This window comes from Trachurus trachurus (assembly GCF_905171665.1).
Source record: "Trachurus trachurus genome assembly, chromosome: 19".
NCBI lineage: Eukaryota > Metazoa > Chordata > Actinopteri > Carangiformes > Carangidae > Trachurus > Trachurus trachurus.
The window spans coordinates 13,443,576-13,581,847 of NC_139913.1; the positions used below are offsets into that span (position 1 = coordinate 13,443,576).

At 42.7% G+C, this 138,272-nt stretch overlaps 4 protein-coding genes across 5 annotated transcripts; 1 reads left to right on the plus strand and 3 right to left on the minus strand.

Annotated features, from left to right (window-relative positions):
• The first annotated feature begins 47,559 nt into the window (after nt 1-47,559).
• Nucleotides 47,560-79,089, plus strand: myocd (myocardin). Its single transcript, XM_083994471.1, has 13 exons — nt 47,560-47,747; nt 54,043-54,108; nt 60,855-61,010; nt 64,177-64,361; nt 66,441-66,545; nt 66,659-67,005; nt 68,592-68,748; nt 69,407-69,943; nt 70,830-71,327; nt 72,990-73,136; nt 73,522-73,650; nt 74,826-74,883; nt 75,064-79,089. Exons 1-13 carry the CDS (start codon nt 47,693-47,695, stop codon nt 75,681-75,683), a joined length of 3,060 nt encoding a protein of 1,019 aa, XP_083850597.1. The 5' UTR covers nt 47,560-47,692; the 3' UTR covers nt 75,684-79,089.
• A 1,980-nt stretch (nt 79,090-81,069) lies between these two features.
• map2k4b (mitogen-activated protein kinase kinase 4b) lies at nt 81,070-94,199 on the minus strand. Of its 2 annotated transcripts, XM_083994479.1 has the most exons (13): nt 94,006-94,199; nt 91,437-91,472; nt 89,809-89,841; nt 87,906-88,008; nt 86,416-86,590; nt 85,096-85,215; nt 84,783-84,902; nt 84,629-84,680; nt 84,344-84,471; nt 83,262-83,339; nt 83,022-83,170; nt 82,861-82,906; nt 81,070-81,537 (listed from the first exon to the last, which is right to left on the minus strand). In XM_083994479.1, exons 1-13 carry the CDS (start codon nt 94,118-94,120, stop codon nt 81,424-81,426), a joined length of 1,269 nt encoding a protein of 422 aa, XP_083850605.1. In that variant the 5' UTR covers nt 94,121-94,199; the 3' UTR covers nt 81,070-81,423. The 2 variants fall into 2 exon arrangements, with proteins under 2 accessions (XP_083850605.1, XP_083850606.1); XM_083994480.1 differs by lacking the exon at nt 89,809-89,841 and having other exon boundaries at nt 94,006-94,180.
• Nucleotides 94,200-94,950: 751 nt separating this feature from the next.
• adprm (ADP-ribose/CDP-alcohol diphosphatase, manganese-dependent) lies at nt 94,951-98,987 on the minus strand. The gene is made up of 3 exons (XM_083993841.1): nt 98,221-98,987; nt 96,963-97,085; nt 94,951-95,696 (listed from the first exon to the last, which is right to left on the minus strand). The coding sequence occupies exons 1-3, from the start codon at nt 98,792-98,794 to the stop codon at nt 95,404-95,406; spliced, it is 990 nt and encodes a 329-aa protein (XP_083849967.1). The 5' UTR covers nt 98,795-98,987; the 3' UTR covers nt 94,951-95,403.
• Nucleotides 98,988-107,850: 8,863 nt separating this feature from the next.
• Nucleotides 107,851-113,484, minus strand: LOC311003194 (radial spoke head 1 homolog; the record flags this gene model as incomplete). The annotated part of the gene is made up of 8 exons (XM_083994879.1): nt 107,851-108,218; nt 109,992-110,100; nt 111,095-111,166; nt 111,552-111,687; nt 112,448-112,538; nt 112,655-112,760; nt 113,175-113,288; nt 113,434-113,484. 8 exons carry the CDS (start codon nt 113,482-113,484, stop codon nt 107,851-107,853), a joined length of 1,047 nt encoding a protein of 348 aa, XP_083851005.1.
• Between the last annotated feature and the right edge of the window lie 24,788 nt (nt 113,485-138,272).

The following is a 138,272-nucleotide window of genomic DNA, read 5'->3' on the forward strand; positions in this document are numbered from 1 at the left end:
CAGACTTCTCTCAGGAAGTTTCTTAAGAAGCCATTTCAGAAGAAACTTTGAAGACATTGGTGAATGAGGTCCATTTTTCCTGCTGGCCTCCAGCTCAGCAGCTCATCGCTCTGCCGGTGTGGTCTATCCTCTGCTGCCTCACCTGACTGGTGGCTTGTTGAATCTGTTTCAGGTATCACACTGACTTTCATTCTTTCTTGGTTTTTAACTGGGCAACATGGATCAGATTTACCTGTCAGATCTACTGTTTTATTGTTAAATCTCAGACTGTGGATCTGATTGGCTGCGAGGGCCAGACTTTCTTGGCCTAATGTTGTGTTGTTCCTCTCAAAATCTATCTATTGAGTCCGTTCTGCTTATCTGTACAGGGTCACAGGGGGGCTGGAGCTAATCCCAGCTGTCCTCGCGTGAGGGTGGGGTTCACTCTGGACAGGGCACCAGTCTATCACAGGCCCACATATAGAGCTCTTTGGATGTGTATGTGTTTGGACCGTGGAAGGAAGCTGGAGAACTTGCAGGAACCCACACAGGCACTGGGAGAACATGCAAACTCCACCCATTTGGCCCCAGGAATTGAACCAATAACAACAGGTTACATCTCGTCTCATCATAAAATAACAATAATACACAGCAGTTTTGTTCCAACTCTTGTTGTTTTCAATTTGTACTGATTTCTACAGCTTGATTTAATTGTTTATTTATTGTACATCTGCTTTAAGACAGTGAGGAGGAAAACAGATGAGCTCTGTTATCAGCCTCTCACCTGAGGAATAAGAATTATCTCAGACTTTAGTGTTAATTTTATATTATTTACCTTCATTTCTAAGGTTTCTATGTGTTTGTATGCATGTGTGTGTGTGTGTTTGGCTCTGAGAGCTCAACACACTTTGACAGTGTGTGCTGCAAAACCTCACAACACAACAGAAGTGTTTCCAGGGGACGATAAAAAGTGATGAACCAGGTGGGGAGTTGTTTGAATGCCGCAGCAGACTTTTGAAGTTAAACATACTGAATAACGAGTGTCCCAGCAGGTTCATCACATTTTTAAAGTTATTTTTTGGTTTAATTGCCTTGAAATTCTTAACTCCATGGTAACCTGTGTAAATGTCCTGAACTTGCTCTCAGAGCCACCGTGCTTTCAAAATAAAACAGTTACGTTTGTGTATTAAAACAAACAAACAATCACCATCATTAATCATCGTCGTCAATGAAAACTGTTGCAGCCATGTGACGGACGTCAAACGGAGCCGTTTATCTGCTGATGTTCTTTCATGTCCCTCCTTCACCGCGTGCAACAGAAACAGTAACTGCAGCCTCTTCCTTGTTTATTTGAAACATTCGACCTTTCAACTTTCTCCAGTGCTCTGTCTGCCATAAGTTACGGCAGCTCTGTGTACGCATCAGCTGTCACCCACTGCTTTTAGGGGCCTTCCAGACTAAACCACATTGGTCATAAAACAGGTAAAAGTAACAAAAATGCTGGGCTTGTTTAATGCAGTTTCAAATGAATAAGCTTAATAATCCCACGTTCTATCATAAATCCAGGGCTGCGCTGAGGCCGGAGAGGTGCAGCCGCTCCATCTTCATGTCTTATTGTTTTGTTTACATTCTTGCGGATAAGCCGAGCAGCTTTTTGTTGTCTCTTTTTACTTTCTTTCCACCGGCTTCTTCTCTCTGCAGACCTTTCTGCTCATTCCTTGGGCCGCTGCCTGCCTGGAAGCGTACGTTAGCTCGGCTCTGTAACACTGTCATAGTTTATAAATCCCGTAAATGGGGAGGGAGGGAGGGGGGGAAAAAAAGGCCACTGGACTTTTCTGGATACTTCTTCAAAAGCTTGGCTCTGTGTTTACAGGTTGAAAAAGGGCTGGGCTCAGGGACGTGGAGCCTGCAGTCTTTTACAACGTTGTCTTGTCTGTCACTTGACAGTTGACTGCCGTGTGCAGCTATCCCCCCGCTCAGCAAACAGTCCTGTTATATTTTCCATTTGAAAAATCCCAGGGGTCACCAGTGTGTCTGACTGCTCGCTGAAGCCAGATGGGGGTTTTCCTATAAACAAGTGTACAGGCAGTATTTATACAGACTGTGGCACCTGACGCCATAACACTCATGACACTCTGTTTAGTGGCCAAAGTTGCCATAAGTCACTTTAGAGTATTAAGTAAATATTTTCATTATGGCCATGCCATTGTTTATTATAGAATGGCAAAAGTTCTAAATCTTGCCAAATCCTCTGTTAAAAAATCATTTAATAACAACTTGTCTGAAGTGAAGCGCCATGTACATAGAGCCGGTTCCTCTGCAGTTTTCTCCCGTTTATTTACTTTCAAACAAATCCAGAGACACCACCTGTTTGAGCCACGGTGTGAGTGAAGGCTCAGGTCGGACTGGACACGTAGCTGTTCACAGCGGGATAAAAGCATACCTCTGTCTTCTTCAAATACAGTATGTCACCCATCACAGATATGGGCTCACATTCCACCCTGCTAAGTATTATCATGCTGCTGGATTAAAGCAGCATGAGACGTGAGGATGCGCCGTACAGAATAGGATGCTGAAATTATTGGAGATTACGGTTTGGCCCGATAAACGGTGTGAGGAAGAGTTCAGCCTCGGAGGAGAGGGAAAAAAAAGCCTTTAAGATAAAAGCATTCCAGTAAAGAGTGTCGCTCAGTTGAGCTCATAAACAAGTGGTTCTGTATCATTAAAGGCACTTTAGTCAAGCTGAGGAGAGCCACGGTGCTCCCATCCAAATGTGCAAAACAAATGTTATTAAGATGGAATTATCATAATGAGCTCAGCTGGAGGACCCCCCCCCCCCCCCCCCCCCATACTGATTGTAGCATAAATTCACAATCATCGGTTGGAAATCCTGGACTAACCCCAACATAAATATTACAGGCCATGAAAGCCTCCTGTAAATTTGGCTCAGCTTCAGCTCGGCTGGTGGTCGCTCGCGAACCCCGGAGAGTGTGAGGGAAGCAGGAAAGAGACAAAAGAGAAGAAAACATACCAGATGTAACCACTCGAATGAATAACCCGGCGGTGAGAGACGATGAGGAGATCCAGTAAAGGCTCAATGTGTGAATCTCTGGCTCCAAATACAAAAAAATACAGAAATAGCAAGTATGTTATAATTCACCGTGAATCGCTCTAATCTGGAACCTTAGTCCAGGATAAATAAAACAAATGCTCAGTTACACTAAAGTTGCTCATGAATGCCATAAGAAATTGTCTAATGATACTGCGTAAGTATACTATATTAGGAAGCGGACGACTACCAGCGGCCCACCTTTGGTGTTCATATAATTTAAAAGCAGCTCCTGCATATTTCCCCTCAGTGTCGCACGACAGGGATGAGATGAGATAACCTTGGAGGTTTACGGCCCCGCTAAGACTTTTTGTCCTGTTTTATTCTACAGTAGAATTTAGGAACTGATACAGACGTCTGCACCTGGTTTCCAACTGTAGCATTGCTTAGGTTTCATTAGCAGTTTAAGGAGGACCCATGTACATACAAGAACATATTTGAGCATATATGTACAAATTTGAACCAATCCCATATATTGGCATCTATATCAAGCTCATACAGATTATTGATACTGTATTCGTTCTTTTTCTATAGTATATACTGTATATAAATATATATATATATATATATATATATGACATAATGAATTTCCCTTTGGGGATTAATAAAGTATTTTGTATTCATATTCATATTCATATTCACATTCATATTCGCATTCGTATGTAACATTAAGCTTTCCATTGACATTATCTAAAAATGAAGATGTTGATTATGTGTGTTTTAAATTAATAACATCATATAAACATGTAAAATCATTATATTTATGCAACTATCGTATATAAATTTAATATATGTTCTGCACATACAATGAAGTGGAATATGGTCTCAGACTTTCGGACCTCACTGTGTATGATCGCAATTACACTTAAAGATAGTCCTATGCATATTTTTGTATACACAATACATGGACGTATACATTTTATTATGGGTATTTCACAAGCAGCAACCTCAAAGTACCAAAAACTGCAGTTCTTCAAATGATCACTGGAGTCTTCCTGTCTGGTGTAAAAAAAAAAAATAACTGCTTTGGTCTCCGCAGATGATTCCCACCTCCAGGATTACTAAAAACTTGTTAATACTGAGCCACCACTAACTTTTTGTTCATGTAATATAGTTTTTCCTCATTCATGTTTTAAACTATCCCTAATATTGAATTCTGCTCATAACCCTATATTTTCTTTGTGCATCTGTTGCATTTGTCAGATGAAACATTGGATTTAAAGACAGTTCTGAAACATGGTAATGCTCCTCACTGCATCACAACCAAAGTGAGTAAAAGTAACAGTCATACCACGGGACGTGTTTAGCAGGGCTATACTGGATGATAGGCACTGATGGATGTCAATACACAGCTGTCTGTATATTGTTAGTCTCACCTGTTCTACCTGTCTCCTCCTGCTCCACCTTTTCATTAGCTCCGCCCCCTCCCTCAGCTGCCACATCAGATATGGCTGAAAGACTGTGAAACATGAGTTAGAGATGGACAGCACACAGGCTCAGCTGTCCCATGTGTGATTACTTAAAGGGTTAGTTAAGTTATCGTCCTGTCAAAACAGCACTTCCCTTTGATACTGTTTCACACTACACTTGACTTCTCCACCACTGAACTACGGTGGTGTTCCTGTGCACACCTACAGCGAGCGCTGTGTTAATCCACAGCAGCAGGTCGGCTGAGTGAATCAGGAAGAGTTAAACTCCACTTTGTTTTGATGGGAAGTTAAGGAGCTGAACATATTCTGGGTGAAGCAGACAAGTGTTTAAGTCAGGTTTTGTCTGCTGGCTGTGTGCACAGCAGCTCATCACTCTGGTCACACCGCTAATGTGCCAGTGTTTCCTCCTGCCTCTCCAAACTGGCAACATGTTGAATCTACCAAATTAACCCAGCTTTCACTTGAAGTATTTAGGGTCTCTGTTTTGCTGATACCTCTGACTAAACTAGATTTGTGCCTGCTCATAAAAAAAATTTGACATTAGTTGTATTGTAAGTCAATCGCTGTACTTGAAATCACAATATTTAATACATGACCTGTTGCACAGGTTTTTTTTTAGTAGAGCATTTTAGCTCTTTTACTTACTCTTTTATTCTAACTTCAGAATTCAATACTAAATACTATTCCTTTTACTGTTTTATTTATTATTATATTTGTGCATGATTAGCTATATTGTATTTTAATAACTGTACAGCACTCGGTCAACTGAGGTTGATTTTTAAACGTGCTTTATAAATAAACTATGACTTGACTTGACTTGATGTAGCCATCTGGGCCTTTGACTCCCCTGATGGTAGTCCTGGGTTTGAGATAAAAGCGTCATAAAAAGTGTTTTGTCATTGCAAAAACAAAACTAATCACCACATTTGCTACAATATCAACCCAGAGTGAAGAAATCTAAGATGCATCTTTAGGTTAAATTGACCTTTAGTGTCTTCCCAACATTTGAGAGCGTGCAACCAAGTTTTAATCTGTATTTTTATCTTTTTTTATAAGGTGATAGGACGTGAACAGCTCCGTTCTTCCAAAGCTTTATGTCCACAAGCTCCTACTTCATCATCATCATCATCATCATCATCATCATGTGGAAAATGAAATTCCCAGCGCAAAACACTGGCAGCCAGTACCAAATGGTCCCACTCTCTGCCACTTAAAAAGACACATGAACTGACAGTAGAGTCTTTGAAAAACAGGCAAAATGGAAAAAGTCACAACATCTCTCTACACATATTTTTATTTCACACCAACACATCCCTGACAACAACAAAAACAAACATTTACAGCACGGTGTCTTTGAATGTGACATCACACGAGCCAGTCCTGTGACCAATAACTTAAACATTGCCAGGTAATAAAGATTAGCATTCCAGGATACAGGAGATAAAATGGAGTGGGGGGTGAGGGGGGTCGTAAACATCCCGAGGCCGGCGACCGTCCACCTCTCCAGTCACTCCTTAATCTGTGAGTCATTAGAGAGGAGGGCAGATACCGCAGCCGGCGTTTGGGAATCGATAAGTGGGGCCGGCTATCGGCTGATCTGTATGGATCTGCCGCGTGTCTTGGCTCTCATTGTGTTGACACAGAGATTCAGGCCACCATTCACCCCACACTGCTCAGATAGCATCAGACTATAACCTGGCTCTTTTGAACGCAGCCTTGTTTTCCTTCTCTCATTTTTCATCCACACGTTCCCCTTCAAGCTGTTTAGTAAATGGGCTTTTTTTTCCTCCTTCCTCCTGCGTCGTAAAGAACAGATTGACTGATAACGTCTATCAGCGTGAGCTAATGTGAAACATCAAGTTGAACTTGGGCATCATTCTTGTCCACTCTTGTTTTTCTCTGTCGTTCTCCACCTCCTCCCAGTGGGGGTTGTCACTGTGGTATAAATTACCAGAGTGGGTCCTATCTGTCTCTGGGTGGGCTGTAAAGCCAGGCCCATCAGTTAAGGCTTCATTAAAGAGGTTCCTCCTGATGCTCCACGGAGGAGTCCCAGTCTCCGCTTGGCTTTTAACAGACCATGATTTACTGGAACTGTTGTCTTGTTTCGGCGGTAAATGCACCGGTTTGTTATTGTTTGCCCCGTCTGATGTTTATGTGTGGTATAGCATGCAAACCCTGTCTGTTCGCTCAACTACATTGCGTCTAATCTGTGTGTCAAGATATGGTCTGAGTGGACGCAGCATCTTAAGGCTCAGATCCCAGAGGACTGCCAGGACCAACTACATGAATTCATTCAAATTCATTCATGGGTAACTGAGGGCTCTCAGGTTGAACAAGTCATGCAGCCATGACGAGGAGGTTTAGAAACACTGGCTATAGATACAGTTTAAAGGAGACATATTATGTCCCTATTCCAAATATTAAAATAGTTCCCAGGTATCTTAAAGACATGTCTGTGAAATGCTTTGGTCAAAATACCCCAAGGATCAAACATCACAGCTCTTTTCATCCTCTCAAAACAGCCCTGTTCAGAACGGCTGGTTTCAGTGCCTGTCCCTTTAAATGCAAATGAACCACTGCTTGCCCCGCCCCTTCTACTGGTACCAGGTACAGCTTGTAAGACTACATGGATTTTAACTGAGGGAGCCTGCAAATTACAGATGTTTTTGTCAATTCTCACATTTTGGGGGGCGGAAGGCAAGACAAACCAAATATGTTAAAGAGTCTTCAAAAAGTGATATTTCCATAATATGTCTCCTTTAATAATCATAACGACGTGGTGAAACCTGGATTCTAGTTGTGGGTTCATCGTCAGCTTGGCAGTTGATGGATCCAAGAATTACAAAATGCGGGCAGATACCCAGGGAGCCTGCTGAGGCTGGTCCACCTCTGGCCCACATGTGGCTGCCAGATCTGGATTTTTGGTGGACTGAGAATCATCTTGAGTCAGCAACACTTAGGCTACTTATTGGCATGTGGAATCAGCTCAGTTTGGCAGATTATATCCTTCATGTTGAGTGTAGCAGTGGATGGTATGCTACATGCGGTCTAACTTGGGAGGAAGTGGAGTCAGTGTAAAGGAGAGACAAGGGGGCAATAAAGTATGGCTGAGGTTGACTGGTAGATTGACTTCATAGTAGATACAGTAATGACTCTTAAGCCACTTCCCTTCAGTTGTCACAGTTCACAGTCACCAGCTCCCATTCAGTACTTTTCCTCCGACTCCGTCGCTCCTTCACTCAGCCACGCCCACAGGTGTGAAAACACCTTAAGGATGTCATGTGAACACTAAAGTCAATGCGCTCTATCGGTTAGTTCACCATGTGATCAGGTTTGCAACAGCTGTCAGAAATTTCTATGCAGTATTCGCTCAACCATCACTGTCCAATCACTGTTGCTCAGATTTTGATCTCTCTCTCTCTCGCTCTCTCTCTCACACACACACAAACACATGTAGATAAATGTATTTATACACACACTGCCACTACTTGATGATAATAAAGACAGTCAACTTAATTCACTTGTTAAAATAAAGGTAAACTGGTCATCAGTGTGTAGCTAGAGTTAGTGTAACTCAACCCTTTGTAGTATTATCGTTGTAAAGATTCTGTATTAAAGTTTAACCCTAAACTACTGAGAGAGTCTCTTTTTCATTTTTAAAGAAACTTCTACACAATTATGAGGGTTTTATTATCCTGTGTGTATAAGCGCTTCTCCAAACAGAGCTTATTAAAGAAAACAGAAATGTATGTTTGCGGTGCCCTGCGGTGCACGCCTCAGGAGATGATGTAGTGTACGGAGCGTAGACGGCCTGCGAAGAAGAATTGGCTTCTCTGGGACCTGATTAAGAGGCTCATTTTTCACATCGGCACCTTGTGGGGGTTCTCCAAAGCTACTGAATCCACAGAGTGGACGTGTTTAATATTTGTTCAGGAGGCAGGAAGGCCTGCTCTTTGTAAATGGTGTAAATTGATAAGTTGGCAGCGGCGGAGGATAGCGGTGGCCCGATGTAGGGATGCATCAGCGAGGCTGAAAGTGGGCTTAAAGCTCTGTAAACAAACAGACACGCGCTGCGCCGTCTGCCCGAGCCGAGATGGAGCTCCGAAGAGAAACAATACAAAATCTTGGGACTCGTGTTGTATTCTGCAAACACTAACATGGGCCTCCCTCCAGCTCCCGGCACCACGCAGGTCTTTCCAAATGCAAACATTCAAATAGCTGTTTGCTGTGTCTTTCATGCTCGTTCAAACTCAATTAACTCCGGCTCTCAAACTGTTACAGCTGACCGAAGGCAGCAGTCGGAGTCAAGTGCTCCCTCTGTAATGTGCACACAGCCCGCTCTCTAATCATCCTTCTCTCCTCCAAAAGGGAAGTTGTGGTGACCCGAACAGACGATGTCGTCCAGCGGGGAGTGACACTTGAGCCATGAACGCGGTGAAATGCTCTGAGGCGTACAGCGGCGGCGGCGGCGGCCCAGTGGACAGGCAGCGTCCCGGACACCTGCAGAGGGCCTCGCAGGGTCACGGAGACGCCAAACGGCCGACGGAGACGGAGACGAGGAACCACCTGGTGAAGAAGCAGCCTCCATCGGCAGAGGGCAACAACGGTGAGCCCCTGATTATATTTATTTTCTTTTCATTTTACCACAGAGCTCTGTTCCTGAGACTTAGCTTAACTGATCCAAGCTAACATGGCGTTTGCCAGTTTAAATGATCCTGCTTATTCTCATCTTACTAACTTGGCCCGTCAGACGCTGTCAGGGGTTTGATTTGTTCGTCGACCTTCAAGTCAAAACAATGATGAGCTCTGATATGATTGGCTGAGCGCTGATCATATGATTGTAATCATGGTTTGCTGCCATGTGCTGTGGCTACAGACAGCTGCACAGTATCACTTAAAGGAGAGAGTGGGTGAGATTTGGTTGTTTCATTTGAGAGATATCTGTATTTAATTTGATTGTTTTTTTTAATTCTATTATTTTTGTGGGCGAGTCTCAGCTGGAAAAACATGATGTCACTGTCTTCTAGAAATCCCATTTACTGTATATACAGCTTATTTCACTGTAACATTAAAATCAGAGGCAACTTGCTTTAAGAATGAATGAATGAAGTACTATCTTTATATATTATGATAATACAATGATCATCTTTGGCATTTCACTTTCAGAACAAAATAAAAAGGTAATGATCAGATATTTTGGTTGGGTCAGTATGGCGCTAACAATGTCCAACAATTTTACCTTCTTAGAAAATGTTTTATTTATTTTAAGTATACACAAATATCTCAACTGACCCATTCGGCTCAAATTAAGAAAAATATGGGTAAAAGATTTTTAAAAGTTGATCAGTGGTTGATATTCAGGATGATCTTACTTACTGTACATTGCAGCTCACCAGATAACATGACAAATAAACATTCCCTGAAATATCTGAAACCTATAAATACTATAATTATGTCAAACACACCCACACAAGAACAAGTTAAAACACAAAATCCATCAAAAATAATGACATTGTTATATTATTGTACAGTATATAAGGATATTTGACTCTATTTGACTTTGATAATCCTCACTACTCAACAGAAGGGAAAAGTGAGTTTCCTGTGTGTTAGGGATGATGTGCTCCTCTGGTTTTCATGGTTTCTTTCTATTGGTGCCTCTGGGGAAAGTGTGGGAGAATGAGTTCATGTTTTCTGTTCACATTTAAAAAGTTTCGCAAGTCAGCTTTGAAAAATTTAGAAATCCACGTTTATGTCTGATCATTAACGATCAGATCAAGCTCTGTACGTATGAACAACTTCCATTACCAAGCATATAAACAAGTGCTTATCGCTCAGACTGAAAGCTAAACATTGACAGTGTGAGGGGCACTAATGGCAGCTCTCACATGACTGATGGAGTCACTTAAATCATTTTTTATTAAAAAAGCAGAGTAAAACACAAAGAAGCTTATCTCAGTTTTATATGAACACTATTGTTTTTTATAGTAAGTCTTTTTATCGATAGAAACTTCTGAAAATATTTATATTCTAAGACCAAATCATGTGTTTTCTGAGCCTGCGTACACACAGCACAGCAGGTAAACAGGTACTGCGTAAGTCACATGTCTTCTCCAATAAAGTCCCCCGGCCAGATAAAACAGGCTTGTTTGAACATTTTATTGAATCCATCTGATGATTAATCCACGCTCAGCCTCGCAGCCTAAATCAACCTGGCTTAAATGCCACCGGCATCACAGGGCTGAAGGTGAAAGTATGTGATTTAAATCGGTATTTTTAGACGGATGTATCCCTGTGGACTCTCAGAACAGTGAGAGCAGCGCAGCGTTTCCCCCCGCACTCCTGGACCTTCCAGAGTTTTCCATGATGTCATGTTCGAGGCGCAGGAGTGAGAGTAATTGAAGAGGCAGATGAACATAAACTGGAATCTCCTCAAATTCAGCAGTTGTTTTTATTCTCTTATTGTTGAGATCAGACGGTAGAGGTGAGGGTGGGGGGGTGAGGGACATAAAACAACTCCCGTTCCTGCCAAAGACCAGACGACAGACTCCAAACACATGAGATAAGACTGTTACTGACACAGTGGGACGTTCCTCATTTACTGCTTACAGATACAGTAACACAATGTCATGTTCAGACCTAAGCCAACACCTCTATTAAATTTAAATGATAAGCAACATGTGGTTTTAATGTAAACATGTTAAATAAATACACATCTCACATTCTTTGGGCCCTCCCCTTGACATCAAGTTCAACCCCTGAACCCACAAAATGACTTTTATTATTTTTCAACTAATTGCAATTTAGAAAAAATAGTCATATGAAATGTATGAAGTAAATGCATAATAATAAATGTAAACTGAAATAAAACTAACCACGCTAAAACAAGATTTATAGTGTCATTGAATAATTTAGTCTTGAAGCATAGAGACACTTACAATACACTATCCACCATACACTATAAAAAACACAAGAACAGTATTATAAAGATGAAAGCTCTTCCAGACCTTTGTTACTCTAAACAGGAATGATGTTCATTCCATGACATGTTGGGGGTGGGTTATGGATAATATGTAGACTGGGAGTCTACAGGTGGGGGCTGGGAGAATGACATGGTATGAACAGCAGCAGTAGCTGGATAGATTATGATACACTTGACGGAAATGTGTGTTTCTGCATTTTCTGCACACACACGAAAATGCAGAAACACACATTTCCGTCAAGTGTGGTCACATTTAGGACTAGGGCTAAGGATACAGACGGTTTGTCCAGCTGGGGACAGATGCTGTGTCCTCAGTTGGGAAAAGGCAGATTTTTTTTTTTTTTTTTTTGGGTCGTGGTTTGGAGTATGGTTAGGTCAAGCTTAGGATAAGGGTGTGTATTCGTGTGGGGGTGTGTGAGTGTGTGTGAGAGAGAGAGAGAGCGCGATGAGGACTTTGGGACAGGGACAGAAAGTGAGTTCACACTGAGCACAGAGGAGGTTCAGGTTTGGCCCGTTGCCAGGAGCGAATGTAGAGAGCTGGTGTCTCATCACGGTGATGTTTTCTCTCTGTGCTGCTTCAGGCAGACAGACGATCCTGATCCTGAGCGCTGCAGCTCCTCAGAGCCACACAGCTTCAGCCTCAGCTCCCTCTGGAAGTGGCGATCCAGGTCCACTCTATAAGATCCCTAACGCTTCCTCTTGAGAGAGTCCACATGATGGCATCATTAACACATGTGAGCCATAATAAATGTTTATAGTGCAGTGCTGCCCACTTACACTGAACACCCGCTGCTGTTGAAATGAATCATTTTTCATGTTGGTGTCCAGTTTCGGAGCCGTTCATCTTTATTAACGTGCTGCAGCACAGACACGTATTTACCCTTTAATCCTTGGTTTTAAAGGTCCAGTGTGTAAAATGGGAGGAAAACCGTGATTAGGGTTCAGATTCTAGATTACAGTGCTCACTCGCTTGCTCATGCTCACCCCTCCTGTCTGAGACCGAATAACGTTTTTTTCCCCCAATGTACGTCCAAATTAGGGCCAATGGCGGGAATTTTTGGAAAAATTTAGATGAGATTTAGATGTTTGCCCGATGAAGGTCAATTAGACCGAAACGTTGCAATAAATATTCTCGGAAGCAAGTTATTCAGTGTGCGGGACTCCATTTTCTTCTCTGGAAAAATTTAGAGAAATTTCTGTAAAAAAAAGTAATATTCCTGGAAAAAAGTAGTAAACTTCCGACCCCCTTGAACCCACTCAGGGACCTCTGGTGGTCCCTGGACCCCACTTTGAGAACCACTGCTCTAAAGCATGACCCTTGCTATATGTACTGTATATATAAAAGAATAATTATAAGGCCTCGAAAACCAAACAAGTTTTATTTTATAGCGATTATACACTTATATATTCATGGGTAGTATATTCAGATTTTACCAATAGACCTCGCCAATTATTACACACTGAACCTTTAAACCATTGATTGTTCACTTTTTCCCTGATTGATTAGACAAATGAACAAATGAACAAAGCACAGTAAACATGCAATCAGACTTCACTGGCCTCAGATCAGAGAGCCGATTGGGTAGCATTCCGGTTACTCGGCTGACGGTGGCTCCCCGGCACCGGTCTGACCTGACACAACTCCAGGCAACACTCCTCTGATGTAGTCAAAGCAGAGCGGAGCAGAGGTCCGGGTGGGTAAAGGGAGGTTGTTTGGCAGCTCAGGAGTCTCCAACACCTGTAGTAAAAACAGCGCTTATTGCTCCAGTCTGGCTTTTTCGTGCAGCACCTTTTCCCCCTGCGAGTGGAGTGGATTCCACACTGATTTGATGGTGGCTGGAGTCGGGGAGATTACTCTCATCTGGAGGAGATTAGTCAGTAATACTGATAGACATGATCAGCCCAACACTTCATCATTTCATGCAGTTTAACGTCGGCGTGCCTGTTTATGCAGCGCTGTGGCCCGCCGCTGACTGATTCGTTTTCATCAGAGGAAATTAACTTAGCTTTCTGATTATGGACAATCATACATTGTGCAACAACCTTAACTCTGCGCCTATGGTTATAATTTGAACTTTTAGTTCAGCGGAGAAAATATTTGAAGTGAATGTAATGAACACATATTACTTTGGACATGATAAGAACGGCCTGTTCTGTAAATAGCACTTAGCAATCCTCATTATCAAAAGTGTTCTGCAGATCTGCCAGAGGTTTTATCTGAACCACCATCAGTATAAAACAAAAAACAGCATTTCTTTTTTTTCCATTTTCTCTTTTTTCTTTATGTGTGTGTGTGTGCGTGCGTGTGTGTGTGTGAGAGAGAACAGGTGGAATGTGTGCCGATGCATTTTTTCCTCCTGTTGTTTTTAGCTCCTAATTCATGCGTGAAATTACTCACATGTTCATTCATCATTCAAGCCGAGAGCAACAGAGCCCGGGACGAGAATCAGTTGATGGATAGAACATTTCTGAGGGCAAATATGACCTCAGTCCACACACGGGCAGTAAACAGATTTATTATTTATCAAACCAGCCTGTGGGACGTGATGAAAAACCAAATGGGAGAACATGAAATAAATAAAGGGGATGGCTGAAAAAAATATAAAACCAGGGACTGTGTTTGTAGTGCCTGCCCAAGTTTGTAATTGGTTTCATATTTAGTTATACTACAGTAAAACTTATTGAAAGGTATACTGGGGTTCTGTGAGCTCAGACACATAAATAAGTCTTTGTTACCTTTGTTGCAAAAATGCTTCGTACGTCCTGATGCCAAGTGCTCTGTTGACTGGACATTGATCGCCGATTTCTTTTTTCTTTTTTTTTTGTAAGCTGTGAAATATTTATCTGCCTGGGCCAAGTCTTGTTCACCTATCTGGAATGTACAGTTAAAATTGCTCCGCAGCTAATATAAATACAAGCCACTGCTGTTGTAGTGCGCAGAGATGGCAGGCCCTTGTGTGGAGTGCAAGCAAGTCTTAGTCACGGGCACCTTCAGTGATGTAAAGACTGGTCATGTTGATATATCTGAGAGTGTGTGTGTTCTTGTTCCTGCTCTCGATCCCTGACAAGTAATTAAGGCGATGAGGTCACCACTGAGATCTGTGATGACAAACCCGGCTGCTCTCCACCTCCCAAAATGCGTTTCACTGAACATCATCTCTCTGGGTTGTTCTGGAGTCTAAGGGTTCAATAATTAGAACTCCACTTCTATTATAAAGGTAGATGTTTGTGTTAAAGCTCCATACAGTATAAAGGTAGATGTCCATGTGTAGTGTGATTATAAAGCAGCTCTAGGTTCTATATTAATACTGTGAAAGTATCAAAGCTTCAGTCCACAGAGAAATGCACACAGCCTGTATTCAGAAACTATAAAGCCTTAAAACAAGCTGCCAGGACTTCCTGTGACTTTGTGATGTCACAACAAAGCAATCACTGCTCTTAACCACTCCAGACTGGACCACCCCAGACTTAGAAAAATGTCACCCAATTAGAAGAGGACCATATATATATATACACTACATACCTTGACAATTAAGTCGTTTTATGGGCGACGTTCAAATAAAGCAAAAATAAAACAAGAGAAAAATATGGACATTTAAAAAAAAAAAAAAAGTATTTGTGAAATAAACTATCATTTTTATTTCATTACAGAAATTGTTATAAAACCAGTAACCAATCAGTAACCAACCAGTGACACTTTTTTTGTAGTTTCCTTTTCATAAATTAAATTCACAAAAGGAGACTCTTTATAATTTGGCGTTGTCACCAGTCGTTCCCCTCATTTTTCAGCCAGTCACATTGTAAACTTATAAAGTTGCTTTATCTTTGCAACTTTTTTATTCAGCCAAATCAACCTTGTCAGCATGTGATCATACAGTAAATCAGCTGTCCCTTTTTTAAGCAGACAAGCCTGACAACTGCCATTTAACGTATCCAGTTGTTAGATATTACAACAGAAAAGCCACAGTAGTTCTGAATCAACCAACTTAGTCGACCTTGAGTTTCGACCTCCAGCGCTGAAAAATGAAGCCAGCCGAGAAGTTCCAAAAAATGCAGTTCCTCTAATGGCCACTAGTCTGACTGTGTCATGAAGTTTTACTATATTGTGCTGTTGAACTTAAATGTATTTTATTTAGCTTCACAGTTTTACTTGTTGTGACTTAGCTTAGCTCAAGATTGAAACAAGAGTAAAACAACTTTTGATTGAGGGTGTGGCCTATTTGAGTGACAGAGCCCACACAGTTGGCAACAATGGAGCAGCCCATTCATTACTACAGCCTGTGTAAAGGGTCGGTCCGCCAAGAGAAGCTCCCAGTGAACGATCTCCTGTCACTTTGACATGTGTAGTAATAGTGTCTCCTCTGGTAGTAATCCTATCTTAGCTAATTAGCTACTATAGCATGTGTAGTCTTGTGAAAATACATAAAAGGTGAGGTTCTGTGTCTACTGTGGGGAGAAAAAACAACAACAACTTGAGTTTTAATCATTTATTTCAGAAACAACTGCATGATTTGTATATTTACACACAATTCATCAATGTGATTGTGTGTTTAATATCAAACACATGGATCCATATTTAGGCAGCCAGAGAAATGACATGGTACGATCTTGTCAGCTGACTCACATGTGGGGAAATAGATGTTATTATGATTTCATGGCTTCTATTATTATGAGAGGGATTTTCAGATTTGAAGCTACTGTCCACTGGAAACAAAAACTCAGCTGGGCAGCTATTAAACTTTCCGTGATTGTCGCTAATATGCGCTGTGGATATGAGCAAGGACAAATGTAATATAGAGGGAGTTAAAGGGCTTACCTCCGAGGCTTCTGTTCAGGGTTTTCATTATTTGTTAGAGTCAACACGAAGGCAAGCAATTAAAGGAGTGCCCTCTATCATCTGTCACCACAGATACCAGCCCTGTTTGTTGTAACAGCTTTAAAAGCTTCTCTGGAAATAGTCTATACAGTTTATCACATGGACTTTATATTCTCAGGGATGAGTAATCAGTGGCAGGGATCTAATCTGTGTTTCTCTGTAATTATTCATTCATCAGTTGTTATTCACAGAGATAAGGAGCAGCCTCGGATTATCTCTCTCTCCACTACTCCGGAAAAGATGAGCTCATTGCATCCACGGGGCTATTTTTAGAGCCCGTTAACGGTGGCATATTAAACAAAACGTTTAGAAATTCAATTAAGAAAGCACTCGTCCACAATGACCTGAAAATAACCCAGAGTTATTCTAAAACAAAGGCTCTGCTGAGCAGCCGCTGTGCCGCCTCACATGTGGTTTGGAAACAGGAGTGCTTAAAACCACAGATTCTTAAGGGCTGCGGAGATTAATGAAGAGTTTCTTTTTCCAGGTGTTGTATTGTGGATACAAGAGCTTTGGGCGGTGAATTTTTACCAAGGGGAGAAATCCTCACGGTAGAAATGAAAACAGTAACACAATATACAGCTCTGATCCGGCTCACGGCTCAGATGCAGGTGTGGTAGCACATTCCAGACCAGAGAGAAAGGAAGTGAGGGAAGACAGGTCAGGTCGCTCTCAGATATCGATCACATGTATGGCATTTATGTGAATGGATGCCGGAGAGGGTCAGTGCCATAGATTCCTGCTTGACTCTGCAGAAAAGAGACACTGTTTTTTTTACAACCCCCTTCAGGGCTTTTAATAACTTTGTCTGACATCTGCACATAAATATCAATAAAAGAGACATCTTAGTCCATCATGTAATTTTCTGCACACTGGTCTGTCATCATCAGCACTTCCCATGGCTGTTCGTCATCTCCCTGTGCTTTCATTGGCACCACTCGGAGCTGCCACATGCCGTTTTGATTTGAATGCAAAAGACTAAAACAAAGACAAAGTGGAGCTGCCGCAATGAAACGTCGTTCTAACTGACTTGACATATTGGCGCCAGTTTAATGAGACTAATTATCACAAGACTAATGTGCAAACTAAACAGATCAAATATCAAGCAAGATCTCTGTCTTTAATATAAAGCAGAGCTACTGAATTAAATTACTATTAAATTATCCATTGTATTATTATTATTAAAATGAAAAAAGACAGCGTTAAGACCTCTAGGACCACACAGGTCAAAGATCAGCTAGTTGTCAGTTGCACTTTCATTCATATACTGTATTTATTATGATGTTAGCAGATGTTTGATATATTTACTAAAACAGTAGGAATCAGGATCTTACATTTTTGATTAAGAATGACTTAACAAGACTGAAGTGTTTTTTGTCAGCTCAGACAGTGGCTCAGTACAGGCTGACTGCTCGGCCTGTGTCAAAATTAAAGTGTTTTGAGGTACGGAGACTTTCTGCAGCCGGTATAGCGGGGGAAAGAAAATCCACATGTGAATGCTTTGGTTCTGTGTTTAGAAATATTTGCCTAATGCGTTCAGATTTCTTGGTTTAGGCGTGAAAAGCAGAGTAAATGAACCCTGTCATATATAGACTGCACTTGTGGTGCAGTTCCACCTTTGTAATGCACCATAAGTGTAATGTCAGTTCCGTGTGCATACCCTAATCAAATGTCTTTTAATGTTTCTCATCAACAACTTTGCAGTTGACACTTTTGACACGTTTACAGGAAGGACTTCTGTACTTGAAACTAGAAATGACTGAAAAGTAGTCAGAGTGGACTTGGTGAACAGTGGCGGATACAAAGTTTATACCTGCAATGGGACTTGAATCAGGACTTTCCTGTTCTGACCTGATACCTGACAGAGGATTTAACAATCTTGACTCTGGACTAAACTGTCCTGTATTTGGACTTTATTTGGGACTTACCTGTTCTGACCTGGGACTTGACTCTGGATTTACGTATCCTGATGACTTAAAGCAGATATCAGCTTCACGGCCGTTTCGGCTAATGCTGCGTTCAAGGCAGGCTTTTGAAACCGTAAGTTACAGCTTCAAGTTACAACTACGACTTGGTAGCGTTCCAGGTAACCCGTAGCTCGTGTTTTTACCATCCTGTTGTCTGTGAAAGTTCCCTATAACGGCCACTCGTAACTTCCGACCCGTGAACTCGTACCAGATCGAACTGGTATGACTTCACAGGAAGGAAAAACACAAAGTACGAGTTTCTTTGAACGCACCATGAGTTAGCAGCCCCCGCCCTTGTCAGGCATCAATTGGTCCTCGTGCTACGTCACCACATTCACGCGCATCCCTTGGCTGCACACACAGCCCTTCATGCCGTTCTCTCTCCTCATTGGATAACACTTGTATCCCACAAGGAAAATTTTCTCCTCGGGTTACAGCAGAGCAGAGTGACGGAGAGACTCGTGTTTAGGCTGAAATACTTCATGTAAGTGATTGCTGACGGAAAATAGGACTATTTAGGACTTATATTAACAAAAACATTCCACTGATATCTGCTTTAACTGTCTTGACTTAGGTTTTGACTCGGGGCTTGCCTCTAAACTCTGGATTTACCTATCCTGACTTGGGATGTGATATGGAACTTAAGTCAGGACCAAGCCAAGACTAGAGCCTTTACTTATGACTTCATGAATGATGCTGTAACATCTTAACCTGGCTTGATTCATAAGAATATACTCTTGTTCTTTTATATTTCTGTCAAACTTTTCACCTCTTGGTGCCATTTGCAGCTGTTGTGCAAAACACAGACTGCAGTATTGTGGGGTTTTTTTTCTTTGTACACAGGAACTCATCTGTTTAACTGCAATCACAGATCATGAAAATATCACATTAACTCTTTTCTGCTCGTGTGTTGCTGCGCCCTGCAAATGCAACCGATAACTCAAATAATGAACAAATGAGAAAAAAATGGATCAGCCAAGTACAATAGGTCCGTCCTGCTTCGAATAATTGTGATCCCAGTCATGTATCAAGGTACACAATACCAGCAGAGGAGGGTTGCATGCAAGGTGAAATCATTCTCAGCTCTGTTCCACCTTGCTCTCCCAACCATCCTCATGTGTTGTGAATAATAAAAAAGAAGAATTCATTTTATGGTTTTACTAGTCAGCAACCCAGGTATGCATTTGTCAAAATAGGGGGAAAGTTAGAACCACATGTTAATTTGAATGGGAGGCACCTGGTTGTGATTAGGGCCATGCTGCAGATGATGGAAACACACAGTGGGTTGTACTCGGTGAGCGCACAATGGACGGGACAACACTGGCTCAGATCAGAGCAGAAACATTTATAAGACCTGAAGGACGGGCATACTCAGGACACATATGCTGTGTTTATGAGCAGATCAGAGCACTGATGGACAGCAAAGAATCTCCACACAAACAGCAAATTTTCCATAAATTATAATGTAATTTACTTTACTACTTCCCTCCCGGTATGTGGGCCTGTTTGAGTTCTTTTCTTCTCTGTTAGAGGCCTCAGAAGAGCTTGCAAAGAAGCGTTTTTGAGGTGTTATTCATTTCAAATTTCTGAATTCTGTGAGAGCCAAACCTTTAACAGGTGTGGGGAAATAAAAGATGAAGAAAACACAGTTTTAGGAAACATCCGTTTTTTGTTAGACCTTTTGTTTTGTGGATCCAGACCACGCAGAAATACAAAGTGCATCTGCTAAAAAGCAACATGAAAGAAGAAGTAAATTGATGTAGAGCAACCAGGTTAAAAGACTGGGCCGCATTTTAGGGAAAGCTCAATAAATGTCGACAGCAGAATCATCCACTTGTATTATTACTAATGATACGCCTATAATGCTTGTATCGCTGGCAACTGAACTGGGATAGGAAAAGAAGGAATGGGAGAACCAAGGGACCACCTACTGGTCATACAGGAAAATTAAGTTACATTAATAAGTCAAACATGTCTGTTCAGAGGTGGTTACCAGCTCTGTCAGGAGCAGCAGCTGAAGCCAGAGTGAAACCAATGTTTTACCCCAATATGTGTGGACAGTATGGAGGTCACTGACTTGAGTATGCTTCCTCTGTCAATCAATCAGACAGTTTATTTAAAGTGCAAAATCCCCATGGTACATGGTCTCAATACACTTTACAATAATAAAATCAAGTATAGAAAAAAGACCATAATATAATAATAATAGCAATGAAACAGGCAAGGCCAACTACGCAAAAGAAAACCACAAAAAGACAAGGGAAAAACTGACAAGGATAAAACAGTTACAAACTAGACTAAACCGAAACATTATTACATACAGTACATTGTTCAAAACATTGGTTTCAGAACGGAAATGTAAAACTTAAAGGAGAATATGCAAGTCTGGTCTCTTTTCTTCTGTGTCTCTAACCCTCCTCTCCTCCATGTTCATTTGTTTTTAATGAAGCCAGCGAGAAAGCAATCCATGGAGCGGCGGATAACGTTTTTTTAAATCATATTTTCGTTACAATGCATATTTGTGTAGTATTATCTGTCATAAACAAGAGATTACGGGTTACAGGGCACGTTTGTGTCGTAATGCTGCAGGTGACAGAACAACAACAGTCTCAGTACAGATCAGATGGTCATTGAGTTTGTATTGGTTGCGTAGTTCCTCATCACTAAGGACTTCTTCCAAATGTGACTGTCACAGTACTCATGCACACTCTGAGCTGTTTGAGCTGTTAAATACATCCCCAAAATGGCCTTTACCATCCCCCACTGCTTGCAGAACAATGGAGTGCCATCCACTGCAGTTGATGAGGCTTCCATCTATTGTACATTCTGTGGTAAAAAAAAAGAAAAGAAAAAGTGCCCATGGTAGTCCTCCAAACAATTAAATACAGTATTCCAGCCCTCAACTTAAACAGGACATGTTTTTATATAGTTATTTTATTCCATCATTAATATTGAAGTACTGATTAGTGCAGCTTCTTACTGTATTAGCACACGGTATCTGTATTCTGCTGTTGATGGAAACACATTTGTCCACAGGAGCAGAGACTCACTGTGGCGGTGTGCTTCATACACAGGCACAGTGAGGCTGAGCGTAAGCCTCACTATCTGCTGCTGTGATTCCAGCTTCAGCTTCTCGTAGATATGTTCTTCATTAAAGCACAGATCAGAGAATCCATCAACCGTTGCCTCCAAATGTCTCCTAAACGCTGCCTATTCCAAAGGCCAAGTACAACATGGCACAGAGGGTCATATTTTTAAAGGTTTCAGCTGACATACCAGAAGCTATGGGAATCAGCTTCAGCAAAAATAACAGAATACCAACTTTTATATCCAGATCGCGCTCAGGCTGGTTGCATGGAGAGATCCTATCAGGGTCAAGTATGTGTTCATTACAGATGTTCTTCAATTAATGCTCAGTGCAGCAATCTAGATCATTCTCTGTTTATGTACGCTGTGCTTCATTTTCACTACACCTTGGAAATTTCATTAAATTGAAGAAGAGCTAGAACAGGTATCTGCCTTTTGATCCACTGTTTGTTTTGGTTTGATGTGGACGGCGCTCGAATGATACTGAGCATCGTCCTAGTTGGCTTAACTGTGAAATCACGAACTGGAGAGAGTGTTCTAGAGGAGACTTTGAGTTTAATGAGAAGAGGAGAGTGGACTAAAATAAGTCATTTATGATATATTGCATTACTACATTAAAATAAATATGTGCTTATGTCAAACTAACATTAAAGCAGAAGTAAGTGATATATTTGTGTTAATATAAGTCTTAAATAGTTATATCTTCCGACAGCAATCACTTACATAGAGTGTTTGGTCTGAAACACGGGTCTCTCAGTCCCTCTGCTCTGCTCTGAGTCGAGGAGAAAACATTTATCGTATCCTACAGTTTTTATCCAATGAGGAGAGAGAACGGCATGCAGGGCTGTGTGTGCAGCCAAGGGACGCCGTGAATGTGGCGATGTAGGGACGAGGACTGTTATGGTGCGTTCAAGGAAACTCGTATTTTTCCGACCGTGAAGTCGTACCAGTTCGATCTGGTGCGAGTTCACGGGTCGGAAGTTACGAGTGGCCGTTATAGTGACTTTCACCGGTAAAACAGGTTCGGAAAAACACGAGTGGGTTGCCTGGAACCCTACAAAGTCGTAAGTTGTGACTTGAAGCTGTAATTTACGATTTCAAAAGCCTGCCTGGAACGCAGCATTAGCGAAAACGACCGGACCACTTACTTCTGCTTTAAGTAACATTAAGTTTTACAGGTTCCATATAAAGACATAACAGAGAGAATGTCTTGAACGTTACTTTATATGTATTTACATTATCATTAAAACAAATTGTCTTATTTTCACAGCTATTCACCAAGACTGTAAAAACGCAGCTGATAGGTCATCATACAGAAGCTTATTATGACCCATAGATACGTTGTGCTGCTAGTCAACATCTAGCAGTTGTGGTAATTGTGACAGGAGCAACTGAAGGCTAGTGATGTCCACATCACAGGGTTAACGGTGTTCAATCCCCATGTAGCAGCTTAGGTTGTCTCTGTTCTCTATGACCATACAACAACCTCAACCACGTCATTATCTATTTTCTAAACCTAACCAAACCAAAATGCTTCATTACTCTCAGTCTACTGTATGGGCCTGGTTTCTGTTCTTTTTCAAACAGTTTCTAGGAACCATGTGAAAGAGACAGACAATTAAGGTTGTGGTTTGGACTGTACCCACGTGGTACACTTTCATGATAACCCTCATTTAAAGGGGACATATTATGGAAATATCACTATTTGAAGGCTCCTTAACATAGCCTATATTTGGGTGTTTGTCTTGCCTTCCGGCCCCCAAAATGTGAGAATTGCCAAAAAAAACAAAAAACTGTAATTTGAAGGCTCCCTTAACATCCATGTGGTTTTAAGAGCTGTTCCCTCAGTTGGTGTAATACGATTTTGAATTTGGATAATCCCACCCCTACCTGGGTATATTTTGTCTTAAAGAAAAGGGACAGGTTGACACATGCACTGTACTGCACTGAAAGAGTTAAATCCACTGAGAATAGTCTGTGCATACTAACTTCCACACCAAGTGCTCAAGCTGTAAAGACAGACAGTTGCACCTTGAGGTGGACAAACAGTCCATGCCTTTACTTGAAAAGTTTACCACCTTCTCTGCGTAAACAGTGTCACAGCTCTTGTCAATCAGATTTATTTGTCTTTTTAATATTGTTTTTTAATAATATTGGGGCAAGCAGTGGCTCATTTGCATTTAAAGGGACAGGCACTGAAACCAGCAGGTCTGAACAGGGCTGTTTTGAGAGGATGAAAAGAGCTGTGATGTTTGATCCTTGGGGTATTTTGACCAAAGCATGTCACAGACATGTCTTTAAGACACCTGGGAACTACTTTAATTTGTGGAAAAGGGGCAGAATATGTCTCCTTTAAATACTGCTGTTTGCACCTATTTTCATTCATGCAATTTCTCTGAGAGGATCACCCACAAAATGTCACACCAACCAAATGCTCAACATATTACTATGCATGTGCAGTTTAATAGGCTTTATTTGGTTTAGTTAATTAGGCCCTATATTTTTATTATTATGACCATATGATGACAACAAAGATGCAGTGCACCTGCTGCTGTAGGGACACTGTGTAGTTTACCTGTCACCCAGTTGTTGTCATTTTACCCAGAGTCCTCCCCTCCAAATCCTAGCTCAGTTAAAACAGAAGGGAGGGGTCACAGAGGACATCTCACACTTACTCTAAATTCCATTGAGAGTAAACATACAAGATCCCCAACAACCACACACAGCAGCTACAGATTCAGACATTATGCTACAGTGAAAATGGAAACTGTTCATAACTGATGCAACTCTTAAAGTGTGAAGGAATGAGGAAAAACACAAAGAAAATGCAGCATAAGCTTTTTTTTTCTGTTTCTATGATCAACCTCCAACCTGATCCTGAATCCTGAATCCTGATCCTGAAGGCCTCACCACATTCCAATGTAAAACCATGTATAGATGGAGATAATGTAATCTGTGTTCCTTGATCCGTCTCAGCCATCTGTTAGTGGATATTCCTCCACCTGCAGCAGCCAGGTAGTCCTTCCAGGACCTTTACCTTCCTGTCCGGCGTCCTCTTGGTCCGTGGCCAGAGGCTGATGTGACCTCTGACCTGCAGAGAGTGAGCCAACAGCAGACCTCTCCAGAGAATTTCAGGCAGCCATCCCCACAGGCCGAGACTGTTCCCGTCTCTGACAGAGAGGAATGATAAGAGTCGCCAGGCAGCACGTTCCCAATCACCATGCAGCCAAATTCTACAACACAAGGTCACACTTGAACAAGGCTCCCTCTCCAGAAATTCACTTAATTTTTTCCCAGCAGAGTCTGTGACGCGTCTCCAGGTTAACTATGAAGCTTTGACAACACACGAGAATAAAGTTGTTCTCAATTAAAACAGATTAGCAAGTGAAAAGGTGAAAACGGTCACCCAGAGAAAGAAAGTGAGATTCCTGTCGTCTGTCCGCTAATAGTGTGATTAGTGAAAAGGTCACGCTGACAGAGATAACACGGCGGACCGTCTGCTGCGTTCACTTCCTCCAGTTTGCCGTCTCCCATGGCTCCTTGTCTGTGGAGCTGCTCGGCGTCTCCCGCTGAGGGTTGTTTTTCTGACAAATTGCGTCCTCAGACATGTCAGGAAGACCCGGCTCTACTGAGCTGTCCGTCAAGCTGACGGGCAGCTGAGGACGGGAGGACGGAGGGGGGCCAGTTCACAGGCCTGTGTGAAGTAGGCAGGGAGAGAAAGTCCTCTATGTCAACACTGCCCTGGGGTGCGTTATTGTTATTACGTTATTATTATCATTGCCATCATCATTATTATGAATTTTATTCATAAGCGTCTTTCAGGACACCTAGGGACTCTTTATACAGCAAAAACAAACATTAACAAAACTTACATGAAAATGGGCTACAAGCAAAAACATCATCCCCTCTCTCTAATATCTCACTAACTGACCTGTGATCAATAATTTTATCAATATTGTCTAGTTATGTTTGCTCTATCTGTTTAAAAAAAAAAAAAAATCTCCTTCAATATTAATATTTCCCTTGATGTTATCTCCAACCAGCCAATGGGACTGGAGATGGAAATTAACCTTATAGGCTAATATCTCAAACATGACATGAGAATGTTCGTCCCTTTTTAAAACATATGAACATGTCATAAAATGAAAATTACATTTTATAACTTACAAAATTTACATTTAGGTTGTCAGTCACGACCATTATTACTGTAGATCTTGTATGCTGCATGCTGATTGGCTCACTGGAAACTGATGAGGTTTCTTCATTTACTCCTCAGGTATTGAACAACAAGACATTTTTGATCCTCCTTAAAGTCAAACGAATGCAGTCGGCCCATAAAAGCCCAGAGGTTTGATCCCCAGCTCTGTGTGGTTCTGTTCTTCACAACAGCTGTTTTGATGAACTATTTAAATCAGGGAACATCAAACTTGATCGTATCACAGTTTCTGTTTGCCGTCTCAGTTTGATTAAACCGCTCGGCAGCGATGTAACCTACACAGCTCGCGGTTAATGGGCTGTAAATACGAAGTTGCCAGGACGGCTCTGTAGCTTCTCACTATCACATTTGATGGATGAGTGATAACAATTAGACACAGCTGAATAAGAACCACTGGCACTGGTTCTGATCCAGTGTCTCTAACCTTATATTTTGCCATTTATTGCCCCCCACCCCCCCACCCCTCCTCCTCCTCCTCGTCTCTCCCTCGTCCTCCTGGCCCCGCGTGGAGCCGTTCAGCCTGTGATCATGGCTCCGGTCCACAGCTCAGTGGACAGGCAGCCAATGACATCATGCTTCACTGTGGATGTGTATGTTTGAGGGGGAGACGGAAAGTGACACCCCTGGTCACCGTGACACACTATCTGTCTCAGCCACAGAGTTAATGCTGTGAGTCAGATCTGATGGAGGTTATGAGTGTGTGTTGTCCTCTGTTCCAGTGATCTGCAGCCTTTAACTAAAGGCCGATAATGTTTCATCACGTTGAAGTAAATCACAGCTTTATTGAATGTGAGCGTGGAGGAAATGGAACTGTTTGATGATTATTACTGTAATAATCTTTAGTAACATAATCTACACCTCCGCTTTTGATGTAAACCATATTTATATGTTTATGATTAATTCTCTTAAGAAGTTTATGACATTTAGAATAGAAGATGTATAAAAAGCACAGAGCCAAGCGTCTCATCTCTAATCTGTGTGACATTTAGAATAATTTGTAAGAGAACTACTGTCACTTCAGAGAGTAAATCCATAGATGGTGTTCTGGACAAACACTGTGGACACTGTGACCGTACACTGGGTGATCATCACAGGGTATGGAGGCATTTTGTACCTCTAAGCTGTCGGCGCCACAGTGAAATAAAGCTCAGCTGGTGGAGATGCTTCCTCTGGATCTCATAAAGACTGGAGCTGTTACTGATGATAAGAGGTTACAGTTTTTCTGGTCGCAGCAACGACGCAGGTTCACATTTGGTCATGTCTTAATATGCACAGTTTGGACCATCGGCCATGAGCCGCACTGCAAGAAAGGTTGATCATTCAGCACAATTAGAATCTTGATCTATTAACTTCAAAGTTTCAAACTTCTTTTTTGTGACAGTTGAAAAACAGTGTATTTGCATACTAACATAGATATTTGTGAAAAAGTATTTGCCTACTTCCTGAATTCTATTTTTTTTGCACATTTGTCACACTTTAATGTTTCAGATCATCAAACAAATTTGTATATAAGGGGTCGTGTCCACCAGACGTGCTTTTAGCGCTCTGAGCACCCAACCAACGGCCGTGTCCCCCAAACGCGCTTTTGGAGCGGTCGCTCTCTCTCTCAGAATGCTGCCGTAACCAGGTTACAAAACGAGCCGTCTCAAAACAGCCCTGTTCAGAACGGCTGGTTTCAGTTCCTGTCCCTTTAAATGCAAATGAACCACTGCTTGCCCCGCCCCACCCCTTCTACCGGTACCAGGTAGGGATGGTATTATTCAAATTCAAAAACGTATTACATCAACTGAGGGAACAGCTCGTAAAACCACATGGATTTCAACCTAGGGGGCCTTCAAATTACTTCAAATTAAGTTTTTTTATTTTGTCAATTCTCACATTTTGGGGGCTGGAAGACAAACACCCAAATATAGGCTATGTTAAAGAGCCTTCAAATAGCGACATTTCCATATATGTCTCCTTTAAGGAAAAAAAGCAATACAAACCAATGTAAAAAGGTAATTCCCCCTCCCCATGAAAATCATCAGCATCAAAGAGAGTTGTCATGAAAAAATATCTACAGCATCATATCAGTGAATCCAGTCACTGCACAGCTCATATATCAATAACAAAATAGTTTGAGAGCACAGCCTAATGACTGATCAACAAACATCCCACAGTGTTTGCTTGGATACAGCGGTAGTCTGTGGTGAAAATGCCTCTTTGGCCGCAAGGGATTTTTCACTGCAGTACCAATCGCTGCCACCGGGGGAAATGATGGCGCCTTATACAGATCCGACAACACATCTGATGACAGACGGGAAAGATTTGTGCGTCATGACTCACCCCAAGGAAACACTGTTTGTACTAAAAAGACCGTAACTTTGGAAAATATCAAAGTAATTTAGCTAAGTTGGAATGCTACGGCCTCAGATTAGCTTCGGCCGAACTTGTTGCCAATGTTTTGTTTTTCCTGGCAACAAACTGACATGGGCTGCCAGGAGATATCCCGCCTCCATGATTAAGCTCTGAAACACTGTCTGGGGAACAAGGACAATTCAGACTCAGAACATATGACATGTGAGTGCGTGCAAGTAGCTGCTCAAGAATGTAGCAGTGCTTTTCATGTATGTTTACATCCTCAATACTGTCTTTGTACAACAAAGAAATACATGCACCTCTAGATTATATATATTTCCAATTAGTTTGTTTGATGCATTAATTTCAATATTTAAATATCCAAGCATAGTCTCAGATAACAGTTTGTCTGTTAATTCAGTGTTTTGCTGTTATAGTTGTGAACATTGCAAGGCACCATCGTTGTTGAATCTGAAAGTGGAATGATTCAATTTGTAAATTATTATATGTTTTTTTCTCCGTAGTGCACTATAATCACAAAATACTGCACCATGCACCATATTTGCTGTGTTCTGGCCTCTGATGTGAGTCTGACTCTCATTTTAACTTAATATAATTAAGTAAGTCAATCAAATATGCTGTAACATAATAATAATAATAATAATAATAATAAATTTTATTTAGAAGCGCCTTTCATGCCACTCAAGGACACTTTACAGCAGTTAAAATCATCAAAAACACAGAATAAATCATCAATAAACAATACCAAAACAAAACACACAGCACGGAATAAACAACATTAAAAGCACAGAATAAACAACAATAAACACATCAGTAATAATGAAAAGAACAAATAAATAAAACTGTGCAGAATAAAAGGGAAGTGTTAGGGTGAGGGGTGGTGGGGTGGATAGGCAATTTGAAACAGGTGGGTTTTGATTTTTGTTTTGAAAAGAGGGAGAGAGTCAATGTTACGGATGTGAGATGGTAAAGAGTTCCAGAGTCGGGGAGCAGAGCGACTGAAAGCTCTGCTCCCCATGGTGCTGAGGAGAGCAGGGGGGACAGTGAGGTGGAGAGAGGAGGAAGATCTGAGGGATCGTGCTGGAGTGGCAATGTGGAGAAGATCAGACAAGTATGAAGGGGCGAGGTTGTGGATAGCTTTGAAAGTATACAGAAGGATTTTGAATTGGATTCGTAATGTGACCGGGAGCCAGTGAAGTTGCTGTAGGATGGGAGTGATATGGTGGGAAGAAGGGGTTTTGGTGATGATACGTGCAGCGGAGTTTTGAACCAGTTGAAGCTTATGGAGAGACTTGTGAGGGAGACCGAAGAGGAGAGAGTTGCAATAATCAAGACGGGAGGTGACGAGGCTGTGGACAAGGATGGAGGCGGTGTTGGGAGTGAGGGAGGGACGGAGTCGATTGATATTACGTAGATGAAAGTAGGCAGCCCGAGTGGTGTTATTGATGTGAGATTTGAATGATAGAGTGCTGTCAAGGATGACACCCAGACTCTTAACCTGAGGGGAGGGGGAAACTGAGGAACTGTCGATAAGAAGGGGGAAACGGTCAATTTTGGATAGTGTAGATTTGGTGCCAACAAGAAGGATTTCTGTTTTATCACTGTTTAATTTGAGGAAGTTGGAAGTGAACCAGGATTTGATTTCGGTTAAGCAGGTGATGAGGGAAGAGGGTGGGAGTGCGGAGTTTGGTTTACTGGAAAGGTAGAGCTGGGTGTCATCCGCGTAGCAGTGGTAATGGATGTTGTATTTACGGAAGATGGTGCCAAGGGGGAGGAGATAAGTGATGAAGAGAAGGGGCCCCAGGACAGAGCCCTGGGGCACACCTGTAGTGACTGGGGAGGGGTCAGACTTAAAGGATTTGAGCTGGATGAACTGAGTGCGGCCTGAGAGATAGGAGTGGAACCAGTGAAGGGGGGTGTGGGTGATGCCGATGGAGGAGAGTCTATGAAGGAGGATGGGGTGGGAAATGGTGTCAAAAGCTGCACTTAGGTCGAGGAGGATGAGGATGGAAAGTGAACCGGAATCAGCTGCAGTGAGAAGATCGTTGGTGATTTTTATGAGTGCAGTTTCGGTGCTGTGGCGGGGGCGGAAACCAGATTGAAAAGGGTCATAGAGGGAGTTTTGAGTTAAGTGGGTGTGTAATTGGGTGGCGACTATTTTTTCAAGGATTTTGGATATGAAAGGTAGGTTGGAGATGGGGCGGAGATTATTGTAGTTGTTGGGGTCTAAGCCAGGTTTTTTCAGAATAGGGGTGATAGCTGCAGTTTTGAGGGGTGAGGGAACAGTTCCAGTGGTGAGTGAAGAGTGAATGATGGCAGATATGAGGGGAAGCACAGAGGGGAGACAAGATTTGACAAGGGTGGTGGGAAGGGGGTCAAGCTGACAGGTAGAGGGTTTGGATTTACGGATGAGGTCATAGATTTGAAGGTCAGTGGGAGGTTGGAAACTAGAGAAGTGCTGACAGTGTGGCAGAGGTGCTGGTGGGAGGAGAGGAAGTGCAGGTGGGAGAGAGGGAAGTGAGTCTGAATCTAAGTGTTGGTGAATGATGGAGATTTTGTCATTGAAAAACTGCATTAGGGAGTTACAGGTGTCAGTTGAATACAGGTGGGGAGGTAAGGAGTCAGGTGGCTGGAGAGTTCTGTTGAGCAGTGTGAACAGTGATCTGGTGTTTCCTTCATTGGAGATTATCTGAGCGGAGTAGTGATTTGTTTTGGCTTGGATGATTGAGTCCTTGTAATGGCGTATGTGGGTTATGTACATTTCTTTGTGAATGGTGAGTCCAGTTTTCTTATAGAGTCGTTCCAGTTGGCGGCCTTTAGTTTTCATGGAGCGGAGATGAGGGGTATACCAGGGGGAAGTTGTGGAGAAGGAGACAGAGCGTGTTTTGAGTGGAGCGAGGGAGTTGAGGATGTTGTTTAGACTTGTGTTGTAGAGGGTTATCATTTCGTCAGAGGTGGTAGAACAGTCCGGGATCAGAATAGTGTCAATGTTGGAGCAGAGAGTGTCAGTGTTGATGTTCTTTAAGTTCCGGAATGAAATGAAGCGTGATGACTTGATTCTTGAGAGGCAGAGTGCAGTGCTAAAAGAGATGAGGAAATGGTCACTCACATGGAGATCGTCAGCTGTGCAGTTGGAGGGGGTGAGGCCAGAGCAGCAGATTAGGTCCAGAGTGTGTCCTTTTGTGTGTGTTGGGAAGTTGATGAATTGATGGAGTCCAAAACTGTCCAGGCATGATGAAAAGTCTCTGGTGAGGGGTGAATTAATGTTGTCCATGTGTATATTGAAGTCCCCTAGTAATATGATGTTTGGTGATAGAGTGGATAGATGGGTGAGTAAGACGGCAAAATCATTTAAGAAGTCACTGTGGGGCTTGGGAGGGCGGTAGAAAGTGGCAATGATGGTGGGAGTGGGTCCAGGGAGTGTAAGTGCAAGATGTTCAAATGAAGAGAAGACAGGCAGTGACTGAGGTAGGACTTTCCATTTCTTATGGTGAATGACTGCAATACCTCCCCCACGGCCGTGGCTACGGGGGTGGGAGAGGTAAGTAAAGTCCGGTGGGGTGGAGTCGTTTAGTGAGGAGAAGTCATTGGGTTGTTGCCAGGTTTCAGTCAAACAGAGGAAGTCGAGCTTGCGGTCAGTGAGGAGATCATGGATGAGGTGTCCTTTGTTTGTAAGTGAGCGGATGTTGAGAAGTCCGAAGCTGACAGATGAGTTATCATATTTGGTGTGAGTGGAAGCCAGCATAGATGGGCTGGCTAGTACAGAGTGATTAACAGTCCGGGTGGTGTTTCTGCCAGAGTGGTGTCTGTTTGTTTGTACATACACAGAGATTGTACTGAAACTGAAATATATTATAACAGGATCAAACGTGGTATTGAAAGATGTGTTTAACATATAAATGACGTAGTGTGTGGTGGATGGTGTGTCAGTCCAAGCCAAGTCTGTTATTTACAGTTGCTGATAGTGATGAAAAGACATTTAAACATAATAATAATAAAAAAAATAATAATAAACTGCAAATGTTCACTAGCTTTACCAATTAAATATTAGTGCATCTGTTAACAAGCCAGGACTATTGCGACTGTGAAGTTATATTACTTGGCTTATAGCAAAACATCTCCATAGACTCACAATAAACATGACATATGTTTGAAGAGTTTAAGTACACAACAGGCAGAGCTGTGTGCTTCAAAATATTTTTTCCCCCTGAAATAGTCTGTGCCTGCTACATAGAAACATGTTTTCACATCTGGACTAAGAAAGGAAGGTACATAGTGAATTAGGTGTTTATTCTTGGAGAAATGGGAAATGTTACAACTGAAGCATCCCTGGTCTCACCTAGAGATTTGACCTATTGTCCATCATATAATGAGCCAGTGAGACTGTGATTCTGGACTGGGCCTACAGCCTTGATTCAACCAGGAGAGTTTCATGTCTGTCGATAGAATGAATGGTTTTGACCTCCAGGCTGCAGAAACACTCTAGTTCCTCACACTCACACAGCTCTGGTTTAGTTGTGGTGTGTCTCTTCCATTTACTCCCTCAGTGCAGACGGTCCTCCCCAGACTGCCTCTTGGGCAAAGACAATTGCCATAACCAATGAAGTAAAGGCAACAGTTTTTCAAAGCTCACAATCCTGTTAGCTGAGTCAACAGCATCAGCTTTGCTTTATCCTATTACTCTCAATCATGACAGTTTCCAAACCCACCAAGGCTGGAAAGGTGTGCTAGGATTAACACACACACACACACACACACACACACACACACAGACGCGCACACACATAAAAGAAATGGACACATACACACTCGGCCTCTTTCAGAACCCTAGAACAACATTTGATCATGACCCACTGAGCGTCCCAGGGGTGTTAAAAGCAAGCAGGACCATGTAGCTGTTGGTGCCCCTTTGTTGTTTCAGCTTTCAGAATCGGGCAAAGAAGAAAAAAAAAAAACGGTTTGTCTGACTGAATCACCTACTGCAGGAAAAATAATAATAAGGGCAATGTAGCGAATCAATGGGCCGGCGTGGTGATAGCGTAATTTCTTACTGACAGGTCGCATACGTCAGGCCTCTCAACATCCCGCGGGGGGAAGATAGCACATGTGGCCGTGTGTTTGGTTTGAACACTGAACGGCAAAAAATGTCACCGCTGATGAATGCTCGCCGCCGCTGATAAGATGTGCTCCCCTCCGGGCGAGCACGCAAACAACATACGACACACGTGCACACATGGGCAGATAAACACACACACACACACACACACACACACACACACACACACACACACACACACACACACACACACACACACACACACACACACACACACACACACACACACACACACTCAGAGACTATAAATAAGTTTCTGGTCCTCAATGGTCAAGTGGAGTCCAGCCCAGCAGATAGCAGCTCTGTACCCAGGGATCAGTCTGTGGCCCGTGGCAACCCCAGTGTCTGCTCTCTGTCCGTCAGCCAGCTCCATCGCTGTTCCTGGGTCAGTTTAACACGTGAGCTCGGCCCCAGGGGAGGAAGGCAGATCTGACCTTGGATCAGTGTCTGGAGCAGCACGTTTGACTCAGACATCAGCGGGGGCGGGGGGGGGAGGGGTGGGTTATGGGGGTGCAGACTGGACAGGGTGGGGTCATACCACGGCTCTGGTCGGTCCCCATTGAGAGAAAGAATGTGCTGGCTGACAGGCTGTTTCAGCCAGGCCGTTTGGAAGTGCTGAACCCGCTCAGAGATCCAGATAACTAAATATTTAAGTACTGTTGGGTCTCGATGTAATGGGGCTGTGGTGCCGGTGGGCTGAAACTCTGTGACTCCTGGTCAAAGTCATGTCACTCAAATGCAGATCTACTTTGCTTGTTTTCACTCTGCTTGTTTAAAGGTCCATGGCTCTGACACTGTATGAGGTGTGTGTGTGTGTGTGTGTGTGTGTGTGTGTGTGTGTGTGTGTGTGTGTGTGTGTGTGTGTGTGTGTGTGTGTGTGTGTGTGTGTTTGTGGAGGGGGAGGGGGAGGGGGGGGGGGGTGGTGGCGTTGTACACACATCTTTATTCTCATTTTCTATGATTCAAATTTGATTCACATATCCCAGAAATTATTTTTTTATTAGCACTTTTTTTCCATCTGGTTCAGGTTGCTGTGCATCATTTAGCTGGTGACGTAATCACACAATATGACATATTTGACGCAATAGTAACTTTTCTGGTAATTTGTTACTTTTTTATTATTTATTTTTTTTATTAATGCTTTTATTTATTTGACAGGTAAAAGTACATACAATGAAAAATAAGGATTTTTTTCTTTTTTCAAAAACAACAACCACTTATTCCCTCCCTTCCCCAGCCCTCCCCAATCCTACAAAATTTTGTTACAGATCAGTAATAACACACATCCTTCCTTCTTACTGTAAACAGACATGCAAATATAAAGGTACACAGACAATTAAGAGAGAGTAATACAAATAAAATAAAATAAAAACACCACAAAACTGAGAAATAATATTTCCAATGGGTTGAAGCAAGGAGGAAAAGGAAATTCAAAAGTCAGTTGTCAGAAGTGAACATTTCATTTGTCCTGTAGTGTCTTTAATTTAGCTATGTAACTAATCATGCAGCCCCAAACCGAATCAAATTTTCCAGGTGTCCCCCTCAGATCGTACTTAATTTTCTCCAGATCTAAGTACGGTAATTTGTTACTTTTATAATTTAGTAACTTAGTTACAGTGGGGGAAAGTAACAAGTAACTATAACCAAATACTTTTTAAAACTAACTTTCCCAACACTGATCACACAGCTGAAGATCACATTGGTTCTGCAGCAGCCAGGAGACAACAAGCACTGTCATTCATATCTGCTGCATTTATGAATCTATGAATTAACTCAATCAATATTGAAAAAACGATATAATTGTTTGTTTGTTTGTTTGTTTTTTTTTTTTTTTTAAAGACAACCAAAAAAAACAAAAAACAGAATCATCTTCATCAAACAAACCATAGCCTATATTTTTGTTTAATGCAATGTTGCACATGGTTTTAGCCAGTACAGCAGTGGTCGGCAAATCTGACCCACCAGCAGTTATATTTTTCTGTCCAGCGGCAATAATCTGATTCTATTTTCCTTTTCCTTTTTTTCTGTCACATTACATCACACTGTGATACAGTGTTGGGTTTAGTTTTATGTCCTGATGTCAGAACAGAGCTGTGTGGGTCTCGTCCATCAGAGGCTCAAACAGCCACCGTAGCAGACTGACCTACTTTGTCTTTTTTCTGAACTTTGTGTTTATTTTTTTCTTTTACTCAACAGAACAAAGCAGTGTCTGACACAGGACCTCATACCTTTAAGAAAATAAGTAAACGGTCATAACAGCAAAATAATAAATCAATAACACAAATCAAATAATGATAATAAGAAATAACATCATTTCAGACGGCTCCAGAGGGCCAACTTTGTAGACCAGGGCCTCTGAAGGATGGGGCCCTTGAAATGAGACACGGCTTAGAATCTCTGTCATGGCAGCAACTCTGCAATCACTTCCTCCTCTGCAGTTGTTCTCCACAAAAGAAAAGTGTGGGGAAATAAGAGGATTTTTGCAGCACTGTAAAAAGTTCCAGCTGAAGTTCAGACAGTTCTGACCCTTTGTTGGCTGACCAGTGAAAGCCAACATGGGATGCATGGTAAAAAATAACAGTAAATCAGTCAATCTGACTGAACAGTAACCAAGTTAAGTCCAGTTATTTCTTTATCAAATCAATTCCTTAAAGGGATAGTTCACCCAACATTCAAATTTCACTCATTATCTACTCACCCTCATGTCGACTAAGGGCTGGGAGAATTTTCAGAGTCCTCCGTGCCTTCTCTGAGTTACAGAGGGGGTCCGCGCAGCAGTATTTGTCCATATAATGGTTGTGAATGGTGCTCACTTTTCTTCGTCCAAAAAGACACACCAAAAAACATCCAAATACCTCCACACAGCTCGTCTGTAATGTCCCTCTTGTATTGAAGCCCCGACATGAGAAATTGTTCCGCCGGTCAGTGAAAATCACGCAAGATTTGCACTGACACAGGAAGAGCAGTGAACTGAGACAGTAGCTTCCGCTACAAACAAGCTTAAAATATAGACTCATTTAATTTTTTTCGGAACAATTTCTCACGTCGGGGCTTCAATACAAGAGGGACATTACAGACGAGCAGTATGGAAGTATTTGGATGTTTTCATCAACAATCCCTGAAGAACTCTTTCTTCCAAAAAAGGGTTCTCTGGATCTGAATGGATCTTACTGGAACCCTTAGTGTTACCAAGAACCCTTGAAAAACCCTTTCTTGGTTCCGGGTAGAACCACAGCATTTCTAGAAGAACCCTTTTAGAACTATTTCTAAGAGTGTACAACATATTTGCAACATGGCAGTGAGCTAGTAGAATGGCGAAAATTGAAAAAAACATTTACTCCAAACTTGCTTCAGTCTTAATATTTACAATGCATATAAGCAATTTACTGATCACTAGTGCCTGTCAAATGCACACACTTGTTACTGCGTTCCTTTTCATTCCCATTCATCCCGTTCAGTCCGCATACCAACAGACTCGCACTGCAGCATCATTACAAAAATACATATTTTGTTTCACAAAACTAAATGACAACAATACAGAACTACTACAGTATATTTGCATTAGTTTCAGGTCTAGTTTAGGAATGTGAGTTTTGAGCCAGAGCTCATTCATTCTGAGCTACACATCTGCAGAGTCTGTAATTGTAATATCTCTGGGAGATCCACACAGTGCCACCTACAGACATGAAGGTGTAATGACCTCTTGAACTGCACATGAAAATATAAGCAAGGTTCACAATTATTAAAGGTCCAGTGTATAAAATGGAGGGAAAACCGTGATATCAACGTTCAGATTCTGGATGGCAGCGCTCACTCGCACTCACCCCTCCCGTCAGCAAAGGGACGACTGGGACGACTGGGAGTATTTCAGGAGCATGGAGCGATGAGGTGAAGATCTAAACCATTTTACCATATGTCTGCTGTTTCCTCCTCCTTCTTCTTTCCTTCCTCCTTCTTTTTCGTTGATTTATTCATGAACGCGAAACTCTTGAAACATGTTCTCTGATTGGCTGGATTTTCCATTTGGGCTGCCGTACAAACATGGCGGCACAAGATGTTAACACTCTCTAAAGCATGACCCTTGCTATAAGTATATATATAAAAGAATAATTATAAGGCTACAAAAACCAAACAAATTTTATTTTATAGCGATTATACACTTATACAAATATATTCATGGGTAGAATATTCAGATTTTGCCCAAAAACCTGGTCAATTATTACACACTGGACCTTTAATAAATATATGGATGAGGTTTGGAGGGGCTAGCAATGTAGCCTTTTCCAATGCTACACTATCGGGGATGGTGGCGAAGACAACATCTCCCATGATGCCACACCAGTTCATGATGTCACTGACACCATCTTTTGTTGACATTTAGATTGAGAGACCTCTAGAGGTGGAAGTTAGACACTGGGCTTCCTGAGCATAGTTATGAGACCGGGCTTTAATAGAGTGTCTGTGCAGAGTTATGGAGTCAGTGGTTGAGTGCAGCTGTCACTGGATGCTGCTGTGGTGATAATCTGACAGAGCTTTGACTCTGGGGGTGGTGGTGGTGGTGGGGGGCTGGTTTTTAATGCTGAAAGGTTTAAAAAGGTGCAAATGTCTGAGTGCTTCTGTGCTGCACCATCAACCAGCTGCTGTAGCAGCACCTGACCTGTGGCATGCCATACTGTGATCCTCACTGTTTGTCCTGGATTTATTTCAACTAATATAAAGTCCGTCTATTTCAATGTCACTAATTTTTACTTCATTCGTTTCTCTTTATAACTCCATCCAACCAAATGAAAGACATTTGCCTGGCACAGACGCTGGTTCCTCGTCGAAGTTCCTTTCATCTGGGTCCATTAGTCACGGACACACACATTAACAACAACAAAGTAGACCTTTAGTTATTAAATTTCTGATAGAGAAGTTTTGGGAATACCACGTAAAGCCGGCCCATAGCCCTCAGTAATAGGCAGGAGTTAGAGTTAAGCTGTGGAGATGCAGGCCTGTCTCTGAGCTGAGGCCTCACAGACGCGCTCCCCTCCCCTCCTCCCTGCCCACGGCGCCGTGGCCGCACGCCAGCACCGGCAGACTGCAGCGGAGGCAAAGTCAATTGGCCGAAATCTAAACAACCACAAAAACACAAAACAGTGTCTCTCTCTGCAGCGTTTGGGGTTAACACATGACAAGGTAGACTCCGCACTCCTTTTGTTTCCTTTTGGGATTCCGTTCAGACTGGACGCCGCGCCGCTCGGACCCACGAGGCCGCCTGAGAGGAGCCGGGAGGAGGAGGAGGAGAGGCCGCTGGCTCGGCCTCGTCTTTCTGTCACTTCTGCTTTGGATTCGGCTCGCTCCCCCTAGATCTTATTAAAAGGCACGGAGGCAGGAGAAGGGGGGGGGGGGGGGGGGGTGCTGAACCTGACTCCTCGTCTGGCTCCATCCGCGTCTCATTCTCACTTGTCCTCCCTGCTTCGCCTCGTCTCCTCTCTCAAACTGTATTTCTTGCTTTTTCTTCCCTCCTCTCGCCCTTCTCTCCATCTTCTTCATGCTCGGCTCGCTGTGTTTTCCACGATCTCCCGCCTTTTTTGTTTTTTCATGCAGGCGGCCGGTGTCGTGGGAAACCCCTCTGTTTTCTGATAAGACTGATTGGCTGCTGATAAAGGAATGAATCACGCTCTGCTCCCTTCTGCTGACGAATCCAACGTCCATCATCTGACCGCGGATCACCCCGTTTGACTTTGTGCTTTTTTTTTTAACGGTGGAGCTAAATGATAAATGATAGCTTACGAAAACAAAGCTTCAAGTTCACTTCATCACTGATTCGGAGGACGGAGAGGAGGCGGGCGGCGGGACACGGAGAATTTTTAAAACCAATCAAAGACAAATGGCAGTTGACATTAAAAACATAAGATCAGACAATGATGTCTTTGTATTTCCCTGGTGGCTGCTTGGTTTACATCACAGCTCAGTATGGTTCATTTTAAAGGGACACGAGGAGACGCTTTTAGGATGAGGACTGACAAATATGTTTGACTTCTTTCCTACATTAATGCATAATAAAGAGCAGGATGGAGCCTTAACTTTAACCTCATCGAATCGATGGTGCGTTTTTCTCCAGCGTTCTGATTGGTTGTTTAATTTTACCTGAGAGCCTCTGAACACAGCAACAGAAAGCAGCACCGAGCTGCTACAGGACAGAGCAGCGTGTCGGCACTCAGACTGATGTCCCACAGCTGCCGTCCCTTAACATACATGCACACACACACACACACACACACACACACACACACACACACACACACACACACACACACACACACACACATACACCCTGTTACCCCCACCCCATCCATATCCTGTGGACTCCTGACCTGACACCCTTAACTTTTTTCAACAGTCTTTATCTGCACTCCATCAAACCTCTATCTCCCATACTGCTCCTCTAATGAACTGCCCCCCATCCCATCCCATTATACACACCTCACCGCCACCTCCTTCCTTCCTTCTTCTCTCACCCCCCTCTCCATGACAGGTTTAAACTCTCATGGAGCTCTGTCCTCTCTGATGACCACAGACTGTGCGCTGAGCACACTCAGTCACTTCAGCAGCTCCAGCTCTACAGAATAGAATAGAATACATGTTTTATTTCTTTCATTTAATTTTTATGTTTCATTATTGAAAATTGCCTTCAGCTCACCAAACAAAATAAAACAGCTCGAAGAACAGAATCTAAAAACCACAACAACAGTAGCCTACATTGGGTTAAAATAAGTTACAGTAAAATATCAGTGGGCATTACAGAAGGAAATAAGAAAAGGAAGTGGAGCAGTTCCATGGATGTCTCTGGGTTGGTCACTTCTTTAAAGCTCCAGTTGGTAAGTTGACGAAAGTGAAAGTACATTCCACGACTTGGTCGGAAATTTCAAGACAATACCCCGTCAGGTCCCTTTATGAACCTCTGCCAAGCGCCCCCCAACAGGCACACACAGACACACACATGTGCATCCATCCTCACCATGAAACACACTCTTCTTTTGTGTCTGCGTGTGTGGAGGGAGGGAGGGGGGTTGACAGAGGTGAAAAGAGGGAGCTGACGGTTCCAGCAAATATGACTGAATAATTGTTACCAACTGAAGCTATAAAGGGCCCATTTTATGCAAAATCCACGTTTTACTGGTTTTGTAGCTGTAATGTGTCCCCATGGCCTTTCTATGACGTCTGGAGGTGAAAAAAGTCTGTTTGCTCCCTTAATTTGATTGCTTCACTTTTTTTGAGATCATGTGCCCAAATGGGCCAGTTGGAAGTGATTTTTCCGATAAATGATAAACAAACATGGCGATTGCATCCTGACGAGCCATTGTTCCCAACATCAACATTAGCACGTGGTTCCCACTGTCACCACTGGCACATGGTCCCGGTAGCGAAAACCACACCCTCTCCCCGTGACGGGTGTGGGGTAGACGTAGTTTACACATCTTATTTTCATTTCAAGGTGCAGACACAGAAATGGGTTGTTCTCAGGAGAGCTCTGGAGAGCCACTTTTAGATTGTTCAGATTTAGAGCCGCAGATTGATTTGGGGGCAATACGCTACAAATACAATGTGGTTGGACCACTTAGTGTACTTACATTTACAAGTGTAAGTGGTCCCATGGGGGAACTTAAAGGTCCCATATGTTTTTCAACCATTTCACATGAGTATGTGAAATGGTTGAAAAACAGTATGATATATGGGACCTTTAAGTTGAGGATGCTGATGGGATTTGAGACAAAGGACTTTTTGAAAGCACCTTTGGCCAGGAGACACAGTAACGCCTCGTGGACATTAGGAGCTGAAACTGGTTGGAAAGGGGGTGTGTGCCGGATTTTGTCTGCCCTTCCTCCTCACCCATACAGTATACATAATACGTATATAGATGGTGGAAATGAGGTCTGTAGTTAAACACAAGCTCAGAACATTTTCAGGTTTCACTTTCAACAAAGTCTTGATTTCTTACATCTTTCAAAACATAAGTAAATAAGTGTGTGATTGAGTCTACAGAGGCTCATTATCACAGTGACATGAAAACTGATCTATCCACCAGTTCACCTTTACATCCTCCATCCATGTCGTCATACATGGATGACATATTCTGTGGATGGTTGAAGGCTTTTGAAGAAGAGCTCAGAGCAGAATCAGACCACTGTTGTATCTAGTAGGATCCAAACATCACAAAGTAGTTTAGTGAGAAAAGATGTTCCTGCTGAACTAAGTCTGTCAGGATTATAAACTGCTGTTTATTTTCTGTATTGGTCAGAAAGTGGAACAAGAAGGAGGTTAATGCTAAATTCATAGTTGGTCATACAGAAACACACCGTCCCTGCAGCTCTCACACACCTGGAGACCCAGACACCTCTGGTGCTGTAACTTTAGTCTCCATGAGTGAGCCTGTGTTTTGATTTAACACAAAAAAGCAAAATATCATCAAACATATTGATTTCTTTTTCTATTGTCAATATATCTCGTGAAAACACCAAAACCAATGACCAATGAATGGATCCAAATGCAGTGGGCATTTTAATCAGTACAGTCTTCTCTTGGACACATCTAGAGTAGGAGTTCAAAATAAAATTTAGATTGTTTGGTAACACTTTATAATAAGTACACACTATAAGCATTAGTTAAGCTTTAAATACTGAATTCATCATTTATAAAACATGAATACTCATTAGTATGTAGTTTATAAACAGTTAAATATGTTTTACTCAGCATTGATAAGCACTAACTGTATTTATAAACTACATACTAATGAGTATTCATGCATTATAAATAAAGAATTCAGTATTTATTAATGCTTAACTAATGCTTAATAATGTGTACTTATTATAAAGTGTTAGCGATTTTTTTCACATTTAGTCAAGTAGGGATGTCACAATACCAGAAAACTAACATTTGATATCGAAAAAGAATACAGTTATTATAGTGTGCTTTAAAGTGTTGGTGCTGAATACTGGTTTACCCAAGAACTAGATGCAGTGCAGATGACCTGGTGGTCTTTGCATGTGCAGCAGCTTCAGACCTGCATGGATCAATGTGATTGGAGGACAGTCTCCAGGAGGAGGAGGAGGAGGTGGAGACAGGTAGGATGAAAAGACAGAGTGATGAAGATGATTCTGTCTGTCCTGCTGCAGGACAGCAGCTGCTCCACAGGGCCACTCCCACTCCCACAGTGCCCATGCAGCACATGTTCCATTCAAACATGTCTGGAGGGAGCATTCCAGTCCACGTCTCCCTCTGTGACACTTTCTCGGGCGGATGTCGGAGGGACAGCTGGATTCCAGGGATGGTGTATAAGCGGAGATATGTGGAGCACGTAGAATATGTGACTGTTCCTATCAGCAGCCCAGGATCTGCATTCCACCGATTCATCATTTATTGGAGCCGACGGACGGTGATGACGATGTTGTTAGAAAGACTCATCGTATATAATCATTGTTTGTAATTCACTCGCTGGATGTTGTTTTTTTTGTGACGTTCAATCTGGCCACATCTGTTTTATCTAAAACACAAGAAATCTCACAAAACACTAACAGTCATTTCTTGATCTAGAGGTCTGTCCGGGCAGCCAATAAACATGTTCGGCAGCATTATGGAATGTGTGTTCTTAACATGCTCTGTGCAAAGGCGAAAGAGTTATTGCATCATAGGAGCATCATTTTTTGAAACATGCATCACGCATCACGCTCAGTGTTTAATGTACGTACAGATCCGTCTCACTGGGAAATGACCTTTTGCTATTTGTCTTTTTATCACACACATACTCAGACACACACATTCAGCTCCAGACAGTTCAGATGAGACTTGTCACGTCCATTGACATAGGGCCCAATTAAAGGGGAGGATTAAGCCAGGGCTGGGTGACCTCTTCAGGAATCTCTCCAAGACGCTGTGTGTACACTGTCAACCCCTCTGACAGACCTTCCCTTTAAGCACTTTCACCTGCTAATTAAGACGCCATGCTCAAATGTAATTTGTGCATGTGTGTGCGCATGTGTGTGTGTGTGTATGCCTGTATTCACTCTCTGCACACACACACACACACACAAGCACCAATGAATGTCAGTGATAGATTTGCTGCCTGAGGAGCTTCTGTGTAAATATTTGACTTGAGCATTGTGCTGGGATTTTGGAGTGAGGTCCAGCACACGTCACAGGACAGCGAAGGGCGTGTCATTTATAAGAGTAAAATATGAAATGTTTTGGTGTGCGCAATCTCGATGCGATGTGTGTGGTTGCTCCTGGCAACAAAAGCCAACCAGTGTTTATGGTGTGAGGAGATTAGAATGGATGGCAGCTCGGCAGGAGCAGTGAGCTGTTGCTGGACAAAGCTCTCAATGACTGATTAGCGTTCAGTCGCTGCAGAGTTTTTTACACAATGTAGAGAAAAGGCCTGGAGCGATCACACACTTCTCTTTGGTATTCTTTTTATTTAGCAAACTGAAAAGGGGCAGGGAAGGAAACTGGTGGACATTTTAAGTGGAATAATAACTTGGGGACAAAAGTCCGGCCGGAGATGAGGCTCGTGGGATAAACAGAGTGAACAGGAAAGCTTAAAAAAGAGAAAGGAGAGACAGGAAAAAGCCTTACATCAATTAGAAAAATGCATTGTAATGAAGATAAATTTATCAGATTTGACTATATAACAGCTACACTGACAAAAACATAATGGCAATAATGATAAAAACACAAGTAGTATGCAACTTGATGGTTCATTTTATATGTAAAATGAAAACTGTAAAAAAATAAAATAAAATAAAAAGAGGTTGAGAAAGACGTCTGAAGAGACAATTTTAACTACCTATTATAAGTAATTATTTGTTTATTAAAGCAGATATCAGTGGAATGTTTTTGTTAATATAAGTCCTAAATAGTCCTATTTTCCGTCAGCAATCACTTACATGAAGTATTTCAGCCTAAACACGAGTCTCTCCGTCACTCTGCTCTGCTGTAACCCGAGGAGAAAATTTTCCTTGTGGGATACAAGTGTTATCCAATGAGGAGAGAGAACGGCATGAAGGGCTGTGTGTGCAGCCAAGGGATGCGCGTGAATGTGGTGACGTAGCACGAGGACCAATTGATGCCTGACAAGGGCGGGGGCTGCTAATTCATGGTGCGTTCAAAGAAACTCGTACTTTGTGTTTTTCCTTCCTGTGAAGTCATACCAGTTCGATCTGGTACGAGTTCACGGGTCGGAAGTTACGAGTGGCCGTTATAGGGAACTTTCACAGACAACAGGATGGTAAAAACACGAGCTACGGGTTACCTGGAACGCTACCAAGTCGTAGTTGTGACTTGAAGCTGTAACTTACGGTTTCAAAAGCCTGCCTTGAACGCAGCATTAGCCGAAACGGCCGTGAAGCTGATATCTGCTTTAAAGCTTTTAGTCCGATTTACACCAGGGCTGGGTTCGCTTCATGTTTCTGAAATGAGTATTACAAAATCAAAAATTTGATTAAAAATTTAAATAAAGTGAACTTATTGTCGGTATGTTAAATTCTCATTCATTAGATCTGCTTGAAGACATTTTTGGAAACTAGAAACAGGAAAACAAACTGAAAATACCACACTGTCATAAAACCCCATAAAGTAAGTATTGTTTTTTTGTTTTGTTTTTTAGCTGATCCATCCATCAAACACACACACACACAACATGAGTAAACACACACATTTGTTTCTGTGCTCACTCAGGGTTTGGTCTCCACCAACTCTTGAGAAAAATATCTGCAGTCACAGGTGATGCTGAACACAAACATTAAAGCTAGCAGTCGCTTAAGTTGGTCAGTAGGAGAGACACCTTTCAAATGACACTTTCAGTTATAATAATAATAATAATAATAATAATAATAATAATAATAATAATAATAATAATAATAATAATAATAATAATTTGCCTGGACAAAAAATTGAATAATGTAGTTTTATAAAAGAAAAGCAATAAACTGTAATTCATTCAGTCATTCAAACTAGAACAAAATCATTAATCTAATGCCACTATGCCAGTGGTGTTTTTCATCTTAGAAAACAAAATATCCTTCAATAAAATGTAATGGTTTCCTTGACCAGACCTTTGTGTAGTGTTTGTGTAGACATGAATCCAGACTGGTGTAGAACACGTTCTCTGCAGTTGTCAGCTACTGTGTCACAAACATAAGGCCACACAATGACACTTCCATGTCATTTACTGTGGACTGATGATTTTAGCTTCACACATTCCATCACCATGTTGCGCTTAGATCAAGCCTGGGTTTAAACAACTGCAGAGAAATCCTTCATATGCCCAGCTGACGTCTTGTGTTGACGGACGTCCAGGAGACTCTGCAGTTGGCTTGACTGCGTCCTCAGAGGACGGTGGGCACAGAGCTGAGCTCAACTCTGACAAATGTTTGGGCTGGTATGTGGGAGCTGGAGGAAGGGAAGCCTTGTTGAATACATGGCCGAGAATCTGCTCTCATGCTGCAGATAAGATAAACCTCCTGCTTCTCAGCTGCTGGATGAGTGACTGGGCTCAACCGATCATTTATAGAGCTGTACATCGATGAATGGATGTATAAAAAGAGCACAGCTGGCTGACAGAGGTTAACACAGAAGGATGGTTCTAAATGCAGGCAGCAAATATGTATCCATATAAACACGGAGAAATGCCCAGACACATTAAGTTTTCTTAAAATACATTATGTCCAAGTTTGGGTTAGTTGAAAGGCCTATTGCATCTGATGAATGATTTCCCTTCTTATCCAAGTTTAACACAGTCGTAGTCATAGTCATAGTGACCAATAACTCTTCTCAATATCTTTTGCATCTTGCTTTTATAGTTTTTTTTTTAACCTTGCATTTGCTTCTAAGTATAGGGAAGGAAAATAGTGGATATAAAAAACGTTTTATTATGATACAAAGTGGTTACATAAGAAAGGAAAGCATGAAAGGAAAGTGTAAAGCTGTGTACTTGTACCATATCACAAAAGGGAAATATCAACAATTGAGTTTTGATACTGAAATCTTTGATGGCCCGGATGAGACAAGACAACGCAAAAGCAACACAAACTCAACCACAGGTAGAAGTGAGCAGTGCCAATACATATGCAAATGAACAAACAAACATACTACATCTACACAGACAAAAGCACATAAATATGACAATTTAATTACATTGAAAAACTTTGATGATTTGTGAGCACATTATAGTATTAATCTGTTTTATGGCAATATCTCAACATGGTTTTGGTCTCCACCAACTCATGTCATTGTACATGTCTACTGTCCTTTCAACTATAGGTAATGACCAATACAATATAATAAAGTAAATCAATAGTTCCCCTATTGGTAATCACAGAGGGGCAACAGGTTGTCTGGGCCTCACAGGTTTCTCTCTTGAGCTTCTCTTCTGATTGGCTGACTGGCTTAAGTGACATCACAAAGTCACAGTAGTGCTGACGACTGGTACTTCTACCTTTAGACTGTATGGAGCTTTAACACAAACATCTACCTTTATACTGTATGGAGCTTGAAGTTGTCACAGCTCACACAGAACTCTTAGACTTTATCTGCCAACAAAATATCTGACTTTTTAAAAATACAAATCCACTATTGTCGCTGTTGTTAACTTTTCACCATAACTGCCGGAGTCAGCTAGGTTAGCATTTTTATACATTTAAATATAAGCTCTTCACGATATTTATATAAAGTAATGTTTACAGTGCATAAAAACTAAAGTTTGGAGGTTCTGCTGAGTTAGATCAGGAGCTGTGTTGTGTAACATCTGAATCTCAGAGCTCATCTTCACTCTGAGGCTGCTTGTCAACTTCCCCCACAAGAACACAAGTAAAACCTGTTGTCGTCCCTGTGTTTCCCTCCTGGCTGCACTGCTGCTCCTCTATCTGTGCCACTATCTTGATTTCCCCCCCCCCACCCCACCCCTATCTGACTCCCCCTCTCTGCTGTCTAATGACAGTCAGCAGGGGTGATAGGCAGATATATTTATACCAGTGGCAGAGGGGAGGGGTGGGGGGGCATCAACCGAGCCCTGTCCGGCCTCCAGGCTGCAGGCAGGCGTGGCTTAGAGGAGAACCCTGTCCAGGAGGCCCCTCCCCGTACGGGGGCATATCCCTGTGTGCTGTCCCCGGCCCTGCTCAGAGCTCTCAGCTAGATGGGACCAAAGCTTCACCGCCCCGAAGACTCACACACTCCCACACCAGCAGCCCCTGGGGGAGAGAGAGCAGAGCAGAGCAGAGCAGAGCAGAGCAGAGCAGAGGAGGCAGCGCACAGAGAGCTGAAGGCTGCAGCTGCTGCACACAGACACACAACTACAGAGAAGACCACAGAGTGTGTGTGTGTGTGTGTTATGGTTTTTCCTTACACTTAGTTTCCTTCTCAAACTGTTGATGAGGCAGGCTGGGTCCGCTCCATCTCATCTCAGCCTGGGGTCCAGAGGCGGCCGGGGGGGTCGCAGCCAGCGCCACTTCTTCCTCTACTTCTTCTTCTTCCTCTTCTTCAGCTTGTGTGACTATATTTTGCAACTTTTGAACACTGGAACCGTACTGTAAGCATTATGACTCTTCTGGGCTCTGAGCACTCCATACTGATACGAAGCAAGTTTAGATCAGGTGAGTGAAACCACGACTGACTGACTGACGTGCTGTGCCTGTCTCGTTTACGTCACTGTGTGTATCTGTGTGTGTGTGTGTGTGTGTGTGTGTGTGTGTGTGTGTGTGTGTGTGTGTGTGTGTGTGTGTGTGTGTGTGTGTGTGTGTGTGTGAGCTCCTGCTGCGGCTTCTGTCTGCAGCTGTGTTTATTCCAGAGAAGAGCCGTGCAAACAGTTTGTCTGCCAACGCTTGGCATTTTACAGGCGGCTCCGTTGTGTACGTTGTGTCATCCATCTGTCTGCCTGGATGAGCCGTGTTGACGCTGGCGTTGTGATCTTCAGCAACACCAGCGAAGTGACAGGTGTGAGTAATATACGGCCGGCATGTGACGACACCAGGAATGCCAGAGGGGAGGCCGGCATATAAGATCTATATAACGGCGGGGGCCCGTCACAGACTGATGTATTCACGGCTTGGGGCGTGTTCTTTGATGTTCATCCACCTCCTCGTAAAAAACCCCCCAAAAAAACCAACAAAAAAAAACATGATATGTGAGGGTGATGTCTCGGGCAGGTTAGTGCACTTGTTGCGAGCCGCCGCCACTGAGGGAGACGCTCTCGCTCTGTGTGCTCTGAGCTGGTGGATAAAAGCAGATTAGAGACTGGAGAGGGGGTCACAGGTTATCTTAATGTGGCTGAAGTGGAAGCTGGTGGTGCTTGTGAATGTATGTGTGTGTGTGTGTGTGTGTGTGTGTGTGTACTTGGGCAAATCAAGTCAAGGGAGGAGGGGTACAGACCGTACAACTGATTTAAACTCAACCTAACACACACCAGCTGTTGTGGCTTTGTGTCCATCCATCTCCTTCATGTGAAGATGCTCAGTCGTCCAGGTCGTGGTTCTCTGAGAAGACCTGACCTCAGGTCAGCTGGACACTCAAGTACCTGCAACCAAGCAGTGTTGGGGAGACTTAAACTACAACTACATAGCTGAACTACAATTTGCTGTAACTTAAACAACATCATCAAGTATTTCAACTACTTTTTGGGTCATTTTTTGTGGTTTAACTTGTACAAACTACAATTTTGGCCAATGACATGAAATATTTAGCTTCCCCAACACTGAATCCACGAGATCCCGATCCTCTTGGATCTCCTTGGCTTTTATTTTGAAGGTACCATCTGAGCACGAGCGTGTTCTTGCTGTTCTACCAGTGTGTGTAGTCTGACCAACACTGCCACCTCCCTGAGGAAAATGTAACTGATGATGGCAGCGGAGCTCAGAGACCCTGCTGCTTCTCTCTCTCCTCAGTAGAACCCCGGTGTCGCTCTCTCCTCTGAAGGCTTCACGCCGCTCCGGGTTGGAACAGGCCTGAGAGGCTCGGCCTCAGCGTTGGCAGTAATTGCGTTCCAGAAATGGCATGGTAAATGATGCTTTTCCTCCCAGTTGTTTAGAGCAGATTGGCAGGGTGGGAAATGACCCCCGGTGCTCCGGGGAGCATGAGAGAGCTGCGTTCAAAAGCGGCAGCAGGAGCTTTTCACTGAGGGTTGTGTTCCTCTGCTGCTGCTTTACACTGCACAGAGATAGAGGTGAAGTTCATCTTGTCTTCAGCCGTGTTCCAGCTGAAGGGATTCATCTCCATGTTCAAACTAAGAACACTGCTTCGGTTAATTTACGAGTGCATGAATTAGATATTGTGCGTAAGTGAAGTTAAACTCTACCGGTAAATCTCTGTGGTAACCGCCGGTGACAGGGTGGGGCGGTGGGATGTCTCGGACGATCTGCTGCGTCCAGGATTTACGGTCTTCTTTAAGCCGCGTGCACCTTGAGATGCATTCAAGGGTTCCTGTGAAAAGCAGGAGCACGCTGGAGCTGCAGTATCAAAGCCATGGGAACTGGTGCTGCTGCATGGGTGAAGCTGAAAGGACAGATAAGGATCTGACTTAAGTGCTCCCCGTAGACTGCTGAATGTGTATGTGTGTGTGTGTTAACTGACTTGTTCTCATGCTGATTTGATTAACAGCTCAAAGGGCTGCGGCCGTGCTCTCAAGCTTGCTGCCGTTACATAACATTATGAATAAAACAATGATACTACATCATGTCGGTGTCCATCGCCTGGTGAATAACAAATCACCTCCAGACACAGGTTTGTCTTAACGTAACACCTGTCGAGGATCAACTCATCTGCTTCACTGAGAGGTTGGCTTGTTGCTGTGAGGCAGCAGAACAACAGAGCAGCGGCATGCGTTGGAATTAATTTGAATTAATCTTTATCTGGCCTGTCATGTTATTGTATTTGTTTGTTTGATAAGAACAATGCAGAACATCAGTACAAAATTAAGGATGTAAACATTTTTGATTGACCACCTGTACCATCAAAAAACTGACTAAAATACATGAGGCTGAGTCTGTGCATTAAAGCCCCAGTGTGTAACTTAGCTGGCTTTTTATTAGCAAAAATCAAATATTACTTTCATAAATACGTATTTCACTGAATCACACCCACATACAAATGAAAGCTTTCTCGTACCTTAGAATGAGTTGTTACAAGTCGTTACAAATATAGGAAGGGGCGGCGCACCGAACCTTGGCTGCCATGTTGCATCGCCATTTTTTACGTTCAGTGGCAGGTCGGTAACCACAGAAACTCACCGGAGCTGTCGGCTCGGGGAGAAAGTTTTCCGGGTAGCGCCTGTTAAAACTGTCACCACTGTGTAGTGTGAGGAAGGACTGAGGCACTGATGTTGCATTCAGGTGCAGTCAGGCAGACGGCCGTCGGCAAACCAACCGCATGTCATTTTACTCGATGAGAGAAACAACGGTAAAACGTGGGTCAGGTAAACAATACGACATCACCATGACAACATATTGTCACGCCTGTATTGTTTTGCCTCGTGCTGGCGGACCACTTGTTTACATAGACGCTTGTTTATCCTGTTACATGCAGCAGCGTCTGTTGTCTGTCTGACGTCTGCCCGATTTCACGTGAATGCAACATCAAGAATACGTTCAGATATGCAACCGCACCGCTAGATGGGGGTAATTCCTGCATATTATACCTTTAAATAACAGAATAATACAGTTCAACTTCTACAGTTTAATATCTATAACTCAGGTGTGTGCTTGAATCTATTTATTTTATGTTTGACTTATTTCATATTTTCGTCTTGAACCTTTGCACCACTACAGAGGTGCACTGGATTTGTTGCATAGTTGTGCAAAGACAGCTAAAGGCATTCCAGAGTTTCCTCCCTTCACTGAGAACACAGTTGTTGTTGTTGTTGTTGTTGTTGTTGTGCTCATCATATTAACTCCTTAATGACTATATTATCTTATCAGACCAGATGAATGTTTCTCCAGTAATCATATCAGCTCTGATAATAAATGATGTAAACACTGACAGTGGATTCACTCTGGCAGCACATTAAAAAAAAGCTCTCACTTGTGTTTTTTGCACAGATCTGCATCACCTCACTGTCTCAGTGTCCACCATCAGCCAGGACAGTGTGTGCAGCAGTGTGTGTGTGTTCACCTGCACCCACCTGTCCATTAGCCGCACCATTCATGCTTATCCATGCAGGGTCCCAGGGGGGCGGGGGGCTGGAGCCAATCCCAGCTGATATAGGATGAGGGTTACAAACAAGCTGACACCTATGGGCCCTTCAGAGTCCAGGCCCACGCAGGGACAGGGAGGACATGATGTCCACACAGAGAGGCCTGAGGCCTGAGCCAGAACTGTTCTGGCTATGAGGCAGCCTTCATAAATCTGCCTTTAACCAGCACGCAGCGCAGGAGTAATAGGAAGACGTGGGTTCTGTTTTAAGGTGGATTTTCTACTTTATGCAGACGTATTAGACTAAAATAAACCCAATACTTCATGTAGTAAAAGCTGTTTATTAGAAGTTATACAGCGCCGCTCATACATCTGTCGCAAACACATTCCTGCTGGTGAAGGTTCAGGAGGACTCATGGAACAAACGCAGCCATGTAGTTGGAGTGTGAGTGTAACAGTGTGGTGTTATTGTTAGCCCTGGTGGTGGTGGCTGTGAGTGTTTGAGGCAGTAAATCAGAATATCTCCCGCGCCGGCTCGTGTAATTACCACCACTTCACCAGCGACAAGCCAAACGATCCTTTATTTACGCCATAAATCTGAAAATGTGTAAATGTGGCTGCAGGTTTGTGTGTCATTTGTTGTCGGGGGAAGTTAACACTAGTAGAGCTTCGTGTGGTCAGCGGTTGGTCCAGCTCCTCCACATACCTGCCTGTATGTCTCACTGAGGCAGGAGAACTACATCATTGATAAAAAATCAAGCCGGCATCAAAAACGCTCTGCAGGATTAACTCACTCTAACCGTCACACTGCGGTGTCAACGTTGCTTTCCCTGCCAGAGGGGGGTTAAACCTGCAAACTGTGTGACGGTGGTGTTAGTCACAGGAGCACAGGTCAGGATGAGGCTGAGCTGGTTGTGTTTTAACCGTCAGTAAAAGCGTTACACTTCTAAATCAAAGAAAAAGTATCTGCTCTGTTTTTCCGCATAAACGAGACACACACATGTAATATATGTAGATTCAGTGGGGGAAATAAGTATAGAATATTTGATCCCCTGCTGGTTTTGTAAGTTTGCTCCCCCACAAAGAAATGGGCGGTTTTTAGTTTTTATGGTAAATTTATTCTAACAGAGACAGAATATCAACAAAACATCCAGAAATTATATCACCATAAAGGTTCTAAATTAATTTACATTTGATCAGGTGAAATAAGAGCAAAAATCAGCAGGGGATCAAATGCTTATTTTCCCCACTCTACATTACATTTCTATATGACATAAATGTACGTACAAAATATGTACAAAAGAATGTAAAAACTGTACATGAACCCTATTAGGAATTGGAACAATTCCATGTATTGACATCTATATCCAGCCAATAATAAAATCAGTAGGCTTATCTTTATACTCATATTGTAGACATGCTGTATGTTACATACATAAATGTATGTAACACCACTTCACATCAAAACATACAGTATATGAGCAGATAGAATATATAGAGTTTTGTTACATGTTCACTGTTCTAATAAACTTGCACACATGATATTGTTAACATAAGTTTGCAACATTGTAAACTCATAGTCACCTTGATATTTTTCAGTAGGCTATTTGTATGTTTGTGTTAACTTATATCTTCATGTATTCAGAGGAAGTGGTAATAATATAGGTGACATTGTGGCATCATCACTCTGGAAATAGAGACATACATGTCATATTATAGTGCATGGAAGAGTCAGAAAAAAACAGAACAGGTGAATGTATTACGCTTTCTTAGTCAGAAGTGTCATCTCTCAGTCTGCCCCATGTTGGCGTCTGCATCTTCTCTCTGTAATTTTGTGAGCAGCCCCCCCCCCTGCCCCCCTCCTCAGCCTGTAAACTGTCATGATGAAGGGAAGGGGCTGCTGTTACATAACAGAGGAGCTCCCTCACCGGAGCGCTGTCATGTGGCAGCAGAGCCCAGTTGTTCAGGAAGCTGTCACATCAGAACTGGAGAGAGGGTTTGAGAACATTCACGAGATGCTTCGGCGCTAACGGTCTAGGAGACGGGCGGAGAATAATTAGAGGTTTGATGAGGATGAGGAGGAGGAGGAGGAACATTTCATGCCGGTGTGCCAGAGCCAGGATCTCAGAGAGACCTTCAGATAAGAGGAGGAAAAGCACACGGACAAAGAAAGGGAAAAAAAAGGGAAAAAGATCCACAGACACGGGGGAGGCTCTGTGTTTACGACCCCACACTCCCACCTACCCCACTTCTACACACACACACACACACACACACACACACACACACACACACACACACACACACACACACACACACACACACACACACACACACTGCAGACCACACACTGCAGAGCAGATCTGTTTAAAAGCCAGGAGCCGTGTTTATCATTCACTACATCCTGTTCTCAGAAATATTTGCGGGTGAGTGTTGTTCTGTTGTGTGTGTGTGTGTGTGTGTGTGTGTGTATATGTAGATACCTACAGTACATACAGAACTGTTCCATCACTGCAAACTGACATGAGCACTGTTCTCATGTCAGTTTGATGGAGTTAGAATAATGAAGCAGTAAAAAAAGTGGCATGAATTCTGAGTCTCTCTTCCTGCTTCTCCTCCTCCTCTGCCCTTCACCTGTCCATTCACATCTCTCCCTCTCTCTACCTGCCCCCCCCTACCCCCTCCCCTCCTCCCCCCTGCTCTCCTTCTTCTTCTTCTCCTCCTCACCCCTCCTCCCTCCTCCCACCTGCCTCCCTCCACCCTCAGTCCTACAGTTAAGACTTCAGCAGAGGAGGACACGAGAGCAGCTGGCAGACCAAGGCATCATGCCTCGTGAGTAACACCTTCCAACACTGTGCAGGCACACACACACACACACACATACACAAAGTGAGTGAGAGAGCGTTTATACACAGTGTGACTCAAACAGCCATGGAAAGAGTGAGAGAAACACAATTAAGCAACGTGAACATGACACACTTTGATTTTATGTGAGTGATGCAGTGAAAGTCAGTGGAGAAAAAAAAGTTGAGATGTCACAGAAAGGGAACCTCCGAAGACTAGAACCTTCAGGGCTACACACCAATTATTTTCACATTTTTTGTCTAATCTTTTTTTGTCCAATGAAAAGGCAGCACAACAAGCCGTAAAAACAAAATTGGCACCGTGTCGTAAACATCTGGACTCCAGTTCCAGGTCACATTTGGTGACTTTTAGCTCTGTGTTGGGGCTCCACCAGCTCCACCAGCTCCACCAGCTCCTCAGGAGACTGTGTGGCCGTAGTCTGGGGCCGTTGACTCGCTGTTTTGGTAAGCAACCGGATCCAGGGCGATTGAGACAGGCCTTTCCGTCAAAATAAAAGCACAAAGCTAATAAAATGCGGTGAAACTCTTTAATTTAAGGAATATAATTTACAAGAAAGTCCCCAAGCCATTAAGTTAACCTTTTGCTTGTATTGTATTACAAGTTAATGTATATTTCATAAGTTTTATGTTGGTTAACACTTTTACTTTGGTGAATTTGGCGATTTCCGGATCCACTAGAAGACGGAAATTCGGAGTTAACAGACACCAGGCTCTTTGCCTCTCTGAAGAGCCCGGTGACGCGAGGCTAGTGTGGCCGTAGCTGCTGCTCACCAGCTGCTCGGTGGTGGACAGTGGGTTCATGATGAGCAGAGGGACTAAAAGAAAATCTGGCAGGATGAAAAAAACGAAACAGGGCAAGGCAATTTTATTTGTATAGCCCGTTTTTACAAACAGTTTGTCTCAAAGGGCACATGGCATCATGTAAACAACAACATCCTCTGCCCTTAGACCCTCACATCCACTGAGGAAAAACTCCATGGAAAACCCTTTTAACAGGGAAAAATCGGAGAAACCTCAGGGTGAGCAACAGAGGAGGGATCCCTCACCCAGGACGGACAGACGTGCAATAGATGTTGTTACAGACAAGAAAACAGAAACAATGAGCTGAGACGCTGAAATGCTTCGTTCAACACCACTCGTCATGTTGCACATAGTAAAAAAAAAAACATATTGATTCGTGCAGCTAACAAGAGACTTTTTTTCATGTCATTCAGGTCAGTAAAAGAATCTAATGTAGTGTGTGTTGACAGACATAACATAAAGGTTTTAAAGTGTGTGAAATATGAGCAGTTGCTGCTTTTTGAAAAATTGACCTTTCAATTGCAGGTCCTCTTGGCTCAATCAGTTTTACTCTGAAAATCTTGGAACTCAGTTGTTAGAAGTATCAGATCTCTGAGTTTGACAAAGTGCATGACACGGACAGAAGAAAGTGGTCTGTGATCGTCTGTAGTGATGGCAGCTGCTTGTAAAGGAAGACAGAGACAGAGGGATGGAGAGAGAGGGGTCTGAATGAATAGCTGAAAATTCTAGTTCTGGCTTCTATTTTAGTTTAACTTTTTCAATTGATCTATTTTAATTTGCACATTAAACACATAGATCTAGATTTAGAATCAACATGTTGGCAAATTGGCCTATTGCTATAGGTTCATTACCTTTAATTGTCGGTGCAAGCTGTTCTTAGATCGGCGGGGCAGAGACGTGAGCTGCTCAGCTAACGCAATGGAGGCGAATGGTACTTTTGGCTTTCCCTCATCAAACTCATCAAACTCACAATCCAACAACTCCAAAACACTCTCATGGCGAAGTTGTGACCTGCATATTCACCACGCTATGAAATAATAACGTGATATTACAAGACAGAGTTGTTTTCGAGGCAAATGCAGCCGGAACTACATTCCAGACACGGCTGCTGGGCGGAGTGATTTCAAAAACACAAGCAGTTCAGAGTATTTGCTTCCTGTGTCATAGTATTACATAATTATACGTTGTTATTTCATAGTGTGGTGAATGTGCAGGTCACTACTTGTTCACAAGAGTGTTTGGGAGTAGTTGGATTGTGTATTTGATGAATTTTGAGGGAAAGATGATTGACATCGTCGTTCGCCATTTGACTACCGTTGCGTTAACTGAGCAGCACACGTCTCTGCCCAGCTGATCTAAAAACAACATGCACCGACAGTTAAAGGTAATTAACCTACTCCTAAAACTATAGGGATTATGACAATAGGCAAATTTGCCAAAATGTTGAACTATCCCTATAAAGTCAGGCAGAGAAACAGGTAGAGGAAAAGTCCAAAAGATGCCAGATGCTGTAAAGAGAAGCAGATCCAGGCTGCAGACAATCCACAGGTAGTGACAGATACAGAGGAGGGTAGAACGGTAGAGGAAGCAGGTGGATGTACGGGACCTGCAGGCAGACAGACAGACAGTCAGACAGTCAGACAGGCAGACAGGCAGACAGGCAGACAGGCAGCCGGCAGCCGCAGCCAGAGAACAGCAGACAGGTCGGTGAGTGACCGCTGAGGAATGCTCTCGTGCTGGAAGAGCCTCTCAGTCTCAGATTTACACAGCCTGTACCTGTTTACAGCAGAGCGCCGCATCAGAGCGAGGCACACCCTAACCCCGGCACACGGAGCCGTGCTTCCACTGTCACACAGGACACGGTGATGAGAACACATAGACCCACTGTACTGAGCATTCTCCTTAAATCCTGACTGGAGCTGACGCTGGCAGCCTCCATGTTCTGCGGGTCAGGTATTTGCAGTTGTCTTGTTTCGCTCTGACTCTTTCGCATTATCAGAGTTTGTTTAGCATGAGCAGACACACAGTCATAACTTTATTTATACAGCTCCAGAGAAAAACCGACAGCAAGTACCGGGCCACCCCTCTGAATCCAGATCCAATTGGTCCCTGATGCTGCAGAGCAGAGCTGTGTCATCTTGGTCATCATGGAGCACAGTGTACAGATGTTTTGTGTGTGTGTGTGTGTGTGTGTTACCCTTCTGTAAGAACAAACACCGGGCCGGGGCCTTGGACTTGGGGCAGGGATTTGTTGAATGATATCTCTGGCACCGTTTGCCATTTCACAGAGGCTCCAGCCTCCAGATAAACTGCTGGTAAGTGTGCGGGGGAACGGAATCCAGAGGCCGGCGAGGCCCTATCAGTTTCTAGGAGTCTGTCACAGATAAGGCGGCAAGGAGAAATGCAACTGGCCAGCACTTTTTCTTTTTTTTTAAAAGAGCACTTTCAATTGGCTGTTTATCTCTTGATTGCAGGCGGTGGCGCAGATGGAGCAGGGCTACAGAGGCTTGTGTTTGTTAGTACACACTTTTCCTTACGCCCCCGCACCCCATGTCTTATCACCCTCCAAAACATCAGCTCTCTTCTCGGCTCTGAAGTCCCACTTCCCCCCGAAAAAAAAAAAATCAGACATATTTGGGGCGTCACAGCGCCGTCCCCCTGCTCCGTGCCGCTGTGGCTGCGATCCCTCAGATGCCGGCTGCCTCTGCCTGGCTGGAGAAGGGACATGGCACAGGCTCTGTGTGTATATTACCCAGGGAACATCTGGTGTTTATTAGGCTGTTCAAGAATCCACCCCAACCTCTCAGGCACTGACTGGCGTGTGGCCTGCATGGGAGCACGCTGTCTGCCTGCTGGTCACAGATCTGCCTCCACACACACACATACAATCTAATATTTCCTCATAAAGATAACAGGGCTGTAGCTGCAGGTTTACTGAGTGCACTCTCATCCTCAGCGGTTAAAAACACAAAGGGAATTATTCCTGCCTAATGCACCATACGTCTGCGCTCCGAGTGCAGTGTTTACATCAGCAGGTATATGCAGCGGAGGAGCTTTAAAGAGCCAGTGTTTTAACAGGGATGTTTTAAAGGGATAGTTCAGCTTTTTTTAAAGTGGGGTTGTATGAGCTACAAATGCCCATTAAGTACACTAGATGCAAAAGGTCTCTGCTCTCCCCCACTGAGAAACACCGACGCATCGTGCTGCACTGAGACACAGGTAGTACACTGTTGTCAATGATGGACCATTAATCAGCATATTTTCACCGCCTATGAGAATCTCAAAATAATACAACCATTCAAGAGTATGATATAAAGTAAAAATGTCTCCCTCTCTCGCCTCTTCCACACACCACTGATCCAAACAGCTGATAGGCGGAGTGATACAGCACGTGGCAGAGTCTGCCTGTGTGGAGAAGTACTGAAGAGTACTGAGTGAGTTGGTTAGTTCCAGATAAACAAACTTCTTTCCGACCAGCCGATGCATTAAATTTTTACTTTAGATCCTACTCTTGAACTGGTGTATTGTTTTGAGACGTACGCTGATTAATGGTCCTTCAACAGTGTACTACCTGTGTCTTGGTGCAGTGCGATGCGCAGGTGTTTCTCAGTCTATACTGCATCTAGTGTACTTAATGGGCATTTGTAGCTCATACAACCCCACTTCAAAAAAAGATGAACTATCCCTTTAAGTGTCTGTAAGCCCAGCTCACAGTCACCGGCTCAGGTTACAGTGTGTGTGTCCCGCAGGCCGCCGCGGCCTCGGGGCTGTTTGATTTAATGAGGCCGAGAGCTCAGCGTGCCGTGGGGGGGCAGAGGGAGGCAGCTGATCTATAGACAGAAGGTGATGTCATCCTGCTGCAGGACAACAGAGGGTCACCAGTGTGACCACAAGCAGCTGATGCCCCCCACCGCCCCCTCCACCCCTCCACCAGGACCGAACCATTGTAGATCAGCTGGTCTACTCACTACCCAGTTCAGCCCCCCTCCCCTCCGGTACTCATCCTCCCTTCCTGCCCTCCTCCTTTGAACCTTTTTTCTTTTCCATCCCTGCATCCATCCTTTCCCTCCATATCTGACACTTATTTCTTTCTTTCTTTCTTTCTTTCTTTCTTTCTTTCTTTCTTTCTTTCTTTCTTTCTTTCTTTCTTTCTTTCTTTCTTTTCTACCCACTATACTAAACCAAAAACTTCTTACATATCTCTCCTCATATTCTCCTCAGTTTTTCTCCATTCACTTCTCCAAATCTGCTCTTTCCTTCCTTCATTTGTTCTCTAACTTCCCACATTTTTCTTTTTCTCCATCTCTTTCTTCTCTCAGGGACACACAGTGTCTGTGCTCTCTACCTTCACCTTTAGATCGATGTCTGATTTGACTGAGACATGAAGCCAAATATTTTCTGTATCTGGAGATTAAGAGAAAGTTTAATACTGAAGATTAATCTTCACTCCATTGTAATGTTTTTTTTTTTTTTTTTTTTAATGAAGGCTACGTTTCAGGGTCATTTTTCATCAGATTCTACCTGAGTCCACAGCTCAAAGATCTGGATCCAGTTCAGAAAGATTGAAATTATATTTGACCAAATAAGTGCCGCTGCTCTGTCTTGCTCTCATATAATCAAAGTGAGTGTGTGCTGTCCGGACTGAGCAGACGGTGGGCAGAGTGTGGGCCAGCTCTGGCTCTGATTATTTATTCTGGATTTAAAAGGGAGAGATTGTGGAAGGCTGAAAATCTCACCTGCTGCAGCTCTTTAATTACGACCTCTGTATTTATTTTTCCAGCTCTCGGAGTGTGTGAATGTGAAGCGTCTGATATTACAACTGATCCAACTCAGAATTATTGATTATTGAAAACTGAAGGAAACAACAGCTGGACGCAGCTGCTTAAAGAAGCAACAATGAAATGATGAAATAATGAAATGAAAATAAACAATCAGCAGAGATGAAAACACAGCTAGACTTGATTTTACAATTTTAATAACAGCTTAGAACTATTATTGACTTGAAAATACAACATTATTTTTAACTTCCAGGAAAGGTTAGATTATGTTGAAAATGGATGTGAAGTTAATATTTACTGTGTGTAAAATACCCTTTGCAGAGGGTTAGACATCTGCAGTTCACTCAGTGCAGGAGACTCTGTACTGTTAGCTCGTCCGTTAGCTTCGGCTAAGAGGTCAACAACATGGGCAGGTTTGTCAGCATCATCTGCAGGAGATTGGTTCATCAAATACACAATCCAAGATTATTATTAATGAGGGAAAACCAGGTTTTGAAGAGTTCCTTTTCGAGCCCATCAATACACAGTGTCCTGTAATCACGGGGAAGGGAATGATCAGAGAAGCGTTAAAGGGGACATACAATGGAAATATCACTTTTTGAAGGCTCTTGTATATCTGGGTGTTTGTCTTGTCCCCAAAATGTGAGAACTGACAAAAAAATCTGTAATTTTCAGACTACGTAGGTTGTGGTTTTATGAGCTGTTCCCTAATGAGTTTTCGAATTTGCATAACCCCACCCCTACCTGGTACCAGTAGAAGGGGCGGGTCAAGCAGTGGTTCATTTGCATTTAAAGGGACAGGCAATGAAACCAGTCGTTCTGAACAGGGCTGTTTTGAGAGGATGAAAAGAGCTGTGATGTTTGATCCTTGGGGTATTTTGACCAAAACATGTCACAGACATGTCTTTAAGACACCTGGGAACTATTTCAATTTGTGGAAAAGGGGCAGAATATGTCTCCTTTAATGTGCCATGCAGCAGCATTGAACGGTGATACCGTACAGATCTTGACCAGATCTCCTCTCCCATCAGTGCAGTGTGTCTCAGGTGTACGCGGTGTGTCCGTGCTGTGTCCGGTGTTGCTGACGGTGTGGTCCCCCCACCCCCCACCCCCCACCTCCCTCTGTGTTGTGCAGACCCAGCCTCAGACGGCTCCTCTCTGGAGGCCCAGCTGAGGCTGAAGCGAGCCCGTCTTGCCCAGGACCTGAGTGAGAAGCTGGCTCTCAGGCCGGGGCCCCTGGAGCTGGTCCAAAAGAATATCATTTCCCTAGACTCAGCCGACTCAGAGACAGGTACCAGCAGAGCCCCCGCCCCCCACCGCCGCCGCCACTGCTGTGTGTAAAATAACGTTAACACACCTTTAACAACCATGCACCAAACCCTCACACCGTTTGATGGTCCGGTTTTAAAGTCTGTAAAAACAGAGCACACACCACCCCGACTCTCTGTGTGTATATGTGTGTGTGTGTGTGTGTGTGTGTGTGTGTGTGTGTGTGTGTGTACACTCTGCTTGAGATTGTAATCTCCTTAAACAAGCATGTACTTAAATAACTGTGCAGCTGAACCTCCACACAGTCACATTACTTAAGCTAAAAGTTGAAAGTTTATTACATATGTTTAATGAAGCTCCTCCTCATAAAGCATCAGCATCAGCACCATCAGATTTTACCCCTGTGGTTTTTATTTATACATATTTATCACGTCCTGAAAGTTTGATGGAACAAAACTCACCACAAGTCATGAGATAACTGTCCACAACAATATTTATATCCAATAAATTAGCTAGAATAAAGCTTGCAACAGTCATGTACTCTTGACCTTGGAAAAAAGTTGTGTTTCTGTCACAAAGAACAAAAACACATCATTTCCATTTTTAGAACATTATTTGTGGAGATTTCTTGTCATCACTCTGGATGACTGAACAGGATAGTGTTCTTCAAAAATAACAAGCATATTTGAGTATTTATAAATCCATATAGCAGAGTCAAGTGTTTGGAAGCTCTTCTCTCCTCCTCCTCCTCCTCCTCCTCCTCCTTCTCCAGTGTTTGATGTAAGGAAACGCAGCGCTCTGTGATTTAGTGCCGTATGAATCCCCGTCCCTCTGTGCCTGAGTCTGACCTCGCACTGTTTGTCCCTGACACGTTACCCTCCACTTCTTCAGGACTCTTGGCAGCGACACAAGTGTTTTGTGAGCTTGGTGCTCTGAGAGCTTTTCTGTTTGCCCCCCCACCCTTGAGCCTCCAGTAAACATGTTGCGTAAAGGAGGCGGCAGGCTGCAGTCAGCCGGTTTACACTACCTCTGCACGAGGAGGCCCCGCGCCGTTTACCGAGACGAGCAGCAGCTGTATTTGGGTCCACCCTCGTTTCCTTAGAAGTGGAGACGTGTGTTTGACTTGGAGTTTAGAGTGCGTCCTTGTGTAGGTTTACCTGTGTGTATGTTTGTACTCCACCTCCCTTGTTTTTGTCCAGGGAGCCACCTCTACAGCTTTAGCCCAGGCCTCCTGCAGCGGTCGCACTTCAAAAACTCAAAATCTTACCAAGAATATTTGTCTTATTTCTAGTCAAAATGTCATTTCTAGTCAAAACAAATCTAAGTATACTCATCACAATTAAAAAAAATTAAAAAAAAATTTCTACTTCTTTCAAGCATATTTTCACTTGAAATAAGTAGAAAAATCTGATAGTGGAGCAAGTTTTTCTTTCTTATTACAAGCACAAAAAAAACTGGCTTTCACTGGCAGATTGTTCTACTTATTTCAACAGAAAATTTGTTTGAAACAAGTGAAAATTATCTGAAAACAAGTCAATTTTTAGGTGATGAGTCTTATAGAGATTCGTTTTGACTAGAAATTAGACATTTTGACAAGAAATAAGACAAATATTCTTGAAAAGATTTTGAGTTTTTGCAGTGCACCTCTTACCTTACAGCTCCGTACACAAACATCCCCAACGATTGTTTCAACCTCTGAGCGGTAGTTTTGGAAACTATGCGACCCCTCCGTGGCTTCTGAACCGGCCACTTGAAAAGCGGAAGTGCACACGGCTCCTAGATTTCCTGTAATTCTGGCATCTCAATCTCCTGGTGACATGGACTTGACTTAAAGACTCATGGAAACAGTGTGTGCTGCATGAACCTGTCAGAGAGCGTGTGGCTGCGCAGAGGGAAGGAGTTAAACACCAACAGGTGGGAGGAAGTGGCATTTAGGACAATGCTGTGCACAAGGCTGTGTGTTAAGCTCCGTCAGTGTGTGTGTGTGTGTGTGTGTGTGTGTGTGTGTGTGTGTGTGTGTGTGTGTGTGTGTGTGTGTGTGTGTGTGTGTGTGTGTTGCGAGGTCACCGAGTTGCACAGAAAGAGCCTGCTGGTGCTGTGATTGAAACCAGGGTCTGTTTCAGGCTGTCACATGTTTGGATACAAAAAGAGAATCTTATACCTCTCCACAACACACACACACACACACACACCTTTGCCACCTCCCTCTCCCGACTCTCTGCCAGATATGTGCTCTCAGCTCCTCCAATCAGAGCTCAGTTTGCTATCGGCTGCTTCATTCAGCAGCGTGGCGGAGGTAAAGTGGGGGTGTCGGTGTCTCACGCACAGAGCGTAACACCTCCAGGCTGAGTGAGCCGAGGTGTGAGTGACACACACACACACACACACAGACAGGCGGTGTGTGAACACCACAGCATCATATACGAACGACATGTCAATCTAAAGCTCTCTCCATTGGTTGATGTTTTCCTGATACTTTGGATGTGTGATACAGAGGTTGCTCCCTGCCTTGTGTTTCATTCACGTCCAGTACATGCTGTTCATTGCAGATTGATTGCATGTGCTCTTCCTTACAAGCTGAATCCAGGGAAGACACATTTGCAAATTAATTGAGCATCTTTGAAAGGACACAGATACAGATTAGGAATATTTTAACTGACCTACACCATAGGACCAAAATGTATACTTACTTACTATAAACAACATTACACTCTTTATTATCAGTCCATCAACTAGTTGGAAAAAAGCAGTTATCTGGAACTAACCTACTCACTCCTATGCGGAGGAATACTGAGTGAATTGGTTAGTTCAAGTAATTTTTTTCTTCTTTTTTCATTTTTGTGTCTTTTTTGTTTTCTAGGGGATTTGTTGTTTGTAGGTTGTTTAATATGTAATATTTTGATAATGATTTGTATGGACTGTTCTGTTATTTCTAAACCAAATGAAAAAAAAACAAAAAAAAAGGAATTTTACATATTTGAGTATAGTTACTTTTCCTGTTAATTAGTTACTTTTATAATGTAGTAATTCAGCTACTAACTCAGTTACTTTTTGTGGAAAGTAACTATAACTAATTACTTTTTAAAGCAACATGCCCAACACTGGTCCTTTAATTGCATTTGTCCTGCTAAATGACATATTCCGGCTGTCTGACCCCCCCTGTGTCTGTGTCTCTGTGTCTCCTACAGTGAACCACGGTAAGTTCCCGAAGCAGGACGACTCCTATGCGTTTGAGGAGGACAGCAGCAGTGAGAGTCTGTCTCCAGAGCAGCACCACAGTGACGAGTCCCAGGGCTCGGCCTGCCCTTCATCAGAGGCCGCGGGCAGCACGCCCTCCTCCTCCTCCTCGCCCGCCCTCACCAGCCCACGACAGGTAAAAAAAAAAAAAAAAAAAAATCATGTTTGTTTCCTTCCCTCCGTCTGTCTTCTGCTGGCTGAGCTGTGGTTGTTGTGCCCTCCTGTGGCAGCACAGTGAACTGCACCGGGCTCAGCCGTTTCCGCTGTCCGTTGGACTGAGTGGGTGTCACATTCCTGCAAACCTGCCACAGCCCGGCCGCCTTTATGTCCTCACTCCTTACCTTTCACTCGGGATGACCTCATCCCAACCGTCGCCATCAGCAACGGTCACTTGAGTGGAACTGCTGCCAGGACAGAGTTGTTTACATCCATCTGACTCATTCCAGCTCTCAGTGTGTGATGTCAGTTAGAAAAGTGTGTTTGTCAGAGGAAACATCAGTCGGCCTGAGTGATAATTATTTTTGTTTGCATTACAAACTGAGCGTCTTTCAAACAGCCTCCACCACCTGATAGATTTCTCTGTCAGACCAAAACACATCACATCTGAGGCAGTAGCAGCAAAAACACTGTCAACGCAATCAATAAGATGTTCAAACAACCGGGAGGTTTTTATTACACAGTCACTGGCTCAGTCACAGTTTCTCCGTTTTGTTGGAGAGACAGTCAACGTCTCACCAGAGCAGTTTGAAGGTGAAGCTGAAGCTGACATGAAATGATACGCAGTGTTTCTGAGTGTGGTGGAGCACAGCTGACAGTTGTTGGTTGGATTGCTCCGACATCTGGTTCCCATCACTCTGACTAACCTGCTGGTCATGACTCTGCATTTACTTTGTTTCTTTGTCTAGCATGAAACTGCTGATAACCTTACAGTACATCTTCCTCAGTGGCAGTGGTTAAAAAAAACTATTCAACTCTTTTACTCAAGTAAATTTAGCAAGACAGACAGACTTTTATATTGGATTCTATTTATTACAACATGAATGTAATTTCATCTGGCATCTGGCTGCAGTGAAGCTTGTTCTGTATTACTCTACATACCATTGACTAGATTTGTTGTATAACACTGTATAATAAACGCTCTTCAGGAAATCTTAGTTTACAAACAAGTAACCAAACCTGCAGAACTTATGCAGGGAGGGGAAAATCAAGTTGTAACTAAATAAATAAATAAAAAACTAATGACAAAAAGCTGTAAGTTATATTCTGATCTCTGTAACCACTTAGCATTCTAATGTTAGTGTTGGCTTAAAGGAGAATTATTCTGCCCCTTTTCCACAAATTAAAATAGTTCCCAGGTGTCTTAAAGACATGTCTGCGACATGCAGGTCTGGGTGGTTTTATGCAAATTTGAAAACTAATGATATCATTGGATGACAACTGAGGGGACAGCTCATGAAACCACATGGATTTCAACCTCAGGAGCCTGAAAATTACAGATTTTTTTTGTCAATTCTCACATTTTGGGGGCCGGAAGGCAATCACCTAAATATATGTTAGAGAGCCTTCAAAAAGTGATATTTCCATAACATGTCACCTTTAAAGCACTGGTCTACAGCGTCTAAAGTAAGGTCATTGGTCAAGCCAAAGCGCTGAAAAAGTTTTAACATCTTGCCAAGCCGCTCTACAGTCTCTATTAGTATAATATTTGATGAAAACTATTAAAGGGATATTTCAACATTTTGGAAAATTGGCCTATTGGTATAATTACGTAACATTATGACACATGAAGCAAATACTCTGAACTCACTCCGTCCAGTGTCTGGAATGTAGTTCCGGCTACGCATTTGCATTGAAAACAACTCTGTCTCGTAACGTTCCATTATTATTTCATAGCGTGGTGAATGTGCAGGTCACAACTTGTCCAAGAGAGTGTTTTGGAGTTGTTGGATTGTGTATTTGATGAGTTTGATGAGGGAAAGGCGGAAATACAGCGCACCGTGCAGAGCTCACGTCTCTGCCCCGCCGATCTCAAAACAGCTTGCACCGACAATTAAAGGTGATGAACCTACCGCTATGACTATAGGGATTATTGCAATAGGCCAATTTGCCAAAATGTTGAAATATCCCTTTAAGTATTTATTCACAGGTAGCATATTCAGCTGCTGAGGGAGGACTTTGGCCATGATAGTACATGTTTTTTTGTGTTTGTGAACAGGGGGGTGCAACCAGAGACCCACCTGAACAAGGCCAGGATGAAGGACTGCCCAGTGCCAACAACAGCCAGGCCACGCCCCCCATACCTGTTCCTGCTATAGTTAAGGTCAGTTAACTCTACACCAGGTTTATCTTGACCCTTGACCATACAGAACCCGTGCCTGGCGCAGACTGTCGGCCCGCTCTGACCCTTTCCCCCTCCCTCTCTACTCTCAACAGTCCAAAACGTCGGACAAGAACCGACACAAGAAACCCAAAGATGTGAAGCCCAAAGTGAAGAAGCTCAAGTACCACCAGTACATTCCTCCAGACCAGAAGGCGGAGAAGTCCCCTCCGCCCATGGACTCGGCCTACGCCCGACTGCTTCAGCAGCAGCAGCTCTTCCTGCAGCTGCAGATCCTCAGCCAGCAGAAACACTCTCACACACACGCGTCGCCGCAGCAGCAGCATCAGCATCAGCATCAGCATCAGCAGCCGCAGCATCACACGCACACTCCACAGACCCAGGCCCAGGCCAGACAACCGGCCTTCAGCTACCAGCCTCACCCGTCAGCCCAGACCCACAAGTGAGTCACAGTCACAGACCGAGCACAGTAAATAAATCTGATCAAATAATGTAAACTTCTGACTGCCTGCTGTCAGTGCTGGGGGGTTCATAGGTTCATATTTGGACCTGCTGGTGCAGCTTTTATTTATGAACCCAAAGGCTTCACTCACCACCAGATGTCTCCAGAGGTGGGAAGTTAAGGTTAGCGTATTAATCAGCTTCCACTCTGCTCAGTGGGCACATTACAACCTTCAGTATTATAAACCCACACGGCTGAAGGGTTTGGCAAGACTGGCTAATGCTAACACTAAAATTAATGTGGCCCATACTTGGGCCATGTGTGTGTTCTCTTCTTGTCCATTATACACTCCACTGCCAGAATCTGACTAATGGACAACAGGATCATGGCCCAGTTGTTCAAAAGGTGTCATCTGGATCAAAATTATCCAGATTTTGAAATCCCCCCTTTTTTTTTGCTATCCAGGATCACATAGCTAATCCCTCTTACTTTTACCAATTACCAAATCCAGATAATGAGTGTTTTGAATTGAATTTAAATGTGACTGTGTTCCTGAAATCTGTCCTGAATCCACCAAACTGCTGGGATCAGAATAATCCTGTTTTGTTTTAGTTTTTTTTTAAATCAAAGTTATCCAGATCCTACTGAAAGGTTTTGAACAACACAAACTGAGGGTTTGATCCAGATTAAAACCAAGACTGGATCACGTGATCCAATCCGATCTCAGTTTTGAACTAACCCTAACCATCCAATCCATTATCCAAAATCTGATTAGATTACCTTTTGAACAACTGGGCCCAGATGTACTTTCACATTTGAACCAATTAGAACTCAACCTCCCGCTCCAGTCTTTGTTCTTCTAGACTGTCTGACAATATCACAGTCTTCATTAGCATAGGTTGCTCTTTTATTCTCTTAATGCTGATGAACAGTGTTATACCCTGTGAAAAGTGAAGGTTAATCCAACAGCCCCTCATGTCTGAAAATGAAAATGTTGAATCTGTATTACCTGATATTGACCACCTGGGGGCAACAGACACAAGCTGTAGAAACAGCACTGACACATAAAGCTGTTGACAAACAGGACAAACTGAGGGATTCACAGTTTGGTTTCTCTTCACTCTACCAAGCTCCATTAACATAATAACTATAGCAGGTTTAAAGATATGTTGTTTTGGTTTTATCCAGAGCTTTTCAAACTATGGTTGAACAGGACTATTTTTAAACTTCTTGTTATAGACACATCGATGCACTTATTTGTCCTCCACACATGGTTGAGTGACTGTTTTGTAGGTCTGGGAACAACTTGACAGTCCACGCTCTGCAGCATCAGTCCCAGGTTTGCTGAATTATAAATCAAGTGGCCACAGCAACCCAAGAATATCATCAGTGATAAATAACCCAATGAATATCCATCTGTGACTGAAATTGCACACATCACTGAATTCAAATGCAGATGTAAGGATACCGTATGTTTAGGCCAGAGTCTACAGCCTGTAACAAGAGCACAATCTCTATGGTAACAGCCTGGTACAGAGTTGTTGTATTTGAACTGTGATTAATCCGGTTGTTATGTCTGATTCCAGAGGATCCAGTGAGCAGTTATCAGCCTGCGGCTCCTCTGGTCCGTCCAGCACAAACAACAGCAACTCCCCCTCTCCAGTCAAGAGTGCATATCCCAACCAGAGCAACATCTCACCAGTCAAACCTGGGCCCCTACCAGCCAATCTGGATGACCTAAAAGTAGGAGTCTTGTGTCAGCTTTCTGCTACCATCTCTTGTGTTAGGGTCGGTTCTGACCCGAGTCTTACAGTAATTTGTAAAATATACTGAAAACATCTTTTATTATCCCATTTATTTCTCATCTCTTGGTTACGTTGTTAGGCGTCCTTATCAATGAAAACGTTGGCTTTAATATTATCGTGTGGGCCCCTGGGCCTTTTTTGTCAGTATACCCCCTTCAATGTAACCTTCCTCTCGCCATCTTTCTGCTAACATCTCTTGTGTCGGTTCTGACCTGAGTCTTAAAACACACTAAAACCAATTATTTATCATTACATACATATAATTTGTTTCTCATCTCTTGGTTACGTTGTTAGGCTTCCTTATCCATGAAAAGGTTGGTTTTGCACTTATGACTTCAGTTTTAACTCTAATTATTGTTCTTATCCTTATAACCTGGTTGAAACCGACCCTAACAACACAAATGTCATAATTTTAATGAGAACATTTTAGATGTTTGTAAAAAAAAACTGGTACTTTTATGCAGAAAAACCTAAAAACATGTCAGTGGCGACCCGAACACAAGAGGAAAGTTAATAAAAGTTAAACACTGATACTTACAGTAATCTTCATGGTATAAGACAGACATCTGATCCCACATGTGTTTCTTCCCCCTCAGGTGTCGGAGCTCAGGCAGCACCTGCGTATCCGTGGCATGCCTGTCTCAGGAACAAAGACCGCCCTCATTGAGCGACTGCGGCCGTTCAAGGACTCCAACGCTGGCTCCTCGCCCTCAGGCTCCTCTGACATCACCACAGTGACCTTCCCCGTCACGCCCACGGGGTCCCTGTCCTCCTACCAGTCCCCGTCTTCCTCCAGCGCCTTGTCCCAGGGAGGGTACTACCCCTACCCCAGCACCTCCTCCACCCCTCCCATCTCCCCGGCCTCCTCGGAGCTGTCGCTCAGTGGCTCGCTCCCGGACAGCTTCAGCGACGTGCCCATGTCCTCGCCGTCGCAGTTCGCCCTGCAGTCGTCCCCGGCCCAACTCAGCATGGAGGATGGGGTGGTGGGAGGAGGAGGAGGAGGAGGAGGGGGACAGATGGCAGGGGAGGGTGGAGCTATGGAAGGGCTGGAGGCTGAAAAAGATAAAATGCTGGTGGAGAAGCAGAAGGTGATTGAGGAGCTGACGTGGAAGCTGCACCAGGAGCAGAGACAGGTGGGTGATCAGTCTGAAGTTCTCCTTTACAAAGACACACATGTCTTACAATGGCAAGGCAAGGCAAGTTTGATGGCAGACGTGACATAGATATAACAGAGTGTGGGAAATGTTAACAAGAGCTGATGGAGGCAGCTTCTGGTGGGAGGAAAGGCAGGGAGAGCAGGCCAGCTTAATGGGAGGACTGGATGGCAGACTGGTTCATGGGAAGGGAGGGCTGGGCGGTTTAACAGCAGGGGAAAGGGAGGTGATGAAGGCAGGGGTTGGTGCAGAGGGATGGAGCTCTGGAGAATCTATGGAAACACAGAGAGAATGTGAGACACCTTGACAATGTTTATCAAGCAGACTCAGAGGGCAAGGGTCATTCTGACAAACCCTCTCCATCCTCTTCGGCTTCTCCCATCCAAGAGAAGGTATACTTCTGAAATCCTTTGTCCCATCTGCCATTGGATTCTGTAGGTGAACATGTTGGGAACGATGCACTGGTGTAATTTGTGATGACTCTATGTATTTATTTTTATTATGTGTGTGTGTTATGTCTGAACCTCTGCTGCAAACCAAATTGCCCTTTTGCCCTGACATGAAAGATTTTCAAATCAAATCAAACACCAAGGCCTAACTACAAGGTGCAACAAATCATGACAATTTGAAATGTGCGAGAGGAGAGGAGAGGAGAGGAGAGGAGAGGAGAGAGGATGAATGTAATATGAATCTCTGTTTTTGTATGTTCATGTCTTGTAACATAAAACTGTAAAATCATCAAATCAAAGTTAAATCATTCACTAGTCCACTGATGTGTCTCTGTGGGACAACAAACAGCAGCAGCCACTGGTCTTTTGATGAGGTGAGACAGACACTGACGTCTCCTCCTGTTCACACCCGTTAGGTTGAGGAGCTCAAGATGCAGCTCCACAAGAGGAAACGTTGCTATGGAGCAACGCAGGACCCCGTCCCTCCCCCCCCTCACGCCTCCATGCACCACCAGCACACTCCTGCCATGATGGGCCAGCATTTCTTCGGGGTGACCATCAAGCAGGAGCCCATGGCCCTGTCCTCCAGCTGCCCCCTGTCCTCCCCCAAGCAGCTCAAGAGCCCTCCCGGCAGCTGCATGGAGGACATGGGACACTGCAACAGCTCAGTCCCCTCCCTGGGGGGCCCCGCGGGGCCACAACGTATGGACGCGGCCCCCGCCTCCGGCAGCCCCTCCACCATGTCTGCGTTCCTCAGTCCACAGTGCTCACCACAAGACTCCCCCAGTGGGAAGCCCTCCAGTAGCCCCCAGCCTTCATCTCCTAATAACCATTACCTGCTGTCACCTCCGCTGGGGAGGGAGGGCTGTGGAAACCCCCACCCCCCAGGCAACAGCAGGACACACAGCATGCAGGTATGGATCATCTGTGTTTTTAAACAATATTTTAAGTAATTGTTAAGTCATTTTCATGAGACTCCAAAGTCCCATAAAACAAAGATACTAGACCCCTTTTAGCCAGATTAGAATAACCCATTCATCTAAGAAAGTCAGTCTGAACTTTAGCTTGCCCAATCAGAGCAGAGAGCTTTATGAATGTCCAAATAATAGAGGAATATTCTACTTAGTAGAATACTCTACAAATATTCCCAATATTATTATTGACCTGACAGTTTAACATAAGCGTCAGTGATGACAGTCTGTGGTGCTGGAACCTTCCTGCTACACTCGGTTCTTCTGGCTCTTCAGTATAATCAAACAAACCACAGTCACAATAGTGAAAATGCATCTGCAGCACCTCCTTTGGGATAAAAGAGGAACATTTATTGAAGTTTGGTTTTCCCATATGGAAGTGACAACACAAATTTAAAGTAAAGCAGAAGTAAGCGGAATATTTGTGTTAATATAAGTCTTAAATAGTTATATCTTCCGACGGCAATCACTTATATAGAGTGTTTGGTCTGAAACACTGGTCTGTCAGTCACTCTGCTCTGCTGTAAGCCGAGGAGAAAACTTTCCTTGTATCCTACAACCTTTATCCAATGAGGAGAGAGAATGGCATAAAGGGGCAGCCCTCTCTGTGTGTGCAGCCAAGGGATGTGCGTGCATGTGGTAACGTAGGGACGAGGATAGATCTATGACGAGGGCGGGGACTGCTAACTCCATCGGCTGACAGAAAGTTAGCCAAAACGACCGGATCGCTTACTTCTGCTTTAAACGTCCAGCCTGGGACATTTTCACAAGCTCAGCTCCAGCTGAATGCAAATATAATCATGCTAACATGCTAACAATGGCAACATTTGAATCTTATAAGTTCTGTAGCTATTTGGTCATAAATAAACATACAGTACAAATTCAAATAGCCTAGGCTATGTATCTGTATTGATGGTAGAGGATAAAGTAGTTATCACACCTCCTGTGGCAAACTGCACCATTTGCTTTTGTATTAGATCAGTCTTTCTCACTGAATGGTAGTAGGTTCATTACCTTTAATTGTCAGTGCAAGCTGTTTCGGCGGGGCAGAGACGCAAACTGCTCAGGTAATGCAACGGAGGCGCACATGTTTCCCTCATTAAACTAAATACACAATCCAACTCCAAAACACTCTTGTGGACAAGTTGTGACCTGCACATTCACCACGCTATGAGATAATAACAAATAATTGTGTAACATTACAACACATGAACCAAAAGTCAGAAATACTTGCTTTTGTTGGATTGTGTATTTGATGAGGGAAATGTGGAAATACCGCGCTGAGCTCGCATCTCTGCCCCGCCGATCTCAAAACAGCTTGCACTGGCAATTAAAGGTAATGAACCTACTCCTAAAACTATAGGGATTATGGCAATAGGTCAATTTGCCAAAATGTTGAAATATCCCTTTACTGTAAGTGGTCCTTGTAAAGTTTGAGAAGCACTGATCTAGATGGACTTGTGTCCCAAATGTTGTGGCAATCCAAATCCATTCACTATTGATGGAAATATTAACAAAATAACTTTTACCATATGATCAACATGAATCAAGCTGTGACAGAAGCTTATGAATCTATATTGTATCTTTACCTTTGTGTGACTCCAGCTGCAGCAGAAGAGCGGCGGCCCGGGGGTGACCTGCTCTTACTCCTCTGAGCAGGGGGGCCTTCAGGGAGTGTTCCCCAGCCCGGCCGACTGTGGCCTGAACCACGGCAGCTCAGCCAAACCCGAGAACCAGAGCATGCAACCCAAGGTAAACGGACTGTCGGGACCGACCGCTGGGTCCGACTCTGCAGTGTTGTCACAGTGGTGTTGTGTTTCATCTGAGTCACCTCACAGTCACGTAACTGTTTTCTCTCTTCCATCCATTTGTGATCTATCTGACTCCTATATGATTGTCTGTTGTGTTGAGGTCCATTGTTGTGTTTCCACTCATCTGTTTTCATATATATTTCATAACTTCTCCTTCACAACAACACAACGCCAACTCAGTTCTGACAGTTAAATGTTGAATGTGGTAAATCAAACATAAGGGCCTTATTTATAGTCGTTCTTCTATCTGCACTGCACTTACATTTGGTAATTTGCCCTATTCTAATCCCTGGGCTAATGTCACTTCTCACCTATGTCTCATGTAGATGTCAGTATTGCCCTCTCCTCGGCATGTTGGCCAAAAGAGCCAGGTCTCTCCCCCCGCCTTCAGTAGCTCAGATTCAGATGCATCTGACTTAAGACAGCCCCCATGCTATGAGGATGCAGTGAAGCAGGTAAACTCCAACCCATGTTAAAGTTCAGTAAATGATGGCTGGCCACAGATTTTATTTTACCTATCGGCGTTGCTCCAATTCCACTTTCCCTCCATTTTTTTTTTTTTTAATTTACTTCTTCAATCATCACGTCTGTTGCACCTCTTTCCTTCATCCACTTGCTTTGTTTACTGCACTAACTGTTCACTCTTTATCAAGTCTGGAGCACACTGGTGTTTTATTTGTACATTTGTCTGACAGCAGATTAACAGCTCTGATTAGCTGAATTAAATGTGCAAATAAGGGAATACATGTTGATGAAATATTTACATTTTGTAGTTCAGTACATAATCATATTTATAAAAAAAAAAGACAATTTATCCTATCAAAATTGTAAATGTTATGAGTTTAGTTTGTCAGCTAGCCTTTTAAAGCTTCTGTTGAAAATGTCTCTTTTCATCCAAGAAAATAACATTTCTAAAGTGTCAGATTCAGAATTACTTTATTTATCCTCTGAGGAAAAAAATTCTTTGTTACAAACTCCTGAATGAGAGAAAATCAACACAAAGTGAGATATAGATAAATAAATTATTATTACTAAAATAAAAAGCAGAATAAGAATAAATAATAATAATAATTCACATATGTACATGTACTTGGCATTCAAAGTATACTCAGTATACATAAGGCAGTATTAGCAGTAGTATTAATAGTAGCTGGGTGTTCAAGGATTGGAGGGGGTAATGTATCGTATTATCAAGGAGTCGTGCAACAAAAACAATATTAAATTTAAAATAGCGGCATCCATTAAGAAAAGTGTGACCTAAAATTACGTTCATTTTTGTAAATCTATATTACAGTAGATTTAGGGCTGATCCCCCTTGTTTGTCTATTCGGATAAAAGCGTGTTCCTAATGTGTTAAAGTAAAAGTAATGTTTTTATGACTCATTCTATTGTGTCATGTTATTTTTGTGATTAGGGCAGATTCAGTTCACCACATATTAAAGGAAAAATGATCCATAAAAACCCCCCCTCTGTTACAGAAACTCTGTTCTGCAACAAATCTGAGTTGACTGCTTGATTTGCATATTTTTTGTATTAGAGAACTGAGTATATAGAATTGAAATATTTCTTAACAAAGTAACCAAAACAAATGTTCAGTTGATAACAAGAATTTATTTGATTATCGTTGCAGCAACTGACCAGAAGTCAGCAGATGGATGAACTGTTGGACGTCCTCATAGAGAGTGGAGGTGAGTTACACTCAGTGACGGATGTTGGTCACCAGGAGGAAAACCATCACTGCATGACTTAGATTTAAACGTATGTAACTCACTCAGTGCACTGGCTTCAGATCTCACCCCACACTCTGGTATCAGGTCCCACTTCCTGCCTTGACCCTCTCTCCTCTTCCTCTCCTCTTCCTCTTCAAGAGATGCCAGCTAACGCCAGAGAAGAGAGGGAGAGGTCTTCTGTAACCAAAGTTGTGCCTCACATTACTGTGTCCCCAGGGTGTCCCGGCCTCCTCATCCCGAGGTTCCACCGTCACTACGAACAGCTGTACCCCACCCAGCCCGCTTACGACCACCCGGCCAATCACGTCGCAGAGAGCCACCTGGAGACCCTGCTGGGAAGTCCGATCGGCCGGGGAGGGGAGGCGGCGGCCCTCCTTAAAATGGCTACGGAGGACGGCGGCCTGGAAGAGGACGGGAACAGAGAGAGGGAAGGGTACGGCAGCCCCCAAAACCACCACCGCCATCCTCACCACGCCCCGCAGGACAAACTGGTGGCCGGCAGGGAGCAGATGGACACCCCGCTGTCGCCCATCGGCACCAAGGCGTCCACCTTCCCCGAGGTGCAGGGGATGGTCAGCATGACGTTCAGCGAGACGCCGTGGGAGACGATGGAGTGGCTGGACCTGATGCCGCCCAGCTCGGCCGCGGCCTTCAGCGTGGCTCCGCCCGCCGGCCCCAGCATCTTCAACACAGAGTTCCTGGACATCACAGACATAAACTTAAACTCTGCTATGGACCTGCACCTGGAGCACTGGTGAGAGCGTCACCGCACAAAGTGTCGTCAGCTGTCAATCACAGAGACAACCAGCATCAACAGCTGACGTCATGCTCCGCCCACAACCAAAGACTATTCGAAATTCTTCCTCCAACAGCTTCAGTCCAAGTGCCACGGTTGACTTCTTATGAACCCACTGGGATGTCAGATCTTTAGGATACATCCGTCTATGTCAGAAGATGAACTCAAAAATGATATTTAGGTTCTCATGTCGCTGGCTGGCACCCCAGTTTCCAAAGACCAGGTGCTTCTCGACGCAATCACACAACTGCCACACAAGTATGACACATGAAGGATTTTCTACACAATGGAAGGACGTGATTACTGTGCTTTACACCTTATGCAACATCAGTGTTATGCCACCTAGACTTGAAGACACACTTTGACAATCATTGTAAACTTTCTGAGTCTATGTTTGTATTACTGGAAAAAAAGACAAACAATCAAAAGGAATTACAAGGTGAATTGGAATTGCTTAGCGCGGCCATTTTTGTAAATAATATAACATGTACTGACAGAGACAAGTTGACGTCTGCATATTTTGTCAGTGCTGACCACAGATCAAGTGTTTTATGTAATCGACGTCTCATTTGATGTAAATATGACAAAAAAAAAAATCTCACGGTGCACCTCTAGCTTAATACACATTTGTCACAGTTTGCTTGAACTTAGAATATGTGTGTACAAGTGGTTGTCATTCCTTTGAAGGTCTTTTTTTATACTAGTTTCTTTTCACCATTTGGCCTTTTCATCCACATGGAGAGAAATGAATGTCTTATCACTTAAATTGGAAGACTAACTGTGCCTTGTCTTTGCTATATGGCTTTTATACCAATTCCCCTTTACAATTTTGTATGAATTTACTCCTCCCTAAAAGGTGACAACAGATATTGATATAGATATAGTAAACTCCAATTCTTTGAAATCAGACGAATGTTGATGAGAAATACAACTTCATCTCTACTTTTTTTTTAAATATAAATTTCACCCTGTCTATCTTCAGGCCAATCACAGTTATTTATTTTGTGTTTTTTTTATATTTATACTTTATGCTGTATTTATACTGGCATTCCCTCTTAGAAGATCGGAGCTCTTTTTGGATTGAACAGAAAACTCTATGCCGACGTATTGACATGAAACCAGTCCTCTTAAAAATGTGATGCAAAGTGAAGGAACCACTTTGAGAAGCTACGCTCACTGAAAACACTTAAAAGAATCATGTGAAGTGGAAATGCCCATTCTTAGCACTTGTGAATAGGAAAAGATAATATATTCAGACCTTTACTGTGAATACTAAATATAACGCAACACAATACGAACACATACCGGAGCCAGCCTCGGCACACAGTAGTTAGCCTAATGTGAATGTTTTTGGGGTTTTTTTGTTGAAGAAAACACCATCTTCAAGTTGTAGATTTTGGTCAGTAATTGTCTGTTTTTGTCACACACACTTGAAGGAGTAATGTAACATTGTGGGATTTACACAGAGTAAGATTTAAAAAAAATAATTGTTTCAACTTGCATACTGTATCTGTCTGCTAGACGTTAACAGCTAGCCCGTTAGCTTAGCTAGCTAACCTGGTGACGAAATTTATCTACTGGCACCTCTGACTGGTACAATATCATAATGAGCTCCACATGTCATTCACTGTCCTTGGAAACATGTTAGCTTAGCCCAAATAGCTTACCTCCCACCAGCGTCTCTAAAGCTCACTGTTAATCGTGTTTTTAAAACCACAAATTATTGTTTTTGTACAAGAAGAAGTGCTGGTAGTTGGTTTTGTTGGCAGATATGCTAACATGCTAACTTATTTCGAAGAACTCCGACTTCTCTGGTGTCATTTCCCGCCATGTCACACTATCGCTGTGAGTGCATCGGCCAATAAATTTCTTGCATTTAGTTGTGTCCTCTGTAAACGTGGGTCTCTTTTTTCTGTTCCGACCAAATGTTTCTCAGTTTCTTTTACTTATTAAGTGTTGCACTTATTAAAATGAGTTCTATGGTTACATGTGAGCTGTTAACTCCCATTCCGAATATTGACATTCTTTACTTTCTCACCACTGTTAGAATATCTACTGGACTTTTTTTTTTGTTCTTTTTTTTAATTTTTACCTGGGTTCATTTCACAACAATTTTCCCTCATCAAGACAAAAAAGAAGAAAACACACTCGTGACAGAAGCTTCCATGTTGCTTGGCCACTGACTTGCTATACTATTGTAAAAACAGTATTTGCCTGCATCCCTGTATACTACAGAAAGAAAAGCAATAAACTTATCACAGCAAAAATAATTTTCGCTCTTTTATGTCCAATTCACAAGAAGCACACAGTAAAAAATCTTTTCATCTTTTCCATGGGAACTTTATTTGTAACCCTTGATAAAGATACAATATAATATTCATTGCCCTTAATATTATCTTATAATCTAATATGAACATTCTAGTAAATTGCAATTTATACAACATGTACCCTGGAGATTCATATTCACCAGTGGTAAGTTAGCTTCCTGGAAACACATCCTATGAGAGACGAACAGATCCGTAGACTGTTGCACAGAAACAAACTTATTCTGTTGTGTCTTGTGTTTGTGTGAGCCGTGGCTTCTCTCAGGGATTTGCACCATTTATCATCACAAAAATGAAATGGAAAGAACAGAGCCGACAAAACTCTCCCACAGAGAGAACCGTGTCTGGTCGACCATGCATCTCCACCATCTTGGTTGTAATGTTTGGCCCCGATGAGTAAGCCACAGGTCTTCAGTCAAGTTTGCTGTGAGAGTGACCCAGACAACAGTGACCATTTTCCATGAGGCCGACATCTGTAGAGGCCTATGTCATTGATTTTATTTTGATATCTCACGACTTTATAAACACGAACACTGCCATCCCTTTAGGTATGAAGGTTCCTTTAAAGCAAACTCAATGTAAACTAAATGTAATAAAACCTATAGTGAAGGGAAATGTCAAAAGATAAAATATAAATCTAAACGTCAATCAGATGAAGGAAGTCTGTTAATGAATTTTCAGGTGGAGTAAAGTGATTCTGGAGAAAGACTAACAAATTCATGGATGGGCATCACCAAGGCAACAGAGCTTCTCAGAGCCTCCTATTGGACATGGAAGTTACATCCAACAGGGTAGCCTGTGGCATTAAACTAAGCTAACATAGTGGCAGCATTTGAAAGTTTGCATCCAACCAAATAAATACACTGTGTTAGCCATCTTGTTTTGAGGCTATAAAACCTTTTTCAAGTTTTTTTTTTTTTGGACGAACACCATGATACAGAACAAACAAAACAACCAGACGGCAAACTAACAGTGGAAACTGCTGCCTCTAAGCTAACAATGACCATAAGCAGCACACCAGCTGCAGGCAGAGATGCTAACAACACAACTTTGGAGAAGTAGAAACTGCCACCCTTTCCCCTCCAACTCTTCTTCTTGCTCTCATCCTGTGCGTGAGCATGCAGACTCTCTGTACCTGACTGACTGGGATAGCACTGTATTAGCCAATGCAATGCTGAAAAGTGTACAGGATGAGAATCGCCTACTCCACCTTTAACAGACTCTTTCACTGATCATTAATGTACATAACTTTGGCTTCTTGTCGAACAGGCCATATCATATCGGACCTATTCATTTATTACATGAAGTCTCTACAGTGCCCCAATGTTTAAAGAGTTGTCAGCCATACAGGCAGTTTGGTTATGTAGCAAACTTCACTGGTCGTGGCTTTCTGCGAAGGAATAAGGGAGGGGCCGTCTCAGCTGTCTCACTTTTGCAGCTCCACTGTCCCTTGACCCAGCAGAGGTAAAACTGAGTCTAGGAGGGGGACAGGCAAGGGGACATATTCTTAGGCCATGGAGACTCATCGCAAGAGTAATAAATGGTGCTGAAACATTCTCTCATCAGTGCAAACCAGAGAGACGTGCGAGTCACAGAGGAGCATGCTGAGTTCATGGTCACCATAAGGGTCAATGAGCGGTAAACTGTCCTCCCCTCCCGGTTCGACGGACACTTTGTCGTTTAGCAGCATCTATTGTTTCTCATTGTTCCTTTGAAAGGTAGTTACTGCTGTTTGCCTCTGTGTGGCAGTGTGGTGGGTCTGTGATCAGTGTGGTGAACAGTGCTATGACCTCCTCACCGTGTCGTCTGATCATCTGTCTGAGTAACAAGCCTCAGCAGTCAAGTAGAACCTGCCAGGAACAGCAGAGTAGATGCACTATATACAAACACACTTACACTGAAGGACACAGTGTCCTAAAGTTACTTTACGCCAGGCAATGTCACATTGGCTGAGCCCCAGTTTGTGTCTCTCATCTGGTATTTTTACCAGTATTTGAGTCATAGAAATTAGAATTTGAATCTGGTTGGCACTTCATAAAAATCTCCATTTTTGTTTCCAAACAATCCTGCTGATGTCACATGTGGTCACATATTTCCTTGTTTGGTACGACACAATTATTTGGTATCTATGTGTACATTTTGTATGCCACACAAAACAAGCAAAATGCTACAACAGGTTTTGAAGAACAACCAATTGATCCAAAGATTTGTGACTCACTGTTGCTAACAAATTTCTTTATTCTAACTTTTATTGGCAAAGAGCTCTAAAGAAAAAACAGATACTATCAGGCATAGTTGGTCAATGTTCATTCTGTTCTGTCTGAAATGATGAAATGAGGAATGAGATTTTGCATTTTGAAAGAGACCGACATCACGTTCCTGTGTAGAAAAATGATCTGGCGTTACTTTCAGTTTATCTTTTACAGTCACGTAAAAGAATGTTTAATGAAGTAGACAACACCAGTTGGTTCAATTCATCCATCGAGTCAACATGTCAGATCTCAGGTTTAACGTTAATTATTTGAAAGCTAAAACTTGATTTGAAAAGGGCTCATTCAATCACTTATCCATACTGCCTGAATTGGGATGAAACTGTTCTTAGGGTTCAGTAATTGTGAATTTTTATGTGTTTTTACCCTCAGGGTCTGCTCTCTGACTCAACACAACAACACATGAGCAGCAGAGAATCTGGGGCCGACGGCCGAGGCGAGAAACCTCAAATCGTTCCTGATGACGTGTCTGGACGAACTCTCACAGATTTGCATATTGAAAAAGAAAAAAGAAAAAAGCAACAACACCACGCCCATGAACCACCACCAACTGTTGCATACTCCGTCATTTACCACGAGTGAAGGTGCCGACAACAAACTGCGTGAAAGGTGTGTGTGTCCGTCAGCACACATCTGTACATATCAACAAGTCAGAGGTGAACGCACATTATGCAAACATACAGTCCACGATGTACAATCCAACAGGCGGCTGTTTTTGTTCTTAAGTCGAGAGTATTGCTGTTTTTTTATTTGGTAGATTCTGTGTTTGAGTTCAAGTAAATATATTTATACCATATATGTGGATTCTATTCCTTTTTCCTCACACACAAAGATGTATGTTACTAAGACAATGTTATGTCTTCAAGTTTTTTTCTGTCTGAAGGTGGATGATAATATTAACAAGGAGTTCGATTAGCAATATTTGTCTTATTGCACCGGGCAGATTGCACTCGGTTCCTTTGTTCTTTGGAACAAGTGAATAAACAGATGATCCTACGTAACTCTGAGGGCTAAGATGTCAAGCGTCGCATCACAAAGCTTAGTTCCCCACCCAGTGTGATCGGGTGATGGGTGACCCCACCCATCCCCCTCCCCGGGCCTAACTCAGTCAGTCCACATACATGGGAGAGATGGGAGAGGCGGGGATCTGGTCCAGGATGCGACACACGTAGCTGGCCACGTCCGCGGACCGCTCCTCGTACATCATGATGAAGGGGTGTTTCTGAGGGAGACACGCACAACATGTCAGTCTGGTTGTTGGATGAAAACAGCACTTGCTCCACAGCTCTTCATCCTGACAGGCAGCTAATGTGGCAATTTAGGTTGAATCGCTCAGCTGGAAAATCATGTCCAGACCATTCAAACCCCTTTTCTCACATTTAGTTACTTTGCAGTTTTATACTAGAATAATTTCAGTCAGCGCTATAACAGCCCTAAATAGCTTTTTTGGTTATGATCTGGAAGTTGTTTTGTGTGTCTGAACAACCCCCCCATCCCATCCCATCACATTAACTTTACTACTTATCCTAATTATAGACAGATGGATAGATATAGTTTATTCATCCTAGGCTGGGGAATTAATTTGCTACAGCAGAATTCACATTAGTGTAACAGAGAATAAGAATGAAATTGAAACAATTTGAAATATATAATAAAATATCTATCGAAAATGTCCAAAAATAAATAGATAATGATGTAATGTTGTAAGAACTCTGCTAAAAACTGACGAGGTGTTAAAACTAGAGTCCAGTCTGTTCTCACTGGACAAAGATAAACTGTTATGAAGCCTTATGGTATTTGTCAAGAAGGATTTTTCATAACAGTCCCTGTGACAGCAGAGCTGTATGAGCCTTCTAGAGAAGGAACTCTGTCCAGTACATGATGGAGAGGGTGGCTATCCTACTTATCGTGGGGGTGTGGAGCCAAAAGGCCAGTTATGACAACAGAGAGACAGAAGAAAGTTGTGCAAATAAAAAAGTGAGATATCACATTGACATAAATATTCAGACAGTTTATCTCAGGTGCTCACATCTGGGGAAGAATGAATAAAAATCTGCTGAGATGAAGGTTCCCAGTTTGGAACGACCAGGACCTGTACTGACTGAGACATCAGGGAGAAGAGAGGAGATCAAGAACCTGATGATCACTCTGGAGAAACTTCCAGAGGGACAACCACTTCTAATGTCTGGTTTCTCTCTGTCTAAGAGCCCTTCAGCTCTTTACAAACTGTCTCTGTGTGGAGAGGCTTCGTCTGGACACTCAGACATCAAGTCTAGATCGGTGGAGTGCAGCAGTTCTGGAAGTTTCTCTGAAGCTCAGAGTGAAGCTCATGTTCTTGGTCTCCTCTCTTACCAAGATCATTCCTCCTGGTGTCTGGGCTGAGGAGGGGAATTGCTTCAATGTAAAAAGTTAAGGGGTGGAAGACTTCCTGAATTTTCTGTACCACTTGTTTTTCTCACTCCCTGACTGCAGCTTCATCATCCTGACCAAACACATGTTCTAAAGATGAAGCGATCTGTAGCTAAACCATGGAAAAAAAACTCACCAGAAGCTCCTTGTACTTTGGCCTTTTTGATTCATCCTTTGTAAGGCTGCACAGAGAAAGAAAACACACATCAGAGCTGCTGTGGACCAATGACTGAGCTCATTCAAAACCTCTGTTAGCTGATAATGAAAATTAATATTGACAGTGTGATGGTATGTTACCATAGGTTGACGAAGTTAATGAACTTGGTGGAGAACTGCCTCTCCTCTGAGTTGCTGAGCTGGGGAGGTTCTCCTTTCACCACCTGAGTCAGCTGATCGAAAACACTATTCCACTTGGGGTAAGGAAATCTGCCTGTGGCCAGCTCGTACTGAAACACACACACACAAACAGGTTGACACAGGTCTCCCTCACGTAGAACAGGTAATATTTGGAAAACCTGATGACATCAGCGGTCTTACCAGGGTTATTCCCAGACTCCACACATCAGAGCGGACATCGTAGCCTTGTCTGGAAGCACTGGGGTCTATCCTCTCAGGCTGACAAGACATGAGAACACAACTCTGAGACTGTCACACACTTCACTTCCTCATACAGTACTTTCTTTCACTTCAGATGAAACCACTGTAGGGCCCTATGATTTCTGCAATCACGGAATTGCAGACAGAATCGCGGAATTGGCCGGTTAAAAGGGAATCTGTTTTTTAACGCGCGACATCCCGAAACTGAAATGCTGTTTTCGTGTGGAAGAGGAACGAATGTCTGGGGAAAATTGCACAGAGGGAAGCAAATCAGGGCGGCACTTTATAGTTATTTTGATATTAGTGGTCAGCTCGCCCAGCATTTCCTACTTTCGGTTTCCCGGACGCTGGTGGGTCATGGGAATAACGCCGCCGGATCGCCGTTTATGGTCGGAACTACGACAGTATCTGATCGTCTTCCAACCTCCAACTTTCATTCTTGATTAATGAAAACATTCTTGGCAAATGTTTTCACTTTCATCCGCCTTGCGCCGGTCCAAGAATTTCACGTGCGTGCGGAAGCTCATGGGAAATGTAGTGTGAAAACACTTCACTTTCCAAAACTCCTTGTAGTCCCTTTAAAACACACTCTTTTTGGTAGTAAAATAAGAGTAAAAGGTAAATAAAACTGAATTCCCAAAAATTTAAATGGAAAAAAACAATTTCCAAAAAATTAAACGGAAGAAACGGAATTTGGGAAAAAATTTAACTGATTTTATAGGGCCCTACCACTGTTTATTTCTGGAGTTACTTTACTTTGCATTACTTATATACAGTAAATCTATATGAACTTTAGCTGCATCGAGTAAAATTTGAGTTCAGTTTAGTTTAGTTAGTTGATAAAGATCTTGATCAAATTAAAGAACGGGACAATCTGGTTCTACTGAGAAGGATGGAGCTGATAAACACAACCAACACTACACAGAGGCTGTATAAATAAGAATTATAAATAATGAGTGCTCTGGTCTGGGGTCAGATTCTAGGTCAGGGACTCCTGTGAGTTTTCACTGCTGGTCACTTACTGCCATGTAAGGCCTGCAGCCGGCGTCTCTGGTTTTTGCTATTGAGTCCACCAGCTGACCGCTGATGCCAAAGTCACACAGCTTGATGTTTCCCTTTCGGTCCATAAGAATGTTGGAAGGTTTGATGTCTGAAACCACAGGACACACACACACACAATCTGTCTGATTTCAGCTTTTAACTGCAAATTCCAACATAAATATTTAGATATCATTCTGATCAGAGAACAGTACTTCAGAGCATCCTGTGTACAGTGCGAGGAATAAATCTTGACGGAATTCACTTACCTCTGTGAATTATTTTCAAGTTTTCTTTTAAGTGGTTCAGTGCTTTAACGGTCTGTAGAAGACAAAAGAAAATAAATAAAACACATCATCATGTCAACTTTTTATATAATCCGGAATTGAAATTCCATGAAGGGAATGATATTAATCCACTCACCGCTAATGTTATTTTGCCTAAAATTTCCTCTGGAATGACGTCATCTAATGCACAATATACATATTTGTAGAATTTGTCTAATGAGGTAGACATTAGTTCCATACAGATCCAACAGTCGCCCTGAAACAGAGTCGCATATGAAGGTTAAATACAAACATTTCCTGCAGGTGCCCCAGTACAATCCCTCTGAAAAACTAATCCATATAAACAGCATGGAATTTTCCTGTTCTCCCCCTGGCTGTGTAACTAATATGAATGCTACTTGAGGTGGTACTGGTGTGGTGCATTTGAGGGACATGCGGGTTTGTCAGACCTCTCTGAAGAGGGCGCCGTAGAACTGAACGATGTAGGGACAGTCGCTGCTCCTCATCACCACGTCCAGATCCATCAGCAGCTGCTTCTGCTCCTTCTCGTCCACAGTGGAGCGAATCCTCTGAGGGACAGATCACACACACACACGGAATTAGTTAACACATTTTGTATTTGTGTCTTTTCACCTTGTTAAACGGAGTCATGACCTGGATGTGCTTTGTGATAGATGAATACAAATGAAGATAATTTGGAGTTCATGTGATGCTCCCAGTGCTCCCACTCATTATTGATTTAGCAGCATTTTTTTTTTGGGATGAAAAGATTGGTACCTTGGTAAAATCATAAAACTCTTCATAGCCCAAACTCTATGTCTTGTCCTGAGTATGCGGGGAGTTGAAGAAGGACTGATTCAAGAAAGTGGCAGATTCTTTTCTATTGATAAACAGATTTATGATTTTTTCTCAACAAGTGCAGGTAGCATCAAACCAAAATGAAAAGTTTAATCTCAGCTATATGACTGTTACAAGATCAAATCTACATCCAGATTTTGGCTGGACCACAACAGCGGGGTCAGTCCTATAACAGAAAATGTGATTGGACTGGCTAACTGTTATGTAACCTTATGTTTTGAATTACTTCATTTACTGACTTGTGCTGAACAAATGGACCCACAACAGAAACACCCAGTAAGGGTTCAAGCTGTGCTATGAGGATAAAGCTAAGCTACCTGGCTATGCTGTAAGCTAACAGGCTATGCTATGAAAATGTAGCTAAGCTCACAAGCTAGGTTATGACATTGTGCATAAATTGCGCACGTGCAAACAGGAAATTTGCCGTTTTATTTTTACCATTGGTCAAACATGGAAGGAGCGATTTAGAGAATCTGGAATCTGTCATTACAGGTGGCAGGTCAATGTGTGTGAGGATCATGAATGAAAAGGAAATGTGAATATTTGCTTTACAAGTCGACTTACAGTGTGCACCCCTAACTTCTCCTATTGCTTTAGGATTTTAGGTATGGGGGCCACTCTACTCCTCTCTACATGATATATCCTTTTGTGATAATCAAATCTTCAAGTGCTGTTTTTTTCCCCCTGTTTCAACAAGATTATCAGAATATTTCACTTCATCAATTGGGAGAATCACAGTGGCACGGCATTGATTCAATGCTGAACTATGCTTCTTCGTGTCACTGGAAGATTGTAGAGATTTTTCAGATGCTTTTCATGAACAGAAACACTTTGAATAAATGAGCCCCGTAACAACCCTGCTTCTCTAAAATCTTTGTATAGTGGCAGTGGATGAGGGAAGGTCAGGTCACCTTGACAGCCATGATCTGGCCCGTGGGCTTGTGGACCATCTTGTTGACAGAACCGTACGCTCCTCGCCCGATCTCCCCGAGGTCTCTCAGGTCCTCGGCCGTGAAGTCGCAGTGCTGCTCCGGGGAGATCTTCAACTTCCCCGACGACTCGATGCTGTGTGTCCGCAGACGCTCTCTGGAGGATGGTGAGGATGGAGAGAGCGGGACGAAGAGGCCACAGGAAGGAGAGAGTGCAGAGACGGGTGATAAGTAGAACATACATTATAGATAACTGTGGATGTGATAAACATTTCATCAGTCATCACTGAGCTTCTGTGAAATCTGACACATTTTATGCTTCAATGAAATTATTGTGAACTCCAAGCTTTTGTTGTAATTTGTGTATATATACACAGTATGTGTGAGTGGAATTTGGTCCAGTCATTATAATAAAATTGTTGTGTCTAATTTATTAGCTGGAACCCTGAGCTATGAGTCCTTGTGCTGACAGCAGGGATCTTTGTGGTCATGTAGCCAACACCGCCCCGGAGTAGAACTGGGTCGCAGCCCAACTCCTCACACTCCAGTGTAGTGGTTCAGCCAAAAAGCCTTTCAATCTCACAGAGAAGGCTGTAAACCACAGGCTGTAAACACTAGGGGTGAGGGGAAAAAAAATCAATACAGCATAGTATTGCGATATTTTGCATGGCAATATTGTATTGATATCGGGACGCTAAGGATTGATCCAAACAGACTAAGACGTTGATCTTATTAGAAAAAACAGATGTTTACAAAGTTCGGGGTAGTAAAAACTATTTTGTTGTTGTTGTGCGCGACGTAGAGCTGCAGCTTCAACTTTAGTTATTTTTAATTGCCCATTTATTCGGCTCCTACGTGTTCCCACACTACATGCACTTTTTTTTCTCCGATCATTCTGTGGACCACTTGTGTGCCGTGATCGGTTGCACCACTATTCATAATATTTCAGTTTTCCTTCGTAAAGCTTTATATTGAGTTCGTAAAACTGTGTTGCAACTTTACATAACAGATTTGGTTGGAATGCCCTTTAGTGGACGCGGGATGTAATAAGCTGGTATAGGTGTATATAATGAGCTAAAAAAAAAAGTTAAAAATTTGAATATAATTTGAATATTTAACATAAGAAGCATTAGAAACCATGCTGATTAATTTTGAAATAGCAACGGCCAATGAGGACAGTCCAACTGAGTCATGTTGCTGATGTGTGTCAGCTGACCACCCCTGATCACCCGGTCAGTCACAGGCATTCGCTGCTGAAGGACTGGATACTCTTTATAGAGTTGGAAACTAGCATTATCTATAATCTCTGTATGCAGAACATCAGTCACAATGACTTGTTTGTAACGAGTGGAAGTGTCACTATGTTAACCTGCATTGTCCCTATTAAATAAACTAAATTAAATCAAGTTATATCTGGATGAAACCAAACCTGACATGAGACATGACTTCCTGTTCAGAACGGCTGTACTCACATGTGAGGGTTTTGGAAGGAGGGAGGCGTTGGATTGATCGGGAGCCTGGAGGTGGGTTTCACTGTGGGCCTGGCGAAGTTCAGCTTCAGAGCTTTACGTTTACCTGGAGGGACGAAGACAGAAACAGATCCAGATTCCCACAACATGCACGCCACACTGTGGGTTCAACCAGCTGGTGCAAGCAGAGGATACACACAGTGTGAAGTGTAAAAAAAAAGAAAAAGAAAAAAAAAAACCTTCTCATCTCTGACACATCTGACTGCTCACACTTGAGATAAGCCTTTACTCCAACCATCCATCGGCTATACTGCTTATCCTTGGAGGGTGGTGGGGTTTAGCCTTTATTGCACATGTGCAATCAGAATTATTAAAGGGATAGTTCAACATTTTGGCAAAAACCTATTGTCATAATCCCTATGGTCATAGGAGTAGGTTCATTACTTTTCATTATTGGTGCATGTTGTTTTGAGATCGGTGGGGCAGAGACGTGAGCTGCTCAATGAACACAATAGAGGTAAACGGTACAGGTCCCCTGTCCCTCATCAAACTCATCAAATACACAATCCAACAACTCCAAAACGCTCTGGTGGACAAGTTGTGACCCGCACATTCACCACACTATGAGATAATAACGTATAATTAATGTAACATTAGGAAGCAAATACTGGGAACTACTTGCACTTTTGAAATCACTCCACCCTGCAGCCATGTCTGGAATGTAGTTCCGGCTATGCATTTGCCTCGAAATCAACTTTGTCTCGTAGTGTTACATTATTATTTCATAGCGTAAGTGAATTTGCAGATCACAACTCGTCCACCAGAGCGTTTTGGAGTTGTTGGATTGTGTATTTGATGAGTTTAATGAGGGAAAGACGAAAGTACCATTTGCCTCCATTGCGTTAGCTGAGCAGCTCGTGTCTCTGCCCCGCCGATCTAAAAACTGCTTGCACCAACAATTAAAGGTGTGTCCCAAATGTTGTGGCAATCCAAATCCATTCACTATTGCTAGTGAGGAAGTCTATCTGTGTGGCGTTGACCTGATTTAAAGATTGTGTCTGTTGTGAGCTGTTTTCACACCAGTGGTTTATCTCAAGCTCTTCAAGACCAGAGGAAGCGCACAATGCATTTTGAACACAAGCAAAGTGCCCACATGTGCAGGGGTTCCCAATGCTCAGACACTGCACCAGTTCCTGAACCAGTTCCTTTGGCTTTAGAAGATGCCTTTAGGTCCAAATAATATATATATTCAAATTATTGGTCTAACTGCTGCTGCAACAGAGCCAGTAGAAGGAGTTTCGCTGCATGCTGCTGATATTGGGAATCCCCGTTCACAACAGTTCCATTGAAAGCTTTTGGACAGAGTGCATTTCAAACCTGAACAGTTTCCTGCAGAGATCAAAGTGACCCAACACTTAGACAGCATTCCTATCAGATTTAAGGCCGATTCAAGTCACATGTTCCGACCAGGATGACGTCGGTGTGTTTCATGTGATGCATCTTCAGAGTAGAAGTGCTGATTGGCTTTGGCTTCTCTACAAAGTGCTGTGTTTAAGTGTTGAGTTCTCTTTGCCATGCCCTCTTCAACCAGCTCCTGAGTACAGACACCTCAACCTTTAAGCCCAGGTGCAAATGAACCTTCTTTCTGGCCGTAACTGAAATTTGTGACAGGTCATAGCAGTGAACAGTGGACAGACTCCCCAACTACCAGAGCACCACACAGGCTGTTTCAATAGTATAAAGTGGTTTCACTTCCCCTGTTTCATCCCAATTAAATATGAGCGTGACGAACATGAAACACAACTTGGCTGAGAGGCAGCGAGGGGAAGGAAACCACTTCAGACTAGAGAGGTGTTCCCACAGACAGAAGAGGTCGGTGTGCTTTGAGTGCGAGTCTATTGCTTACTTTGGGGAACTCCAGACAGGCTTATCTGAAACCCTGTAGTAAAGAAAAAAGATTTCACTAAAGTTTCTTGTGGCTCGTTTATGTTTGAGTGGGTCATTGTTTAGAAAGTGCCATCCCATCAGGAAGTGGTTACACTAACTACCCTAAGCCCACCCTGATTTTGGTGGCTGTGGGTCAGTGTGCTGCCCTGGAGCTGTATGTGTGGTGATGTGATTCCACTGGAACCTGGCAGAATGGGGAACGGATTCGGTCGATATAGCAGCTCGATATCAGAATAGATTAAAATGACTGATGGTTTGCAGTTATCACTTCAGCTCTATTTCACATCAAACAGGTGATGCTGAGATTAAGAAATGGTTTGTGATGCACCACTGTTTTAGAGTTACACATAAATTCAGAGTGAAACATCACTTTACTATTTTAGTATTCATAATATCGACAAATTCATATCGTGATACAGTTCTGGCAAAATATATGCTAATAAAATATATAGGCTAAATGTGACACAATTGAAATTTATTCTAATTTTACATATAAGCATCACTGCCATTAACAGCAGTTTAAAGAGATAGTTCAGCGTTTTCGAACTGGGGTTGTATGAGCTACAAATGCCCATTAAGCACACCGGTGAAAATACGCTGATTAATGGTCCCTCATTGACAACAGTGTACTGCCTGTGTCTCGGTGCAGCGCGATGCGCCGGTGTTTTTCATTGGTGGGGGGGGTGGGGTGGGCTTTCTAGTGTTCTTAATGGGCATTTGTAGCTCATACAACCCCACTTCAAAAAAGCTGAACTATCCCTTTAAAATTAGGCAAATAGCAGTAAGCTTGTTTAGTGAAACTTACAGCTGATTGTGGTCCCCACATTCCCGCAATGTATCGGGGGGGGGCTGAGGATAAACCAGCATGCAACAGCAGCTGTACTACATGTACTGTACGCTGAACAACTAAGTAAACCCTGACTGTGCTGTGGCCCTTTACTGAAACACTATTGGATATTGCATTCTGGGCTAAATTGTTGTTGTTTTTTATTTCCACCCAAACCTAACTGACCAGCCAATTAAGAAGCATTAGGCTATACTATATGTCTATAAGAAATACCATTACCACAGCTGCAGAATATGCCAGGAGGAATGGTGATATATTGGGGACATCATATTTTATATATTATAAACTGAACAGACTGTATATAGCAGTAGAAAAAGAGTGGCACAAACTCAGAAGGTATGTATCAATAACACACCAGGACAAACTGAGCATAAAAATCAGATTGAAAAGCCACATTTTGATTTTCTGTGTGCTGTGCTGCTGTGAAAAACACTCCCAACTCTAATGGTTGTTTGATGCTGCAGTGTCTCATCAAATGGGGTCTGTCTACTGTGTCTACATCAGGTCTTTGTCAGAAATATGGAGACTAGATTTAAAACATGCAGATACACGGATAAAAATGCAGGTTTAACAAATAAAAAAAAGACAGAAAAAAAAGAAAAGAAATGAAATTCCAACACAGCATGAAAAAAGATGGTGGAAAGGAAACATTTGAAGGAAAGTTTCTACCCTTAACAATCACAATGTAAACAGATATCCCCCAACAGCAGATTGAACCTAGTAAAAGTAAGTGTGAATACCTGTTTCACTCTGACATCTCCAGCAGGTGTTGGTTTCTGTAAGGTTTAGATAAAACATTTGATACTAGACACGTGTCACAGGGAAACAATGATTATTCATCTCAGATCTGTTGACCACTGGATACATGACTGTGTTGCTTATGGATTCTATCAGTCAATCAATCAATAGAAAAGCCACCCATTAACCAGCAGCTACCATCAACACATCCATTATCGAACACGACTCTTGAGACGTGGGTGTGTGTGTGTTAGTGAACACAGAAGCTGTTCTTCTAGCCGTGGGCCAGGCTTGACTGCTCGCCTTATAATGGATTCAGATTGAGGCTAGGTGGGTGATTCTCTGAATTCGGTGCACTTTGGGTTGTCTGATTTTTGAAAAAAAACTTTCAACCCTGTAACAATGACTCAATCCCCTAAAAGTATTTTTTGTTACAGGGTTGAATGTTACGAGATTAAAGAATTTGGCTAAAAGTAGCCAAAAATCCTTAGTTAGCCAAGGCATCACATGACTTGAGGAAATCATGAACTGATAATATTTTACAACACTGTTGTTAGTATTTTCACTAAAATGCAAAAAATATGTTACTTTATTTGAAAATCTTTGAGGTAAATCTGAGGGACGCAAAATGCACCAAATTCAGAGAATCACCCAGGTAGCTAGCTTAGCTTTGAATTAACAGATATACATCATGTTAGCAAATGGCAGACGTGTTGGTTTCTAGTAAAGGACAGTAGTATGTTAACACTGAGGGTGGCGTGTGTTTCATGCTATGACATTGTCAGAGATGGGAATAAAGACATTATAAAATAACGACATTACTAACGGTGCTACTAACGAGTAATCAAAAAAGTTCCTCCGTTACAACGCTGTTACCGTTACTGACAATAAAATGCGCCATTACTTGACTCAAGAAGTCCCGTCAAAAAAGAATAAAATAATACACCCGTTAAAGTGTACGTTTTATATAGGCTACACATTCTTTTTCAGTCCATCAGGAACTAACCAGCTCACTCAGTATTCCTCCGCACTGTGATACCAACTCACTCAGTATTACTCCGCACAGGCAGGTTCCACAGCGCATGGCGCGGAGCCTGCCTTTGGTTAGTTGCAGATAAATGGCTTTTTTCCAGACTAGTTGATGGACTGAAAAAAAATGTGCATATAGCTTAACATACACTGTATTACTTTGTGACGGGGCTTCTTGAGTCAAGTAGCGCATTTTATTGTCAGTACGGTAATGGCGTAATAAAGGGGAAAAAGTACCTTTTTTTTTTTTTACTCGTTACTGAGCCTGCCTGTGCGGAGGAATACTGAGTGAGTTGGTTAGTTCCAGATAAAGGGAGGTTGGGTTTATGGTTAGGGGGGCGAGTCCAAGTAATTTGACATAGCCTATTTGAGCATTTTATTAAAAAAGTAGGCTAATGCAATAGTTCGATTTCCTGATAATTAGTTACTTTTAAAATGTAGTAATTCAGTTACTAACTCAGTTACTTTGGGTTGAAAGTAACTATAACTAATCACTTTTTTAAACTAACGTGCCCAACACTGAACATTATGAAATCTCGTCAGAAGTAACTTATCATTAGCAACACAGTACACTCTTAGCGCCTCGGGGATTTCAGACGACCACAGTTGATTAGAAAACACTTCATTTTTACTTCAATGACTGTGTCAATGTTAAACTGCTTTATATCTGTGTGTATTATTTGTGGTGGATGAAAACAGTGGCCTGGCTTAGCAGAGAGAAACTCTTCAGTGTAGGCCTTGCTGACTACTTGTAGCTGCCTGCTGTGATAACATCGGTAGGCAGACTCTCGTGGAGTTCATCCCCACGGACCGTCGTGGTTTGACCGTCGTGGGTTATAGCGGACTCAAATTCTTACAAGTCTGACTGAGCCGACACAGGCCCGTCGACTCAGTAGCTTTTGGGGGGGCTAAAACATCACTGTTAGCCTGGTATCACAGCCTGTAGCAGTGTAGTTTTGGGAGAGCTACATTAAGCTAGCTAAAGACCGTTAGAGCAATAGCGGAAATGACGCAACTGAACCGTCAGGATAAAAGCACAATTTGACAAACCGCTAACAGACCAGACAAATAAATGATAATACCGGAGGTCTGTGAGTCAGTTTTGCATTGTATTGTAAAGACAATGTCAAATGTCAAACACCTACTTGGTATTGTGTTTGTTTAATACTATGCTTTACCATAGAGTAAACTATGTGATAACCCTATGGTGATAACCTGTCGTATACTGCTAGTTGTTCTATATTTCCTATCATCAATAATTAGCCTATTCTCCTCACAACAACAGCAGACCATGGCCACAAATGCAATGTGTCTTAACGTGTTAATATTTCTCATGGTCGACGGCAAAGTGGTACGTTTTCTGTCTTACGGACTACAGTATGTTTTTTACTTTGAAAATTCCGACCGGAAGAACGAATTTATCGTGTTTGTCTTTACTATGGTGTTGCTCCCTCTGGAAAGCTACAAGCTACCTTTTCCTACTAGCGCTAATGTCTCCAGTTGACACGGGAAAAAAACGGACTAGAGGCCGTTGCCGCCAACCTTGCATGCTGCTGCTCTGTGTCTGCTGGTGAAGCTGGTGCGACGTGGATCCTACGATGCTGCTGCTGCTGTTGCTGGAGCTTGTGGAGTTGCTGTCAGGACTGGGAGTCGCCATTGTTGTATTGAAGTCCGGCAGCAGCGCTCAGGCTGCAATGCAGAGTGGTGAAACTTCGCCCTCGCTACCTCCAGACGGGACACTGGCTGCGTCACTTGAACGCAGCAGCTGCACCACGGCCACGTCTGTGCTGGTGCTGCCTTCAGTGCCCGTCGGAAATACAGAGTACGCCTCTCTCTTTTTTAAAATCATCATCTCAACAATTTCCCTCCTACACGATGTGATTAAAGTAAATAGTGAACACGACATGTTTGGATTTTATTTATTTAAAAACACATTTTACCAGTGAATTTAATTTGTGACGTCAGAAATTATATTTAGAAATTAATCCTTTAAAATATTTGTTACTCCAGGTTTTATTGTCCAAAACCATATCCCAAAGCTTTCATCAGCGTAGTTTACTTTGGTGTCCTATACATATACAACTACCTGTTACTACATTTTCATGCTCAGGGGACTCTACCCACTTATGGTGACAAAAGGATGAATCACAGCAAAAAGAAAAAATATAGCAAATTGCCTGTTATTATTCTGTCTTGTAGTTTTTGTGTGTTCATTCAGTCTTAACAATTTTTTCACTGAAAACTACTAAAAAAATCACTACTCATAGCTCATAGCTCGGCAACTTCAGAGACCCCTTGCAAAGACATAAAGGCGGTTAGAACACCTTCATCAATTTGACAACCACAACAGAAGTGTTTGTAAGGAGTACTAAAGCCTGAATGCAGCACATGATGACATAGATCAGAGCAGTCTGGTAGAGATGACGGTGAGAACTGGTTAGGCAGACGGACACAACTGCTGCTGGTGTAAATACGTTTATTATTCACCATATTGATTTACACTGTAAATAATACAGATTTGCTGAACACTGGGTACTAAATCAATTATATTTATAAATACACTGCACTTTTCAAATTTCTCCAGTATGTCACTCAGCAAATATCAAAATAAGAAAATCAAAATTGGCAGTAATTCCTCCTTAAAACATAAAAATAAATATCCAACTTTTATCAATAGATCTTCAGATTAAAACAATCAAGATTAAAAATCTGAACTCAAGCACAATAAATGATTTGAGGTACTGCTTTTGTTCTGCTGAGGTAAAGGATGTAAAAAATAAGTGTGTACGTGTAAAACCATAGGTGAGTCAGTAAATTTAACTTAAAGAATGTGAAGTTATACTAGGACTTTCATTGCCTTAAGTTAAATATGTCCTGATCAGCGACTCAGCTGATGAAAATATGGAGAGCCCAGGTGCATGTTAGACTGTCACTGAGGTATCAGGAAAACAGAAACTCCTGATGTCTGATCCTCCCGCTCCCTTTCAGCACCATCCTGTCCTCATACACGGAGACCGTGGCGAAGGCGTTGTCGTCGGGCGGAGTCTCGATCACCCCCTCTACCGTCAGGTGGTGCACCCCCGTGTCCTTGTCCCAGTGGTATCCTCCGTCGTGGTCGTGTCCGGCCATGACGCACACCACGCTGCTGTGGGAGCCTATGATGGCCAGGAGCTCCTGGTAGTTCCAGGCCAGACAGATGGGTGAGGTGGAGCCGGGGTGGACAGGGAGGTGACCTGAGGGACGCAAACAGCTTATCAGGTTTGTCATTCAGTTTTCTGTATTACCAGTGTAGTTGAACTACATAGTAGCTTTAAACGATAGTTCAACATTTTGGCAAACTGGCCCATTGCCATAATCCCTATAGTCATAGAAGTAGGTTCATTACCTCTAATTGTCGGTGCGAGCTATTTTTAGAATGGCCGAGCCGAGCCGCAAGCTGCTCAGAGCTACGCTACGAAGGCTAATGGGATTTCTTGGTTTCCCTCATCAAACTCATCAAATTAGTTATATGAATGAACAATGGTTCCTGTAATGCGCTTTGGGTATCGACAGAAAAGTGCTATATAAATGTAAACCATTATTATTATTAATTTACAAACTACAATTTTGGCCAACAACATGAAATATTTTGGATTAAAAAAAGACCTACATAATATAAAATATTATTTTACCATTACTTTGTTCCAGAACCCTCTGGGTTTGGCCAGCGGTCCTTTAGTATGACATAATGCTACACATGAAGGGTGTCATAGAGTTTATGTCGCATTTAATTCTGACCACAATTTTATTCCATATATCATTATTCAGTGTCCTTGATTACTGGTAATAACTTTACAGAAAATGCAAAAATATGTACGAGTTGAGCCACAGTGGACACTGGATGAAAGACAGTCATCATTTTCTAACACATGATCAGGAATTCCTGATGATCATTTCCCAACTCAGTTTAACTGTTACATTTTGTGTTGAGTTTAAACCCCTGGCCATTAGATGGCAGTGTGATAATAGTGTATGTTTTGATAGTTGACAACGGAACTTCAACATTAGCAGATTTATCTGGCTCATGAATTCCACATCAAAGCAGGCATCAGGAGAGTGCTGCTGTTTGTCAAACTTGCCAAAATCAAATTCCCAAGAAACATAATTCTGACTCCACTCTGTTGTGTCAACAGCAAATGGATAAAGTTCACTGACCAGGTATGAGTTTCCCCTGAATGGGATACAGTTACCTATAACCTGTGTTTATTGCTGGTGCAACACTCAATACGCTATTTACTCAATTATTTCATTTTTATTTCAGATAGACTAGTGTATGGATGTGTGTTAGTATGTGTGAATGCTATAATGCTTTTTAACTGAGTGCAATATAATTTTGTTGTACATGTATTCTTTTTTTTTGCTACAATGACAATAAAGGAACCTTGAACCTTGACGACGGCCTCCATGTAGCATCACCTGACTGGAGGGATGTGAGTGACAGTGACGGGTTTTTTACTTACTGACAATAGTGACTCTTTGCTGTCTCTCGTCAGCTGATGACAGCACAGAGTCGAGCCAGTCCAGCTGGTCCTTACTGAAGCCTCCATTGAACATGGTGAACCTCTGCTGAAGGCCCTCAACCCCTGAAAGAACAACACAAAGTATGAATTCCACGATCTGTTCATTCACCGTCAGTCACCCTGGTGTTTCAGATGTTTTCCTTGGATAAATAAAAGCTGCAGTTTATGAGTTTTATGGGGGTGTTGACTCCTTGTTCATGTAGTCCAGGTTTAATGGTTTTGTGTGTTTTTGTTTAAGTGAATTTAGAATTTCTTTTCTATTCTAGTTTATTTACATTTCACCTTGTTGAATGTCACTGTTCTATTGAACCTGGGTATCCTGAACTTAACCTCTGATTAGGAGAGGCTGAGTACAAACAGTTGAAACCCTTAACATATGCTTTTTGTTGCATTTTACAACAATCAACACTGAAATCCATTATTAAAACTGTTTCATCAAACACATAACAGAAATGCTTTCAAATATCCTGTGTACCTTAATTGCATTATAACGTACGTGAGCATCTGTTGTTAATAAGTATAATCAATATTTAATTTTTTTATACAGCAGGGGTGTCAAACTCATTTTAGTTTAGGGGCCACAAACAGTGCAATTTGATCTCAAGTGGGCCGGACCAGTAAAATAATAGCATGATAACCTATAAATAAAAAGAACTTTGAAATGGTCCCTTTGTTTTAGTCCACTGTCCTCAACCCTACAAACTGTATCCCTCCTTCCCCCGGACTACTGAGATTTATACGATGTACACCACCATCCTGTCTTTTTTTTTTCTTCCTCACTAATTTATGTGTTTATTATACATTCAACACATCATTTATTGTTTTTGTTTGCGTTTGTTGTATGCTTGTTTAGTTTTTGATGCTTTTCATTGTGTTATGTTTTTATTTAGTTTTCCTTCTCTCTCACTTTTTAATTTATAAAAACTGAAAAATGTATTAGTAATTATGATTAATTTGATCGTGATTTATTATTTTTGACTCTCTGGTTGCTAATAAAACACATTTAAAGGAAAAAAACTAAATTCATCCTGAGGGCCAGACTGGACCCTCTGCCGGTCCGGTTTTGGCCCATGGGCCACACGTTTGACACCCCTGATATATGCTACAATGTGTTTTAACCTCCTCCTGACCTGAATTATCAGACAACATCCACAATCACTAACAGACACCTCACAGTAAAGCTGGGGGGGCAACATACCTGGGGGGCAGTTGAGGTCCTCGTTGTTGTTGTGCTGTCTGATGAGGTCCAGCGCGCTGCGGTACTCCTCGCTGGACTCCTCTCTGCCCAGCAGGCTCACGTCGTAGGCGTCCAGCACGACAAACATGAAGCCGGGGACCGGGCTGAAGTGGTAGGCGTAGATGTCGCCGCCGGCCCGGGCTCCGCTGCGGCCCCTGTCGCTGTACTGTGAAGTGTTGAGCTTGGAGGTGAGCAGCGAGCTGCGGCTGAAGTTGTAGAACTCGTGGTTGCCCCACACATGGTGGACCTCCACGGGGCTGGAGCCGAACTGCCTCAGCACGGTGTCCAGCGCTCGGTCGGAGGCGTCGTGGCCCTTGTTGAAGCCGTCGATGATGTCCCCCAGCTGGAGGATGAAGTCCGGTTTGACGGCCGACTCCGACCAACTCTCCTGGGCGTTCCTCAGCAGCTGCAGGCTGCTCCGGTAGTACCGCCTCCTCGTCCGGGTGTAGTTGTACCCGTCGTCGATGTCCGCGTACTGAATGTCAGCTATGACGCCGAATGTAAACAGTGGCCTTTGCTGAGCACAGTCGTCCATTGTCGGTGTTGTCTTCGGAACAACTAACGTCTGTTTACCGTTTGACCCGGCGGGGGAGCCTCTACAGCAGCAAACACTGACTATAACCCGCTGTCCTCGTAGCCTCCAAACATGCTGACATACTGCCAGTCTGCCCGGGTTCACTGTCCTGTGTGGGCCCACCGCACTACCACACTACCGCACACACACCAAAGTTACCGGTGCTGCTGCTGACAAACGCAAACAATACACGCTATGACTTCCGGCGGTAGGCTACCCTTCAAAATAAAGCTGGCGCCAGGACAACACCGGTAGCCTACCGCCTTATTCAAATAGGCTATCATTATGTTCTAACATCAAATAAAGATCAACATTTTTGATCTTTATTTGATGTTAGAACATTCAAAATACACGTCTAAGTCTATTTTTTTTTCTTGGTGGCTGAATCAGCAGAAAATCCCCCTTTAGCAAATTGAGAATCTCCCTCTTCACTTTGACTTTTTTCTCAAGACACTTTAGTATTAGGTTACTTGCCAACAGGGAGCATTCTCTCAACTCAGAATGTGATTATGAGGCCTGAGCCCTCATGAGAAATGAAGATGACCAAAAGAGTAAATGGCATAGCCTAGTTTTGGGGCCTGATAGAGGCAAACTATGCAGCATAAAAGGTCACATTAAACAAAAAGTCGGATTTAGGTTTGATTGGCTTGTGGTGTCTGGACCAGTATGACCTACAGGCAACAGACTGTTTTAGGGTGAGTTTTTCATGGCAATGGGATGTTGCTGTGGTCCCTGAATTGAGACACAACTAATGTGTCCTCAAAAAGTAACCAGCCATGATGTTATTTCTTCAAATTTGGCAAAAAAAAAAAAAAAAAATCACAAGGATGTAGGGGGTCAAAGGTTAAAGTTCATAGTCGTATAGTGAGCTCACATGCATTCTTGTGAATATATAAGAACTTAACTGAGAGAATTTCATGACTTCTGTCTTCTGTTCTTCAGATCCATGCGTGTCCGCTACTGGCATGGAGGCCCAAGAGTGATGCTGCTATGATCCGGTCATACAACTGTTGTGGCCTGATCCTGGAGCAGCGCAGAGGATGCTCACCACATTATTGTGGATCAGTTGTTGGAGCACTTGAGCATTCGGTGCTTACAGGACTAAACTCCATCAGTGACAGTTTTCATGATAAATAAATTTGGTAAATTTGATTCCTTTACTCTACTGTGGTCCGTTCTCATTGTAGGACTGGGCCTTGTAGTTCCAATATCTGACCATTTGATGGAGACATAATGTTGGTTTGCACCATACCACACCATATGAGTGGCATTGGATTTAGTATAGCTCTATGGTTTATTAGAGATACATTTTGACAGATTATTGATTTTGAAGAACTAATTAGAATTGATTTGGGGCTACATACTCTCCAACCCCCGACCACCTGTTCTGACTTAAAACAAAAAGGTCAGTCAATGACTGCATATTATTCCTTATTCCTTTAAAGCAGAAGTGAGTGATCCGGTCGTTTTCGCTAATGCTGCGTTCCAGGCAGGCTTTTGAAATCGTAAATTACAGCTTCAAGTCACAACTTACGACTTTGTAGCGTTCCAGGCAACCCACTCGTGTTTTTCCGACCTGTTTTACCGGTGAAAGTCACTATAACGGCCACTCGTAACTTCCGACCGGTGAACTCGTACCAGATCGAACTGGTACCACTTCACGGTCGGAAAAATACGAGTTTCCTTGAACGCACCATAACAGTCCTCGTCGCTACGTCACCACATTCACGGCGTTCCTTGGCTGCACACACAGCCCTGCATGCCGTTCTCTCTCCTCATTGGATAAAAACTGTAGGATACGATAAATGTTTTCTCTTCGGCTCAGAGCAGAGCAGAGGGACTGAGAGACCCGTGTTTCAGTCCAAACACTCTATGTAAGTGATTGCTGTCGGAAGATATAACTATTTAAGACTTATATTAACACAAATATATCACTCACTTCTGCTTTAATGTATACAGTAGTCCCAAAGCAACATGATGTGTGATGAAGTCTTTAGGTTATTGGTTATTGGTTATAAGGTTATTGTGGCACTGCAGTGCATGAAAGTATAGTTAATAATTATTTCTCAAAATAAATATTCATAAAAACTAGGGCAAACACTAGTTCTCCACAGTAAGTGTAATAGTACAGTTGGAATCAGTCAACATCTTGCAGCTTTACTAAGGTTTTCCTTAGTTCCATGGTTAGTATGTCAACATTGATGTCACTGACCTATACCTTGGTAAAGTAATATGAAGGTTATTGATATGTTGGTGCTTGTTGCAGACTGGTGGCTGGTGTCATTGTAGAATTCCCACAAACCCCAGGTGAAAGTTCCCTAACTCAGGAAACAGATTCAAGAAAAACCCACAATGAGGTGATTTCCATCTCTCCTAAATTCTCCTCAAGTCTGAATACCCAGGCATTTAATGTTCTGCACTTTAAGTTTTATGTCAATATGACAACACTCTACGGTGTTATCATAATTTATATCAAGACCCATCAAAGCATTCTCAGGTTCATTAAAAACGAAATAAGACTAAAATAAAAAATACACAGTGCAAAGCACAAAAGAGAAGCAGAGTAAGTTCAGTAGCCTAAAATAAAACTGATGAATGAAATGTAGCTAGTCCATCAGATAGAAGAGAGTGAATGATGTTTCCAAGTTGAATGGTTTGATTGACAGCTGCTGGTGTAAATGAGTGTAGGAAACAGGCCTGTTCCTTGATCAGTCCATTATGCTGGTCTGTGATTGGTGCTCTCCTCCAGGTGGAGGCGCTGTGGCTCCAACAGGTTTGATGTTTGATGAGCAGCGACATTTGGAGTGATGGAGCTGTTGTGGTGGATGTGGACGTGGTGTGTGAGCGTGTGTGTTGTCCCACTGGTTGATGGTGAGTATCCAGAGCGTGTAAAAGACTGGGTCGGGCTGTATTACTCAGGCTGCACTACAGCGTCTATTCACGGGCGCGATCCCACTACTGAGCGGCACGGGGGCTTTGACCTGCTCCGTCTCCGACCTGGGCCGGTGCACCCCTCCTTAGGGGACCTGGTGGCCCCGGGCTCCCCCAGGACCACCATGTCGATACCGCTCTTAGTGCGGACACCCGATCGGCATAGTCCGCTGCAGCCCAGAGCTCCTGAGCTCAAACCATCCTCCAGCCTCAGCCTCCCGGTCACGTGGATTACAGGCGCGCGCCACCGCACCCGGCGGCAGCTGCTTCACTCGGACAGGTGTTGGGCTGTCACACAGGTGACGTCATCAGGTGGCACCAAGTGGCATCTGGTGACGGGGTGTGCAGCGTGAAGGCTCCTCAGTGTTTGAGCCAGTGATAAAGGTTGATTTGAATCCAGACAGGCTGCTGCTCAGTATTTTCCTGACGTCTCCTCTTTTACTGACTGATGTCAAAACATAGACAACAACAATCACAGTTTTAATCACATAAGTTTACTTATTTTTCATTCTATACAGAAATCTCTGGCACAACAATTTTCTTCTTCTTGCGATTCTGATTGTTCTCTACAGTATATCTGTGGTAGGTGTCCAGTGTGTAGACCCCACCCTGCAGGATAAGCAGACAATTGATGGATGGAATATTATGTTATGGTTTTGTAAATGAGGCTGTGGTTGTTGTTGTCTGCTGCTGCAGCCTGCCACCTGAGATGACCCTGGTGTCCATGGTGTCCATACCCGATTAGTCCCAGTCCTAAAGGACAAGGCTGCAAAGTTAAATAGAATTCACAACTATCACCCAGTTGCTCTGACAAGTTCTCTCTAAAGTGTTTGAGGGAGTCTTGCTGAGTAGGCTGCAAATGTTTGTTGGAAGACATGTTGTCTTGTTGGAAAGTCTAATCACCTGTCCGTTGATGACCTGATAATATTTAGCCTGTACAGTGCAGGTTTGCAGCAATTATGTTTCTTTTGTAGAACAGAGACAGGAGATCAAGCTTCCCTGAGAGGCAATTTCCACAAGGTTTGTAAAGAAACAAAATCTTTTGGACATTTCATGTCTGTAGACGTGAATGATGCAGAGACATGTGTTCAGTGAGTTGGAGTTGGCCAAACAAACTTGTTGCTGTATAACTCAGTATGTGCTCTCTCACAGTGTCAAATGCTCTTTGTTCAGAGCCTGCTGCACTCCTACTGCTGACCTGCTGCTGGAGGCTCACTGTGGCCTTCAGTGACGACATGAGACTTCTGCTGGTGTCCCATGGTGAACTCAGTGTTCCCACCTGTGGAGCCGTTCTAACAGCTGATGTATAAATTAATGTAAAGAACGTGATTATAGAGGCTTTAACGAGCCCTGCAAAGCTGCTTTCATTATTTAAACCTAACAAACATTGGCATAAAAACCTGGAGCTTTTGAAATTGTTTAATTTAATAATTTGTTTTTAATGTTTTATTGCTTTGTTCATCTAATCTGTGTTTAAAATAAAGGAAATATCACTATACTTAAACATTCTTACACACTTTGTTTTCCCGTCACCAGACGCCGCTTGGTGCCACCTGATGACGTCACCTGTGTGACAGCCCAACACCTGTACGAGTGAAGGAGCTGTCGCCGGGTGCGGTGGCGCGCGCCTGTAATCCACGTGACCGGGAGGCTGAGGCTGGAGGATGGTTTGAGCTCAGGAGCTCTGGGCTGCAGCGGACTATGCCGATCGGGTGTCCGCACTAAGAGCGGTATCGACATGGTGCTCCTGGGGGAGCCCGGGGCCACCAGGTCCCCTAAGGAGGGGTGCACCGGCCCAGGTCGGAGACGGAGCAGGTCAAAGCCCCCGTGCCGCTCAGTAGTGGGATCGCGCCCGTGAATAGACGCTGTAGTGCAGCCTGAGTAACACAGCCCGACCCAGTCTTTTACACGCTCTGGATACTCACCATCAACCAGTGGGACAACACACACGCTCACACACCACGTCCACATCCACCACAACAGCTCCATCACTCCAAATGTCGCTGCTCATCAAACATCAAACCTGTTGGAGCTACAGCGCCTCCACCTGGAGGAGAGCACCAATCACAGACCAGCATCAATGGACTGGATCAAGGAACAGGCCTGTTTCCTAGACAACACTCATTCACACCAGCAGCTGTCAATCAAACCATTCAGCTGATCTGATTAGATGAGTATTGATGAACAGTGTGTTCACACTAACAACTTCATATCTCACTCTTGTCTCTGATAAACATAAATCTGGACCTTTATGAGTCACCACCCTCAGCAAGAAGGTTCTGGGTTTGATTCCTGGGCCTCGGGTGTTTAGTTGTGGTTTGCATGCTGTTCCCACTCAGCAGTGTGAAGTCTCTGTTCAGACTGTTCCTCTGAAACAATAGCAGCTGGAAACAGAGCAGCCAGACACTCTTGGATGGTTGATATTAACCCTTACATACTGTTTTTACTGTTTTGACATTTGACAGCAGAAAAAATACCCTAAACATCATTCTTTTAGGCTGAAATTTTATGACTTTCCCTCAAGTGACCCAAAATACACAAAAATGAAAATATTTTTAAATTGTATACTTTTGAACAGGTGCTACAATTTTTTATACACTGAGGCTGTTTCGGGTCAAATTTGACCCGTATCTGTTTAGATGGATTTTAGATCCACCAGTGTGGGTCAAATCAAGGAAAATTGTGGTTTTAGGGAATCTTGAAACTGTGGAACTGTACAGGCCATGTTTGTGTGTATGATTTATGGGACAGTGGTGACAGAAACAGAGTTCAAGGGGGACTTAGACACTGCCACGAGAACTGCCTGTGTTCCCACCACATTTGCCCAGGTTCCCACAGAGACAGACACCTGCTGGTCTTTGAGGGGGCATGGGGGAATCTCGAAACAGTGAAATAGTAAAATAGTAGTGATCATACAGTATGGTGCACAAATGGAACAGAGGTAATCTGAGGTCAAGGGGTGCCTTGACACAGACACGAGATCTGCACCTGCAAGCACCTGCACCTGCAATGTAATAAAATAATCTATAAAGTAACAAATTTGAATCAATTTGCGTTGGGAGGGTGGTGGTGGGGGGTCATGACATCGAGGTTCCTGAGCTGCCATTTCAGTGACTGACATCGTGGCAGCAAGACTTGGTACAACAGGCCCTTTATCTGATCTTCCAAAAGGAGGAGGTTGATAGTGATTTGGTGGAGGATGTGTCAGAGCAGGAAGACAATGCCAAAGAAAACCATATTATATATAAAGCAGGGAGAGTGCATTTTTTTTATAATAAGCATTTTATTATTTAATGTTTTTGTGTTCTAAGTAGTAAATGTTGAATTAATATTGATAATTATGATTTCTTATGATATAGCATCTACCTTATAACATATAGCACGTAATGGTCGCAATGGTTAAACATGGTCATATTATGAATTCCAACAGTTCCACAATGTTCATGCCATTTTAAAATTCAATGAAATATCTTTAAATCATTTTGGCTTTTATGTGTTTATGTCTTATGTAGAACAGGATGTAATACTGTGTAATAGTAGAAGTTTTTCTCCAAAAACGAGTGTTGTAAAACTTAAAAAATGCACTCTCCCTGCTCTCTGAATTTTTTTTAACACTTATATTAATCATACATTAATGTATGTGTCATAAGCTATTTAAACATTCTAAATAGATCTGTAGTTTAAAATTCAATAGACACTTAATATGAGGGAATTCTTGGTCCGGGTCAAAATTGACCCGAACCATACTGTGAAGGTATCAAATTTAAACAGTATGTAAGGGTTAACTCTTGTCTGTCTGTTGCTGATGGAGAACATCATCTGATGTTTCTTGGTGACTGCATTTTACATTCAAAATAACCTTTTAAAAAATATTCTGGTGGAAACCGAGGGAGGCCCACTGGATCACACAGAACAAGTTGGAATGAACTGAGCTGTGTTGCATCACTGAGCCGTGTGTCCTGGCTGTCAGCTGCAGAGTGTCACTGCTGCCATGGGCCACAGTGATTCTCCATCTCTGATGACGGTTTGCCAAACAGAAAGGCATTCTGGGGTTTTGAAGACTCAAATTCAACAAATACAGTAATTGTTAACAAGTGTCTGTCAATGTCAAAGGTGTTTTACTGACATCCCAAAGTTCAAAGATCTAATCAGATCAGAGTAGTTTCAATGTGTTAATGAGGCCTATTGTCCATCAGAAGAGAGTGAATGATGTTTCCAAGTTGAATGGTTTGATTGACAGCTGCTGGTGTGAATGAGTGTTGTCTAGGAAACAGGCCTGTTCCTTGATCCAGTCCATTGATGCTGGTCTGTGATTGGTGCTCTCCTCCAGGTGGAGGCGCTGTAGCTCCAACAGGTTTGATGTTTGATGAGCAGCGACATTTGGAGTGATGGAGCTGTTGTGGTGGATGTGGACGTGGTGTGTGAGCGTGTGTGTTGTCCCACTGGTTGATGGTGAGTATCCAGAGCGTGTAAAAGACTGGGTCGGGCTGTATTACTCAGGCTGCACTACAGCGTCTATTCACGGGCGCGATCCCACTACTGAGCGGCACGGGGGCTTTGACCTGCTCCGTCTCCGACCTGGGCCGGTGCACCCCTCCTTAGGGGACCTGGTGGCCCCGGGCTCCCCCAGGAGCACCATGTCGATACCGCTCTTAGTGCGGACACCCGATCGGCATAGTCCGCTGCAGCCCAGAGCTCCTGAGCTCAAACCATCCTCCAGCCTCAGCCTCCCGGTCACGTGGATTACAGGCGCGCGCCACCGCACCCGGCGGCAGCTGCTTCACTCGTACAGGTGTTGGGCTGTCACACGGGTGACGTCATCAGGTGGCACCAAGCGGCGTCTGGTGACGGGAAAACAAAGTGTGTGTGCAGCGTGAAGGCTCCTCATTGTTTGAGCCAGTGATAAAGGTTGATTTGAATCCAGACAGGCTGCTGCTCAGCATTTTCCTGACGACTCCTCTTTTACTGTCTGATGTCAAAACATAGACAACATCAATCACAGTTTTAATCACATAAGTTTACTTATTTTTCATCTATAAAGTAATCTCTGGCACAACAATTTTCTTCTTGAATAATAAAGTGCTGATCGCGATTCTGATTGTTCTCTACAGTATATCTGTTGTAGGTGTCCAGTGTGTAGACCCCACCCTGCAGGATAAGCAGACAATTGATGGATGGAATATTATGTTATGGTTTTGTAAATGAGGCTGTGGTTGTTGTTGTCTGCTGCTGCAGCCTGCCACCTGAGATGACCCTGGTGTCCATGGTGTCCATACCCGATTAGTCCCAGTCCTAAAGGACAAGGCTGCAAAGTTAAATAGAATTCACAACTATCGCCCAGTTGCTCTGACAAGTTCTCTCTAAAGTGTTTGAGGGAGTCTTGCTGAGTAGGCTGCAAATGTTTGTTGGAAGACATGTTGTCTTGTTGGAAAGTCTATCACCTGTCCGTTGATGACCTGATAATATCTAGCCTGTACAGTGCAGGTTTGCAGCAATTATGTTTCTTTTGTAGAACAGATTTTGATATTAAATTTAATGCCAAGTCAAACAATATCATGATCATCAGGAGTAATGAGGACAGGAGATCAAGCTTCCCTGAGAGGCAATTTCCACAAGGTTTGTAAAGAAACAAAATCTATTGGACATTTCATGTCTGAAGACGTGAATGATGCAGAGACATGTGTTCAGTGAGTTGGAGTTGGCCAAACAAACTTGTTGCTGTATAACTCAGTATGTGCTCTCACAGTGTCAAATGCTCTTTGTTCAGAGCCTGCTGCACTCCTACTGCTGACCTGCTGCTGGAGGCTCACTGTGGCCTTCAGTGATGACATGAGACTTCTGCTGGTGTCCCATGATGAACTCAGTGTTCCCACCTGTGGAGCCGTTCTAACAGCTGATGTATAAATTAATGTAAAGAACGTGATTATAGAGGCTTTAACGAGCCCTGCAAAGCTGCTTTCATTATTTAAACCTAACAACCTGGAGCTTTTGAAATTGTTTAATTTAATAATTTGTTTTTAATGTTTTATTGTTTTGTTAATCTAATCTGTGTCTAAAATAAAGGAAATATCACTATACTTACATTCTTACACACTTTGTTTTCCCGTCACCAGACGCCGCTTAGTGCCACCTGATGACGTCACCTGTGTGACAGCCCAACACCTGTACGAGTGAAGCAGCTGCCGCCGGGTGCGGTGGCGCGCGCCTGTAATCCACGTGACCGGGAGGCTGAGGCTGGAGGATGGTTTGAGCTCAGGAGCTCTGGGCTGCAGCGGACTATGCCGATCGGGTGTCCGCACTAAGAGCGGTATCGACATGGTGGTCCTGGGGGAGCCCGGGGCCACCAGGTCCCCTAAGGAGGGGTGCACCGGCCCAGGTCGGAGACGGAGCAGGTCAAAGCCCCCGTGCCGCTCAGTAGTGGGATCGCGCCCGTGAATAGACGCTGTAGTGCAGCCTGAGTAATACAGCCCGACCCAGTCTTTTACACGCTCTGGATACTCACCATCAACCAGTGGGACAACACACACGCTCACACACCACGTCCACATCCACCACAACAGCTCCATCACTCCAAGGCCCAATTCCAATCCGACCCCTCACGGACTCACTGACTTAGAGGCGCGTTCACGGGAAGTCCGTGAGTGTGTGAGGGCTGTTCCGTTGTCAGATCATCAAGTCAGTGAGTCAGTGAATGAGCCCTTACTGCCCCCTTACCGTAAGTCAGCACCGATGCTGACTTTGGGTAGGGGAATTACCCACAGTTCATAGCTTTGTGAAGTCAAACCATAACACATGGGATGCCGTCGGAACGCAAGTGTTAAAAAAAAAAGTAAATTAACCCAAGTAGTCAGAGAGAGCTCCGCCGCTCTCTTTATTGTTAATGGACAGGAGCCAAACAAAAGGAATAAATAAAAAGAAAAGAAGAAGTTTACTGTCAGTGTTAACATGCAGTTTGTGATTATTGATGATGATTTGATCAGATCTGATCCAGGAATATTTTGTTTTGAGTCCGCCTCCCTCGCACACCTTGTGCGTATTGAAAGTACAGTAAATTTATCGGTCCAAGGGCGGAGTTAAAAACATTTTGTTGTCAAGGAAACGTATCGTGAGAGTGGGTAAGTGCTGTTCCAGTCATGTTTACAGCATCTGGACCCTCACAGACTCTCACACTCTGTCACTTACAGCTGACGTCACTTTAGTCAGTGAGGGTTCAGGGCCTGAGTCTTTAGGGAACGGATTGGAATTGGGGGTTAATGTCGCTGCTCATCAAACATCAAACCTGTTGGAGCTACAGCGCCTCCACCTGGAGGAGAGCACCAATCACAGACCAGCATCAATGGACTGATCAAGGAACAGGCCTGTTTCCTAGACAACACTCATTCACACCAGCAGCTGTCAAACTATTCAGCTTGGAAACATCATTCACTCTCTTCTAATGCTTAATAGTGTGTATTTATTATAAAGTGTTACCGACTGGAGCCTTAAATCTTACTGAGGAACTACTGTGTTATTCTGTCACAGAAAAAGCATGCACTGTTTACATCGAGTACACTCATTTAAACAGGGAAGTTCTTTTTGTGTTACATATTAAACATTTATTTATTTATGTTTTTTTTTCCAGTGTTGTAAACAAAGTATCATGCAGGGTGGTGGGTTGATCACACAGATTACTTCTCGCCACCTTCCTCTGCTGAAGCTGTTTCCTTTTCTCCCACTGGAAAATAGATACAAACACACACAGCACTTACACCATTGTCTGAAGCATATAAAGCATATGACACGCTCAGTAACACTTACGACTAATAATGACTGCACTTTTCTTATATCATGTGTTGCATGTGTTGTTCATTAAGTGAAGCTATGGAGCACACTAGTTTTTGTTTTAGTCACCGTTTCCAAACTAAGAACATAAAGTTTTGTTGTCAGCTACATGTTTGGGCTCTACAGCTTTAGTGGTTCATTTGCAGGAAATAGACAGAACCACACTAACATATGTATTTATTCATTATATACACATGGGAATGATCTCAAGGCTTTGACACAATATTTAGACCTTAAGGGAGTAGACCAGTATGATACATCTAGAGAATATCATTTAACACTTACATGAATGAACAAAATGTGTTACTTGTAAATTATGAATCTAAAGCTGGACAAATGTCTTGTTGAGTCATTGGGATTCTGCTGCCTTGTCCTTGACCGACTGTTTCAGGTTGGCAAATGTTACCTGAAGTCTTTTTAGCTGGAGTCCACTCCGTCAGGCCGGTGATGCACCTGGGAATCCACTTGAGCAGCGTGTTGGAGGCCAGTGCCCCCCACTCACCATCAGCTTGGTCCTGTACAAGTTGATTTAAAAGTTGATTTAGAGAAATGCTCAGCTACAACGTGCACCGTGTCACTGTGAAACTTTTCTTAAAGGGATAGTTCAACATTTTGGCAAATTGGCCCATTGCCATAATCCCTATAGTCTTAGCACTAGGTTCGTTACCTTTAATTGTCGGTGCAAGCTATTTTTAGAACGGCGGAGCAGAGCCGCGAGCTGCTCAGAGCTATGCTACAGAGGCTAATGGGATTTCTTGGTTTCCCTCATCAAACTCATCAAATACACAACCCAACAACTCCAAAACGCTCTGGTGGACAAGTTGTGACCTGCACATTCACCACGCTATGAGATAATAACGGAACGTTACGAGGCAGAACCAAGGCATACATGAAAACAACTGCAAACCCCACAGTAACACTGCAACTTCCATCTCAATCATGCTAGTAGGTTATTTACATGCATCCTGAAGTTTCACTCAAGTTAAGGATCATAGCATGCATTTCAGGTTAAACATAGGCCCCACTCTTAGAGGCGGCATGAATGCATCTGACAACATTCATGTCTGACACAAACAGACAAACAAAAAGTAAAGACATTCTCAGATGTAAAAATACCACAAAGTCATCATGCAAGACTTTCTGTGCTGGCGTTATCTGTGTAAGTGAGACAGAACATCAGCAGTGTTGCTTAAAGAGGCAGCACCCTCTCTGCTCCTCCTGAGGACCCTAAGGTGACGTAGCCGTCGCTGGAGCCCGGGTAGGGCAGCTTCTGTGCTTTTATGTTTTTATCATCCTCCTCAGTGTCGGCCGGCTGGAGGTTTGGTCAAGAGAAGTGTCACGGTTACGTTGTGTCGTAGTGGCTTGTGTCTGTGTTTCACCACAAGTTAGGTATGATGCGTTTCTGGGTTTAGTATTTACAATACTGGAGAAGTATAATATAATATGTTGGCAATTAAATCAGCTGACATACTGAACTAAAACAACAGGAGTGTGTTGATGTTGACATACCTGCTCTGTTTGCTGGTATTCACCATGCTGCTCACAGCCGATGTCAAACACATACTTCCCTGGACCGCAGGGCTGCAAAAAGGCCACCAACAAGTATTATCAAAGTTCTTGGTATTATAGCCTATGACGCAGTAACTGGATATACATATAAAAACATACAAGTAAGAATTCTATATGAAATCTGTTAGAAATTGGAAGAATTGAATTGTGAGGGAGTCTGTTCATTTTGGTACAATTAGAAAAGGTTGCCCGTATAAAATGCAAATATATAGAGTAAGAGTTTTTAAATAAACCAAAAAACAGAGCTCTGTCAAAGTGTGGATGCTGTTTCCTCAACTGTGTTGTGTCTGCTGCCATCTCCAGGTCAGTAAAGGGAACTGTTGCTACAGATCAGTGAATGAATGGGCTCCATGGTTCAACTGAAATACTCTAATAACTGTGGAATGAGAGAACTTACATTATTGTTAGCAAAGTTACCCTGGTATCTGTGGTTGGAGTGGATGTACTCTCCAGCTGACTCCATGTTGCCATCCACCCACGAGCCCTTGTACTTTGAGCCAGTGTCTTTGTAGTGGTAGATGCCCTGGCCGTGCCTGTAAATCATCATCAACAACAAGAATAACTTAAACAGTAGTTTTAAAAGTTTCAATTTCACTTTTTGTATCTATTTTTATTGATGTTAGCCTGGTGGGGTAGAATGATGTTCCATAAATTCATATTGTGCCTGAAGCACCACAATGCCCAAAATGCATTAAAATTCATAAAAAACAGAACGAAAAAAATCTATTTTAATTTAATGTTATCAAAAGAATAAGTAGCTACATGTAAATCCAGTGTAAGTGGATACAATATTTATATCATTCTTTTGTGGTTGCACCATTTGACATTTTCAGGGCAATCAGTCTTACTTTTGTAAAAAGAAAAAAAAAAAGATTCAAATGTCATTTCAAATGACGTGAAACCAACATGAATAAATGTTAATTTTAAAGAATCTGATGCATGCTTTCATTTTTAATTGTTTTCATTCATTTAAAACACTTTTTATTTGTCACTAACCCATACATCTGCTGTATGTTGGAACAGGACTGAAAGATTAAACGTTTTCAAGTAGCTAAGCTACAGATATTTAAAAACATTTCACTGACTGTGCCTGAGTCATTTATGCTGTTGTACCTTAGACAAATAAAAACGTGAAAGAGATGCAGTCAAAAAAAGTCAGCCTAGAGCAATACTGTTTTTTTTTCAAAAAACATTCAGTTCACCTACATACTGGTGCAGATTAATGACACTGAGTAAGATTCAAACTAAGAAAGCAGAGGAAAAAGTGGTTTCTGAAGACAAGTTCAGATGGACCTCATATGCTGCAGCCACTGTCCATCATAGGTGTCTCCATTGGGGTAAGTGTAGACACCGTGACCCTCTCTCAGGTTCTCGACCCACAACCCTGACAGAGAAGGAGAGGCAACAAGAAGAGTCTGGTCTCTACAGCTCTGTGTCAGGAACTCGCCTCCAAATGTTGATCAACCCCCAAAATGCATCAACAAGGTGCCTTTGCTATACCTTCGTATTTAGAGCCATCTGGATAGTAGAAGGTGCCTTGCCCATGTTTCATGTTCTGATCATAGTCTCCCACATATCTTGCCCCATTCTTGAAGTAATATGTCCCCTTATTAGACAAAAGAAGAAAACACGAAAACGATACATGAGTTAAAGCTACAATAATTCAATAATAACATTGAGCCCTATTTAGTTATATGGCATTACATGCTGGAATTATATTTTAACATATTTTGTTCATAAATACTTACGTTTTTTTTGTTTTCATGATACATGCTACTCTTTCATGTATTATTACATTAAGTTATAATACTAACATGTTGATGGTCTTTGGTATGGGTATATATCTACGTATCATGTAACTTCAACACATTATGTGAATAATAGTATGTGTTTAGTTTACAGAAAAACTGTTACCATTTCTAACAGGTTACATTTATTTCTTTTACATAATGCCATGTTTTTTTTTTTCTAAATCCAGACTAGACTTGAGCCAAAGACACTCTCGGCTCTTGTGTATCACCTGTCCGTGTCTTCTGCCGTTCTCATACTGTCCGTGGTATTTGTCTCCGTTGGGCAAAACTGTTTTACCGAATCCATGTCTCTCCCCCGCTTCATTTCTTTCTCCTTCATATTCCTGTGGGACACACACAGAGTTAACCCTAACGTTACCTGTTGCTGCCTAGCTCGGGCTAACGTTAGCTTCAGCCCGCTAACTCTCTGAAACAGACAGTGTAAGTTAACTGTTACAGTAGCTACACTGGCTCATTGTTTCCTCTCACCCCGACTTTACTGCGCTCTTCATCAAACTCTTCAGACCCGGCATCCGACATTGTTCTCAGTCAAACCGGACTGTGACAAATTCACAAAACAGTTTATCTCCAAGTGGTGAAAGAAAACTAGAAAGATGCTCTATGAACGCTTAGTGGTTTGTGGTAACCATGACAACAGCAAACCACACGTGACGAAGAGCAGGCGTTGAAACGGAAACGCCATGGAGCCAGAAGAAGAAGGAGCCAGAAGAAGGAGGAGGAGGAGGAGGAGGAGGAGGAGGAGGAGGAGGAGGAGGGACTGTCTGTCTGTCTGTCTGCCTGTCGTCTGTGAGAGGCTGTTTGGTGGAGCGTGAAGACCGAGGCGAGCTCCGGTGAACTGCTGAACTTTATAATATCCACGCAGAAAAACAGGGGGCACCGACGTGGTATTGTGCCCAACTTGTCTGATACTGCTTGGTATGTTTATCACTGAATAGTCAAGCAAAAAAAAAAAAAAAACATTTAGCCTACACTTTCTCTTGGTTGGAGTAATAGTCAATACATTTTCACATTTGCTAGAAAAAAAGAGAGAAAAAAAGTCAGAATAGACAGAATACTTAGCACAATTGGAGATATCAAAAGCACCTCTGACTGTAACGTATGGTAGCCTATAGGAGCCTTCAGGAGCATAAAAAACAAAGCTTATCCTTTTGACAAAATGCACACATTTATATCACAATTACTGTTTTGTAACAATAAAAATTGTGCTACTATTGATATTGGGGACAATTTAAATGAGAGACAGTAACTGTAAAGTCAATTATGAAAAGAAGATTAAAAGGATTTTATTTTCATCCACACATGGTAAAATTCTATTTTGCAACTAAACACAAATCGTTTCAAACATGGACTGAAAATCTGTAAAAAATGTAACAGGAGAATTCTTTGTCAAGTTTCAGGTGAAACAGCAGGAAGCTGTAGCCTATTCAGCGCTGGGTGGTCAGCCTTGAGGGCCATGTCACATGTGAGGGAATCCAACCCACCTTCTTGACAGGGCTTGCTGCCTTATTTTCCATCTTCTACATCTTCAATCTCCAATACCAAGAAGAGGCGTCACTCTTGAATTCATCCAAAGGTTAGGCTTTCTTATCTTTTCAATTGCATGCTATGTGAACTAAACATTTGCTGCTTTTTATTTTGTTGTTAATGTAAGTGAGTTACACAACTTGATTTTTACACTTTCACTATTATTTTACAGGCGATTCATTGGTATAAACGCTGAGCGAGGCACCAAAGCTGCACGGGGCAAAGTCTTGTAAAAAAAAAAAAAAAAAAAAAAACTGGCAAAGCCACAAGCAAGAATTCAACCCGCATGTATCCACTCTGCTAAGAAGACTCATGGATTTTCAGTGGGACTTAATTTAATATGGTGAGATTATTCAATCCCATCACACACACACATAAAGACACCAGCTTGTTTCATTGCTTTAATTCTCCCTCTCAATCACACCCTCTTTCTCTCCCCCTTACAGGGTTGAAAGTCTGAATTATTCTCGCTGAGTTATTTGTGTCCTTTTTCTGAACATACACATACAACTGTTTGAATGTTTCATGCTGACATGTTTTGACTGTCTCAGGGGTTAGGTCAGGACTTTAGATATTTTTTCAGGGCTTGTGATCTTTCTTTGGATTTTTATGTTCATAGACCACATTACAATATATAGCAGATTGTAAGAAGATACGAAGGGTTACAAGGGGTTTGTGAATTTATGATTTATTTATTGCTCAACTGTCTGTAACTGCCAGTACTGCACAAAGAAAGCAGTTTGCCAGGTGTTATTATGAACCTGAATTGTGAATCATATTCACTGAATTTTCTTTTCTTTTTACAAACACACAACCATGATTATGCAAAATGTTTACACTTATCTGGCTAACTTTCTAATCTGCTTTGTGGAACAGTCTCTTAGAGACTGCTTTACAGCACATTATTTTAAGTTTCATTATCTGAAGTGTTATGTTGTGGTCAGTTTCAAGTCAGTACTTCTAAGTCTAAATACATTGTTCTTTTATTGCACTATTTTCAGCAAAAAACCTATGGGCTTTTTTTGTTTGTTTTATTTTTTAGAAGCAGAAACGGTTCGGGTCTCCTACACGGATCTATTAGTAGCGACAAGAGTTGGAGTAAAATGTCTGAGGTCGAGTATCTGAGAGGATTCGTTACAGAGAGACTCACCGCCGCCTCCCAGGAAATCTTAGCGGCCGTGGACAGAGTCGTAGCCGGGTACGAGGCGGAGGCTTCGGGCTTCAGACAAGAGACTGAGCGGCTGAGGAACCTGCTGGATGTTCTCCTGCAGCCTCGAGTCGTTCTCAACAAAACCGGTTGGTGATTCACTTTTAAATCCACGGACATCAAGTTGTAGTTTGTAGAGTTTGGTTTTAGTTTACATTATTTAGTTTATAGCAGGACATTATTCAAAGAAATAAAAAGATGGCTGCATCAGATTTTGTGAAAACGCTCATTTCCATCTGTAGTAGCTACTTGACATAAAGCCAGGTCTAAATAGACTACAACAACACTTTTTTTGGGTTACATATGAGTCAGATATAACACAATCACAATATTCATTTGAATGGAAGAATCCAGACTGACCCTAAACCATAACGTGGGGACAGTTGCAACATATTAAACATACATTAAATTTCACTAATTAACTTTTGATTTTTGTCTCAATTAGCAAAGTATTCATAAAAATATGCATTGTCTTATAATAATAGGCTACTATATGGTATTATTTAGTTGTTTAGTAATATTGATCAGAGAACAGTTTTGTTTTGCGTAGAATATAGGCCTTGAGTCAATGTGCAGAGGTTAACAGTGGTAATAAAACTCAATAGCTCAGTGTGAGTCAAGAAGAATGGAACGAATATAAACATGTACTCTACTTTTGGATGATTTATTCACTGTATGATCAAATAAATTAACTTTTCTCCAATACAGTACTACTTTTGTCTCATAGAACAGGATACAACTAGGCTATTGATACAAATTCCTGACTCATCCCTACACTGGGACCACTTTGATAAGGGTGGAGACAGCAACCCAAACTCAATGTTTCTCACACCAGTGAAGGACACAGAGATAAGACACCTGGTCAACAAATGTGTAGCAAAAACATCGACTGACCTCAACATGAAACTGATTAAAGCAGAAGTAAGCGATCCGGTCGTTTTGGCTAATGCTGCGTTCCAGGCAGGCTTTTGAAACCGTAAATTACAGCTTCACGTCACGACTTACAACTTTGTAGCGTTCCAGGCAACCCACTCGTGTTTTTCCGACCTGCTTTACCTGTGAAAGTCACTATAACGGCCACTCGTAACTTCCGACCCGTGAACTCGTACCAGATCGAACTGGTACGACTTCACAGGTCGGAAAAACACGAGTTACGAGTTGCCTTGAACGCACCATAACGTCTTGTCAGCCGATGGAGTTAGCAGCCCCCGCCCTCGTCATGGATCTATTGGTCCTCGTCCCTGCACACACAGCCCTTCATGCCGTTCTCTCTCCTCATTGGATAAAACTTGTAGGATACGAGAAAAGTTTTCTCCTCGGCTCAGAGCAGAGCAGAGTGACTGACAGACCCGTGTTTCGGTCCAAACACTCTATGTAAGTGATTGCTGTCGGAAGATATAACTATTTAAAGCAGAAGTGAGTGATATATTTGTGTTAATATAAGTCTTAAATAGTTATATCTTCCGACAGCAATCACTTACATAGAGTGTTTGGACTGAAACACGGGTCTCTCAGTCCCTCTGCTCTGCTCTGAGCCGAGGAGAAAACATTTATCGTATCCTACAGTTTTTATCCAATGAGGAGAGAGAACGGCATGCAGGGCTGTGTGTGCAGCCAAGGAACGCCGTGAATGTGGTGACGTAGCGACGAGGACTGTTATGGTGCGTTCAAGGAAACTCGTATTTTTCCGACCGTGAAGTGGTACCAGTTCGATCTGGTACGAGTTCACCGGTCGGAAGTTACGAGTGGCCGTTATAGTGACTTTCACCGGTAAAACAGGTCGGAAAAACACGAGTGGGTTGCCTGGAACGCTACAAAGTCGTAAGTTGTGACTTGAAGCTGTAATTTACGATTTCAAAAGCCTGCCTGGAACGCAGCATTAGCGAAAACGACCGGATCACTCACTTCTGCTTTAAGACTTATATTAACATAAAAATATCGCTTACTTCTGCTTTAAGATAGTATTGTGAGTGATGTGTTTTGACTGTCTGGAACTGGACTGCAGCTCTGTACTACGTCTGCTGTTGTATCATGTCAAAAGAGAACATGTTGATGAGGGTACCGGGGGCTGGACTAGATAGGCTTCTGCTTCTCCCGCTTTCCCTTTCAGCCATGTTGATGTATTACTTAAACTGAGATGATGAGGTCTGTTTTAACTAACATGTCCGAAATGAATAAATAAATAAATTTATAAATATTTAATTTTAGGAAGTGTCAGGTTGAAAAAACAGGAAAACTGACATGCGTGTTCGTTTATTCCAAGAGAGGACAAACAACGACGTTCCGGTTAACTATTTATTAAACTGGATCATCAAAGGAATCAGATACAAAAAACTCAACTGTTCAGGAAATCGCAGTCTGCAAGCAGTTAGCTGCAATCACCATCCCAAGAGAGCGAGAATTCTCTGTCATCTGCTCAAGACAAAAGCGTTACATTCATTTTTAATTATTTTATGTGTGTGTAATTAACTCTTATTGGTCAAAAACAGGTGGGAAGTGGCTGTGGTTTAAACTTAGCCCTCCCTTCGTTGGTGCCCTCTGGCTGGCACAGGTTGGTCCCATCTTCAGCACACGAACATCTGGACCTGAAACACAACAAAAACCTCCCTACACTGGCATAACTTTTCTGTCCCAGCTGTCTGAGGGTCCAAGGCCGTAATACAGATCATTAAAACTCTTCCTCACAATGCTTCATTCAGTAGGGCTCACAGGCCTCTCATCCTCTCCTCCCCTCGGCCTTGGAGATGTTTTGCTTTCACTGTGGCTCTGTGTGCTCTCAACTTGCCTCTGAATGAACAAACAGGTTACTGGTATTCCTTGCATTATGAATTAAGCTCAACACAAATCTATATGGTTTGCTTACAAGTTTCAGTTGTCTTTAAACTCAGTGGGTTAGTCAAAAATATAAGACACAATAGGTTATTTAAAACATGAGACTAAACTTTACTTCTACTTAAAGTGAAAGCATAAACAGGACAGGTACATAAATCTTTCTGTCCTGGCTCCTATCTCTCCATGTGTTAACCCTTCGTACCACGGGGCTAATGCTTGACTCCCTCACATTCTTCAACAGGACACAACAGCTCAAATACAGTTCAGAACATCTTACATAAAGACAAAAGTTCCACACCACTCAGGATTAACTTGTTTAAATGGGTAAAATGTGTAAGTGCTCAATCTACTAAAACAATAATTAGTGAGATATATTCAGTTTTGATCAGTAATGTCAAAGTGGAGAATATATGTTCAGTGTTAGTTCTGGTGATGAGGTAACAGTGTGCAGCTTGGCAATCTCCAGTGTGGAGACACAGGTTCAGCTTTATCTCATCAGTCAGTAAGACATTGGTGTTCTGCTTTATTTGTTAATCAGTAAGGCACAATATCAAACTCAGTTAGTTAAGGCAAATATTCCGTGTTTAACAGTTTTCACCCTAACAGAAGTTGTCTGGGTAATTATTTTGTTTATCTTAAGCGTCTCTCATGGTTTAATATAATTGGCTGCTCTGTTCATCATGAGGAATAAACGTCATTTGTCATGTCATTTGATAGTCAACAAAACAGTGATTCAAGCTAGGTAGGTTTAGATTAATTCATACAAAAGGTCAGGACAGTATGACAAAAATACAGCTCAAGAAAAAAGCTACTTTCATTAAAACAACTTTGTCTCAGTACAAGCAGGAGCAGATGTTGAATATGTCTTCTCTATTCTTGGTGGGTAGAGGGTCTCACTGTGAATGTGCAGTGTGAGTGTTGTCAGCATGTTTCTGAATGGAGGAAATAAGGCTTGTTGCAACTGTCCCCAGTCTACCCTACATTAAAAACAGCAATAATAAAACTATGGGTTTTTTTAAGGAAGGAAAAACAAACAAACAAAAAAACAAGGACAGTCATCATGATTCAATTACAAAGTGCAATTTCAAGTATGGTAAATACAGGTGCCCATTACCTAAGAAATGGGAGGTCCACACTGTATGATGCATTCAATCTAACAAGTTTGCGCTACAGTTTCCTTGTGGAGGTACATTTAATACACAAACCTCACATTTAGAAAATCTACATGAGATGCACAGTAATGTTCAGAGTAGGCTATTTAAAATACGTACAGGCCTGTAATTTCGTCATTTTAGGGGCAGGGCCACTTGGCCTTTGGTGTTGTCAATTTTTTGAGGGCACACAGGCCCAAAGCCAGGGAAGCAAGGTCATAAAATAAAACAATGATTTTAAATCCACGTCTTAAATTAATTTAATATCTCCTGTCTGGTATCTGTGAAATTAATATATAAAACAGGCTCAAGCAAACCAGAAATGTTCAACTTTAAATTAATTTATACATTTAATTTTTTGCACAAGGGTCCAGTCCTGTGCAGCTATGTTTTGAAATTCCTATCTTATTTGTTCACTATTACACTGGGCGATATGAGAAAAAATCCTATCACAATATTGTTTTTCATATCAGTCGACATCAATATACTATCACAATTTACCCAAATCACTATTTTGGTCAAGTTTAAATATTCCCTTATAGTCACAAGTGAGATTTGAAGTTATCAGAAGGTTATTTGTGATTTAAAAAAAAATTCTGTCAAAAATTGAACATGACAGATGTAATGTTGAACATTAGGCTATACTAAAACACCTATACTAAACAAATGATAAACTAACAGAATACTAACAGAGATCTAATCACAATGAAAGCAAATATATTGATTGAGAATAATCAAATCTAAATACTAATTAAAATAAGTACCATTATATTAAAGCAGAAGTAAGCGATCCGGTCGTTTTGGCTAACTTCGTTAGTTAGCAGCCCCTGCCCTCAACATGGATCTATTGGTCCTCGTCCTTACGTCACCACATTCACGGCACGCGCATCCCTTGGCTGCACACACAGCCCTTCATGCCGTTCTCTCTCCTCAATGGATAAAGGTTGTAGGATACAAGGAAGTATACAAGACGTTTTCTCCTCGGCTTACAGCAGAGCAGAGTGACTGACAGACCCGTGTTTCAGACCAAACACTCTAGTGATTACTGTCGGAAGTTATAACTATTTAAGACTTATATTAACACAAATATTCTGCTTACTTCTGCTTTAATGATGCGCAATATGAAAAATTTCAACCAATACCGATAACCGATAATTTCCTAGAGACACCAGTTATGAGTGACAGTATGAAGACACTGTTGTTAATGATGTGTTTCATTGTTTCTGCAGGTGATCAGCACCTGTTGAAGATTGAAGCAGAGGATCCTCCTGAGTTCACCTCTAGTCTGGATCAGGAGAACCCAGAGAGTCTACATGTTAAAGAAGAGAAGGAGGAACTATCGACCACTCCAGAGTTCCCCCTCACTTCTGTTCATGTAAAGAGTGAGGATGAGAAACCTCAGTCCCTACAACCTCATCAAAGACAAACTGAGGCAGGGCCTCCATCCAGCAGCTCAGCTGAACAGATAGAGGCTGATGGAGACGACTGTGGAGGATCTGAACCAGCCAGGAACTCAGATCAACATGAAGATCTTCAACCAGATACAGATGATGAGGTCTCAGAGTCCTCCGCTGAGACTGAAGACAGTGATGATGACTGGAGAGACACCAGAGCACCAGAGTCCAGTTTGAACAGTGAAGCTGTTCATGTAAGTGATGAAGAATGTAACAATGGTAAGAAGTCTCACTGTAAGAAGTGTGGGGAAACATTTAGCACAACCACTGCTTTGAAACAACACATGAGGATCCATACAGGAGAGAAACCATTTGACTGTCCTACCTGTGGTAAACAATTTAGTCTAAGAGGGAATCTTACAGAGCAAGGATAGCCCCATCCCTGGGGGGTACCCACTAGGGTAGACTAATGTAGGGGTCCCAGACTCAGTGCTGGCACGACTGCTGACTCAGAATCCAGTTTCTAGCCACACGAGTAAAACAGTGGTAATCAGAGATGTTTTTAAGATGCTCTGGGAGCCTGCCCTATTCACCGATAGTTTTGTAAGAGAATGCTGATTGGGAAAAGGCAGTTAGAGGACATGTTGTACTACATTTATCTTTTAACTTTTATGTGGCTATCAACAATTGTACTACAGGAATTCACAAAATCTAAGAAGTTCTTTTACTTAAAGCGACTTACTCTGTAAATTGACTTAGCTATTTTTTTTTTTAAGTATATTTTTTTGCCTTTTATTTGATAGCACAGTGAGATAGACAGGAAAGGGGGAGGCAGAGAGAGGGAATGACATTCAGGAAAGGTCCGCCTGCAAGGGGCCTGAACCGGGGACGCCTGCGTTGAGGACTGTAGCCTCTACATGGGGCGGCCACTTTAACCACTGCGCCACGCACCGCCCCTGACTTAGCTATTATTGACTAGCAAGTTAACAATTTATCTTTTTTATTTGAATTTATAGTCCTGTCCTGTCGAAAATTGACCCTAACAAGTGTGGGTAACGTAGATTCATCCACAATAATATGAGACTCTTTTATAACCAAAAGCAAGCTACTTGGGGTCTCCTTAAAGTTTAGGAATAGTTGTACATTTTATGATTGGAGTATTGCAATTCAGGATTTAACCACTGCTAACCTTACAACCAGACATGTTGGACACACTCCACAAGTTCTACACAAGAGTAACAATGGTATTGTAGTAGCCATTTGTCAAAAAAACAAAGAAAAGTTCCAAATCCAATTTCAGATCATAAAATTTAAAGGGCCACTGCTGCACCATGGGTTGTGATGTACGTGGAAAACATGATGTCCAAACAAATTTCACATTTCAGCAAAAACGTGGTTTATGTGACCAGAAAAGTGAGCAAATAAGGAAATTCCTCTGTGCCTCTCATGCTCTGGTAAAAACCCATTTGCCCACCCAGGTGCAGGCTGGTCCGTCACCGTCAGTCTACCTATATAATCTCAGGTGCCCCTAACGTGCCAAAACAAAAACACAAATAATAAACACCTATACTAAACAAATAATAAACTAACAGAATACTAACAGAGATCTAATCACAATGAAATCAAATAAATTGATTGATAAATTGATAAATCAGAATAATCAAATCTAAATACTAACTAAAATAAGTACCATTATATTAATGATGCACGATATGAAAATTTTCAACCAATACCGATAACCGATAATTTCCTAGAGACACCAGTTATGAGTGACAGTATGAAGATACTGTTGATGATGTGTTTCATTGTTTCTGCAGGTGATCAGCACATGTTGAAGATTGAAGCAGAGGATCCTCCTGAGTTCACCTCTAGTCTGGATCAGGAGAACCCAGAGAGTCTACAAGAAAAGGAGGAACTATCGACCACTCCAGAGTTCCCCCTCACTTCTGTTCATGTAAAGAGTGAGGATGAGAAACCTCAGTCCCTACAACCTCATCAAAGACAAACTGAGGCAGGGCCTCCATCCAGCAGCTCAACTGAACAGAGAGAGGCCGATGGAGACGACTGTGGAGGATCTGAACCAGCCAGGAACTCAGATCAACATGAAGATCTTCAACCAGATACAGATGATGAGGTCTCAGAGTCCTCCGCTGAGACTGAAGACAGTGATGATTACTGGAGAGAAACCAGAGCACCAGAGTCCAGTTTGAACAGTGAAGCTGTTCATGTAAGTGATGAAGAATGTAACACTGGTAAGAAGTCTCACTGTAAGAAGTCTCGCCCCTGCTCAGAGTGTGGGAAAACATTTAGCACAACCACTGCTTTGAAACAACACACGAGGATCCATACAGGAGAGAAACCATTTAACTGTGCTACCTGTGGTAAACAATTTAGTCAAAGAGGGAATCTTAAACAACACATGAAAGTCCATACAGGAGATCAACCATTTGCCTGTCCTACCTGTGGTATACAATTTAATCTAAGAGGGACTCTTACAAAGCACATGAAAGTCCATACAGGAGATACAGCATTTGACTGTGCTACCTGTGGTAAACAATTTAGTCAAAGAGGATATCTTAAAGAACACATGAGGATCCATACAGGAGAGAAACCATTTGACTGTGCTACCTGTGGTAAACAATTTAGTCAAAGAGGATCTCTTAAAGAACACATGAGGATCCATACAGGAGAGAAACCATTTGACTGTCCTACCTGTGGTAAACAATTTAGTCAAAGACATACTCTTAAAGAACACATGAGGATCCATACAGGAGAGAAACCATTTGACTGTCCTACCTGTGGTAAACAATTTAGTCAAAGACATACTCTTAAACAACACATGAGGATCCATACAGGAGAGAAACCATTTGACTGTCCTACCTGTGGTAAACAATTTAGTCTAAGAGGGAATCTTAACGAGCACATGAGGATCCATACAGGAGAGAAACCATTTGACTGTGCTACCTGTGGTAAACTATTTAGTCAAAGAGGGACGCTTAAAAAACACATGAGGATCCATACAGGAGAGAAACCATTTGAATGTGCTTCCTGTGGGAAACATTTTAGACATCGAGTGAGTTTTAATTATCACTTAAGACTCCACACACAGGAAGAAACCATTTAGGAGTGTATGTAAACTCAGGACTGTTACTGAAGGCAGCAGCAGTATATGTGAGGCTGCAGTTATTGAACTGTAACAGGCATGAAAATGAATTTCACATGTAAAATATTTTTGTTAAAGTTCATGATTTTAAAATTGTATGAAATGGATTGTTCATGAAATTAATGCTACAAATAAATGAGAGCAGTAAGTGAGGCTCCAGAGTTGTTGGTTGAGCTGAACTATAACAGCTCATTCCAACACAATAAACATTGTTATTGTTTTTATCAAATTGTTGAAAATTATGTAAAAAATCATTTTCTGGTATAATTGTACTTGTTTTGTTTTTTTTACTAAAGAAACGGATTTATTTTAAATTGGAATACCTTTTTCTGAAGTTTTGGGTTTAATGTTTAAAGGAGCTGTATGTAAGAATGTGGCCCAAACCGTTGCTGCAGTTAAATTCAAAACACAGCAATTTACGCATGGTGAGTCCTCATTTGTCAGTGTTACAGTGCCATAAATAATGTGTTGTGTATAGTTGTAAGAGGAGCAGCTGGGCAACAAGAATATGCTGGGATTTTCTGATAACGACTACTGCTAACAATTTGATTTGGTTATTTTATGGAATTTTGAAAATTTTGAAATACTGTATATGGTTGTGTGTTGCTGTGTCTGTCATTAATAATAAAATGCTCCAGTGATAAGAGAACAATAAGGTATGGAAGATGTCTGCATTTCTACAAAGGGAAATAACAAAAAATCTTAACTGTCCCGTTTTAAACTACCAGCCTATCATTCAAGTACCTGATGGGTCCCTTATCACTCTGCCCTGTCCAAACCAAGGTAAACACTACGGTCAAACCACACAACAGAAAGTAGTCCAAAAGAACATTCCCTAAAACCAAACAGCTCACAAAAATACAATTCATCTTGCATTTATTTATTTATATTTTTTATTTTTGAGGATTGTAGATGTTCAGTCTCGGTGCTTACATGGACGGGGGACGGGTGGGGGGCGTTGATTTATGAACCTAATATTAGGACTACAAGCTTTCTATGAGGAAACATTAAGCAACTGGTTCGACATTATATGACTCTCACCTCCTCCTCTGTAGAGGACAGAGAACAGAGGTGAGGCCATGTCAAACCATTTGTAGATAGATATAAGTTATTGACCTTGTTCTTGGTGCTGCCTGGCTGCTCTCTTCACAGCCAGTGGTGATGCTCATCCGCCTCCACACCTCTCTGGTGTTGTAGTGCTGCAGCTGCAGCTCTACTTCACTGTCATCGTCCTCCTTCACCTGCTTTAATCTCTGCTCTCACCACTCATGTAGAGGGCAGAATATCGGTGAATTGCTGGCTTGGGGAGTAACGGACTACATGTAACGGCGTTACGTAATCAGGATACAAAAAAGGGTAACTGTAGTCCGTTACAAGTACAGAAAAAAAAACGTAATCAGATGGTACATTTGATAAAAATGGAGATTACTTGGCTGATTACTTCACATTTTAAAAATCAACCACAGGCTATAGAGCGGCCGTAGAAGCCACTCGCCGTCTCGCTGTATTTCAGAGGAGAGGCACAGAGCTGCTCTGCCTCTTCTGCCCCTACGGTGTGTGTGTGTGGCTGATGCGTAACTCTACTGAGTGTGAGCGGCACGTAAGTTCACGTTGCTTTCGTGAATTGTAAACACAGACGGCACCCTCGGTTTTAGCGTCCAGCAGTTTAGCGGCTAATTCAACAGCAGTGATGGATAACTCTACCGGAGAGGCTCATCTTCACGAGCTTCATATGAGGAATAAACGGCAGCTTTTACTTGACGGGAGACCGACGCCTGAGCTACGGTAGCTAACAGCTAACAGCTAGCAGGTTACAGACTTTCTCCAAGGGGGCAGTTGTCGGTCTGAGTAGTGAAGCTCACTTCCGCGTTCAAAAAACTGCAATCCCCTCGGCTTCCTCTGGGGGCTGGTGTCAGAAGGGAGCATTCCCCATAGACCCCCATGTTAAAATCGCCGATTTTACATCCTCAGTAAACATGTTAAAAGCCTGGTGTCAGAACGTTTTTTTGTCTCAATCGATAGTTTCTACCCCCGCACACACTCTGAGGGGGGTGAATTTTTTTTTAACTCTACCGTTTTACTGTTATTACCGTAGGTTAAAACTCTGGCCAATTAGGGCGCGGAAACGTTGAGTGACAGGTCCGAGCAGCTCCGTGGACTGCTGCTTCGAGGCCAGTGGGCGGGTTCTCGGCCGGCCAATCCAACATGGTGCTGTTCAGGCCGCCATATTTGAGTCACAAAAACGACTCCCCAAAACCAATGGGTGACGTCACGGGTGCTACGTCCATTCTTTTTACAGTCTATGACTTTCTCCCATGGATGTATCCCCCTTCCCTCTCTTCTTTACGCACGCACGCACGCACACACACACACACACACACACACACACACAGCCCAGGTTGTCTGTCATATCTGTTGTAAACCTTGTAATACTAGCTTGTTGAGTACAGTTAACATTATTGTTCGGTTTGAGTGTGGATTAATTGTTAACGGTTTGTTGTGTAATGTGAGCGGTGGTCCAGTATCACGATCCTGTTACTTATGAGTTGGGTTTTACAGTTTTTCTCGATTGTTTACACACAATTTCTGGTTCTTGAGGCACAATGGCCTCAACATCTAACTCATGCACCAACCCCCTGAACCAAGTCTGCTAAACTACAAGCACAATTCCTGCTTTACACTCAATTTACAGTTCTATAATACACTTTTTTTCAAAACACTACACACAATTCTCTGCATTTGGCACAATTTTCATGAAGAAAGTCTCTTGTTTTCACGAGTAACACACTGTTATTCAAAATTCTAAAGTTAGTTTCCCTACTATGCACACTGACCCATCACATGGTCACACAGTTTTACAATTAGCAATCAGAGCTTTAGCATAAAAGGGCAACAGGCAGTGATGGACTAACACCAAAAAGAGAGAAACCAAACAGGAGAGAGGCCACACAACACAAACACACACACATATATATAGCAGTGATCATAATGATGATGAGAAAAGAAAATGCACTGATCACCAAAATTGCATGTTGATGGAAGGATTTGAACCTGGACTAGAACAAAGCCTTTGACTACAAAGAGAGCTGTTCTACTAGGTGAGCTACATATTACATACTCTCATCCCATCAAAATTATGTGTTCAGTCTTTCACAATTGTTTGGCCGTAAACCAGCTGACCCCAACCCACTCTTTTTTTTTTTTAATTTTGTGGTCACATCAGCATGGCTGCATCGTCACACGGCCATCTCGGTCGTGTCTTACAGTATTTCATTTGTTACCGTGTATTTGAGTGTTCAGAGTATCAAAGCAATCTTCTAAAATTTTACAACACATTTACAGTACTACTGTCTGTAGTTGCAGTAAAAAAAAAGCCTAAGTCATTATGATGAATGGAGTAGAAGTGTTTTCCATTCATCATAGTGTTTTACACTGAGCACATCATCAACTGGTTCTTATACATGTCTAGTCATATGATGGTTTGTGTGTGTCATTTGAGACTAAAATAGCATTTTGAGAATAAATAACATTGTTTTGAATGTAAAGTTTCATTTTGCAGGAGCAGTGAGGGGTTTTGCCCATTGTGTGTGTGTTTTTGGATTTGTGTGTAGAGTTCTGAGAGTACCTATGAGGCATGCTTTCAGAAAATGTGTGCAAACAATCGAGAAAAACTGTAACATCTGATCTGTGTACTGTAAGTTAGATGGCGTGGATTGTGATGAGAAGGTGTTGCAATACACACTTTAAGACTTATGTGCAAAGTGTAAACCATTGTTTCCCTCAAACCTGTTTGTTGTGACCCCCCCCCAAACTCGTGGTTTGTGCTGGCGGCTGTCACTAATGTTGATAAAGTGATGATTTACAATCGAGAGTTTATCCATTGTGTTTTATTTTGAAATTTAGCGGATGCTCGGTGCGTTTCATTTCCTGTTTCCTCTGCGTGGATTGATGCGTGATGGCTGCGTGACTGAATTTGCATGTTTGGTATTAAAGTAATCCAAAAGTAACTAAATGTAATCAGTTGCATTACTTTAATTTTGTGGTACTTAGAGTAAGTTACTAATTACATTTTCTAACAGGTAACTTGTAATTGTACTGGAATACATTTTTAAAGTAACCCTCCCAACCCTGATTGCTGTATCATGCTGTAGCCTAATGTGTTCTCAAGTTTGATGGCTATTATTTTTTGTCATTTATGAATTCTAGTAGCCTACAGTAGTTGTAAACTCAGCAAACATTAAAAACTAAGTGAATCTCTCTTTATTTCTAACTTTTGTCTATCAGAACATAACCTCTACATTATTCAAAGTAAAATAAAACAAATTCCTCACCTTCAAAGTAAGAGCCCTTTGGAAGGGTGTAGTGGAGTAAAAAATAACTACAAAATTTGTTTGACCCGGAAACTAGTAATTGACATAATCCAATAGCCTACAGAATTAAGACACAATTTCACAGAATAAAAGACAAAGTATAAATAGCCTGTATAATAATAAAAAGTATAAAATTAGAATAAACTGTGCAAAGACAACAGACTTCAACCACAGATTTAATCACAGAAGTTTAATCTATTTTTTTTCATTCTGTAAAGTAATCGCACAGCAATTCTCTTCTTGATTAATTAAGTGCTGATTGTGATTCTGATCTGTGGTAGGCTACTGTCCAGTTTGTAGGCTAGACCCCACCCCGCAGGATAAGCAAACAATGGATGGATGGAATATTATAATCGTATGGTTTTTCACCAGTGCTTAATGAGACTGTGGTTGTTGTTGTTGTTGTTGTTGTTGTTGTTGTCTATGTTTTGATACCAGACAGTAAAAGAGGAGTCGTCAGGAAAATGCTGAGCAGCAGCCTGTCTGGATTCAAATCAACCTTTATCACTGACTCAAACACTGAGGAGCCTTCACGCTGCACACACACTTCGTTTTCCCGTCACCAGACGCCGCTTGGTGCCACCTGATGACGTCACCTGTGTGACAGCCCAACACCTGTCCGAGTGAAGGAGCTGCCGCCGGGTGCGGTGGCGCGCGCCTGTAATCCACGTGACCGGGAGGCTGAGGCTGGAGGATGGTTTGAGCTCAGGAGCTCTGGGCTGCAGCGGACTATGCCGATCGGGTGTCCGCACTAAGAGCGGTATCGACATGGTGGTCCTGGGGGAGCCCGGGGCCACCAGGTCCCCTAAGGAGGGGTGCACCGGCCCAGGTCGGAGACGGAGCAGGTCAAAGCCCCCGTGCCGCTCAGTAGTGGGATCGCGCCCGTGAATAGACGCTGTAGTGCAGCCTGAGTAATACAGCCCGACCCAGTCTTTTACACGCTCTGGATACTCACCATCAACCAGTGGGACAACACACACGCTCACACACCACGTCCACATCCACCACAACAGCTCCATCACTCCAAATGTCGCTGCTCATTGAACATCAAACCTGTTGGAGCTACAGCGCCTCCACCTGGAGGAGAGCACCAATCACAGACCAGCATCAATGGACTGGATCAAGGAACAGGCCTGTTTCCTAGACAACACTCATTCACACCAGCAGCTGTCAATCAAACTATTCAGCTGATCTGATTAGATGAGTATTGATGAACAGTGTGTTCACACTAACAACTTCATATCTCACTCTTGTCTCTGATAAACATAAATCTGGACCTTTATTAGTCACCACCCTCAGCAAGAAGGTTCTGGGTTTGATTCTCGGGCCTCGGGTGTTTAGTTGTGGTTTGCATGCTGTTCCCACTCAGCAGTGTGAAGTCTCTGTTCAGACTGTTCTTCTGAAACAACTGCAGCTGGAAACAGAGCAGCCATGATTGTTGATGTCTGCTGCTGATGGAAAACATCATCTGATGTTTGTTGGTGACTGAATTTAACATTCAAAATAACTTTTAAAAAATATTCTGGAGGAAACCGAGGGAGGCCCACTGGATCACACAACAAGTTGGAATGAACTGAGCTGTGTTGCATCACTGAGCCGTGTGTCCTGGCTGTCAGCTGCAGAGTCACTGCTGCCATGGGCCACAGTGATTCTCCATCTCTGATGACGGTTTGCCAACCAGTAAGGCATTCTGGGGTTTTGAAGACTTTTTAATCTTAAAACTCAGCTTTATTGTGGAAATTCAATACAGTAATTGTTAACAAGTGTCTGTCAATGTCAAAGGTGTTTTACTGACATCCCAAAGTTCAAAGATCTAATCAGATCAGTCAGAGTAGTTTCAGTGTGTTAATGAGGCCTATTGTCGATCAGATAGAAGAGAGAGTGAATGGTGTTTCCAAGATGAATAGTTTGACAGCTGCTGGTGTAAATGAGTGTTGTCTAGGAAACAGGCCTGTTCCTTGATCAGTCCATTGATGCTGGTCTGTGATTGGTGCTCTCCTCCAGGTGGAGGCGCTGTAGCTCCAACAGGTTTGATGTTTGATGAGCAGCGACATTTGGAGTGATGGAGCTGTTGTGGTGGATGTGGACGTGGTGTGTGAGCGTGTGTGTTGTCCCACTGGTTGATGGTGAGTATCCAGAGCGTGTAAAAGACTGTGTCGGGCTGTATTACTCAGGCTGCACTACAGCGTCTATTCACGGGCGCGATCCCACTACTGAGCGGCACGGGGGCTTTGACCTGCTCCGTCTCCGACCTGGGCCGGTGCACCCCTCCTTAGGGGACCTGGTGGCCCCGGGCTCCCCCAGGACCACCATGTCGATACCGCTCTTAATGCGGACACCCGATCTGCATAGTCCGCTGCAGCAGGCCCGGCTCTAGCCATTTTGGTGCCCTAGGCGAGATTACTCCCAGGCGCCCCCCCCCCCCCCCCAACAATGATCAATAATGATTATAATGATAACGTAGCAGTGTATCTGTATGTCCCCTCTGACCCCGAGATACACAACTTGCACAACAATCAGTAAAATGTCATTAAGTAAATCCTGGGTGATGACAAAAATTAGTCTACAGTCATGAGAATAACCTGTTGTGATGCTTGAAATGGGTATACGAAAGTCTTAGCTTCACAAAAGCAGTGGAATATACTGTATGAATAAAAGCTAATAGATACGTGTGGAAAACACGTTAAAATTAAATTTTGTGAAATTGCTTTTTGAGCATAAATGTTATCTGTCATTCTATTTTCACCAAATGTCTCAAATGTAAAATAAAAGAAGCTAAATATTGACTTAACATTACATTTCAAACTTCATGAGATGTGTGTAGCCCTAAATGAGAAATTAGCTTTTTTTCTCCAAACAAAATATCAACTAAACAGACAAAAAACACAACATTTACAATATTTAACCTATATAATGTACCCTATATATGTCACTGTGGTGCTGTTTGAGAGGTAAAAAAAAAATGGTTTGAGAGCTCAGCAGGTCTGGAGCTGGAGCTGTGGCCCTGCTGTCTAAGCAGGCTGAAGTCTCAACTCTCTCCTCTTTTTTCAATATCTTCCTCATCAAATGAGTCAGAACTTTCAGCCTGTGAAGCACCTTCATCCTCCTCCAACCCAACCCCTCCTCACTGCTTCTCTCTCTCTCCTATCGATTCTGCGGATTCGAAGCGCTTCACAGCTGTTCTTTTGATTGACAGGTCGTCAAGGGGGCGTAAAATGACCGAAATATAAACAAAAACATATCGAGACGGTCGCGCACATAGACATATATACATAGACGCCGCATTGGCTGTGGAGCGACGTGCCTACGCGCCGCCATATTGGAACAGGACTAACAGAGGCAGCAGTGCATGCAGCTATGGGGAAAAGAGAAACTCCTCAACCTCAAATTCGCTGAATTTTGGACCGATTTCCAAACGGTTTGATTTGTTAAAAACGTCAGACATGTAGGTATGTTACAGGATGCTTGGATATTTTGAAAATGCTGGTTTTACAAATTCTATGTTATCAGCAGACAAGCTTCGGAAATATACCAGGCTTCGGTGCCGCATATGGATGTGTTAATAAGGGGAACATAAAAAACAGATCTTGTAGAAACACTTTTCAGAGGTCAGATGTAAGTTAAGGATAATATATTGTGAGCAGGTTGTTATATAGTGAAATAAACCCAGGACGGACAGAACCCCACAGCAGCTCCGAGTTCAGGTTCCATTCATAATATCACCAGCTCACTACATCATCCCGCCTGTTACACTGCTGAAATAACTCATCTGAGACAAAATGTTGGTTAAAATGCGACGTTATTAATCTATAAATTACCTCTGAAAAAGAAAACTACCGGCACGGTTTAACAAGCGGCGTCCCTAGCAACGGCCCGGTTACGTGGTGCTGGTGCTCCGGTTGATGAGGGGCAGCTGTCTGCTGCCTGTGTTGTGTGTTGTGTCCCGAGAGCAGCCCACGTGAATTTGTTGCCGTCGTCGGTACCGGTACCGGTACAATGCCATCATCGTTGCTGGTGCCGAGCAAAGTGTGTTTTGTGTGTCGTCAGAGCTCTGGAGGGGAGGCTGGCTGGCTGCCCAGCACAGGACGCTAATAATAATAGCCTATAATATAATAATACTATACTATACTCTTAAAAAAAAAACCTTAAATAAAGACCGGATCTACATATTTATCATGTCTGACATCTGTTACAAACAAACCCCGTGAAAATAGCTTGACAGTTGAGCGAATTATGATCACTTTTATATCATACCTCTATGGAAGTAATGCACTGCAGGAGTGAGTAGTCCTGTTCCAAGATGGCCGCCCTGTAGGCACGTCGCTCTAGTGGGAGGCAGCAGTCAATGCGGCGTCTATGTATATATGTCTATGGTCGCGCAAACGAGCTGGCATTTGTGCCGACTTTGAGGATTAATGCAACCAAGTATCCACACATCTAATTAAAAATGTGGCGTTTCTAACAAGAAAACGGCTTGAAAGCATTCCCACTGCAGACAGGTACCTCTGCTGTGTGTGTGACTGCGGGGAGAGCGGAGGGCAGTACCAATGGGCATGTGGGGGAGAGGGGGGGGGGCGACTTAGTAAGTAATGTTGTAACATATTATATTATTACTTTTTAATAGGTATTGCTTTGCATTTAAATTAACGTGGGGTTATTTTTTGTATTAAGAAATAATAGTACCAACTAGTTATAAAAATAGTGAAAGTTACACTTTTTTTTCTTTCCCACGCTGGCGCCCCCCTGGATGGACGGCGCCCTTAGCATTTGCCTATACGGCCTATGCCACGGGCCGGCCCTGCGCTGCAGCCCAGAGCTCCTGAGCTCAAACCATCCTCCAGCCTCAGCCTCCCGGTCACGTGGATTACAGGCGCGCGCCACCGCACCCGGCGGCAGCTGCTTCACTCGGACAGGTGTTGGGCTGTCACACAGGTGATGTCATTAGGTGGCACCAAGCGGCGTCTGGTGACGGGAAAACAAAGTGTGTGTGTGCAGCGTGAAGGGTCCTCAGTGTTTGAGTCAGTGATAAAGGTTGATTTGAATCCAGACAGGCTGCTGCTCAGCATTTTCCTGAGGAATCCTCTTTTACTGTCTGGTTTCAAAACATAGACAACAACAACAACCACAATCTCATTCACAAAGCACTGGTGAAAAACCTTAAACGTATAATATTCCATTCCTTCTATCATTGTCTAATAGGTCTTACTTATCCTGCATGGGTGATGACAGGGTGAGGTTGGGGTCTACACTCTGAACAGGTCCACAGAGAACAGAAGTTTATTATTCAAGAAGAAAACTGTTGTTTTTACAGAATAAAATACAAGTAACTAAAAATGTATAAAATAAAAATACACAGTGCAAAGTGCAAAGGAGAAGCAAGGTAAGTTAAGTAAAATAAAACACTTCTGTATTGACATAATAGTGAATAAAATGCTGCACATATAATTAACAACAAAACCTCACACATTCACACCTACACACAGTTTTAGAGTTGCCAATCAAAGAAAAAAAAAAGTGTGATTGTGTGTGATTTGCTACCTATTTGGCCCTAAAAAAATACACTTTACAATTTCATTTTTTTAAAACATATTTTTAATTTTAATTTGACAGCATGTTCACTGTAGAGGACAACAAATTTCCATGTGAAAATACAACAGAATTTAGAAAAAAAATAAAATCAGCAGACTAAATGTCTTCAGAGTGACACTAACCCAAGAATACATTTATTTTGATCAAATCATGAAATTATTCATTCATCATTCTTCTGTTGCTCGTTGCTTGTAAGCACAACATGTATTTGGTTTAACAGTTAAATACAATATAAGACAGATGTGACAGTTGACAGGTCCTGTCACTATGCCTCCAGTTGATCATGTGCCCTGGCTACTAGGCCAAGGGGATGTCCCTTTGGGCATGACTATTCCCCGGGAGGTCTGGGTTCAATTCCCGCCCGGGCCCTCTTCACCTTGCCACATTCTGGCATTGTTAGCAGGATCCATGTAGCACTAGGGGTGGGTCCATGGATTCCTAATGTGTGGCAGCCTGCGCGGAGCACTAGGACGTGCTTGTGACAAGAGGGGGAGAGATGTAACAGTTGGGTGACTGGCAAGTGTGCATGACTATGATCTGGGAGGTGTGGGTTCAATCCCCGCCTGGGCCCTCTTCCCCTTGCCCCACATAGAACATAAGAAGTTCTACATTTCTTCTTCTTCTGGATATTTTAGCTGTGATAATCCTGGAAGCACGTTTTCTTTTTGGTGATGCAGAGGAACATCTTGCATTTAGTACACTTCATGTATGTCTTGCCATTGCAGCACTTATTCCTGCGTCTGTCTCCATGTTTGACGTCCATCATCTCTGGCATGTGCCTGGCTCCTAGTCTGCGTACACATGGCTCTGGTTGTGGGATCTTTGTTTTAGTTGGTGACTGATACTCCTCCTCACTGTCTTCACTGCTGTCATCAGTTGAAGGATTATCCAGCAGCTGTTCAGCCAGGTGCACCTTGTAGTCCAGGTACTGCTGTGTGTTCTTAGCTGGTCCATTCAGAGCTTCACTGTCAGACTTGTACTGGATCCAAGCGTTTGTGATGGCAACATCAAAGAAATGCGTGATCACACGTGATGTCCACTTCTAGGTCCTGGTTGACATGTGGTAGAAGCTCAGCATTCACACAATCACACCCATGTTGTCATTATATTCTCTGATCACTGCTGGTTGTCTCACCTGGACATGACCTTTGTCTTTGTTGGACCATCTGCTACAGATATCGTCTGTATCTCTCCTGTACACAGTGGAAGCCATCAGAACTGGTTTGTTGTCAAACCATTTGGGGACTGCCAGCTCAGGCCTCCTCCGGACCACCGTCACTGAAGCCCCTCTCCCTTCTGTTCTTAGCTGCTCATCTCCTGGCAGCTGGCATTGCTTTGGAACCCTGTTCTTCATAATAGTTCCAGTTGCTGGAAGACCCTTTGGGAGCAAAGCCTCCATGAGGTCGCTTGTCGTGAAAAATCAAAGACATAAGTTCCTATAGGAACTGACTCAACCATTTGAAGACCGCTGCAGATCAAACTCTGAATGTTCTTGCCCTGACAGACCTCAAAATCCAGGACCAGATCAATTGGTGAAACAAACACAAAAACATTTAAGCCAGTAGGGTTTGGCTTTCCTGCACATACTGCCTGACTGGGCAGCTGCCTCTGAATGGGATGATTAGCTCAACCTCGCCTCAGACGGTCAAGCAACGGTCTGACTCTCCAAAGAATGTCTGATACTTTGTCTCTTCATTTACAACCAGGTCATTGACAATCTTGAGTGAGCTTCTCAGTTTACAGAACCAATCCCTTGTCATTAGCCCAAAACATTTTGACTCTAGGATAGCCAAGGCAGGCCATGTGTACTGATAAGCTGAAGAAAATCTTGATTTCTTAGGCAGTAGTATTCAGTGAAACTCCTGTAGTTTGCAGCTGTCTTTGATTTGTAAAAGCTGCCAGATCTTCAAAGATGTTGTTGTCCATGCACTGTGAAAAGCACTGGATTGGACTCCTGTATTCATAGATTTTAGGGTCATCTTGATAGACAGGAAGCCCAGGTAGCACCCGGGTGAATCTATCATGGTGGATGGAAAAACACACACAAATAAATTCAAGTTAATAGAAGGAGTAACAGTTTATCTTTTACACATCTATTTGGATTAATGCAGTAATTTCAGTATCATGGATGTGATATGACTTTCTATTGACTAACCTCATAAGCATATTTTTAGCAGCAGTAACACAAAGTACAAATACAACAATAATCCAACATGATAATAGAATTGAATACATTAGCCTAAAACTCAAGGGGGCAGTTGTCGGTCTGAGAAGTGAAGCTCACTTCCGCATTCAAAAAGCTGCAATCCCCCCGGCTGTCGCTGGGGGCTGGCTCCAGAAGGGAGCAACTCCAATTGAGCCCCATGTTAAAATAGCCGATTTTACAGCTTAAAAAAACATATTTACAGCCTGGTACATTTTATTTTTTTGGTCTCAATCGATAGTTTCTACCCCCGCACACACTCTGAGGGGGGTGAATTTTTTTAAAACTCTACCGTTTTACTATTATTAGGTTTAAAGTTCTGGCCAATTAGGGAGCAGAAACGTTGAGTGACAGGTCCGGCGACCACTGCTACGAGGCCAGTGGGCGGGCTCTCGGCCGGCCAACGGCCGCACCGCTCCAAATATGGAAAGTAGAATCCAACATGGCGCGGCTCAAACCCCGTAGTAGCGGCACAAAACAGACTCCTCCAAACCAATGGGTGACGTCACGGGTGCTACGTCCATTCTTTTTACAGTCTATGCTAAAACTAAATAAAACAAGTTAGTCCTGAGTATGATGACTTTCCTGCTCCCTCTCTGGCTCTGACTCTGTCTCATTAGACTTTCCTGCATCTTCTTCCTCTCCTTCTTCACCATCTTCCCCTATAACAGGCTGATATTCATCCTCATCCCTTTCCTCATCTAACAGCTGAATCTCTCTCTACTATCTGGTATAGAATGCTCTCTGCTTCACTTCTTTCTCCGACAATAATGTGCAGTCATTAAATACACAAATGGTCCCAGTAGTTGACAGTCATAAAAGGACTGTTATTTCAAAACTGAAAATATTCAACTTTTTTCAGATGTGAAAATGCTGTAATTGGCTTGTTAATAAACAAGAATATATAAATATCATGGTTAAAATAGCAATAAATAAAGATTATTTGACTTACCTCTCCTCTTTGGCTGTTGGAATGTCAGCCATCTTGGTTGAAGAAACAAAGAAGCCTAGCATGCAAACAATCTGCATACTGAATAAAGTAACGGCGTTACTAATAACGCGTTACGGTTACTACTCACTCATATCAAAATGTTAAAATGTGCTAAAACCATCAGTCACAGGGAAGGGGAAAGGGAAACCAGTCAGGGCTGAGGTGAAGCTCTCTTAAGCCCTCGTTTTACTTGCTGTAAACTACGCGTACGCGAGCGCATCATGGCTGCCACGCGTAATCTGCGTCCGTTTGATGAGTCGGCTGCGACCGAACGCATATCGACGCAAGGTGACGTGACGCAGGATACGCGTGGCAGCTCGCGTACGCATAGTTTACAGCAAGTATATCTCGGCCCTTAAAGGGATAGTTCAACATTGTGGCAAATTGGCCCATTGCCATAATCGCTATAGTCATAGCAGTAGGTTCATTACCTTTATTTGTCGGTGTAAGATATTTTTAGAACAGCGGAGCGGAGCGGCAGGCTGCTCAGAGCTACGCTATGGAGGCTAAAGGAATTTCTTGGTTTCCCTCATCAAACTCATCAAATACAAAATCCAAAAACTCCAAAACGCTTTCGTGGACAAGTTGTGACCTGCACAATCACCACGCTATGAGATAATAACAGAACGTTACGAAACGGAGCCGTTTTCGAGGTAAATACAGGGTAAATACAGAGTCTGGTTGCTGAAAAACTGTCCCTGAACGCAACGCGCATCAGCGGTTTTGCATGAATTTACCTCTAAAACGACTCTGTCTCGTAACGTTCCGTTATTATCTCATAGCGTGGTGATTGTGCAGGTCACAACTTGTCCACGACAGCGTTTTGGAGTTGTTGGGTTGTGTATTTGATGAGTTTGCTGAGCGAAACCAAGAAATTCCTTTA

Coding starts and splice junctions, on each gene's coding strand:
- myocd (XM_083994471.1), top strand. CDS start 47,693: ATGACTCTTCTGGGCTCTGAGCACTCCATACTGATACGAAGCAAGTTT. Junction 68,749..69,406: donor CCAATCTGGATGACCTAAAA/GTAGGAGTCTTG, acceptor CTTCCCCCTCAG/GTGTCGGAGCTCAGGCAGCA. Junction 74,884..75,063: donor CGTCCTCATAGAGAGTGGAG/GTGAGTTACACT, acceptor TTCCTCTTCAAG/AGATGCCAGCTAACGCCAGA.
- map2k4b (XM_083994479.1), bottom strand. CDS start 94,120: ATGGCGACTCCCAGTCCTGACAGCAACTCCACAAGCTCCAGCAACAGC. Junction 86,591..87,905: donor TCCTTCCAAAACCCTCACAT/GTGAGTACAGCC, acceptor ACCATCCTCCAG/AGAGCGTCTGCGGACACACA. Junction 83,171..83,261: donor GGAGTCTGGGAATAACCCTG/GTAAGACCGCTG, acceptor TGTGTGTTTCAG/TACGAGCTGGCCACAGGCAG.
- adprm (XM_083993841.1), bottom strand. CDS start 98,794: ATGGACGACTGTGCTCAGCAAAGGCCACTGTTTACATTCGGCGTCATA. Junction 97,086..98,220: donor GGACCTCAACTGCCCCCCAG/GTATGTTGCCCC, acceptor TTGTTCTTTCAG/GGGTTGAGGGCCTTCAGCAG. Junction 95,697..96,962: donor GCAAAGAGTCACTATTGTCA/GTAAGTAAAAAA, acceptor TGCGTCCCTCAG/GTCACCTCCCTGTCCACCCC.